General features: G+C 38.8%; 5 protein-coding genes across 8 annotated transcripts in view; 3 read left to right on the plus strand and 2 right to left on the minus strand.

The window, feature by feature from the left end:
* The window catches only part of LOC117295713 (cholesterol 24-hydroxylase-like), a 22,136-nt gene extending 18,062 nt beyond the window's left edge, over positions 1 to 4,074 (plus strand). Inside the window, exons 10-13 of the mRNA XM_033778432.1 lie at positions 1 to 2; positions 750 to 835; positions 1,606 to 1,672; positions 2,413 to 4,074. The exon at positions 1 to 2 is cut by the window's left edge and continues 109 nt beyond it. Of these exons, the coding sequence (XP_033634323.1) occupies positions 1 to 2; positions 750 to 835; positions 1,606 to 1,672; positions 2,413 to 2,580 (323 nt within the window). The 3' untranslated portion in view covers positions 2,581 to 4,074. The remainder of the gene's footprint in view (positions 3 to 749; positions 836 to 1,605; positions 1,673 to 2,412) is intronic.
* A 46,261-nt stretch (positions 4,075 to 50,335) lies between these two features.
* On the minus strand, positions 50,336 to 59,270 carry LOC117296003. Of its 3 annotated transcripts, none has more exons than XR_004519710.1 (3): positions 52,579 to 52,912; positions 52,114 to 52,176; positions 50,336 to 50,722 (listed from the first exon to the last, which is right to left on the minus strand). XR_004519710.1 is itself a non-coding variant. In XM_033778839.1 (3 exons), exons 1-3 carry the CDS (start codon positions 59,088 to 59,090, stop codon positions 50,647 to 50,649), a joined length of 351 nt encoding a protein of 116 aa, XP_033634730.1. In that variant the 5' UTR covers positions 59,091 to 59,270; the 3' UTR covers positions 50,336 to 50,646. The 3 variants fall into 3 exon arrangements, 1 of the variants encoding a protein (XP_033634730.1); XR_004519711.1 differs by lacking the exon at positions 52,579 to 52,912 and adding an exon at positions 52,286 to 52,325; XM_033778839.1 differs by lacking the exon at positions 52,579 to 52,912 and adding an exon at positions 58,879 to 59,270.
* Positions 59,271 to 59,793: 523 nt separating this feature from the next.
* LOC117306975 (cholesterol 24-hydroxylase-like) lies at positions 59,794 to 82,126 on the plus strand. 2 transcript variants are annotated; one of them, XM_033791583.1, is made up of 13 exons: positions 59,794 to 59,971; positions 66,861 to 66,938; positions 68,041 to 68,122; positions 69,280 to 69,440; positions 71,139 to 71,277; positions 72,887 to 73,000; positions 74,650 to 74,878; positions 75,722 to 75,794; positions 76,203 to 76,287; positions 77,081 to 77,191; positions 79,272 to 79,357; positions 80,470 to 80,536; positions 81,435 to 82,126. In XM_033791583.1, exons 1-13 carry the CDS (start codon positions 59,832 to 59,834, stop codon positions 81,603 to 81,605), a joined length of 1,536 nt encoding a protein of 511 aa, XP_033647474.1. In that variant the 5' UTR covers positions 59,794 to 59,831; the 3' UTR covers positions 81,606 to 82,126. The 2 variants fall into 2 exon arrangements, with proteins under 2 accessions (XP_033647474.1, XP_033647484.1); XM_033791593.1 differs by having other exon boundaries at positions 75,722 to 75,788.
* Positions 82,127 to 84,778: 2,652 nt separating this feature from the next.
* Positions 84,779 to 98,166, minus strand: LOC117289456 (acid phosphatase type 7-like). The gene is made up of 13 exons (XM_033770592.1): positions 97,965 to 98,166; positions 96,256 to 96,369; positions 95,318 to 95,509; positions 94,630 to 94,812; positions 93,607 to 93,730; positions 93,112 to 93,180; positions 91,385 to 91,499; positions 89,650 to 89,763; positions 88,816 to 88,852; positions 87,898 to 87,965; positions 87,426 to 87,497; positions 85,791 to 85,925; positions 84,779 to 85,054 (listed from the first exon to the last, which is right to left on the minus strand). Exons 1-13 carry the CDS (start codon positions 97,969 to 97,971, stop codon positions 84,989 to 84,991), a joined length of 1,296 nt encoding a protein of 431 aa, XP_033626483.1. The 5' UTR covers positions 97,972 to 98,166; the 3' UTR covers positions 84,779 to 84,988.
* Positions 98,167 to 106,811: 8,645 nt separating this feature from the next.
* On the plus strand, positions 106,812 to 110,956 carry LOC117289462 (cholesterol 24-hydroxylase-like). Its single transcript, XM_033770603.1, has 4 exons — positions 106,812 to 106,883; positions 107,631 to 107,716; positions 108,487 to 108,553; positions 109,295 to 110,956. Exons 1-4 carry the CDS (start codon positions 106,818 to 106,820, stop codon positions 109,460 to 109,462), a joined length of 387 nt encoding a protein of 128 aa, XP_033626494.1. The 5' UTR covers positions 106,812 to 106,817; the 3' UTR covers positions 109,463 to 110,956.
* Positions 110,957 to 115,292: the final 4,336 nt, after the last annotated feature.

Here is a 115,292-nt window from a genome sequence, read left to right on the forward strand (position 1 = left end):
ATGTGAGTTTTTTCCCTTTTTATTTACTATTTCATCTGGAGATCACTAAATAATTAAATATATATAATGTATCTTGCACATATCTATCCATATTGTAAAGACACCAACAGATAGAAAATTTAATAGAACACTTAGAAAGCTCTACACTGATTTAGACAGAACATCTGGACAAATAAGTTTTTAAACTGGACTTAAAGCACTCAAGGGAAGTAGATGTGCAACAATCTCTTAGGAGCGTTAATGTGGGTTTTTTCCCTTTTTGTTTCCTAATTCATTCCATTATTTTACATTTTGGTTTAATTCTTTGCAAAGGCCTATCGGGCATGACCCCCATTCACCTGACGTCATCATCATCACAATACTTTTTGGTTGCGTAATTTTGGTAGTACAGTGTGTCTAAACAGTTGGTGCGTTCGAACAGCTTCCCCGACCCCGGGTCGACATTCGAATAGCTTTGACGCCATTCCAGGGGCTCGGCTGGGTCAGTCCCAAGTCCCCTGCATGACGTCACCACGAGTGATTGCCACAGTGGTTACACATTTACCACTGAGCGTGGCACAGTTGCAGCAATCGTGCTAGGGGCTCGATGTAATTGCGCTTATGTTTGGCAGCAAATGAGTTGCCAAACTGTGAAGATGTCTTTTTTATTTTCACTTTTTCTTGATTCACTCATTTATCGTATTAAAATTTTGTTAAACTGAATGACATAAACATAAGATTATCTAACCATTTATATCCTACTCCTTAAGGTTTGCATTATGAACCTGGCGAGACAGAAGGAGTATTTCGAAAGCCCAGAAGAATTTATGCCGAGCCGATTCTTAGGTGGAGACAAGTAAGACATGCTTTTAATCTTATAGAAAACCCCTTTCTATGTGAGCAAACTAAATGAGTCTTTTCTCAGAAATAATAGTGGCTCCTCATATAGAGCTCAGGTCTGTCACGCATTGACGCTCATGGGCGCTTCAACATTATTACCCCTGGTCAATGGGCCTTAAATAATTCCTCAAAGACACCTGGAATGAATATATATACATATATTTATTTCTCATTTCTAGAAATCGACCCCAGGTGACTTTAACAATGGGTGTGTCGTTTAGCTTCCCTGGGTCGACCCCGGTGTGTGGCATTTTTTTTCCAGGACGAGTGTGTGCAGATAATTACCCACGTTCGTCCTGGTAACAAAAAACCGCCACGCACCGGGGTCGACCCAGGGGAGCTAACAACGCACCCACTATCTCAGCTCCGTGGGGTGTACACAGCCTGTGCTGCCAATTATGTAGCGCACTATAAGCTAATCAATCACAAGAACCATCTCTGCCCTCGCAGGTACCCATTAACCCCCTGGTGGAGAGAAGCTTATGGTTAAGTGTCTTGCTCGGGGACACAAGTGTCACGACCAGGATTCGAACCCACACTCAGATCAACAGAAACATCAGAGCTTGATTTCTGTGCTCTTATCCACTGGCCACTTGGTGCTCTATGTAATTTAAACTCTCGAGTTTTATGGGTTTGAAAACTGACAGATTAGAATGACTGTAGTCATACGAAATAAAAAAAATACCTTCCTCTAATGCAATGCCTAATGTTTTGTTTTGTCATTAGCAACAATAACATGTACATCCCATTCTCCCTGGGTCCAAGGAAGTGTATCGGGAAGCAGTTTGCTATGGTGAGTAATACTTAAGGGCTCATTACAGGCAACTTGGATCTCTATCTCTGTTGTGTTTCCACTTCTTATAAAATTAATTAAGAGCTACAATATATTGAATAATCCGTCATATATACTAATTCCAACCATCATCAACAACCTCCGCCCAAGGGCTGTACGATACCGGCTGGGTATGTTTTTCCATCACCACTGGCTTGACTGACCCAGTGTCTTGACACAGCTCAATACGACCCATTTCACAGTGCGCTGTCTCTAAAGGACTATTAAGTCCTGACAAGAAGCCAGTTAATTGTGGCACCTAGGGTGTGTCAGTTTCGAACTCAGCGGTTTTCACCCGACTCCTCAAACACAGCTGCTTCTGTTTCTGTTTCTGGGGTTTTTTTTGGGTGGAGGTCTCGCTAGAAAACTGTGAGAACTTGTCCCAAACTTGCTCAAACTCAGACCATTTAGATCGACTTTCCTTGATTAAAACTACCGCTCCCAACCCTCTCTCATTGAATCGCTCTCTTCGTCTCTTTACCGTCTTCGATCTTTTCTTAGTCTATAACTACATTTACATGAACATAAATTAAACAAACTCCCACCACAACTGGACTTGAGAATGACGCCCGTCACTTGTTGAGTGTTTAACATAAAACTTACTCCTACTTGATATACACTCCATCTTATTGCGTGCCAACGCTGAAAAAAATACAAACAAATTTTCTGGTCATTTGTACTGTTAACTTTGATGTTTTCAGATTGAGGCTCAGGTTGCCATGGCTAAGTTGATAAAGAATTTCACCTTTGACCTCGTGCCAGGTCTGAGTTTCGACTATGTAGCTAGCGTGACCAACAAGCCAAAGGATTCGTGTCGAGTATACGTCAAACCGGCCGCACCTAGGTCTGACATAATATCCAATGTCTGACATAATAAAAGAAGTTGAGTAAAATATGAAACAAAAAATCTAGAGAACAGATGTTTGTTTCTTTTCTTGACGTACAATCGAAATGTTATCACAACAAATGCTTTTTTTCTGTTTTTATTTCGTTCCTTTTCTGGTGTTATAACTCTGAGTAAGCTTCCCAAAAAGTGTAGGAAGTATTTTCATTTTAGAAAAGAGTTTGTTGAAGTGTTTAACTTTTTTTAAATAGATATCCACCTGAAATGTAGTTAGTGTTAAAACTGTAATACTGTAATGTGGTCGTGACCACAGCAGGCGTGTATTAAGGGGTGTGGATTTAAAGGCACTAGACAATATTGATAAGTACCTTTAATTAAGGGTTCGCATGCCGGGAAGTGTGACACCAGATGTTCAGGCTAGCCCTAGCCTAGACTGGTCCTCTTTCGTTATCCATAAGGGTTCGCATGCCGGGAAGTGTGACACCAGATGTTCAGGCTAGTTTTTGCCTAGACTGGTCCTATTTCGTTATCCATAAGGGTTCGCATGCCGGGAAGTGTGACACCAGATGTTCAGGCTAGCCCTAGCCTAGACTGGTCCTCTTTCGTTATCCATAAGGATTCACATGCTGGGAAGTGTGACACCAGATGTTCACGCTAGCCCTAGCCTAGACTTGTCCTCTTTCGTTATCCATAAGGATTCACATGGTGTGACACCAGATGTTCAGGCTAACCCTAGCCTAGACTGGTCCTCTTTCGTTATCCATAAGGGTTCGCATGCCAGGAAGTGTGACACCAGATGTTCAGGCTAGCCCTAGCTTAGGCTGGTCCTCTTTCGTTATCCATAAGGGGTTCGCATAACAGGAAGTGTGACACCAGATGTTCAGGCTAGCCCTAGCCTAGACTGGTCCCCTGATGTCAGATGTTTAAAACATGGTCTCGCTGCATGACTGTATCATCAGAAGGCTTACCGAAATGTGTATTGTACTTTTAGATAATGATGACAGTGTTGTGTTTGGGTACAATTCAGTCGAGTGTAATACTACTCGATTACGAGTACTTGGGCCATCGGTTCAAGTGTCCAGGTATATACAAAGTAGTAATCCGAGTACAGAGTTCAACAGCCGAGTACCAGGCACTTGGATCTGAAGAGTACGAGTCTGAGTACTTTAAAAATAAATTTCTGCGAAATCAGATACCAGAATTACTTTTTCTAATTTCTAGGTGACAGTATGTAAATTTTTATTGTAATCCTGAATACATAGACAACTTTATTTCTCTATTTTTTTAAACTTGATAATTTTGTTAAGTATTGTGATGTGGTTGTTGTGGCACAATGGTCTTTAAGTAGATAGTGAATACTGTGTGCAAAGTTTCAAAATATTATTTTTTTGTAATTTTGTAAACCACATTGGTCTTAATGGGTAAGTTATTATCATTCAACATCTTACAAAAGTATTGGGGATAACATTTGACTAAAATTGAAACACCGTGTTAAAATAAATGTTGAGTTTCGATTGAAGCAATTCCATTTCTATGGATAAATGAACCAAGTCTCAATTTCTTTATTAAAGGCAGTGGACACTATTGGTAATTGTCAAAGACTAGTCTTCACAGTTGGTGTATCTCAACATATGTATAAAATAACAAACCTGTGAAAATTTGAGCTCAATCGGTCATCGAAGTTGCGAGATAATAATGAAAGAAGAAAACACCATTGTCACACGAAGTTGTGTGCGTTTAGATGGTTGATTTCGAGACTTCAAGTTCTAAACTTGAGGTCTCGAAATCAAATTCGTGGAAAATTACTTCTTTCTCCAAAACTATGGCACTTCAGAGGCAGCTGTTCCTCACAATGTTTTATACCACCAACCTCTCCCCATTACTGGTCACCAAGAAAGGTTTTATGCTAATAACTATTTTGAGTAATTACCAATAGTGTCCACTGCCTTTAAAGCCATTGGACCCTTTCGGTTCAGAAAAAAAATAAAAGTTTACAGATTTACAAATAACTTACAGGGTTTACAGAAGGCAATGGTGAAAGACTTCTCTCGAAATATTATTCCATGAAATGCTTCACTTTTTGAGAAAACAGAAAAACAATATAAATTCTCGTTAACGAGAATTACGGATTTATTTTGAACACATGTTATGACACGGCGAAACACGCGGAAACAAGGGTGGGTTTTTCCGTTGTTTTCTCCCGACTCCGATGACCGATTGAGCCTAAATTTTCACAGGTTTGTTATTAGCTGTTCCGACCTACCGTCGGAACAGGTGTTGTTTTCGTCGAGATTTTTATTATTTTTATTATTATTATTATTCTTTGTTTCCGCCTAAAACCCCATAGCGTTTGTACAGCGTTTTTGTTCAGGCCCCGTCTCCTAAAGTATGAGGATAAAAGAGTTAAATCATATATCAAATTGAAGCTTAGAACATAAGCTTTACTCGAACAAAAAAGTGTTAAAATTCTTAATTACCACGTGGTCTTCATTTGAATTGTTAATTTGTAAACTTGATGCAGTCACTTTCATGTTATTGTGAAACATTCTCTTTGGTAATACAACACAGTATGTACCTCAATGAGTTGTTGACTTCTTGAGAGGAGTCTATACTATTTTGTTTCCTACCCGCGTTCTGGACACATTACTCTGTACACACACAAAGTACGGAGGTTTGGGATTTTCGTTAGAACGTGCGTTAAATTTGTCCTTGTTTTTCTAACCGCGTTCTGGACCAATTACTCTGTGCATGGGTTTCGTTAAAACGAACGTGCGTAATTAGATAGGGGTTTTTGACGACATCGACGTCGTCGTCAAAAAAACCCTTAAGGCATCTAATACTACATTTCAACCCTACTTAATAGTTATAGGCGTTAGCAGTTCATATTTAGTGACAATGGTCGCAAAATCATGAAACGAGAACTATTTCGCCGGATCATAATCCCCTCTGTTGATGCACACAATGTAAAAACCCACCATTTTTATGCATGCATGACACGATGATGTTTAAAAACACAGTAAGCGAGCGCAGAGTTTGGTGGTTAAGAGTTCTGTGAAATCAACTTGTACTAGATCAAACATCAAACCACCGACCCAAAAAAAAAATTAAAATCGTAATTAATTAACCACGTGACCCATATTTGCATATTTAATTGTACAAGGGGACAAAGTTGTTGGAACTTCCTGTTGATGCTGACATCATGAGAACATCAGCATAAGTATTGGAATTGCACTACCTATTGAACCACTTGGAGTGTTCAAGGAGTCCAACACGTCAGTCTAGAGTCCAACTCTGATCGTAAAAATCAATTCAGGCATCATCTTCAATTTAATTTTATGCAACAAGCAAACTTATAAATTTTCTGATTTTATTTCAAAGGGTAACATAAATGGCTGAGTGTTAGCGAACGGTTTCCAACAAAAACTACATGGTGTACGTGCACAATACTCTTACTGGCCTCAAGCATTTACCTCTAGATAATAAATCAAGCATTCAGTTCAAAATGATAAAAGTTTGTTATTGCCACATTATTCAGCGAACCATGAATCATACACAGCTACTATTCACAAGAAAATCTTTGTGTGGAGGGTAACAGACAGCACACAATGTAACCGGAGTTTAACAATGACAATACCAAAAGTGCAATCGTCAGCCGTTGAAGTTTACTATACATGGGGCTGATGGTGATCAAAAGGATAAAAGTTTGTTATCGCCACATTATTCAGAGAACCATGAATCATACACAGCTACTATTCACATGAAAATCTATGCGTGGAGGGTAACATACAGCACACAATGGAACCGGACTTTAACATTGACAATACCAACTAGAAAGCACGGTAGCTGTATTTGAGCAAATACGGGTATCTCTGCCCGGCGGGGGGTGGAGCATAATATTCTGCATGGTTTATGTTGCACTTGGAGAAATGAAAATTGTGTGTGTTTTGGGGGTGATACAGAACAATATTCGCATACGTTACTCGCGAATACGAAATCCGACCATACGCAAGCGCATACGTAAGCATGCGCACATATTCCCAAATATTTTCACGACATACATGTACGTATGCCGACAAGTTTACAGTTATGCGATGTGCTTTTGGGCCACCGTACCTTTTTGATTGCATACGTTTGCGATGTCACAAATTTATTCGCAAATGTTTGCGCATACGTATGCGGTGTCAAGAAATTATTCGCGAATAAGTATGATGTCGCGATCAGACTGGATGCTAAAAATCCACAGATATATATTAGAAATTTTAATTAAACATATCCGACAAAGTATAATAAAATTTTCGACAACTCAAACATATTCGCATACGTTACTCGCGAATATCTTAACGAAATCCCACCATACGCAAGCGCATACGTAAGCATGCGCACATATTCCCAAATATTTTCACGGCATACGTATGCCGACAAGTTTACAGTTACCGTACCTTTTTGATTAGGTAAAAGTCAGCTGCCTATTATTACATGGACAAGTGATAACACTATTAATATCAAGTGTCCAACTTTTACTAAGAAACACTTAAGTTTGGTACTGTTACCAACAGTATCATGCAGTTGTTTTACAACATATTTCATTGCAAAGACATTTGGCAAGGTAATGAATCTCACATAAATTCCAAAAACATTCAAAACCTTTTCTTAAGATGCACTGTGAAAAGAATAATTTGTAAAAGCTAATAAGCTAATTTAAAACAATTTTTCTATAAAAATGCTCCGTTATTGAATGACTATTGACTTATGGATTAACGGTGACGATTGCGAAGTTTCCTCACTCAAACTAAAGCTCATGTAACTAACAACCATACACGGTTAGCACGGTTAACATCCGTTGGCTCTCCGGGTTTTCACCGAACCCGTATGCCGTGAATAAGCTCCAGACCACGGCAGAGTGTTTTTAACGTTCACGGTGCAGGTCACACTGCGACCGGAAAATCCCCCATTGCAATAACGTGGGGAAAAGCTTCGGTGGTGATCGTCTCGCAGCGCAGCGTAGAGGATTCACTCATCACGTAAATAAAACAACCTCGTTATATTTTTACGTTGCAATTCTGATCGGCTTACAAGCTTTAGGTACGAGGTTGGAATTTTTGGTTCCGTTTTTTACGAAACCGCGGCTTTAGCTTGGGATGTCACTTGGGCTTCGGCTTGGGCTTCGTCTGCCTGTTTGAAGCCCCGTTAGAAAAGCACATGTTTTCTAAATAACTGACGGAGCCTAAGCCCAAGCCCAATATGTGGCCACGGTTTTGCAAATGCAAGCTGAAGGAGAAGAAGAAGGAGAAGAAGAAGAAGAAGAAGAAGAAGAACTAGAAAGCACGGTAGCTGTATTTGAGCAAATACGGGTATCTCTGCCCGGCGGGGGGCGGAGCATTTATTCTGCATGGTTTATGTTGCACTTGGAGAAATGAAAATTGTGTGTGTTTTGGGGGTGATACAGAACAATCTGTAACATGAAGCTTATAACTCCGGCAGGCATGGGGGCCCTGAAGGGACATATCGCTAACAGGTGCGCATACAATTGCGATGTCACAAATTTATTTGCAAATGTTTGCGCATACGTATGCGGTGTCGTGAAATTATTCGCGAATAAGTACGATGTCGCGATCAGACTGGATGCTAAAAATCCACAGATATATATTAGAAATTTTATTTAAACGTATGCGACAAAGTATGCAATAAAATTTTCGACAACTCAAACATATTCGCATACGTTACTCGCGAATACGAAATCCGACCATACGCAAGCGCATATGTAAGCATGCGCACATATTCCCAAATATTTTCATGACATACATGTACGTATGCCGACAAGTTTACAGTTATGCGATGTGCTTTTGGGCCACCGTACCTTTTTGATTGCATACGTTTGCGATGTCACAAATTTATTCGCAAATGTTTGCGCATACGTATGCGGTGTCAAGAAATTATTCGCGAATAAGTATGATGTCGCGATCAGACTGGATGCTAAAAATCCACAGATATATATTAGAAATTTTAATTAAACATATGCGACAAAGTATAATAAAATTTTCGACAACTCAAACATATTCGCATACGTTACTCGCGAATATCTTAACGAAATCCCACCATACGCAAGCGCATACGTAAGCATGCGCACATATTCCCAAATATTTTCACGGCATACGTATGCCGACAAGTTTACAGTTACCGTACCTTTTTGATTAGGTAAAAGTCAGCTGCCTATTATTACATGGACAAGTGATAACACTATTAATATCAAGTGTCCAACTTTTACTAAGAAACACTTAAGTTTGGTACTGTTACCAACAGTATCATGCAGTTGTTTTACAACATATTTCATTGCAAAGACATTTGGCAAGGTAATGAATCTCACATAAATTCCAAAAACATTCAAAACCTTTTCTTAAGATGCACTGTGAAAAGAATAATTTGTAAAAGCTAATAAGCTAATTTAAAACAATTTTTCTATAAAAATGCTCCGTTATTGAATGACTATTGACTTATGGATTAACGGTGACGATTGCGAAGTTTCCTCACTCAAACTTAAGCTCATGTAACTAACAACCATACACGGTTAGCACGGTTAACATCCGTTGGCTCTCCGGGTTTTCACCGAACCCGTATGCCGTGAATAAGCTCCAGACCACGGCAGAGTGTTTTTAACGTTCACGGTGCAGGTCACACTGCGACCGGAAAATCCCCCATTGCAATAACGTGGGGAAAAGCTTCGGTGGTGATCGTCTCGCAGCGCAGCGTAGAGGATTCACTCATCACGTAAATAAAACAACCTCGTTATATTTTTACGTTGCAATTCTGATCGGCTTACAAGCTTTAGGTACGAGGTTGGAATTTTTGGTTCCGTTTTTTACGAAACCGCGGCTTTAGCTTGGGATGTCACTTGGGCTTCGGCTTGGGCTTCGTCTGCCTGTTTGAAGCCCCGTTAGAAAAGCACATGTTTTCTAAATAACTGACGGAGCCTAAGCCCAAGCCCAATATGTGGCCACGGTTTTGCAAATGCAAGCTGAAGAAGAAGGAGAAGGAGAAGAAGAAGAAGAAGAAGAAGAACTAGAAAGCACGGTAGCTGTATTTGAGCAAATACGGGTATCTCTGCCCGGCGGGGGGTGGAGCATAATATTCTGCATGGTTTATGTTGCACTTGGAGAAATGAAAATTGTGTGTGTTTTGGGGGTGATACAGAACAATCTGTAACATGAAGCTTATAACTCCGGCAGGCATGGGGGCCCTGAAGGGACATATCGCTAACAGGTGCGCATACAATTGCGATGTCACAAATTTATTTGCAAATGTTTGCGCATACGTATGCGGTGTCGTGAAATTATTCGCGAATAAGTACGATGTCGCGATCAGACTGGATGCTAAAAATCCACAGATATATATTAGAAATTTTATTTAAACGTATGCGACAAAGTATGCAATAAAATTTTCGACAACTCAAACATATTCGCATACGTTACTCGCGAATACGAAATCCGACCATACGCAAGCGCATACGTAAGCATGCGCACATATTCCCAAATATTTTCACGACATACATGTACGTATGCCGACAAGTTTACAGTTATGCGATGTGCTTTTGGGCCACCGTACCTTTTTGATTGCATACGTTTGCGATGTCACAAATTTATTCGCAAATGTTTGCGCATACGTATGCGGTGTCAAGAAATTATTCGCGAATAAGTATGATGTCGCGATCAGACTGGATGCTAAAAATCCACAGATATATATTAGAAATTTTAATTAAACATATGCGACAAAGTATAATAAAATTTTCGACAACTCAAACATATTCGCATACGTTACTCGCGAATATCTTAACGAAATCCCACCATACGCAAGCGCATACGTAAGCATGCGCACATATTCCCAAATATTTTCATGGCATACGTATGCCGACAAGTTTACAGTTATGCGATGTCCTTTTGGGCCACCGTACCTTTTTGATTAGGTAAAAGTCAGCTGCCTATTATTACATGGACAAGTGATAACACTATTAATATCAAGTGTCCAACTTTTACTAAGAAACACTTAAGTTTGGTACTGTTACCAACAGTATCATGCAGTTGTTTTACAACATATTTCATTGCAAAGACATTTGGCAAGGTAATGAATCTCACATAAATTCCAAAAACATTCAAAACCTTTTCTTAAGATGCACTGTGAAAAGAATAATTTGTAAAAGCTAATAAGCTAATTTAAAACAATTTTTCTATAAAAATGCTCCGTTATTGAATGACTATTGACTTACGGATTAACGGTGACGATTGCGAAGTTTCCTCACTCAAACTAAAGCTCATGTAACTAACAACCATACACGGTTAGCACATTTAACATCCGTTGGCTCTCCGGGTTTTCACCGAACCCGTATGCCGTGAATAAGCTCCAGACCACGGCAGAGTGTTTTTAACGTTCACGGTGCAGGTCACACTGCGACCGGAAAATCCCCCATTGCAATAACGTGGGGAAAAGCTTCGGTGGTGATCGTCTCGCAGCGCAGCGTAGAGGATTCACTCATCACGTAAATAAAACAACCTCGTTATATTTTTACGTTGCAATTCTGATCGGCTTACAAGCTTTAGGTACGAGGTTGGAATTTTTGGTTCCGTTTTTTACGAAACCGCGTTTTTACTTGGGCTTCGGCTTGGGCTTCGTCTGCCTGTTTGAAGCCCCGTTAGAAAAGCACATGTTTTCTAAATAACTGACGGAGCCTAAGCCCAAGCCCAATATGTGGCCACGGTTTTGCAAATGCAAGCTGAAGAAGAAGAAGAAGGAGAAGAAGAAGAAGAAGAAGAAGAAGAACTAGAAAGCACGGTAGCTGTATTTGAGCAAATACGGGTATCTCTGCCCGGCGGGGGGTGGAGCATAATATTCTGCATGGTTTATGTTGCACTTGGAGAAATGAAAATTGTGTGTGTTTTGGGGGTGATACAGAACAATCTGTAACATGAAGCTTATAACTCCGGCAGGCACAGCGTGTAACAATAGCAATATATTTATATGAAAGTACACACAACCATCAATAGAATAACTACATGAAAATAAGTCAAGAGTTCGGAAAATAGTAACTTTATTACATTTTTTTTTCAAGTTCACACATTTTCTTTATGTCGAGATAGATTCTTTGAATTCGAGGTAGGTCCTTGCCACAGATGGATGAAACAAAATCATGTTAATTCTTGTCTTATCAGGGAAAAGTTTTGTTTAAAATTGAGATACATATTAAAATATACCAGTATACAATTTTTGGGGTTTGTTTAGTGGGTACATAAGGTATTTGTTATGAGGGCGACGTGTTTTAACAGAGCTAGTTTTTGTCTTCAAATATCGGTTGTGTGTTTAAGTATAAACGTATTGTTGTCAGATAAGGCAGTTTAGGTTTTGTACGCGCGCGTATTACCAGTGAAATTTTTGACACTTTGTCTGAGATCCGGGAACTTGCTTCTATTTTTAGCATTAGTTTGGAGTGCTAAATTAAAATGTGTACGAAACCCAGGTTTGAGCTTGGGCCGCCCCTGGCTTGGGCTGCTCTGTCTCCGCTATGATAAACCTACACTCCCGGCAGGACAGCGTGTAAACAATTAAAACCTAGAAATGCACAGAATTGCTATTGGTGTTTTCATATTGGTAGCCCCTTTGCTTTTGGTCCATACGCATTTGGTGCAGTTATCAAAATGTGTTGCGTTGTTCACTATTGTATGTTGATGCTCCATATTCTTGTTACACATTAAGAAGTTTCCATTAATATTAATCTTAACGACCTGACACATTTAAAATACTGCACCTGATTCTGTGTATTTAAATTATTAGAATATTGCACGATAAGTTCTCTTTGACACCAACCATGGAGGAAGGAAAAAAAAGTCCTTCCTCCATGCACCACAAACGCCCACTATTTTAATTTATTGGTGCTCCAACTTCACCTTTGTATGGGGGCCCTGAAGGGACATATCGCTAACAGGTGCGCATACAATTGCGATGTCACAAATTTATTTGCAAATGTTTGCGCATACGTATGCGGTGTCGTGAAATTATTCGCGAATAAGTACGATGTCGCGATCAGACTGGATGCTAAAAATCCACAGATATATATTAGAAATTTTATTTAAACATATGCGACAAAGTATGCAATAAAATTTTCGACAACTCAAACATATTCGCATACGTTACTCGCGAATACGAAATCCGACCATACGCAAGCGCATACGTAAGCATGCGCACATATTCCCAAATATTTTCACGACATACATGTACGTATGCCGACAAGTTTACAGTTATGCGATGTGCTTTTGGGCCACCGTACCTTTTTGATTGCATACGTTTGCGATGTCACAAATTTATTCGCAAATGTTTGCGCATACGTATGCGGTGTCAAGAAATTATTCGCGAATAAGTATGATGTCGCGATCAGACTGGATGCTAAAAATCCACAGATATATATTAGAAATTTTAATTAAACATATGCGACAAAGTATAATAAAATTTTCGACAACTCAAACATATTCGCATACGTTACTCGCGAATATCTTAACGAAATCCCACCATACGCAAGCGCATACGTAAGCATGCGCACATATTCCCAAATATTTTCACGGCATACGTATGCCGACAAGTTTACAGTTATGCGATGTCCTTTTGGGCCACCGTGCCTTTTTGATTAGGTAAAAGTCAGCTGCCTATTATTACATGGACAAGTGATAACACTATTAATATCAAGTGTCCAACTTTTACTAAGAAACACTTAAGTTTGGTACTGTTACCAACAGTATCATGCAGTTGTTTTACAACATATTTCATTGCAAAGACATTTGGCAAGGTAATGAATCTCACATAAATTCCAAAAACATTCAAAACCTTTTCTTAAGATGCACTGTGAAAAGAATAATTTGTAAAAGCTAATAAGCTAATTTAAAACAATTTTTCTATAAAAATGCTCCGTTATTGAATGACTATTGACTTATGGATTAACGGTGACGATTGCGAAGTTTCCTCACTCAAACTAAAGCTCATGTAACTAACAACCATACACGGTTAGCACGGTTAACATCCGTTGGCTCTCCGGGTTTTCACCGAACCCGTATGCCGTGAATAAGCTCCAGACCACGGCAGAGTGTTTTTAACGTTCACGGTGCAGGTCACACTGCGACCGGAAAATCCCCCATTGCAATAACGTGGGGAAAAGCTTCGGTGGTGATCGTCTCGCAGCGCAGCGTAGAGGATTCACTCATCACGTAAATAAAACAACCTCGTTATATTTTTACGTTGCAATTCTGATCGGCTTACAAGCTTTAGGTACGAGGTTGGAATTTTTGGTTCCGTTTTTTACGAAACCGCGGCTTTAGCTTGGGATGTCACTTGGGCTTCGGCTTGGGCTTCGTCTGCCTGTTTGAAGCCCCGTTAGAAAAGCACATGTTTTCTAAATAACTGACGGAGCCTAAGCCCAAGCCCAATATGTGGCCACGGTTTTGCAAATGCAAGCTGAAGAAGAAGAAGAAGGAGAAGAAGAAGAAGAAGAAGAAGAAGAACTAGAAAGCACGGTAGCTGTATTTGAGCAAATACGGGTATCTCTGCCCGGCGGGGGGTGGAGCATAATATTCTGCATGGTTTATGTTGCACTTGGAGAAATGAAAATTGTGTGTGTTTTGGGGGTGATACAGAACAATCTGTAACATGAAGCTTATAACTCCGGCAGGCACAGCGTGTAACAATAGCAATATATTTATATGAAAGTACACACAACCATCAATAGAATAACTACATGAAAATAAGTCAAGAGTTCGGAAAATAGTAACTTTATTACATTTTTTTTTCAAGTTCACACATTTTCTTTATGTCGAGATAGATTCTTTGAATTCGAGGTAGGTCCTTGCCACAGATGGATGAAACAAAATCATGTTAATTCTTGTCTTATCAGGGAAAAGTTTTGTTTAAAATTGAGATACATATTAAAATATACCAGTATACAATTTTTGGGGTTTGTTTAGTGGGTACATAAGGTATTTGTTATGAGGGCGACGTGTTTTAACAGAGCTAGTTTTTGTCTTCAAATATCGGTTGTGTGTTTAAGTATAAACGTATTGTTGTCAGATAAGGCAGTTTAGGTTTTGTACGCGCGCGTATTACCAGTGAAATTTTTGACACTTTGTCTGAGATCCGGGAACTTGCTTCTATTTTTAGCATTAGTTTGGAGTGCTAAATTAAAATGTGTACGAAACCCAGGTTTGAGCTTGGGCCGCCCCTGGCTTGGGCTGCTCTGTCTCCGCTATGATAAACCTACACTCCCGGCAGGACAGCGTGTAAACAATTAAAACCTAGAAATGCACAGAATTGCTATTGGTGTTTTCATATTGGTAGCCCCTTTGCTTTTGGTCCATACGCATTTGGTGCAGTTATCAAAATGTGTTGCGTTGTTCACTATTGTATGTTGATGCTCCATATTCTTGTTACACATTAAGAAGTTTCCATTAATATTAATCTTAACGACCTGACACATTTAAAATACTGCACCTGATTCTGTGTATTTAAATTATTAGAATATTGCACGATAAGTTCTCTTTGACACCAACCATGGAGGAAGGAAAAAAAAGTCCTTCCTCCATGCACCACAAACGCCCACTATTTTAATTTATTGGTGCTCCAACTTCACCTTTGTATGGGGGCCCTGAAGGGACATATCGCTAACAGGTGCGCATACAATTGCGATGTCACAAATTTATTTGCAAATGTTTGCGCATACGTATGCGGTGTCGTGAAATTATTCGCGAATAAGTACGATGTCGCGATCAGACTGGATGCTAAAAATCCACAGATATATATTAGAAATTTTATTTAAACGTATGCGACAAAGTATGCAATAAAATTTTCGACAACTCAAACATATTCGCATACGTTACTCGCGAATACGAAATCCGACCATACGCAAGCGCATACGTAAGCATGCGCACATATTCCCAAATATTTTTACGACATACATGTACGTATGCCGACAAGTTTACAGTTATGCGATGTGCTTTTGGGCCACCGTACCTTTTTGATTGCATACGTTTGCGATGTCACAAATTTATTCGCAAATGTTTGCGCATACGTATGCGGTGTCAAGAAATTATTCGCGAATAAGTATGATGTCGCGATCAGACTGGATGCTAAAAATCCACAGATATATATTAGAAATTTTAATTAAACATATGCGACAAAGTATAATAAAATTTTCGACAACTCAAACATATTCGCATACGTTACTCGCGAATATCTTAACGAAATCCCACCATACGCAAGCGCATACGTAAGCATGCGCACATATTCCCAAATATTTTCACGGCATACGTATGCCGACAAGTTTACAGTTACCGTACCTTTTTGATTAGGTAAAAGTCAGCTGCGCACGACATACATGTACGTATGCCGACAAGTTTACAGTTATGCGATGTGCTTTTGGGCCACCGTACCTTTTTGATTGCATACGTTTGCGATGTCACAAATTTATTCGCAAATGTTTGCGCATACGTATGCGGTGTCAAGAAATTATTCGCGAATAAGTATGATGTCGCGATCAGACTGGATGCTAAAAATCCACAGATATATATTAGAAATTTTAATTAAACATATGCGACAAAGTATAATAAAATTTTCGACAACTCAAACATATTCGCATACGTTACTCGCAAATATCTTAACGAAATCCCACCATACGCAAGCGCATACGTAAGCATGCGCACATATTCCCAAATATTTTCACGGCATACGTATGCCGACAAGTTTACAGTTACCGTACCTTTTTGATTAGGTAAAAGTCAGCTGCCTATTATTACATGGACAAGTGATAACACTATTAATATCAAGTGTCCAACTTTTACTAAGAAACACTTAAGTTTGGTACTGTTACCAACAGTATCATGCAGTTGTTTTACAACATATTTCATTGCAAAGACATTTGGCAAGGTAATGAATCTCACATAAATTCCAAAAACATTCAAAACCTTTTCTTAAGATGCACTGTGAAAAGAATAATTTGTAAAAGCTAATAAGCTAATTTAAAACAATTTTTCTATAAAAATGCTCCGTTATTGAATGACTATTGACTTATGGATTAACGGTGACGATTGCGAAGTTTCCTCACTCAAACTAAAGCTCATGTAACTAACAACCATACACGGTTAGCACGGTTAACATCCGTTGGCTCTCCGGGTTTTCACCGAACCCGTATGCCGTGAATAAGCTCCAGACCACGGCAGAGTGTTTTTAACGTTCACGGTGCAGGTCACACTGCGACCGGAAAATCCCCCATTGCAATAACGTGGGGAAAAGCTTCGGTGGTGATCGTCTCGCAGCGCAGCGTAGAGGATTCACTCATCACGTAAATAAAACAACCTCGTTATATTTTTACGTTGCAATTCTGATCGGCTTACAAGCTTTAGGTACGAGGTTGGAATTTTTGGTTCCGTTTTTTACGAAACCGCGGCTTTAGCTTGGGATGTCACTTGGGCTTCGGCTTGGGCTTCGTCTGCCTGTTTGAAGCCCCGTTAGAAAAGCACATGTTTTCTAAATAACTGACGGAGCCTAAGCCCAAGCCCAATATGTGGCCACGGTTTTGCAAATGCAAGCTGAAGAAGAAGAAGAAGGAGAAGAAGAAGAAGAACTAGAAAGCACGGTAGCTGTATTTGAGCAAATACGGGTATCTCTGCCCGGCGGGGGGTGGAGCATAATATTCTGCATGGTTTATGTTGCACTTGGAGAAATGAAAATTGTGTGTGTTTTGGGGGTGATACAGAACAATATTCGCATACGTTACTCGCGAATACGAAATCCGACCATACGCAAGCGCATACGTAAGCATGCGCACATATTCCCAAATATTTTCACGACATACATGTATGTATGCCGACAAGTTTACAGTTATGCGATGTGCTTTTGGGCCACCGTACCTTTTTGATTGCATACGTTTGCGATGTCACAAATTTATTCGCAAATGTTTGCGCATACGTATGCGGTGTCAAGAAATTATTCGCGAATAAGTATGATGTCGCGATCAGACTGGATGCTAAAAATCCACAGATATATATTAGAAATTTTAATTAAACATATGCGTCAAAGTATAATAAAATTTTCGACAACTCAAACATATTCGCATACGTTACTCGCGAATATCTTAACGAAATCCCACCATACGCAAGCGCATACATAAGCATGCGCACATATTCCCAAATATTTTCACGGCATACGTATGCCGACAAGTTTACAGTTACCGTACCTTTTTGATTAGGTAAAAGTCAGCTGCGCACGACATACATGTACGTATGCCGACAAGTTTACAGTTATGCGATGTGCTTTTGGGCCACCGTACCTTTTTGATTGCATACGTTTGCGATGTCACAAATTTATTCGCAAATGTTTGCGCATACGTATGCGGTGTCAAGAAATTATTCGCGAATAAGTATGATGTCGCGATCAGACTGGATGCTAAAAATCCACAATATATATTAGAAATTTTAATTAAACATATGCGACAAAGTATAATAAAATTTTCGACAACTCAAACATATTCGCATACGTTACTCGCGAATATCTTAACGAAATCCCACCATACGCAAGCGCATACGTAAGCATGCGCACATATTCCCAAATATTTTCACGGCATACGTATGCCGACAAGTTTACAGTTATGCGATGTCCTTTTGGGCCACCGTACCTTTTTGATTAGGTAAAAGTCAGCTGCCTATTATTACATGGACAAGTGATAACACTATTAATATCAAGTGTCCAACTTTTACTAAGAAACACTTAAGTTTGGTACTGTTACCAACAGTATCATGCAGTTGTTTTACAACATATTTCATTGCAAAGACATTTGGCAAGGTAATGAATCTCACATAAATTCCAAAAACATTCAAAACCTTTTCTTAAGATGCACTGTGAAAAGAATAATTTGTAAAAGCTAATAAGCTAATTTAAAACAATTTTTCTATAAAAATGCTCCGTTATTGAATGACTATTGACTTATGGATTAACGGTGACGATTGCGAAGTTTCCTCACTCAAACTAAAGCTCATGTAACTAACAACCATACACGGTTAGCACGGTTAACATCCGTTGGCTCTCCGGGTTTTCACCGAACCCGTATGCCGTGAATAAGCTCCAGACCACGGCAGAGTGTTTTTAACGTTCACGGTGCAGGTCACACTGCGACCGGAAAATCCCCCATTGCAATAACGTGGGGAAAAGCTTCGGTGGTGATCGTCTCGCAGCGCAGCGTAGAGGATTCACTCATCACGTAAATAAAACAACCTCGTTATATTTTTACGTTGCAATTCTGATCGGCTTACAAGCTTTAGGTACGAGGTTGGAATTTTTGGTTCCGTTTTTTACGAAACCGCGGCTTTAGCTTGGGATGTCACTTGGGCTTCGGTTTGGGCTTCGTCTGCCTGTTTGAAGCCCCGTTAGAAAAGCACATGTTTTCTAAATAACTGACGGAGCCTAAGCCCAAGCCCAATATGTGGCCACGGTTTTGCAAATGCAAGCTGAAGAAGAAGAAGAAGGAGAAGAAGAAGAAGAAGAAGAAGAAGAATATCCACCACAAGGACAATATCTCTGCCGTTGCACGGGCAGAGATAACTAGAAAGCACGGTAGCTGTATTTGAGCAAATACGGGTATCTCTGCCCGGCGGGGGGTGGAGTATAATATTCTGCATGGTTTATGTTGCACTTGGAGAAATGAAAATTGTGTGTGTTTTGGGGGTGATACAGAACAATATTCGCATACGTTACTCGCGAATACGAAATCCGACCATACGCAAGCGCATACGTAAGCATGCGCACATATTCCCAAATATTTTCACGACATACATGTACGTATGCCGACAAGTTTACAGTTATGCGATGTGCTTTTGGGCCACCGTACCTTTTTGATTGCATACGTTTGCGATGTCACAAATTTATTCGCAAATGTTTGCGCATACGTATGCGGTGTCAAGAAATTATTCGCGAATAAGTATGATGTCGCGATCAGACTGGATGCTAAAAATCCACAGATATATATTAGAAATTTTAATTAAACATATGCGACAAAGTATAATAAAATTTTCGACAACTCAAACATATTCGCATACGTTACTCGCGAATATCTTAACGAAATCCCACCATACGCAAGCGCATACGTAAGCATGCGCACATATTCCCAAATATTTTCACGGCATACGTATGCCGACAAGTTTACAGTTATGCGATGTCCTTTTGGGCCACCGTGCCTTTTTGATTAGGTAAAAGTCAGCTGCCTATTATTACATGGACAAGTGATAACACTATTAATATCAAGTGTCCAACTTTTACTAAGAAACACTTAAGTTTGGTACTGTTACCAACAGTATCATGCAGTTGTTTTACAACATATTTCATTGCAAAGACATTTGGCAAGGTAATGAATCTCACATAAATTCCAAAAACATTCAAAACCTTTTCTTAAGATGCACTGTGAAAAGAATAATTTGTAAAAGCTAATAAGCTAATTTAAAACAATTTTTCTATAAAAATGCTCCGTTATTGAATGACTATTGACTTATGGATTAACGGTGACGATTGCGAAGTTTCCTCACTCAAACTAAAGCTCATGTAACTAACAACCATACACGGTTAGCACGGTTAACATCCGTTGGCTCTCCGGGTTTTCACCGAACCCGTATGCCGTGAATAAGCTCCAGACCACGGCAGAGTGTTTTTAACGTTCACGGTGCAGGTCACACTGCGACCGGAAAATCCCCCATTGCAATAACGTGGGGAAAAGCTTCGGTGGTGATCGTCTCGCAGCGCAGCGTAGAGGATTCACTCATCACGTAAATAAAACAACCTCGTTATATTTTTACGTTGCAATTCTGATCGGCTTACAAGCTTTAGGTACGAGGTTGGAATTTTTGGTTCCGTTTTTTACGAAACCGCGGCTTTAGCTTGGGATGTCACTTGGGCTTCGGCTTGGGCTTCGTCTGCCTGTTTGAAGCCCCGTTAGAAAAGCACATGTTTTCTAAATAACTGACGGAGCCTAAGCCCAAGCCCAATATGTGGCCACGGTTTTGCAAATGCAAGCTGAAGAAGAAGAAGAAGGAGAAGAAGAAGAAGAAGAAGAAGAAGAACTAGAAAGCACGGTAGCTGTATTTGAGCAAATACGGGTATCTCTGCCCGGCGGGGGGTGGAGCATAATATTCTGCATGGTTTATGTTGCACTTGGAGAAATGAAAATTGTGTGTGTTTTGGGGGTGATACAGAACAATCTGTAACATGAAGCTTATAACTCCGGCAGGCACAGCGTGTAACAATAGCAATATATTTATATGAAAGTACACACAACCATCAATAGAATAACTACATGAAAATAAGTCAAGAGTTCGGAAAATAGTAACTTTATTACATTTTTTTTTCAAGTTCACACATTTTCTTTATGTCGAGATAGATTCTTTGAATTCGAGGTAGGTCCTTGCCACAGATGGATGAAACAAAATCATGTTAATTCTTGTCTTATCAGGGAAAAGTTTTGTTTAAAATTGAGATACATATTAAAATATACCAGTATACAATTTTTGGGGTTTGTTTAGTGGGTACATAAGGTATTTGTTATGAGGGCGACGTGTTTTAACAGAGCTAGTTTTTGTCTTCAAATATCGGTTGTGTGTTTAAGTATAAACGTATTGTTGTCAGATAAGGCAGTTTAGGTTTTGTACGCGCGCGTATTACCAGTGAAATTTTTGACACTTTGTCTGAGATCCGGGAACTTGCTTCTATTTTTAGCATTAGTTTGGAGTGCTAAATTAAAATGTGTACGAAACCCAGGTTTGAGCTTGGGCCGCCCCTGGCTTGGGCTGCTCTGTCTCCGCTATGATAAACCTACACTCCCGGCAGGACAGCGTGTAAACAATTAAAACCTAGAAATGCACAGAATTGCTATTGGTGTTTTCATATTGGTAGCCCCTTTGCTTTTGGTCCATACGCATTTGGTGCAGTTATCAAAATGTGTTGCGTTGTTCACTATTGTATGTTGATGCTCCATATTCTTGTTACACATTAAGAAGTTTCCATTAATATTAATCTTAACGACCTGACACATTTAAAATACTGCACCTGATTCTGTGTATTTAAATTATTAGAATATTGCACGATAAGTTCTCTTTGACACCAACCATGGAGGAAGGAAAAAAAAGTCCTTCCTCCATGCACCACAAACGCCCACTATTTTAATTTATTGGTGCTCCAACTTCACCTTTGTATGGGGGCCCTGAAGGGACATATCGCTAACAGGTGCGCATACAATTGCGATGTCACAAATTTATTTGCAAATGTTTGCGCATACGTATGCGGTGTCGTGAAATTATTCGCGAATAAGTACGATGTCGCGATCAGACTGGATGCTAAAAATCCACAGATATATATTAGAAATTTTATTTAAACGTATGCGACAAAGTATGCAATAAAATTTTCGACAACTCAAACATATTCGCATACGTTACTCGCGAATACGAAATCCGACCATACGCAAGCGCATACGTAAGCATGCGCACATATTCCCAAATATTTTTACGACATACATGTACGTATGCCGACAAGTTTACAGTTATGCGATGTGCTTTTGGGCCACCGTACCTTTTTGATTGCATACGTTTGCGATGTCACAAATTTATTCGCAAATGTTTGCGCATACGTATGCGGTGTCAAGAAATTATTCGCGAATAAGTATGATGTCGCGATCAGACTGGATGCTAAAAATCCACAGATATATATTAGAAATTTTAATTAAACATATGCGACAAAGTATAATAAAATTTTCGACAACTCAAACATATTCGCATACGTTACTCGCGAATATCTTAACGAAATCCCACCATACGCAAGCGCATACGTAAGCATGCGCACATATTCCCAAATATTTTCACGGCATACGTATGCCGACAAGTTTACAGTTACCGTACCTTTTTGATTAGGTAAAAGTCAGCTGCGCACGACATACATGTACGTATGCCGACAAGTTTACAGTTATGCGATGTGCTTTTGGGCCACCGTACCTTTTTGATTGCATACGTTTGCGATGTCACAAATTTATTCGCAAATGTTTGCGCATACGTATGCGGTGTCAAGAAATTATTCGCGAATAAGTATGATGTCGCGATCAGACTGGATGCTAAAAATCCACAGATATATATTAGAAATTTTAATTAAACATATGCGACAAAGTATAATAAAATTTTCGACAACTCAAACATATTCGCATACGTTACTCGCAAATATCTTAACGAAATCCCACCATACGCAAGCGCATACGTAAGCATGCGCACATATTCCCAAATATTTTCACGGCATACGTATGCCGACAAGTTTACAGTTACCGTACCTTTTTGATTAGGTAAAAGTCAGCTGCCTATTATTACATGGACAAGTGATAACACTATTAATATCAAGTGTCCAACTTTTACTAAGAAACACTTAAGTTTGGTACTGTTACCAACAGTATCATGCAGTTGTTTTACAACATATTTCATTGCAAAGACATTTGGCAAGGTAATGAATCTCACATAAATTCCAAAAACATTCAAAACCTTTTCTTAAGATGCACTGTGAAAAGAATAATTTGTAAAAGCTAATAAGCTAATTTAAAACAATTTTTCTATAAAAATGCTCCGTTATTGAATGACTATTGACTTATGGATTAACGGTGACGATTGCGAAGTTTCCTCACTCAAACTAAAGCTCATGTAACTAACAACCATACACGGTTAGCACGGTTAACATCCGTTGGCTCTCCGGGTTTTCACCGAACCCGTATGCCGTGAATAAGCTCCAGACCACGGCAGAGTGTTTTTAACGTTCACGGTGCAGGTCACACTGCGACCGGAAAATCCCCCATTGCAATAACGTGGGGAAAAGCTTCGGTGGTGATCGTCTCGCAGCGCAGCGTAGAGGATTCACTCATCACGTAAATAAAACAACCTCGTTATATTTTTACGTTGCAATTCTGATCGGCTTACAAGCTTTAGGTACAAGGTTGGAATTTTTGGTTCCGTTTTTTACGAAACCGCGGCTTTAGCTTGGGATGTCACTTGGGCTTCGGCTTGGGCTTCGTCTGCCTGTTTGAAGCCCCGTTAGAAAAGCACATGTTTTCTAAATAACTGACGGAGCCTAAGCCCAAGCCCAATATGTGGCCACGGTTTTGCAAATGCAAGCTGAAGAAGAAGAAGAAGGAGAAGAAGAAGAAGAAGAAGAAGAATATCCACCACAAGGACAATATCTCTGCCGTTGCACGGGCAGAGATAATATCCACCACAAGGACAATATCTCTGCCGTTGCACGGGCAGAGATAAGAAGAATATCCACCACAAGGACAATATCTCTGCCGTTGCACGGGCAGAGATAAGAATATCCACCACAAGGACAATATCTCTGCCGTTGCACGGGCAGAGATAAGAAGAAGAATATCCACCACAAGGACAATATCTCTGCCGTTGCACGGGCAGAGATAAGAACTAGAAAGCACGGTAGCTGTATTTGAGCAAATACGGGTATCTCTGCCCGGCGGGGGGTGGAGCATAATATTCTGCATGGTTTATGTTGCACTTGGAGAAATGAAAATTGTGTGTGTTTTGGGGGTGATACAGAACAATATTCGCATACGTTACTCGCGAATACGAAATCCGACCATACGCAAGCGCATACGTAAGCATGCGCACATATTCCCAAATATTTTCACGACATACATGTACGTATGCCGACAAGTTTACAGTTATGCGATGTGCTTTTGGGCCACCGTACCTTTTTGATTGCATACGTTTGCGATGTCACAAATTTATTCGCAAATGTTTGCGCATAGGTATGCGGTGTCAAGAAATTATTCGCGAATAAGTATGATGTCGCGATCAGACTGGATGCTAAAAATCCACAGATATATATTAGAAATTTTAATTAAACATATGCGACAAAGTATAATAAAATTTTCGACAACTCAAACATATTCGCATACGTTACTCGCGAATATCTTAACGAAATCCCACCATACGCAAGCGCATACCTAAGCATGCGCACATATTCCCAAATATTTTCACGGCATACGTATGCCGACAAGTTTACAGTTACCGTAACTATTTGATTAGGTAAAAGTCAGCTGCCTATTATTACATGGACAAGTGATAACACTATTAATATCAAGTGTCCAACTTTTACTAAGAAACACTTAAGTTTGGTACTGTTACCAACAGTATCATGCAGTTGTTTTACAACATATTTCATTGCAAAGACATTTGGCAAGGTAATGAATCTCACATAAATTCCAAAAACATTCAAAACCTTTTCTTAAGATGCACTGTGAAAAGAATAATTTGTAAAAGCTAATAAGCTAATTTAAAACAATTTTTCTATAAAAATGCTCCGTTATTGAATGACTATTGACTTATGGATTAACGGTGACGATTGCGAAGTTTCCTCACTCAAACTAAAGCTCATGTAACTAACAACCATACACGGTTAGCACGGTTAACATCCGTTGGCTCTCCGGGTTTTCACCGAACCCGTATGCCGTGAATAAGCTCCAGACCACGGCAGAGTGTTTTTAACGTTCACGGTGCAGGTCACACTGCGACCGGAAAATCCCCCATTGCAATAACGTGGGGAAAAGCTTCGGTGGTGATCGTCTCGCAGCGCAGCGTAGAGGATTCACTCATCACGTAAATAAAACAACCTCGTTATATTTTTACGTTGCAATTCTGATCGGCTTACAAACTTTAGGTACGAGGTTGGAATTTTTGGTTCCGTTTTTTACGAAACCGCGGCTTTAGCTTGGGATGTCACTTGGGCTTCGGCTTGGGCTTCGTCTGCCTGTTTGAAGCCCCGTTAGAAAAGCACATGTTTTCTAAATAACTGACGGAGCCTAAGCCCAAGCCCAATATGTGGCCACGGTTTTGCAAATGCAAGCTGAAGAAGAAGGAGAAGAAGAAGAAGAAGAACTAGAAAGCACGGTAGCTGTATTTGAGCAAATACGGGTATCTCTGCCCGGCGGGGGGTGGAGCATAATATTCTGCATGGTTTATGTTGCACTTGGAGAAATGAAAATTGTGTGTGTTTTGGGGGTGATACAGAACAATCTGTAACATGAAGCTTATAACTCCGGCAGGCATGGGGGCCCTGAAGGGACATATCGCTAACAGGTGCGCATACAATTGCGATGTCACAAATTTATTTGCAAATGTTTGCGCATACGTATGCGGTGTCGTGAAATTATTCGCGAATAAGTACGATGTCGCGATCAGACTGGATGCTAAAAATCCACAGATATATATTAGAAATTTTATTTAAACGTATGCGACAAAGTATGCAATAAAATTTTCGACAACTCAAACATATTCGCATACGTTACTCGCGAATACGAAATCCGACCATACGCAAGCGCATACGTAAGCATGCGCACATATTCCCAAATATTTTCACGACATACATGTACGTATGCCGACAAGTTTACAGTTATGCGATGTGCTTTTGGGCCACCATACCTTTTTGATTGCATACGTTTGCGATGTCACAAATTTATTCGCAAATGTTTGCGCAGACGTATGCGGTGTCAAGAAATTATTCGCGAATAAGTATGATGTCGCGATCAGACTGGATGCTAAAAATCCACAGATATATATTAGAAATTTTAATTAAACATATGCGACAAAGTATAATAAAATTTTCGACAACTCAAACATATTCGCATACGTTACTCGCGAATATCTTAACGAAATCCCACCATACGCAAGCGCATACGTAAGCATGCGCACATATTCCCAAATATTTTCACGGCATACGTATGCCGACAAGTTTACAGTTATGCGATGTCCTTTTGGGCCACCGTACCTTTTTGATTAGGTAAAAGTCAGCTGCCTATTATTACATGGACAAGTGATAACACTATTAATATCAAGTGTCCAACTTTTACTAAGAAACACTTAAGTTTGGTACTGTTACCAACAGTATCATGCAGTTGTTTTACAACATATTTCATTGCAAAGACATTTGGCAAGGTAATGAATCTCACATAAATTCCAAAAACATTCAAAACCTTTTCTTAAGATGCACTGTGAAAAGAATAATTTGTAAAAGCTAATAAGCTAATTTAAAACAATTTTTCTATAAAAATGCTCCGTTATTGAATGACTATTGACTTACGGATTAACGGTGACGATTGCGAAGTTTCCTCACTCAAACTAAAGCTCATGTAACTAACAACCATACACGGTTAGCACATTTAACATCCGTTGGCTCTCCGGGTTTTCACCGAACCCGTATGCCGTGAATAAGCTCCAGACCACGGCAGAGTGTTTTTAACGTTCACGGTGCAGGTCACACTGCGACCGGAAAATCCCCCATTGCAATAACGTGGGGAAAAGCTTCGGTGGTGATCGTCTCGCAGCGCAGCGTAGAGGATTCACTCATCACGTAAATAAAACAACCTCGTTATATTTTTACGTTGCAATTCTGATCGGCTTACAAGCTTTAGGTACGAGGTTGGAATTTTTGGTTCCGTTTTTTACGAAACCGCGGCTTTAGCTTGGGATGTCACTTGGGCTTCGGCTTGGGCTTCGTCTGCCTGTTTGAAGCCCCGTTAGAAAAGCACATGTTTTCTAAATAACTGACGGAGCCTAAGCCCAAGCCCAATATGTGGCCACGGTTTTGCAAATGCAAGCTGAAGAAGAAGGAGAAGAAGAACTAGAAAGCACGGTAGCTGTATTTGAGCAAATACGGGTATCTCTGCACGGCGGGGGGTGGAGCATAATATTCTGCATGGTTTATGTTGCACTTGGAGAAATGAAAATTGTGTGTGTTTTGGGGGTGATACAGAACAATATTCGCATACGTTACTCGCGAATACGAAATCCGACCATACGCAAGCACATACGTAAGCATGCGCACATATTCCCAAATATTTTCACGACATACATGTACGTATGCCGACAAGTTTACAGTTATGCGATGTGCTTTTGGGCCAGCGTACCTTTTTGATTGCATACGTTTGCGATGTCACAAATTTATTCGCAAATGTTTGCGCATACGTATGCGGTGTCAAGAAATTATTCGCGAATAAGTATGATGTCGCGATCAGACTGGATGCTAAAAATCCACAGATATATATTAGAAATTTTAATTAAACATATGCGACAAAGTATAATAAAATTTTCGACAACTCAAACATATTCGCATACGTTACTCGCGAATATCTTAACGAAATCCCACCATACGCAAGCGCATACCTAAGCATGCGCACATATTCCCAAATATTTTCACGGCATACGTATGCCGACAAGTTTACAGTTACCGTACCTTTTTGATTAGGTAAAAGTCAGCTGCGCACGACATACATGTACGTATGCCGACAAGTTTACAGTTATGCGATGTGCTTTTGGGCCACCGTACCTTTTTGATTGCATACGTTTGCGATGTCACAAATTTATTCGCAAATGTTTGCGCATACGTATGCGGTGTCAAGAAATTATTCGCGAATAAGTATGATGTCGCGATCAGACTGGATGCTAAAAATCCACAGATATATATTAGAAATTTTACTTACACATATGCGACAAAGTATAATAAAATTTTCGACAACTCAAACATATTCGCATACGTTACTCGCGAATATCTTAACGAAATCCCACCATACGCAAGCGCATACGTAAGCATGCGCACATATTCCCAAATATTTTCACAGCATACGTATGCCGACAAGTTTACAGTTATGCGATGTCCTTTTGGGTCACCGTACCTTTTTGATTAGGTAAAAGTCAGCCGCCTATTATTACATGGACAAGTGATAACACTATTAATATCAAGTGTCCAACTTTTACTAAGAAACACTTAAGTTTGTTACTGTTACCAACAGTATCATGCAGTTGTTTTACAACATATTTCATTGCAAAGACATTTGGCAAGGTAATGAATCTCACATAAATTCCAAAAACATTCAAAACCTTTTCTTAAGATGCACTGTGAAAAGAATAATTTGTAAAAGCTAATAAGCTAATTTAAAACAATTTTTCTATAAAAATGCTCCGTTATTGAATGACTATTGACTTATGGATTAACGGTGACGATTGCGAAGTTTCCTCACTCACAAACTAAAGCTCATGTAACTAACAACCATACACGGTTAGCACGGTTAACATCCGTTGGCTCTCCGGGTTTTCACCGAACCCGTATGCCGTGAATAAGCTCCAGACCACGGCAGAGTGTTTTTAACGTTCACGGTGCAGGTCACACTGCGACCGGAAAATCCCCCATTGCAATAACGTGGGGAAAAGCTTCGGTGGTGATCGTCTCGCAGCGCAGCGTAGAGGATTCACTCATCACGTAAATAAAACAACCTCGTTATATTTTTACGTTGCAATTCTGATCGGCTTACAAGCTTTAGGTACGAGGTTGGAATTTTTGGTTCCGTTTTTTACGAAACCGCGGCTTTAGCTTGGGATGTCACTTGGGCTTCGGCTTGGGCTTCGTCTGCCTGTTTGAAGCCCCGTTAGAAAAGCACATGTTTTCTAAATAACTGACGGAGCCTAAGCCCAAGCCCAATATGTGGCCACGGTTTTGCAAATGCAAGCTGAAGAAGAAGAAGAAGGAGAAGAAGAAGAAGAAGAAGAACTAGAAAGCACGGTAGCTGTATTTGAGCAAATACGGGTATCTCTGCCCGGCGGGGGGTGGAGCATAATATTCTGCATGGTTTATGTTGCACTTGGAGAAATGAAAATTGTGTGTGTTTTGGGGGTGATACAGAACAATATTCGCATACGTTACTCGCGAATACGAAATCCGACCATACGCAAGCGCATACGTAAGCATGCGCACATATTCCCAAATATTTTCACGACATACATGTACGTATGCCGACAAGTTTACAGTTATGCGATGTGCTTTTGGGCCACCGTACCTTTTTGATTGCATACGTTTGCGATGTCACAAATTTATTCGCAAATGTTTGCGCATACGTATGCGGTGTCAAGAAATTATTCGCGAATAAGTATGATGTCGCGATCAGACTGGATGCTAAAAATCCACAGATATATATTAGAAATTTTAATTAAACATATGCGACAAAGTATAATAAAATTTTCGACAACTCAAACATATTCGCATACGTTACTCGCGAATATCTTAACGAAATCCCACCATACGCAAGCGCATACGTAAGCGTGCGCACATATTCCCAAATATTTTCACGGCATACGTATGCCGACAAGTTTACAGTTACCGTACCTTTTTGATTAGGTAAAAGTCAGCTGCCTATTATTACATGGACAAGTGATAACACTATTAATATCAAGTGTCCAACTTTTACTAAGAAACACTTAAGTTTGGTACTGTTACCAACAGTATCATGCAGTTGTTTTACAACATATTTCATTGCAAAGACATTTGGCAAGGTAATGAATCTCACATAAATTCCAAAAACATTCAAAACCTTTTCTTAAGATGCACTGTGAAAAGAATAATTTGTAAAAGCTAATAAGCTAATTTAAAACAATTTTTCTATAAAAATGCTCCGTTATTGAATGACTATTGACTTATGGATTAACGGTGACGATTGCGAAGTTTCCTCACTCAAACTAAAGCTCATGTAACTAACAACCATACACGGTTAGCACGGTTAACATCCGTTGGCTCTCCGGGTTTTCACCGAACCCGTATGCCGTGAATAAGCTCCAGACCACGGCAGAGTGTTTTTAACGTTCACGGTGCAGGTCACACTGCGACCGGAAAATCCCCCATTGCAATAACGTGGGGAAAAGCTTCGGTGGTGATCGTCTCGCAGCGCAGCGTAGAGGATTCACTCATCACGTAAATAAAACAACCTCGTTATATTTTTACGTTGCAATTCTGATCGGCTTACAAGCTTTAGGTACGAGGTTGGAATTTTTGGTTCCGTTTTTTACGAAACCGCGGCTTTAGCTTGGGATGTCACTTGGGCTTCGGCTTGGGCTTCGTCTGCCTGTTTGAAGCCCCGTTAGAAAAGCACATGTTTTCTAAATAACTGACGGAGCCTAAGCCCAAGCCCAATATGTGGCCACGGTTTTGCAAATGCAAGCTGAAGGAGAAGAAGAAGGAGAAGAAGAACTAGAAAGCACGGTAGCTGTATTTGAGCAAATACGGGTATCTCTGCCCGGCGGGGGGTGGAGCATAATATTCTGCATGGTTTATGTTGCACTTGGAGAAATGAAAATTGTGTGTGTTTTGGGGGTGATACAGAACAATCTGTAACATGAAGCTTATAACTCCGGCAGGCATGGGGGCCCTGAAGGGACATATCGCTAACAGGTGCGCATACAATTGCGATGTCACAAATTTATTTGCAAATGTTTGCGCATACGTATGCGGTGTCGTGAAATTATTCGCGAATAAGTACGATGTCGCGATCAGACTGGATGCTAAAAATCCACAGATATATATTAGAAATTTTATTTAAACGTATGCGACAAAGTATGCAATAAAATTTTGGACAACTCAAACATATTCGCATACGTTACTCGCGAATACGAAATCCGACCATACGCAAGCGCATACGTAAGCATGCGCACATATTCCCAAATATTTTCACGACATACATGTACGTATGCCGACAAGTTTACAGTTATGCGATGTGCTTTTGGGCCACCGTACCTTTTTGATTGCATACGTTTGCGATGTCACAAATTTATTCGCAAATGTTTGCGCATACGTATGCGGTGTCAAGAAATTATTCGCGAATAAGTATGATGTCGCGATCAGACTGGATGCTAAAAATCCACAGATATATATTAGAAATTTTAATTAAACATATGCGACAAAGTATAATAAAATTTTCGACAACTCAAACATATTCGCATACGTTACTCGCGAATATCTTAACGAAATCCCACCATACGCAAGCACATACGTAAGCATGCGCACATATTCCCAAATATTTTCACGGCATACGTATGCCGACAAGTTTACAGTTATGCGATGTCCTTTTGGGTCACCGTACCTTTTTGATTAGGTAAAAGTCAGCTGCCTATTATTACATGGACAAGTGATAACACTATTAATATCAAGTGTCCAACTTTTACTAAGAAACACTTAAGTTTGGTACTGTTACCAACAGTATCATGCAGTTGTTTTACAACATATTTCATTGCAAAGACATTTGGCAAGGTAATGAATCTCACATAAATTCCAAAAACATTCAAAACCTTTTCTTAAGATGCACTGTGAAAAGAATAATTTGTAAAAGCTAATAAGCTAATTTAAAACAATTTTTCTATAAAAATGCTCCGTTATTGAATGACTATTGACTTATGGATTAACGGTGACGATTGCGAAGTTTCCTCACTCAAACTAAAGCTCATGTAACTAACAACCATACACGGTTAGCACGGTTAACATCCGTTGGCTCTCCGGGTTTTCACCGAACCCGTATGCCGTGAATAAGCTCCAGACCACGGCAGAGTGTTTTTAACGTTCACGGTGCAGGTCACACTGCGACCGGAAAATCCCCCATTGCAATAACGTGGGGAAAAGCTTCGGTGGTGATCGTCTCGCAGCGCAGCGTAGAGGATTCACTCATCACGTAAATAAAACAACCTCGTTATATTTTTACGTTGCAATTCTGATCGGCTTACAAGCTTTAGGTACGAGGTTGGAATTTTTGGTGCCGTTTTTTACGAAACCGCGGCTTTAGCTTGGGATGTCACTTGGGCTTCGGCTTGGGCTTCGTCTGCCTGTTTGAAGCCCCGTTAGAAAAGCACATGTTTTCTAAATAACTGACGGAGCCTAAGCCCAAGCCCAATATGTGGCCACGGTTTTGCAAATGCAAGCTGAAGAAGAAGAAGAAGGAGAAGAAGAAGAAGAAGAAGAAGAAGAAGAATATCCACCACAAGGACAATATCTCTGCCGTTGCACGGGCAGAGATAAGAACTAGAAAGCACGGTAGCTGTATTTGAGCAAATACGGGTATCTCTGCCCGGCGGGGGGTGGAGCATAATATTCTGCATGGTTTATGTTGCACTTGGAGAAATGAAAATTGTGTGTGTTTTGGGGATGATACAGAACAATCTGTAACATGAAGCTTATAACTCCGGCAGGCACAGCGTGTAACAATAGCAATATATTTATATGAAAGTACACACAACCATCAATAGAATAACTACATGAAAATAAGTCAAGAGTTCGGAAAATAGTAACTTTATTACATTTTTTTTTCAAGTTCACACATTTTCTTTATGTCGAGATAGATTCTTTGAATTCGAGGTAGGTCCTTGCCACAGATGGATGAAACAAAATCATGTTAATTCTTGTCTTATCAGGGAAAAGTTTTGTTTAAAATTGAGATACATATTAAAATATACCAGTATACAATTTTTGGGGTTTGTTTAGTGGGTACATAAGGTATTTGTTATGAGGGCGACGTGTTTTAACAGAGCTAGTTTTTGTCTTCAAATATCGGTTGTGTGTTTAAGTATAAACGTATTGTTGTCAGATAAGGCAGTTTAGGTTTTGTACGCGCGCGTATTACCAGTGAAATTTTTGACACTTTGTCTGAGATCCGGGAACTTGCTTCTATTTTTAGCATTAGTTTGGAGTGCTAAATTAAAATGTGTACGAAACCCAGGTTTGAGCTTGGGCCGCCCCTGGCTTGGGCTGCTCTGTCTCCGCTATGATAAACCTACACTCCCGGCAGGACAGCGTGTAAACAATTAAAACCTAGAAATGCACAGAATTGCTATTGGTGTTTTCATATTGGTAGCCCCTTTGCTTTTGGTCCATACGCATTTGGTGCAGTTATCAAAATGTGTTGCGTTGTTCACTATTGTATGTTGATGCTCCATATTCTTGTTACACATTAAGAAGTTTCCATTAATATTAATCTTAACGACCTGACACATTTAAAATACTGCACCTGATTCTGTGTATTTAAATTATTAGAATATTGCACGATAAGTTCTCTTTGACACCAACCATGGAGGAAGGAAAAAAAAGTCCTTCCTCCATGCACCACAAACGCCCACTATTTTAATTTATTGGTGCTCCAACTTCACCTTTGTATGGGGGCCCTGAAGGGACATATCGCTAACAGGTGCGCATACAATTGCGATGTCACAAATTTATTTGCAAATGTTTGCGCATACGTATGCGGTGTCGTGAAATTATTCGCGAATAAGTACGATGTCGCGATCAGACTGGATGCTAAAAATCCACAGATATATATTAGAAATTTTATTTAAACGTATGCGACAAAGTATGCAATAAAATTTTCGACAACTCAAACATATTCGCATACGTTACTCGCGAATACGAAATCCGACCATACGCAAGCGCATACGTAAGCATGCGCACATATTCCCAAATATTTTCACGACATACATGTACGTATGCCGACAAGTTTACAGTTATGCGATGTGCTTTTGGGCCACCGTACCTTTTTGATTGCATACGTTTGCGATGTCACAAATTTATTCGCAAATGTTTGCGCATACGTATGCGGTGTCAAGAAATTATTCGCGAATAAGTATGATGTCGCGATCAGACTGGATGCTAAAAATCCACAGATATATATTAGAAATTTTAATTAAACATATGCGACAAAGTATAATAAAATTTTCGACAACTCAAACATATTCGCATACGTTACTCGCGAATATCTTAACGAAATCCCACCATACGCAAGCGCATACGTAAGCATGCGCACATATTCCCAAATATTTTCACGGCATACGTATGCCGACAAGTTTACAGTTATGCGATGTCCTTTTGGGCCACCGTGCCTTTTTGATTAGGTAAAAGTCAGCTGCCTATTATTACATGGACAAGTGATAACACTATTAATATCAAGTGTCCAACTTTTACTAAGAAACACTTAAGTTTGGTACTGTTACCAACAGTATCATGCAGTTGTTTTACAACATATTTCATTGCAAAGACATTTGGCAAGGTAATGAATCTCACATAAATTCCAAAAACATTCAAAACCTTTTCTTAAGATGCACTGTGAAAAGAATAATTTGTAAAAGCTAATAAGCTAATTTAAAACAATTTTTCTATAAAAATGCTCCGTTATTGAATGACTATTGACTTATGGATTAACGGTGACGATTGCGAAGTTTCCTCACTCAAACTAAAGCTCATGTAACTAACAACCATACACGGTTAGCACGGTTAACATCCGTTGGCTCTCCGGGTTTTCACCGAACCCGTATGCCGTGAATAAGCTCCAGACCACGGCAGAGTGTTTTTAACGTTCACGGTGCAGGTCACACTGCGACCGGAAAATCCCCCATTGCAATAACGTGGGGAAAAGCTTCGGTGGTGATCGTCTCGCAGCGCAGCGTAGAGGATTCACTCATCACGTAAATAAAACAACCTCGTTATATTTTTACGTTGCAATTCTGATCGGCTTACAAGCTTTAGGTACGAGGTTGGAATTTTTGGTTCCGTTTTTTACGAAACCGCGGCTTTAGCTTGGGATGTCACTTGGGCTTCGGCTTGGGCTTCGTCTGCCTGTTTGAAGCCCCGTTAGAAAAGCACATGTTTTCTAAATAACTGACGGAGCCTAAGCCCAAGCCCAATATGTGGCCACGGTTTTGCAAATGCAAGCTGAAGAAGAAGAAGAAGGAGAAGAAGAAGAAGAAGAAGAAGAAGAACTAGAAAGCACGGTAGCTGTATTTGAGCAAATACGGGTATCTCTGCCCGGCGGGGGGTGGAGCATAATATTCTGCATGGTTTATGTTGCACTTGGAGAAATGAAAATTGTGTGTGTTTTGGGGGTGATACAGAACAATCTGTAACATGAAGCTTATAACTCCGGCAGGCACAGCGTGTAACAATAGCAATATATTTATATGAAAGTACACACAACCATCAATAGAATAACTACATGAAAATAAGTCAAGAGTTCGGAAAATAGTAACTTTATTACATTTTTTTTTCAAGTTCACACATTTTCTTTATGTCGAGATAGATTCTTTGAATTCGAGGTAGGTCCTTGCCACAGATGGATGAAACAAAATCATGTTAATTCTTGTCTTATCAGGGAAAAGTTTTGTTTAAAATTGAGATACATATTAAAATATACCAGTATACAATTTTTGGGGTTTGTTTAGTGGGTACATAAGGTATTTGTTATGAGGGCGACGTGTTTTAACAGAGCTAGTTTTTGTCTTCAAATATCGGTTGTGTGTTTAAGTATAAACGTATTGTTGTCAGATAAGGCAGTTTAGGTTTTGTACGCGCGCGTATTACCAGTGAAATTTTTGACACTTTGTCTGAGATCCGGGAACTTGCTTCTATTTTTAGCATTAGTTTGGAGTGCTAAATTAAAATGTGTACGAAACCCAGGTTTGAGCTTGGGCCGCCCCTGGCTTGGGCTGCTCTGTCTCCGCTATGATAAACCTACACTCCCGGCAGGACAGCGTGTAAACAATTAAAACCTAGAAATGCACAGAATTGCTATTGGTGTTTTCATATTGGTAGCCCCTTTGCTTTTGGTCCATACGCATTTGGTGCAGTTATCAAAATGTGTTGCGTTGTTCACTATTGTATGTTGATGCTCCATATTCTTGTTACACATTAAGAAGTTTCCATTAATATTAATCTTAACGACCTGACACATTTAAAATACTGCACCTGATTCTGTGTATTTAAATTATTAGAATATTGCACGATAAGTTCTCTTTGACACCAACCATGGAGGAAGGAAAAAAAAGTCCTTCCTCCATGCACCACAAACGCCCACTATTTTAATTTATTGGTGCTCCAACTTCACCTTTGTATGGGGGCCCTGAAGGGACATATCGCTAACAGGTGCGCATACAATTGCGATGTCACAAATTTATTTGCAAATGTTTGCGCATACGTATGCGGTGTCGTGAAATTATTCGCGAATAAGTACGATGTCGCGATCAGACTGGATGCTAAAAATCCACAGATATATATTAGAAATTTTATTTAAACGTATGCGACAAAGTATGCAATAAAATTTTCGACAACTCAAACATATTCGCATACGTTACTCGCGAATACGAAATCCGACCATACGCAAGCGCATACGTAAGCATGCGCACATATTCCCAAATATTTTTACGACATACATGTACGTATGCCGACAAGTTTACAGTTATGCGATGTGCTTTTGGGCCACCGTACCTTTTTGATTGCATACGTTTGCGATGTCACAAATTTATTCGCAAATGTTTGCGCATACGTATGCGGTGTCAAGAAATTATTCGCGAATAAGTATGATGTCGCGATCAGACTGGATGCTAAAAATCCACAGATATATATTAGAAATTTTAATTAAACATATGCGACAAAGTATAATAAAATTTTCGACAACTCAAACATATTCGCATACGTTACTCGCGAATATCTTAACGAAATCCCACCATACGCAAGCGCATACGTAAGCATGCGCACATATTCCCAAATATTTTCACGGCATACGTATGCCGACAAGTTTACAGTTACCGTACCTTTTTGATTAGGTAAAAGTCAGCTGCGCACGACATACATGTACGTATGCCGACAAGTTTACAGTTATGCGATGTGCTTTTGGGCCACCGTACCTTTTTGATTGCATACGTTTGCGATGTCACAAATTTATTCGCAAATGTTTGCGCATACGTATGCGGTGTCAAGAAATTATTCGCGAATAAGTATGATGTCGCGATCAGACTGGATGCTAAAAATCCACAGATATATATTAGAAATTTTAATTAAACATATGCGACAAAGTATAATAAAATTTTCGACAACTCAAACATATTCGCATACGTTACTCGCAAATATCTTAACGAAATCCCACCATACGCAAGCGCATACGTAAGCATGCGCACATATTCCCAAATATTTTCACGGCATACGTATGCCGACAAGTTTACAGTTACCGTACCTTTTTGATTAGGTAAAAGTCAGCTGCCTATTATTACATGGACAAGTGATAACACTATTAATATCAAGTGTCCAACTTTTACTAAGAAACACTTAAGTTTGGTACTGTTACCAACAGTATCATGCAGTTGTTTTACAACATATTTCATTGCAAAGACATTTGGCAAGGTAATGAATCTCACATAAATTCCAAAAACATTCAAAACCTTTTCTTAAGATGCACTGTGAAAAGAATAATTTGTAAAAGCTAATAAGCTAATTTAAAACAATTTTTCTATAAAAATGCTCCGTTATTGAATGACTATTGACTTATGGATTAACGGTGACGATTGCGAAGTTTCCTCACTCAAACTAAAGCTCATGTAACTAACAACCATACACGGTTAGCACGGTTAACATCCGTTGGCTCTCCGGGTTTTCACCGAACCCGTATGCCGTGAATAAGCTCCAGACCACGGCAGAGTGTTTTTAACGTTCACGGTGCAGGTCACACTGCGACCGGAAAATCCCCCATTGCAATAACGTGGGGAAAAGCTTCGGTGGTGATCGTCTCGCAGCGCAGCGTAGAGGATTCACTCATCACGTAAATAAAACAACCTCGTTATATTTTTACGTTGCAATTCTGATCGGCTTACAAGCTTTAGGTACGAGGTTGGAATTTTTGGTTCCGTTTTTTACGAAACCGCGGCTTTAGCTTGGGATGTCACTTGGGCTTCGGCTTGGGCTTCGTCTGCCTGTTTGAAGCCCCGTTAGAAAAGCACATGTTTTCTAAATAACTGACGGAGCCTAAGCCCAAGCCCAATATGTGGCCACGGTTTTGCAAATGCAAGCTGAAGGAGAAGAAGAAGGAGAAGAAGAAGAAGAACTAGAAAGCACGGTAGCTGTATTTGAGCAAATACGGGTATCTCTGCCCGGCGGGGGGTGGAGCATAATATTCTGCATGGTTTATGTTTCACTTGGAGAAATGAAAATTGTGTGTGTTTTGGGGGTGATACAGAACAATATTCGCATACGTTACTCGCGAATACGAAATCCGCCCATACGCAAGCGCATACGTAAGCATGCGCACATATTCCCAAATATTTTCACGACATACATGTACGTATGCCGACAAGTTTACAGTTATGCGATGTGCTTTTGGGCCACCGTACCTTTTTGATTGCATACGTTTGCGATGTCACAAATTTATTCGCAAATGTTTGCGCATACGTATGCGGTGTCAAGAAATTATTCGCGAATAAGTATGATGTCGCGATCAGACTGGATGCTAAAAATCCACAGATATATATTAGAAATTTTAATTAAACATATGCGACAAAGTATAATAAAATTTTCGACAACTCAAACATATTCGCATACGTTACTCGCGAATATCTTAACGAAATCCCACCATACGCAAGCGCATACGTAAGCATGCGCACATATTCCCAAATATTTTCACGGCATACGTATGCCGACAAGTTTACAGTTACCGTACCTTTTTGATTAGGTAAAAGTCAGCTGCGCACGACATACATGTACATATGCCGACAAGTTTACAGTTATGCGATGTGCTTTTGGGCCACCGTACCTTTTTGATTGCATACGTTTGCGATGTCACAAATTTATTCGCAAATGTTTGCGCATACGTATGCGGTGTCAAGAAATTATTCGCGAATAAGTATGATGTCGCGATCAGACTGGATGCTAAAAATCCACAGATATATATTAGAAATTTTAATTAAACATATGCGACAAAGTATAATAAAATTTTCGACAACTCAAACATATTCGCATACGTTACTCGCGAATATCTTAACGAAATCCCACCATACGCAAGCGCATACGTAAGCATGCGCACATATTCCCAAATATTTTCACGGCATACGTATGCCGACAAGTTTACAGTTACCGTACCTTTTTGATTAGGTAAAAGTCAGCTGCCTATTATTACATGGACAAGTGATAACACTATTAATATCAAGTGTCCAACTTTTACTAAGAAACACTTAAGTTTGGTACTGTTACCAACAGTATCATGCAGTTGTTTTACAACATATTTCATTGCAAAGACATTTGGCAAGGTAATGAATCTCACATAAATTCCAAAAACATTCAAAACCTTTTCTTAAGATGCACTGTGAAAAGAATAATTTGTAAAAGCTAATAAGCTAATTTAAAACAATTTTTCTATAAAAATGCTCCGTTATTGAATGACTATTGACTTACGGATTAACGGTGACGATTGCGAAGTTTCCTCACTCAAACTAAAGCTCATGTAACTAACAACCATACACGGTTAGCACGGTTAACATCCGTTGGCTCTCCGGGTTTTCACCGAACCCGTATGCCGTGAATAAGCTCCAGACCACGGCAGAGTGTTTTTAACGTTCACGGTGCAGGTCACACTGCGACCGGAAAATCCCCCATTGCAATAACGTGGGGAAAAGCTTCGGTGGTGATCATCTCGCAGCGCAGCGTAGAGGATTCACTCATCACGTAAATAAAACAACCTCGTTATATTTTTACGTTGCAATTCTGATCGGCTTACAAGCTTTAGGTACGAGGTTGGAATTTTTGGTTCCGTTTTTTACGAAACCGCGGCTTTAGCTTGGGATGTCACTTGGGCATCGGCTTGGGCTTCGTCTGCCTGTTTGAAGCCCCGTTAGAAAAGCACATGTTTTCTAAATAACTGACGGAGCCTAAGCCCAAGCCCAATATGTGGCCACGGTTTTGCAAATGCAAGCTGAAGAAGAAGGAGAAGGAGAAGAAGAAGAAGAACTAGAAAGCACGGTAGCTGTATTTGAGCAAATACGGGTATCTCTGCCCGGCGGGGGGTGGAGCATAATATTCTGCATGGTTTATGTTGCACTTGGAGAAATGAAAATTGTGTGTGTTTTGGGGGTGATACAGAACAATATTCGCATACGTTACTCGCGAATACGAAATCCGACCATACGCAAGCGCATACGTAAGCATGCGCACATATTCCCAAATATTTTCACGACATACATGTACGTATGCCGACAAGTTTACAGTTATGCGATGTGCTTTTGGGCCACCGTACCTTTTTGATTGCATACGTTTGCGATGTCACAAATTTATTCGCAAATGTTTGCGCATACGTATGCGGTGTCAAGAAATTATTCGCGAATAAGTATGATGTCGCGATCAGACTGGATGCTAAAAATCCACAGATATATATTAGAAATTTTAATTAAACATATACGACAAAGTATAATAAAATTTTCGACAACTCAAACATATTCGCATACGTTACTCGCGAATATCTTAACGAAATCCCACCATACGCAAGCGCATACGTAAGCATGCGCACATATTCCCAAATATTTTCACGGCATACGTATGCCGACAAGTTTACAGTTACCATACCTTTTTGATTAGGTAAAAGTCAGCTGCGCACGACATACATGTACGTATGCCGACAAGTTTACAGTTATGCGATGTGCTTTTGGGCCACCGTACCTTTTTGATTGCATACGTTTGCGATGTCACAAATTTATTCGCAAATGTTTGCGCATACGTATGCGGTGTCAAGAAATTATTCGCGAATAAGTATGATGTCGCGATCAGACTGGATGCTAAAAATCCACAGATATATATTAGAAATTTTAATTAAACATATGCGACAAAGTATAATAAAATTTTCGACAACTCAAACATATTCGCATACGTTACTCGCGAATATCTTAACGAAATCCCACCATACGCAAGCGCATACGTAAGCATGCGCACATATTCCCAAATATTTTCACGGCATACGTATGCCGACAAGTTTACAGTTATGCGATGTCCTTTTGGGTCACCGTACCTTTTTGATTAGGTAAAAGTCAGCTGCCTATTATTACATGGACAAGTGATAACACTATTAATATCAAGTGTCCAACTTTTACTAAGAAACACTTAAGTTTGGTACTGTTACCAACAGTATCATGCAGTTGTTTTACAACATATTTCATTGCAAAGACATTTGGCAAGGTAATGAATCTCACATAAATTCCAAAAACATTCAAAACCTTTTCTTAAGATGCACTGTGAAAAGAATAATTTGTAAAAGCTAATAAGCTAATTTAAAACAATTTTTCTATATAAATGCTCCGTTATTGAATGACTATTGACTTATGGATTAACGGTGACGATTGCGAAGTTTCCTCACTCACAAACTAAAGCTCATGTAACTAACAACCATACACGGTTAGCACGGTTAACATCCGTTGGCTCTCCGGGTTTTCACCGAACCCGTATGCCGTGAATAAGCTCCAGACCACGGCAGAGTGTTTTTAACGTTCACGGTGCAGGTCACACTGCGACCGGAAAATCCCCCATTGCAATAACGTGGGGAAAAGCTTCGGTGGTGATCGTCTCGCAGCGCAGCGTAGAGGATTCACTCATCACGTAAATAAAACAACCTCGTTATATTTTTACGTTGCAATTCTGATCGGCTTACAAGCTTTAGGTACGAGGTTGGAATTTTTGGTTCCGTTTTTTACGAAACCGCGGCTTTAGCTTGGGATGTCACTTGGGCTTCGGCTTGGGCTTCGTCTGCCTGTTTGAAGCCCCGTTAGAAAAGCACATGTTTTCTAAATAACTGACGGAGCCTAAGCCCAAGCCCAATATGTGGCCACGGTTTTGCAAATGCAAGCTGAAGAAGAAGGAGAAGAAGAAGAAGAAGAATATCCACCACAAGGACAATATCTCTGCCGTTGCACGGGCAGAGATAAGAACTAGAAAGCACGGTAGCTGTATTTGAGCAAATACGGGTATCTCTGCCCGGCGGGGGGTGGAGCATAATATTCTGCATGGTTTATGTTGCACTTGGAGAAATGAAAATTGTGTGTGTTTTGGGGGTGATACAGAACAATATTCGCATACGTTACTCGCGAATACGAAATCCGACCATACGCAAGCGCATACGTAAGCATGCGCACATATTCCCAAATATTTTCACGACATACATGTACGTATGCCGACAAGTTTACAGTTATGCGATGTGCTTTTGGGCCACCGTACCTTTTTGATTGCATACGTTTGCGATGTCACAAATTTATTCGCAAATGTTTGCGCATACGTATGCGGTGTCAAGAAATTATTCGCGAATAAGTATGATGTCGCGATCAGACTGGATGCTAAAAATCCACAGATATATATTAGAAATTTTAATTAAACATATGCGACAAAGTATAATAAAAAATTTTTCGACAACTCAAACATATTCGCATACGTTACTCGCGAATATCTTAACGAAATCCCACCATACGCAAGCGCATACGTAAGCATGCGCACATATTCCCAAATATTTTCACGGCATACGTATGCCGACAAGTTTACAGTTATGCGATGTCCTTTTGGGTCACCGTACCTTTTTGATTAGGTAAAAGTCAGCTGCCTATTATTACATGGACAAGTGATAACACTATTAATATCAAGTGTCCAACTTTTACTAAGAAACACTTAAGTTTGGTACTGTTACCAACAGTATCATGCAGTTGTTTTACAACATATTTCATTGCAAAGACATTTGGCAAGGTAATGAATCTCACATAAATTCCAAAAACATTCAAAACCTTTTCTTAAGATGCACTGTGAAAAGAATAATTTGTAAAAGCTAATAAGCTAATTTAAAACAATTTTTCTATATAAATGCTCCGTTATTGAATGACTATTGACTTATGGATTAACGGTGACGATTGCGAAGTTTCCTCACTCACAAACTAAAGCTCATGTAACTAACAACCATACACGGTTAGCACGGTTAACATCCGTTGGCTCTCCGGGTTTTCACCGAACCCGTATGCCGTGAATAAGCTCCAGACCACGGCAGAGTGTTTTTAACGTTCACGGTGCAGGTCACACTGCGACCGGAAAATCCCCCATTGCAATAACGTGGGGAAAAGCTTCGGTGGTGATCGTCTCGCAGCGCAGCGTAGAGGATTCACTCATCACGTAAATAAAACAACCTCGTTATATTTTTACGTTGCAATTCTGATCGGCTTACAAGCTTTAGGTACGAGGTTGGAATTTTTGGTTCCGTTTTTTACGAAACCGCGGCTTTAGCTTGGGATGTCACTTGGGCTTCGGCTTGGGCTTCGTCTGCCTGTTTGAAGCCCCGTTAGAAAAGCACATGTTTTCTAAATAACTGACGGAGCCTAAGCCCAAGCCCAATATGTGGCCACGGTTTTGCAAATGCAAGCTGAAGAAGAAGGAGAAGGAGAAGAAGAAGAAGAAGAATATCCACCACAAGGACAATATCTCTGCCGTTGCACGGGCAGAGATAATATCCACCACAAGGACAATATCTCTGCCGTTGCACGGGCAGAGATAAGAAGAAGAAGAACTAGAAAGCACGGTAGCTGTATTTGAGCAAATACGGGTATCTCTGCCCGGCGGGGGGTGGAGCATAATATTCTGCATGGTTTATGTTGCACTTGGAGAAATGAAAATTGTGTGTGTTTTGGGGGTGATACAGAACAATATTCGCATACGTTACTCGCGAATACGAAATCCGACCATACGCAAGCGCATACGTAAGCATGCGCACATATTCCCAAATATTTTCACGACATACATGTACGTATGCCGACAAGTTTACAGTTATGCGATGTGCTTTTGGGCCACCGTACCTTTTTGATTGCATACGTTTGCGATGTCACAAATTTATTCGCAAATGTTTGCGCATACGTATGCGGTGTCAAGAAATTATTCGCGAATAAGTATGATGTCGCGATCAGACTGGATGCTAAAAATCCACAGATATATATTAGAAATTTTAATTAAACATATGCGACAAAGTATAATAAAATTTTCGACAACTCAAACATATTCGCATACGTTACTCGCGAATATCTTAACGAAATCCCACCATACGCAAGCGCATACGTAAGCGTGCGCACATATTCCCAAATATTTTCACGGCATACGTATGCCGACAAGTTTACAGTTACCGTACCTTTTTGATTAGGTAAAAGTCAGCTGCCTATTATTACATGGACAAGTGATAACACTATTAATATCAAGTGTCCAACTTTTACTAAGAAACACTTAAGTTTGGTACTGTTACCAACAGTATCATGCAGTTGTTTTACAACATATTTCATTGCAAAGACATTTGGCAAGGTAATGAATCTCACATAAATTCCAAAAACATTCAAAACCTTTTCTTAAGATGCACTGTGAAAAGAATAATTTGTAAAAGCTAATAAGCTAATTTAAAACAATTTTTCTATAAAAATGCTCCGTTATTGAATGACTATTGACTTATGGATTAACGGTGACGATTGCGAAGTTTCCTCACTCAAACTAAAGCTCATGTAACTAACAACCATACACGGTTAGCACGGTTAACATCCGTTGGCTCTCCGGGTTTTCACCGAACCCGTATGCCGTGAATAAGCTCCAGACCACGGCAGAGTGTTTTTAACGTTCACGGTGCAGGTCACACTGCGACCGGAAAATCCCCCATTGCAATAACGTGGGGAAAAGCTTCGGTGGTGATCGTCTTGCAGCGCAGCGTAGAGGATTCACTCATCACGTAAATAAAACAACCTCGTTATATTTTTACGTTGCAATTCTGATCGGCTTACAAGCTTTAGGTACGAGGTTGGAATTTTTGGTTCCGTTTTTTACGAAACCGCGGCTTTAGCTTGGGATGTCACTTGGGCTTCGGCTTGGGCTTCGTCTGCCTGTTTGAAGCCCCGTTAGAAAAGCACATGTTTTCTAAATAACTGACGGAGCCTAAGCCCAAGCCCAATATGTGGCCACGGTTTTGCAAATGCAAGCTGAAGGAGAAGAAGAAGGAGAAGAAGAAGAAGAAGAAGAAGAAGAAGAATATCCACCACAAGGACAATATCTCTGCCGTTGCACGGGCAGAGATAAGAATATCCACCACAAGGACAATATCTCTGCCGTTGCACGGGCAGAGATAATATCCACCACAAGGACAATATCTCTGCCGTTGCACGGGCAGAGATAAGAAGAATATCCACCACAAGGACAATATCTCTGCCGTTGCACGGGCAGAGATAAGAATATCCACCACAAGGACAATATCTCTGCCGTTGCACGGGCAGAGATAAGAAGAAAAATATCCACCACAAGGACAATATCTCTGCCGTTGCACGGGCAGAGATAAGAAGAAGAAGAATATCCACCACAAGGACAATATCTCTGCCGTTGCACGGGCAGAGATAAGAATATCCACCACAAGGACAATATCTCTGCCGTTGCACGGGCAGAGATAAGAAGAAGAAGAAGAATATCCACCACAAGGACAATATCTCTGCCGTTGCACGGGCAGAGATAAGAATATCCACCACAAGGACAATATCTCTGCCGTTGCACGGGCAGAGATAAAAGTGCAATCGTCAGCCGTTGAAGTTTATTATACATGGGGCTGATGGTGATCAACAGGATAAAAGTCTGTTGTCGATACAACCGCCCACTTATATTCAACGGACCATGAATCACGGACCATATGCACAAAATAAAATATTCAAAAGAATATCCATATAATAGATTTGTCTGGTGTATAAACTGATGTCCCAGCCATTGGATTTTCGTGTGTTTTTGCTAGATTCCTCGCTCCCCAACCAAAGTGACTACAAAACGTCTCTAATGGATAACAATGGTATATTTCGATTTTTTCCCAGCAAGAGTTGTGGGGCCCAATTTATCTAGTATTTATTTTTGGTATTTTGTTTATCTGTTTCATTTAAATATATGGTTAAGTTTTATTTTACGCTAACTGTTTTTGTGTTTGTTCTTCCTGTAAATTTGAATTGTTTTGCCGCTACATAAGATTACACCCACTAAATAGAATTGCTTACATTGCTTTCTTCGTTAGAAAAAAGGGGGGGTCCGTACTCGTTAAGGTTTGCTTTTTATGGGCCCCTCCATCCCCTACATGTTTTTGTTTTTGTTTTCTATTATTGTACGATTGCATTTGCTTGTAATAAATGATTTATTACCTTCTGTTTAGACTAAGCAAGTCTCGCGCGTATTTGAACTTGCGGGACCATTATGTTCCAAACCTTATGGAGTTTTACGTGGGACATTTTGTTTCGTCCATTATTTTAGTTTAACGTAGTTTATGACCATGAATATTATAAATATTGTTGGAAATGTAATACTAGTTAACAAAACGTATACAAGTAAAATCTTTTCAACAAAAGAAATCCTACTTTCGGGATGTCAACTTCCCGAGATAAATTATCACAGGAAGACGACATCCTAATTTTAGGATGTCGACTTCCCGAGATAAATTATCACAGCAAGACGACATCCTACTTTTGGGATATCGACATTCCGAGATAAATTATCACAGGAAGACGACATTCTTCTTTTAGAATGTCGACTTCCCGAGATAAATTATCACAGGAAGATGACAACTGACGTTTAGGATGTCGACATACCGAGATAAATTATCACAGCAAGACGACATCCTACTTTTAGGATGTCGACATCCCGAGATAAATTATCACAGGAAGACGACATCCTACTTTTAGGATGTCGACATTCCGAGATAAATTATCACAGGAAGACGACATTCTTCTTTAAGAATGTGGACTGTTTGTAGTTATAAGACTCCGTGGGGATAGTAGAAAAATTTGGAAAAACCGTGACCTCAATTTGACCTCTACTTCCGGGTCAACCGGAAGTGGGACCATATCTCAAGAACTACTCAACCGATTTTCAATTTGTTTACACTTACAGACTCCTTGACATTAATATTGACTGTGAAAACTCGTGACCCCATGTTGGCCTCTACGTCCGGGTGAACCGGAAGTGGGACCATACGCCAAGTACTATACAACCGATTTTCAATCCTGTTTGTTCAGTTTTATCCTCCTAAGGCATTAAAAATAAACTTTGAAAATCCATGACCCCAAGTTGACCTCTACTTCCGGGTCAACCAGAAGTGGCACCATATCTCAAGAACTACACAACCGATTGTCTAACTTGTTTTTCAGTTACAGACTCCTTGGGCGTTAGAGATTAGCCTTAGGTTACCGTGACCACATGAAGTGGCACCGTAACTCAAGACACTGTACAGTATTTTTCAAACATTCAGTTATAGACTCCTTGGTAATGTTAACACATAATCAAAGCAAAAGAACACGGAACAGCTTTGTGTTTGTTCACAAACACCTAATGTCTAGTTTGATATAGAAGTTATGGTACACAAAGTGTGGGTCTTGGACAACATTGTTTACCGAAAGGGTCCAAAGGCTTTAAAAGATGCTGGTATTTTTTTTACTATTGCATAATTTCTCGCCTGACCCAAACCGGCGCGCCAAGGTGGTTGGTCATGTAGCTTATCTTATACTACACTGAAAACATCACTTAGTCAATTGTCTAAAAAAAAAATAGTCATTTACATGGTTTAATTTGACTAATCTTTAATTGGTCACTCAATCAAAAGATTAGTCAATACACACTGAAATGACAAATTATAGTTTGTCTTTGAAAATGGTTTAAAATGACTAAATGATCTGGAGATTGGTAATACACGAAATTAAATTAGTCATCCAAGAAAATTAATTAGTCATGCAGCACAACTATTTAGTCTTTCAATTAGTCTGACAATACCAATAATTAGTCTTTTACACACTTCTGTTATAATTAGTCACTGTAAATTTATTGCAAATCCAACACAACTCCAACTGAAGCAACTTTGTTAACCATCAGTTCCTTTGAGAACAATCTGCTGAATAACTACTGAATCTCAATTTTTTTTTAACATTATTAAACAAACTTCAATAGATTTTTTTCCCAACTTGCAAAGTTAAAAAGTTGTTTTAACAACCCATTAGTCCCACCTACGGTACACACCGTGATGACAGGACTTTAATAAAGCGGTATTTAAGGTTAAATTTATCGACAGTGAAACAATTATGAAAGTAAACAAGTATCACAAGTCTCTAACTTTACGTGAAAATCTGTAATTTTGTATGCCCTTTCAGTGCAAAATCTTGAACAAAACTTCAATCACTGCCAACAATAACTTTGAGAGGTACATTCCATAGAGGAATTTGTTTGTTAAAAAGTTTAATTTAACACAGTTTAGACGCAATATTATGGAAATTTAGTATACAGAACCATATTGGAATTACATGCTTATTGCACACGTTTTGGGGGTGCTAACAGATTTTGCACTGAAAGCGTATCAGATAAAGTTGAAACTTACACAGTTTAATAATGTAAGATTGGCCATGATGATGTCTTTCTTTCACAAGTGGACTTTGACTACTGACAGATAATTGTACTGTTTTATATATGGTTAAAGGGTGTGTACAACATTGGTAAGAATGAAAATATAAATGCTCACAGATTTGCACAAAACTTACATGGTACAAAGATGGTCATGGTAGAAAACTTCCATTGAAATAGTTTTGCTTGAAATGGCATAGTTTTTAGGAAATGAGTAAAAGAATAGTCTTTATAGTAGGGTCATATCTTTGGATTCCGTGACCATTTTTTTGCTACCTTTTTTTCTCGATGGATTTGACTTCAGGAACCATCTAAAAGGAAAATAAGCCCCTATGAACCTCTGAAATGTGATAGGAACTTTTGTTTTATTATGCAATATTCAAAATGGCCTCCGACGGCATCTTGAAAAACATAAATTGTAATAGCTCTGGCCCCAGATGACCTAGACGGACAAATGAGATGTCCTTTTCCACTATTTCTGGCATGCCAAATACACTGGAATTGTAATTGTAAAGTTTTGGGACCATCTTGACCTCTAAATCCAAGATGGCCGCCATCTCCAACTTGAAAAACATAGCATGTAATAGCTTGGCACCATATGACCTAGACGGGAAAAAGAGATGTCCTTTTCCACTATTTCTGGCATGCGAAATACACTGGAAAGGCGAATGTAAGGTTTGGGGACTATCGTGACCTCTAAATCCAAGATGGCCGCCATCGCCATCTTGAAAATTATACTAGCTATATGGAACCAGATAGGGAAAAAGAGGTGTATATTCCCACTATTTCTGCCATTACAAAATCCACTGGAATGGTAATTGTAGAGTTAGGGATCATTGTGGTCACAAAATCCAAGATGGCCGCCTCCGCCATCTTGAAAATTATGAAATGTGACAGCTCTGGCACCAGATAAACTGAGAGAACAATTAGGGTTTCATTTTTAACATATGAACAATCAATTATGGTTTTTGTTTTGTTTATAGGGACCATCCAACCTCTTTTAATTTAAATTGACTAAATGCAAGATGGATTTATCAGCTGTTTTTTAATTAAGTATGAGAAGCTAGGTGTAATTAATACTTGTTTTTTTTATGTATGTTTACTTTTTCTTTGATTGCTTGAAGTACCCCCTCTAGTTGCTAAATGTTTTACTGAGTTCTCATTATGTTTGTCTTTATCATTTTAATTCGGTAAGATTTAATAAGATTATTATCTAAAAATATCACTGGCCATCCTGAGTGATGAAAACCTATTCATGCCTCTATTATATTATTTGATATTTTAAGTCTATGTTTGTCTAGGTCATCTGGTGCCAGAGCTAATATGGAAGTTATGTTTCAAGATGGCGAAGGAGGCCATCTTGAATTTAGAGGTTAATATGGTCCCCAAACTTTACAATTTCTATTCCAGTGTATTAAGCATGTCAGAAATAGTGGAAAATTACATCTCTTTTGTCCATATAGGTCATATGGTGCCAAAGCTATTACATTGTATGTTTTTTCAAGATGGCGACGGCGGCCATCTTGGATTTAGAGGTCAAGATGGTCCCAAAACTTTACAATTACAATTCCAGTGTATTTGGCATGCCAGAAATAGTGGAAAAGGACATCTCATTTGTCCGTCTAGGTCATCTGGGGCCAGAGCTATTACAATTTATGTTTTTCAAGATGGCATTGGCGGCCATTTTGAATATTGCGCAATAAAAAAAGTTCCTATCACATTTCAGAGGTTCATAGGAGCTTTTTTTTTTTTAAATGGTTCCTGACGTCAAATCCATCGAAAAAAAAAGGTAGCAAATAAATGGTCACGGAATCCAAAGAATATGAACTATGAATACCAGTCTGGTCGTCAATCTTAAGAACACCATATTGATAAAAAGCAATTGTCTTCACTAGTTCTGGGATGTACTGCAGGTGAAATACAAAAAACGAGGAAATGTAGCACGCGACTGCTGTTGTTACATCATCAACAACAGAAACTACCTCGCCTTCTGCAACTACTTTAAACTCTGTAGACACATGTGTCGATTTTTCATCCATTTCGATGTACACAGGATGTGTGGTGTCTTCATCCTTCAATAAATAAAAGTAAAAAGTAAATTACTCAATATTGCTGTAAGCAACCAGATGTCTTATTCATACTTCAAGTACTAAATGGACAAAACTTAATTTATGCTACAATACAGCACATCAGTGCTTTGAGAAGCAATTTTGCAACATTTTTTTCTACAATTTGAGACCACTGCATGACATTACATAACACTATTAGTTATTATACAAGCATGAGTGGAATACAGAAAAACACGACAGTGCTTCTGCGTCCCATGTCAACATGGGATGCAGATTTTTTTGGGGGTTCATATTCCACGAGTTCGTGGGTGATCACCCCCACCCCATTTAAAGGAATAAACCATAAATAGGCAAGTTTTCCACAAATTTGTGCTAATTTGGATCAGAATTAAATACTCTAATCAAAAGTCCTTAAAATAAGTAAAAAAATAACCATGAACTTTGACACAATACCTTGACTTTTGACCCAGATTAAAAAAAAACATCTTTCCGGAAATTTCATGAAAAAAAACTCTGCTTGATAGAGCAGATTACCACGTACAAAAACCATTTAAATTTATTTGGGGTCATAAAATGAAGGTTCTGTGGTGGTTTTGCCAGAAAGGAGGTGGGGGTGCATGCAAGTAGTATTCAGTTGACACACATTACCGCTTACACTAGAATTTAAAAAAAAAACTCGATCCGTGTTTTGTGTACAAAACATATGGACACGCGTTTAGGAATCAGACGTCTGGTTCCCAGACGCGTGTCCATATGTTTTTGTACGCAAAGCACGGATCGAGTGTTTTTTAATTCTAGGACAAACGTGTGTAGATAATTCTCCACGTTTGTCCTGGGAAAAAATAATATGCGCACGCTCGTCACGTGTCGTGACTTCGCGATGCGTTCGGCAGAGTTCGGGGACAATCAGCATGTAGTGTAGTGGTAAAACAGAGTATTTGGGGACTGAATAACAGTAAGAATTTATAACTTTTAACATTTTTTGAGATTGCGGAGCGAGTGGGTTCTCTGGTCGCCCCCTTGGACATTGAGATATCAAAGGACACATTAGAGCCTAATTTTTGCGACATTAAAATAAAAATAAAGAGAGATTTTTGATTCCAAAATTCATTGAACAACCATTGAACCATCATCGTTTAAAGCGTGAGAGATATAAACCTATGAGGTTACGGGAGACGATAGCCGGACGAAACCGAAATAGTTCTAGCTAGGAGTAGTAGCTACTCTAGTACACTAGAAGTGGCTAAATCTCCCTTGTGCAACTTACATAATAGTAATAATGATTGGGTACGAAATGTCCTGCTTCAGGTATTCATGCAGAAATTTAATTTTGCCATCAATAAATATAAAATGTGAAAAACTGTTGACTGTGTCTGTGTAGGCAGTGAACTTACTTTGTCGAGTCCATGGTGAAAGTTGTATGGGATGTATGTAGGCCTGTGTACATGCACGTCAACCTGAAATACAAAACAAAGGTTTCTTAATTAAAATCCTTAAAGTGTTTGGGTACTTTTTGTACGACCCAAAACGCAATGTCCAAAGGTTTACATTTAAAATTAAACTTACACAGTTTTAAGATAATGGTGGTAGAAAGCTTCCCTTAAAATACTTGCTGTGGTGCTGTAGTTTTTGAGAAATGAGGAAAACAATGTCACAAAAATAACTTTCGCCTCAGGATACAAACATTATTTTAGCATGTACAGCGTATGTACCAGTAGCAGTACTGGTATTTACTATTTAATACGCGACTCTCCTGAAAACATCGCTTTGCCCTTTGTGATTTTCACCTTTTTCTCAAAACTTGGCGACTATAAATCATGCTAATAAAATTGTTTTTTGTTTAGTTTGTTGTGACTCACAGCTAATTTCTGAATTGCTCATAACTTGCCGTCACTGCACTGGTGACTGGCTCAGCAGAAACCGGTTGCTCGTGTATGGTGGTGTATTTACTTAAAAGTAGTGATAGCAATAGCAATTTTATACTACGTACAGCAGTACAACATACATGTACTCCGCAGTACGTTAGTTCATAAAACTTTTTTGAGTTGATATTGAAATTTGAAAAGGGAAACTAAAAATGTTGCTTATGTAAGTTAACGTTTGTTCATTCTCAGCCAGGCAAGTCCTCTATTATGGAACGCCAAATATGGAACGCCAAAGAGGCATTTAATCATCGGTGATGGTCTTTTGCAACCGGTGATCAAATTTGTCATCGGTGGTGGTCCTATGCGATCGGTGATCAACTTTAGCGAGCGGTGATAATACACGATCGGTGGTCCATTTTAGCGATCGGTCATGCATATTCATGATCGGTGATGGTATATAGCGATCGGTCATGCATATTCACGACCGTTGATGGCTTTTTGCAATCGGTCAACTTCAGGGATTGGTGGTTGCTTTTTGCAATCGGTCAACTTTAGGGATCGGTGATGGCTTTTTGCAATCGGTCAACTTAAGGGATCGGAAGTGGCTTTTTGCAATCAGTCAACTTTAGGGATCGGTGGTGGCTTTTTGCAATCGGTCAACTTTTGCAACCGGTGATGGGATTTTGGGATATCCGAATTTTGCGTCCGGTCGGTGCAGGCCTACTTCAAAACCTATGATTGTGTAGATTGTGGATATTAATTGTTGTTATTTTCTAGTTCACACCACCATGGAGGAATATTACACTCACCAGCGGGTTGACTGACTTGCCAAACATTTTTAGAAGAGTACCATTTTATAACTATGTAAGGGGGAACGCAACAAACATCAAATTAATCAGCTCTTTCTAAAAAGCTAATAATAACAACAACAAATGGGTAGGAGAGGGTGTGGAAGGGTTATCTATGTCCCACAATTGGTTGTCGTCTTTTGGAAATGGTGTATGCCGGAGAAATACAAATATTTATATTCAATGAAGGGAAATGTTTTTGAACAAGAGTCTCTACCGATAGTTTTGTGTGTAAGGGAAAATCTGAAATCATACAAGTAGCCCTGTGTAAACAGACCCGGAGGTGAGAACATTATGACCACACAAAAACCGTTTTGATGGAAAACACATATTATGTGCATCATGAATGTGATGGACACACACAGACGGGACGCACTCAACACGTTTTATAAAAGGCTAGGTAAAGTATTATACAAATATTTCCTTGTAATAAACGGAGAGGCACGTATTAATTGAATCCAAAGCGAAAAACGTACTATATAAAGTTCTTAATTTAGGGGGGGGGGGTGTGTAAAGTATAAAGATAAAAGAGTTAAATCTTATATAAAATTGAAGCTTGAAAATAAGCTTTACTCTAAACGTAATTTTGTTTTAAATTATTAATCAACTAACCTTGTGATCTTCATTTGCATATTTAATTAGTAAATCTTAGTAGAGCGCCATATCTCAAAAAGTATACTTCCGGGTCAACCGGAAGTTGGCCCATTTTTTGTTTCAGTTATACTACACAATCAATCTTCATTTTTTGTTTCAGTTATAGACTCCTTTTAATTTTTTACTTTGGGAAACCGTGACCCCATGTTGACCTCTATTTTCGGGTCAACCTGAATTGGGACCAGATCTCAAGACCTATACAGCCTATTTCAAACTTGTTCCAGTTTCCGCGACCCCATGTTGACTTCTTTATCCGGGTCAACCGGAAGTGGGACCATATCTCAAGAACTATACAACCGATTTTCAAACTTTTTTTTCAGTTGCAAACTCCTTTGTGTTAAATATTAACTTTGAAAAATGTGTCCCCTTGTTGACCTCTACTTCAGGGTCAACCGAAAGTGGGACCATACCTCAAGAACTACACCACTAATTTTTAAACCATTTTTTACTTAGAGACTCTTTGAGCATTAAGGATTAACCTTAACAAAATTTGGCCCCCATATTGACCTAGCTCTATTTCCAGGTCAACCAGAAGTGGGACAATATCCCAAGAACTTCACAACCTATGTTCAAACCTTTTTTCATTTATAGCCTAACAAACAATACTGTATCGGGCCAATGGTGGCATGTACCGGCGTCGAGTTTCGATAAGGTGTCGTTACTTATGATGATGATATTGAGCCAGAATTGGGCCAGTGCTGGCCTTCTTCCGGTCAAGCGTCATGCTCTTGCTAGTAAAGTGCACACACTGGGCCAATGTAGGTTTTATAGCGGCAAACTATTTTAGTTAGGACGGAGGTTTGCCTGTCTTGGCCATTATTGGTTTTGTGCGGCACACCGTTTCGGCAAAATGATGAACCTTTAATGGGCCATTGCTGGTTTTGTAGCGGTGCACCATTTTGGGAAAGTGGTAGAAAACCTGCAATGGTCCAATACTGGTTTTGTGGCACACCATTTGAGAAAACAGGCAGAAAACCTCTCATTGAGCCAATACTGGTTTTGTAGCTGCACACCATTTTTGTCAAAATGGTATCATATAGAAAACCTTTTCGGGGCCAATCATGCCAATACTGGCTTTGGCAAAACGTTAAAGAAATATGTTCTAAACTACTGGTTTGTTGGCGGCACACCATTTTATTACTTTATTGTTTTTTATATAGCATTTTTAGTTTGATTTATTCATTGCTGCTGTTTTTTCATTTTTTATGTTTTGTGTTTATCATGGACAACTACACTTTATTGTAATGAACTTTTTTATTGCAAAGTAATTTCATTTAAATTTAATATATTTGATATACTTTTTGCATTTTTATTTTATTTATAAAAACTTACGAGTTAAAATGCTGGTTGAATTTTCGTCTGATAATGAAAGTTTTACTTTCTGTCATCTGTCTACTGGTTTGTTGTCGGCACACCATTTTGGCAAAATGGTAGAAAACCTCTATTGTGCCAACACTGGTTTTGTAGCTGCACCATAGACAATCTTTTCTGGGCCAATACTGGTTTCGAAGTGGTACACCATTTGTGTAGATTGTGGATATTAATTGTTGTTATTTTCTAGTTCACACCACCGTGGAGGAATAAATTACACTCACCAGCGGGTTGACTGACTTGCCAAACATTTTTAGAAGAGTACCATTTTATACCCAGATAACATACATACATTGGGCAATCAGTTATTCCAAATTATTACATTATTGAAATCAAGATTTATTAATATCTACAATTTTTGGGATATTTTATAGCAAAAATAATCTTAACAAATTACATTACTTTGTAATTTTTTAATTGTTTCGACAATCTTAAGACATCCTGTGCCACAGCTTTGACACCCTGCCTTGAAAATTGCATATTATGACCAATGTCGGTTCAATGCCGGCCCAATGGTGGCCGTTACCAAATCAGTATTGGCACAAAAAGTTGTTTTATACCATTATTTGCCAAAATGGTGTGCCACTTTCGAAACCAGTATTGGCCCAGCATTTTGTCAAAATGGCGTGGCGCTAAAAAAAAAAAGAATTGGCCCAGAAAAGATTGTCTATGGTGCAGCTACAAAACCAGTGTTGGCACAATAGAGGTTTTCTACCATTTTGCCAAAATGGTGTGCCGCCAACAAACCAGTAGACAGATGACAGAAAGTAAAACTTTCATTATCAGACGAAAATTCAACCAGTATTTTAACTCGTAAGGTTTTATTAATAAAATAAAAATGCAAAAAGTATATCAAATATATTAAATTTAAATGAAATTACTTTGCAATAAAAAAGTTCATTACAATAAAGTGTAGTTGTCCATGATAAACACAAAACATAAAAAATGAAGAAAAAAAAACAGCAGCAATGAATAAATCAAATTAAAAATGCTATGTAAAAACCAATAAAATAATAAAGGAGGTATACATTTTAGAATGTTGTTTTATTAATAGTATTCGGTTTCTCAAAATGCCGGTACCATCAGGGGTCGATTTCACAGAGAGTTAGGCCTAGTCCTAACTTATAGTCCTTGGAGATATAAGAAACGTATGGCTAGTCCTAAGTAAGGACGATTAACTCTTCCTAACTCGGGATAAGAGTAGTCTTAACTCTTTGTGAAATCCACCCCAGCTCAATAACTTGCATGGGCTAATTCCTTTGTAATTTTCAAGTCGGTTTAGTAATTAGAACATATTTCTTTACCGTTTTGCCAAAGCCAGTATTGGCATGATTGGCCCCGAAAAGGTTTTCTATATGACACCATTTTGACAAAAATGGTGTGCAGCTACAAAACCAGTATTGGCTCAATGAGAGGTTTTCTGCCTGTTTTCTCAAATGGTGTGCCATAAAACCAGTATTGGATCATTGCAGGTTTTCTACCACTTTCCCAAAATGGTGCACCGCTACAAAACCAGCATTGGCCCATTAAAGGTTCATCATTTTGCCGAAACGGTGTGCCGCACAAAACCAATATTGGCCAAGACAGGCAAACCTCCGTCCTAACTAAAATAGTTTGCCTCATTAAAACCGACATTGGCCCAGTGTGGGCACTTTACTAGCAAGGACATGACGCTTGACCGTAAGAAGGCCAGCACTGGCCCAATTCTGGCTCAATATCATCATCATAATTAACGGCACCGTATCGAAACTGTATTGTTTGTTAGGCTATAACTGAAAAAAGGTTTGAACATAGGTTGTGAAGTTCTTGGGATATTGTCCCACTTCCGGTTGACCTGGAAGTAGAGCTAGGTCAATATGGGGGCCAAATTTTGTTAAGGTTAATCCTTAATGCTCAAAGAGTCTCTAAGTAAAAAAGAGTTTAAAAATTAGTGGTGTAGTTCTTGAGGTATGGTCCCACTTCCGGTTGACCCTGAAGTAGAGGTCAACAAGGGGACACATTTTTCAAAGTTAATATTTAACACAAAGGAGTGTGCAACTGAAAAAAAGTTTGAAAATCGGTTGTATAGTTCTTGAGATATGGTCCCACTTCCGGTTGACCCGGATGTAGAGGTCAACATGGGGTCGCGGAAACTGGAACAAGTTTGAAATAGGGTGTATAGGTCTTGAGATCTGGTCCCAATTCAGGTTGACCCGAAAATAGAGGTCAACATGGGGTCACGGTTTTCCAAAGTAAAAATTTAAAAGGAGTCTATAACTGAAACAAAAAATGAAGATTGATTGTGTAGTATAACTGAAACAAAAAATGGGCCAACTTCCGGTTGACCCGGAAGTATACTTCTTGAGATATGGCGCGTTACTAAGATTTACTAATTAAATATGCAAATGAAGATCACAAGGTTAATTGATTAATAATTTAAAACAAAATTACGTTTAGAGTAAAGCTTATTTTCAAGCTTCAATTTTATATAAGATTTAACTCTTTTATCTTTATACTTTATACACCCCCCCCCCCCCCCCGTAAATTAAGAACTTTATATAGTACGTTTTTCGCTTTGGATTCAATTAATACGTGCCTCTCCGTTTATTACAAGGAAATATTTGTATAATACTTTACCTAGCCTTTTATAAAACGTGTTGAGTGCGTCCCGGCCTGTGTTTGTCCATCACATTCATGATGCACATAATATGTGTTTTCCCATCAAAACGGTTTTTGTGTGGTCATAATGTTCTCACCTCCGGGTCTGTTTACACAGGGCTACTTGTATGATTTCAGATTTCCCCTTACACACAAAACTATCGGTAGAGACTCTTGTTCAAAAACATTTCCCTTCACTGAATATAAATATTTGTATTTCCCCGGCATACACCATTTCCGGAAGACGACAACCAATTGTGGGACATAGATAACCCTTCCACACCCTATCCTAATGTATTCCTCCATGTTGGTGTGAACTAGAAAATAACACAACTAATGTCCACAATCTACACAATCATAGGTTTTGAAGTAGGCCTGCACCGACCGGACGCAAAATTCGGATATCCCAAAATCCCATCACCGGTTGCAAAAGTTGACTCATTGCAAAAAAGCCACCACCGATCCCTAAAGTTGACTGATTGCAAAAAGCCACCTCCGATCCCTTCAGTTGACCGATTGCAAAAAGCCACCACCGATCCCTAAAGTTGACCGATTGCAAAAAGCCACCACCGATCACTAAAGTTGACCGATTGCAAAAAGCCACCACCGATCACTAAAGATGACCGCATGCAAAAAGCCATCACCGATCCCTGAAGTTGACCGATTGCAAAAAGCCATCACCGATCCCTAAAGTTGACCAACTGCAAAAAGCCACCACCAATCCCTAACGTTGACCGATATTATATTTCTGAATAATTACAACAGAATAAAATATATTAATTACCTTATTTCATATTCCATCACCCACCAACAGCACACGTTGACACGGACTAATAACCTGACGTTCTTGTTGCTGCATGCTGCATGCAGACGAGAGGGAAAGTTACCAATCGCGCGGGCGATATTTGCGCGACAGTGACAATTACACGCTATTTTGCGATAATGGTTTTTAAACAGTGTAAATAACTGTGCTGAATTGCAATGCTGCGCGACCATCGCGCACTAAACAATATCGGCGCGAAACCGGCCTAACCGGGGGGTGGGATTGTGTTCTGGCTGTTCTGTTAATCGTACTCACCGTGCTGATTAATGACAGCACTGTTTACAGACTACCTCCAAGGTTACAAGCGGCGCCCATGTTTTCCAAAAGTTGAAACAGGAATTTATTCTTGAATTAAATTTAATAATTCAGAAATTCAGAATACACAATAATTCACAACCTCTTGATAGAGAGGAAGGGGCGGTGGCACTCGACCGAACGTTGTACGAGTAAGTTCTGTATCAGGCGTTTGTAATGTGCCTCGCCTTCGGAGCCAATTCAATTAGTATTTTTCTCACACATTAGTCGACCAATTTGTCATTGCTATGTCAGACTTGTCATTTCATATTTTGGAGAGAAACAAATTAGTCAAACAGTACTCTGTATCAACTAATCTACGGGCAAAATTAGAAATAACAAATTCGTATTAGTCTTTAAAAAATATTGATTAGTAATTTCATTAGCTCAATTAGTAAAAATGTTTCCTATTAGTTAGTTCGGATTGAAAAACTAGTCATGGATGGAAAGACTGATTTTTATTGCGTAGTTGACTAATTTTTTCTCCAAATTGACTACTAGATGTTTTCAGTGTATGGTTTATTTATTAGCTGCACTGGCGGTCGAGCAGGCCGTAGAGTACGTTTACAAGTAAGACTATCATTAAGTTCATTTGGCACGGGTATTCGAAAGCAGATAAGATGATCTTTCTTAATCTCTTGCTAGCTTCGCTTGTGGGATTTCCCCTGGTAGTATTTGGTAGTCTTTTTGTTGCATATGTTTTATATCTTCATTACGTGCATGTGAAGTACAGCCATGTTCCTGGACCAAAGCGGAAAAGGTAAGTCCAGTGTACACGATTTGCCTCCCTAATCGTACTGGTCGTCGACTCCCGTTATTATTAAGGCCCTGTCACACCATAGATTAAGGACAGAGACGTTTTAGTCAGTGTGTGCCGACGTATGGAAATTTCTCAAACGTTGGCATACCCTAAACTATCGGTGGATATTTTCCACTGAAAGCGTATTCATAACGATTTGGACGTATGCATTCAGTGTTAGTAATTTTTCACAGAACGTTTCCGTAACGAATGCTTAGCGTGTTGCCGGCGTTCACAACTTATGTACTGCGATAGTCTAGCTACTGCAAAGCGCGCGGCAGCGTATTGCCGAAGATCACATGCAGTAGCCTACGAAAGAGGGTGCCTCTCGACGATTGAAATAATAACTGCGCTTTAAATCGTAGTATCATCCTGCGAACCCAATTTGTATATACCGATTCCCATAAACGCTGCCAATACGCCATTATACGGTAGCTGTAAGTTAGAAACACGTTCAGTTAGTTCTGTGGTCGTCCAGAACACGTCAAATAGGTTCAAAGCCCGTAGGTTAGAAATAAGTTATGGGTACGCTAGACATTATCTCGACGTATGTCGACTTATTATAAACCTACAAGTAACGTATGTGAACGGTTTTCAACGACCATATAACTTACCTACAACTTATGCGGAACTTATGAGCCATACGCTGGCATACGTCGAAAATGTTTGTGCATTTGTGCATGCACACAATTATTTATTACAACGACGTACTTTTCGGGCAATTCGGGACCGGCAGAAAAAAAACTCGTTCTAACCGGATATGCGAGTACGAGCTCGCATATCCGGTTAAAACGAGTTTTTTTTTCTGCCGGTGTGACCTTGCCTTTACGAGCTCGCATATCCGGTTAAAACGAGTTTTTTTTCTGCCGGTCCCGAATACCAGCGTGACATTGCCTTTACGAGCTCGCATATCCGGTTAAAACGAGTTTTTTTTCTGCCGGTCCCGAATTGCCCGAAAAGTACGCGCTAATCCTCCAATCAGATTGGCAGAATGGAGTGGTGATAAAGACCTACATTGCACTACATGGCTAATATCACTACCATGCGTCTTGTGTGTTCTATGTCACGCGCCAAGTTTGCTTGAAGATAAATCATAGATAAATACGTTATCACACGCGCGCTCGTGGAAATAATTATACGGAAAATATAGCGCGTCTGCGTCCCATATCCATGGGACGCAGAAGCGCTATATTTTTCCGTATTCCACTCGCGCTTGTGTGATAACTTATCGTTGTTATTATGGATTACATAAGCGCGGTAGTTAGCAAGAACATGGTTATAACGAGGTAATTTGGGCGGCCCGATACAAGCAAAACATTCTTTTCAACAAGAACAATATACAAAACATCAAAGTAAATACCCTTTTAACAGCCTGAACGTCATTGCTTTCAAAGACACCGGACACAATCGGTAATTGTCAAAAAACAGTCTTCTCATCACTTGGTGTACCTCAACATAATATGCATAAATTAACAAACCTGTGAACATTTTTAGCTCAATTGGTCGTCGATGTTGCGAGATTATAATGAAGAGAAAACACCCTTGTCACACGAAGTTGTGTGCTTTCAGATGCTTTATTTCGAGACCTCACTATCAAACTATGCGGTCTCGAACAAAATTCGTGAAAAATGACTTCTTTCTTGAAAATAACGTCTTCAGAGGGAGCCGTTTCTCACAAGGTTCTGCTACTACTCACATTTTTAAAGGCATATGTTCTATTCCATTCTTTTTGCCTCGTATTTGCCTAAGAATGCACCACAGAGCACCTAGAATGCAAACAATTTCCGGGCCCTTAGGCTATTGCAGTGATAAATTCCGAGACCCAATATTATTATGGTTTATACAAGGTGCTACTGCGCATACAGCAGCCACAGCAAGGAAACACCGGAGCGAACCCCTACCTTTGGATCAACGGCTTTACGTCCCATCCGAATGACGAAGTGTCACGTCTAGAGATTCGAACCCACACACTGCTGATCAGAAACACCGGAGTTTGAACTCGGTGCTCTTAACCGCTCGGTCAAGACACTTCTGCTTAGGAGTAGTACATAGGGGCTTGTTTCACTATCGTGTCGTTCGTTCGTTGAGACCATAGCGGAACAAACATCATAGTTTTAGGACTAGTAGGAGCACTACTATACTATTTGTATTATAATATCGCCATCATTTATTTCGATAGGCTATCGCCATGATATTTTTCAATAGCAGGTATATGATTATAATGCACCAGCGTTCGACGAATGAACATTTCGCACCATTGCACGAATGAAAAACATTCATTATTTGTTTTATATAACATCCAGGTAGATCTTTGTCATTTTGATTGAAAGATACAACTTTCAAAACAAACAAAGCGTAGGCCTACAATTTCTAATATTTCATGGGAAGGGTCTATTGTAGAAGCCGAATGCTAGTTATTTTACTACCTTACAGTAACACTGCTGCGTTACGCGCACGCAGTGATGTTTTTACTCAGCTTTTTCGTTCCATCCGAAAAGTACCATTGCACGTGACGTCAGTGCAAAACCTGAATATAGGACTCTTCCTCTGTACACAGATACAGAGTCCTAACTATTGAGGCCCGTTTCTGGGGCGGAAAACTTTCAAAGCTTCATAACTCAAATCTTACCTGCAACAAGCCACAAATTTCAACAGAATCACAATCTATGGCGGCATACATTTTTCTCCGGTGGGTTTTGGAGCTCATATATTCCTCACAAATCCGTCATTTTTGTGAAATATTGCAGCTCCCAACGTTATACAAAATTCCCGTTTTGATCGTTTTCTCACAGTGTTGTCTGTTGCCGTGCGTACGCGTATACATTCGCGTGCAAGACGCATGATGCAAGACGCATGAATTCTTGGTCACCATTATCTTGACTGCACAGCGTTTTAACACGCAAATGCAACGCAATATTAGTGCGTTGTGCGTCTTGCGTACACACGGCAGACTGTGAGGTGTACGGCCTTTTTTTTTTTTTTTCTTAACGTTGGGAGCTGCATTATTTCATGAAAATGACGGATTTGTGAAGAACATATGACGATCAAAACCCACCGCAGAAAAATATATGCTGCCATAAAATGTGAATCTGTTGAAATTAGTTGCTTGTTTCAGGTAAGATTTGAGTTATGAAGCTGTGAAAATTTTCCGCCCCAGAAATGTACCCAAGACGTCACTGGGGTCGATTTCACTAACGCGTTTTGGTCATCGCAAACGCCGAAATCGATCGCTAAATCTAAAATCCATCGCAACTTAGCGATGGATTTTTAGGCGACGATTTCACTAAAACTTAACGATGAATATACTCGTTGCAAAGTTTTATTTAGCGATGACAATCTTGCGATGACATATTAGTGGTCGCAAAGTAAAAGTTCATCGCAAACTTATGATACATTGCGCCATTATGTGCTTATAGTTATAGCGGTGTGCGTTTTAACGTATAAATTGCCCGTGATTTAGAGTAAAATGAGTGGCGCTACATTATTTTAGTCTTGCGGTCTTTTACCTGGTAGACTCAGATTGCCGATGATAACTATCAGCGACGCAACTGCAGCAAAGAGCCCCTTAATATCGGTAAAAAGGAGATACTATATGGGTTCGATTATTTTAACCATCATTTTTAGAAAAAAAATAATGTGTAATGTATTGGCAAATTGACAGTGTGAAGCTTGGTATTATTTCTTCCTCCATGGTATTATTAGACAGATATGTCAGAATTTTCATCAATCCCACCGTTACAACAGATTTACGAAAACTGTTTATTAAAATCTAAAATTATAATAGAGGCCATAGGCCTATAAATGCTTTAACCCTTTGTAAATGAGTGCCTAAACATCGTCCACAGTAGTTCGTACGTGTGCACCAACATGACAACGATTTACATAAACTACACAATGCCATTTCATTTCGAGCGACGACCGACGATTTTTTTGCGGGATGTCAAATGTCACTACTTTTAGCCTCGTACAAAAACTTTATTTCCCTTTTAACGTCATCGCAATTGCGATGACTTTAGTGAAACGCAGAGTTAGCGACATCGCAATTGCGATGGATTTGAGGTTAGCGATCTCATCGCAAGTAGTGTGTTAGCGATGATCGCAAACATAGACGTTAGTGAAATTGGGCCGAGTACAATACGAAAGTGTAAGGCCGCCAGGGCTACGTGCAATGGTACTTTTCGGATGGAACGAAAAAGCACGGGGAGTGTCTCAGCGTGCAATGGTACTTTTATTTGCTATCACGTGACGGACAATCCTCCAATTAAATGGCAAGGATCTGTATAATAGATGTTAAACAATAGATGAGTATACAGTGCTAACACACATCGGTGTATGGGTAAAAACCAAAAATTAATAGGCAAGGATCTGCTCGGGTGTTATATAATAATACATAATGAATTTTTATGAGTGCAATGGTGCAAATATGTTCATGAGTTGAAAGATGGAATGTTCTATTCAACGAGGCGGAGCCGAGTTGAATGGAACATTCCAGCTTTCAACGAATGAACATATTCGCACCATTGCACGAATGAAAAACATTCATTATTTGTTTTATATAACATCCAAGTAGATCTTTGTCATTTTGATTGAAAGATACAACTTTCAACTTAAACAAACAAAGCGTAGGCCTCCAATTTTTAATTGTAGAAGACGAATGCTAGTAATTACTAATATGCCTTGCTGCGTTACCGAAGACAACGCGCACGCAGTGATGTTTTTACTCAGCTTTTTCGTTCCATCCGAAAAGTACCATTGCACGCTGGCAGCGTGCAATGGTACTTTTCGGATGGAACGAAAAAGCACGGTGAGTGACTCAGCGTGCAATGGTACTTTTATTTGCTATCACGTGACGGACAATCCTCCAATCAAATGGCAAGGATCTGCTTGGGTGTTATATAAAATGTAATATTCGCACAGTATATAACGCAATAGGGTTTTTTTAATGATTTTTATTTCGTTGATTTTTTTTGGAATGATACATTATTTCAATAACTGGGTCAAAGGTCACGATAACATGTTAAAGATTTCAGTGACGTACATTAATTTCAGAAAAATTTATTTTTGACAAAAAAAATTGATTTGAGAATGCAATTCTCATCATTTTGATACCAAAATTGCATACATGTGGTAAAAATTGACATGGTTATGACATATTTTTTACCAAAAAGGTGGTATTTTACCCTAAAAATGTCGGATTTTAGTGGGTTCTGCCCTGACCACATGGTAAGTCGGATCGGGCTGAAAATTTGTGTGCATTCATTGCTCATAAGGACCTACAAGCACAACAATTGTTATCAAAATCGGAAGACATGAGGTAAAAAAGTGAGTTGGTCTGACAATGGCCTGACATGGAATGACCGATATACCAGGTTGTTTAAACGTTTAATTTTGCTGGTATTTTGCTGGTTCTTTGTATGACCATCGTATCATGAATAGGCCTTTATACTATCATCACTATGGTGTTTATTCTTCCTTCCTTGTGTTAGGAATTAGACTACACAATTTGCTTTAGCAATAAAACGGGGGGCCCGGCAAACACTGAAGGGAAAAAATTAAACGGGTATAAACGAGATGGGGGAAAAAACAGTAGATTGACCTGCACTCAACTAGAATAAAATGAGTTATGGCCATGCCAAACAGTGGCAAGCACAGAACAATGTCAACGCATGGGATCGCGGGGACGGGGAGGCACTAAGAGGTGCTGGTTAGATGGGACGGGATAAGGAGGGGGCACATGGTAGGAACGGCAAAATAAAATGCCCTGAACAAATGAACGGGGCTGGGGATATAATTTGGAAAGGAAACAAAGAAAATGGACTTGAGGACGATAGACAGGACAGGAGTATAATAAAAACCACTGCAGCAGGACCCGTGCAAAACTGAAAAACATAGATGGGAAAAAGACGGGCAAGTCTACGATTTCACAAAGCACTAAAAGGTTCGTCGTGACTCATAACGTCACTCCATTTACCAACGGGGTATAATGGAAACAACCACTAGCGGGACCCGCGCGAAACTTGAAAGCATGAGTTCGGGCACTAGCGGGAAACCCGCTATAGATTTCCACGCTGTTTCAATTTCACAAAGCACTAAGATTGATCTTAAATTGTATCAATCTTAATTGGTAATCAAAGAGTGACGTCCAATACAAATTACAGTGTCCTTGTTTGTACTCCGTTTCGTTTATTTTTTTCCCGTTCAGTTTAATTTTTTTCCTGTCCCGTATCATTTATTAGTCCCTTTTCTCGTTTTCCCTATCCCGTAATATTTCCCAGCCCCGTTAATTTTGTTCCGTCCTGGTCATTATTTTTGCGTCCTGTTTTTTCCGTTTTGTATTATTTGTCTGTCGGATTAATTTTGTTCCCGTCCCGTTTATTATCCCCCGTTGTGAAGCACATGTGTGACACATGCAAGCTGTCATTTTTTGCACCAAACCAATCCAATGACTTCATAATTTAATGAATAAATGGAAATTGAGTGTACAAACTTCGGCTGGTTGTTAAAGTAACTCAATTACTGGTTATCGAATTTGCAAGAGAATAGTAACAGAAAAACACCCTTTATGCATTACTTTGCGTGCTTTAAGATGCAGAAGCCTTTTATTTTTTGAGTAAGAAATTACCTCTTTCTCAAAACTACATTACTTCCGAGGGAGCCTGTTCTCACACTGTTTATATTATCAACAGCTCTCAATTGCTCGTTACCGAGTCAATTTCTTTGCTAAAAATTTGTTTGACTAATTACCAATTATAAAGTGCAGTCTCTGTACTGTGCATGGGACTCTAAGTAGACTGGAAAGTCTCATTTTTTAAATTTAGTGATCAGGTTAATTTGTTATTTTTCTTTACAGTTTTTTCACCGGGAATGCTGCTGATTTGAAGCAGGCTGTCATAGACGGCAGAGTGTATGAAGATGTGTTCCTTGATTGGTAGGTATCTATTTATAGAGCTACCAAATCGATATGTGGTCGTTGTTGAAATCGGAGCACATACCATTATCGGTTATGAGCTGTGAAAGGTGGTATATTTTCATACTTAAAAAAAAAGTATTTGAAAAACACGGTGATTATTTTTATACATTTAATGAGGACTCACCTATCCATAACTTTTAAAGAAAACCATTTCATATTCGCTGTTTTTAATAGTAACGCGGCCTTAAAAATAGGTAAATTTCACTACTTTAAAACACCCAAAGCAGTAAACCCAGCCCGAATAGACAAAGTTGATGTTTGGGACCAAGGTATATCAAATATGAAAGTTTAAAGGTATTTTTTTGGGGGGGGGTGGGGGTGGGGTATGCTCTGATCGTCTTCTGGAGAAAGCTTTAGCTTTCTCAAGAAGACGATCAGAGCATACTGATCGATCAGAGCATACTGATTACATGGTGTATCGCAAACCTTTCCATATCGTATATTTACAATGCAAAGTTTCAAATCTTACAAGTCATAAATAGCTGGGTTTTTTTCTTATTGGCTACCTTTCTCTGCGAAGCATTTGCGGCAAAAATAGATTTTACAAAACAAAAACAAACATATTGGCAGCTACGTCGTTAAGCCTTTGAGAAAACAGCCAGGAGAAAAATTTGAGGCCACTTTTGTTTTTTTGCATTTACTCCAGACGTCATTTTGATTAGTTTGCAAATTGCAGCAGCTTATTCTAATTTCTTATTGATAATATTTTTATTTTAGCATGATCAGTTTTTCTGATTGTGATAGTTATGTTTTCTATTTGCATTTACTAGCTCAAGTGACCTGACGTATGGGGTGGGGGAGGAGGAGCTGTCCTCATCTACTGAAAAAAAAACAGCATTCATAAATAAATAAATTCAACACAATGACATTGAAAATATAAAAGATAAATCTCCGGTTAGGCACAGAGAATATTTCGGAATACCAACCTGTAGTTAATTTAGACATGTTTTCATTGAGAAAACCAACGAAAAGGGGGCCTACATTTGATTATGTTGGGATCTAGGATTTTTAGTTTTGAATTATAATTATTAATATTATTATTGGATCTTTCCGATTGCAGGAATAGGGAATTCGGGCAGGTTTTTATATTCTATCTCTACTACCAGACCTGCGTTCATGTGTACATTCCTGAAGTTGTAAGGGTAAGCTTTTAGCAAGAAGACGGAGTGTTATTGTGTGTGATTATAAGCTAAAAATGGTTTATTTAGCCCCCTAGTGTCACAATTAAAGTCCACGTGTCATGTCATGTGTTTTTGGAGCTGTTGTTTTTGTTGTTTTCCTAATCTGCAAAAATGTTGTTGTTTTTGTTTTGTTTTGGGTTTTTTTACAATATATATAATTAAAAAATTGGAGAAAACAGGGAGATTACATTTGCTAATATTCCTTCTTAGAACTAAGACTTCTTTAAGAAACGTTATTGCTCTCAAAAAAAGAAGAACGTTTTGTTATTTTGTGCATAATGTTGAGATACACCAAGTGAGAAGACTGGTCCTTTGACAATTACCAAGTGTCTCTAAGGTGTAAGGTACCAGCGAGCATGAAAATTGCCAAGACATTTAAAGTCTAAAAATTAGCTTTTGATGATCAATCAATCACTTTCGTTATGAATGAGCACACAATTCTTGGCAAAAAATTATTTTATTGTTTTTAACAAAATATGACAATTTTCACACTTTGGATGGTGTGTTTGTTGAAAATTATAACAATTAAACAATTTTGATTAAAGACACTGGACACTATTGCTAATTGTCAAAGACCAGTCTTCTTACTTGGTGTATCTCAACATATGTAAAAAATTACAAACCTGTGAAAATTTGAGCTCGATTGGTCGTCGAAGTTGTGAGATAACTACATATACAAGAAAAAACACCCTTGTCACACGAAGTTGTGTGCTGTCAAGCTTGATTTCGAGACCTCAAAATCCATTCTGAGGTCTCGATACCAAATTCATTGAAAAACGCTTCTTTCTCGCAAACTACGTTACTTCAGAGGGAGCCGTTTTTTTACAATGTTTGATACTATCAACCACTCCCCCATTACTCGTCACCAAGTAAGGTTTTATGCTAATAATTATTTTGAGTAATTACCAATAGTGCCCACTGCCTTTAAACACTAAACAATTTCTTGTTCACAAAATGTGACAATTTTCACACTTTTGATGGTGTGTTTGTTGAAAATCGAAGGGATGGCCATTTTGTTTCTGTATAAAAAGACAACTGAAGTTGAAGCTAGAACATGCTACAGTAATTCATCTTATATTTCACCAATGTGACCGTTTAAAGTTTCAATTGGATTTCAGGAAATGTTAGTGTTGGACAACTATCCGAAGTTCGGGATTGGCTTAGAGGGCATGGCATGCAGTTTTGGCCAGCGTTTAATGGGCCGAGGTCTCGTGACCGAGTTGGATCATGAAACCTGGAAACCACAGTCCGCCATGTTCAGCCCAACCTTCCATCGAAAGTAAGTCTGATCCCTGAAATAACAACAAATACACAAAGAAATAACTTCTACAATTTTTGTAAACTCAGAAATTCTTTAACAAACCTTGAAAATTCCATGTTGAATATCAAAAACTGATAATCGTACATTGTGCCGCATATAATGGAATATTAACTTAGCATCGGGAAAAAGGATTACTAGTTTTACCCTTACACAGATGTGTGTTAGCACTGTATACTGCCAGTACTTTCACGGGTTGTGGTACCCTCTGCTGTGGATTCGGAATGCCTATAGCTATCGGTCGATCTCGATGGTCTATTTGGTAAGACATCTCTTCTAGAATTGCAAGGGTCGTTGGTTCGAATCCCATTGAGTTATGCCTGTGATTTTGTAGACATGACTCGACTGGGACTTACCCAGCGGCCCCAAATTCAAACTTGGAAGCCCCGGATGGTCCCTGCTGGTAGTGAGTGCAACGCCGCGGGGACACTGATTTCTTGGGCCATGGTGTATTGAAAAACAAGTCCCTGCCCCGACCGCCGGGCACCGTGTAAAGGCCCGGTCACACAGGCCCCGATAACGAGAACGAAAACGAGAACGATAAAAATGCACGCTCGCGATTGGTTGAATTGCTCCACGCAGAATACGCCCACGCTCATTCAACCAATCAAGGGCGTGCATTTTTATCGTTATCGGGCCTTAACGCCCACAGGAAACAGGTTACCATTGACAGGTGCATTACCTGATAGCACTAACTTGACGTGTTGTAGCCTACTAGTGGTTAATGGTGCGTTCGATTAACTTCCCTGGGTTGACACCGGTCTGCCACCGATACGTTCGAATAGCTTTGACATCATTCCAGGGGCTCACCCGGGTCAGCCCCAATGGCCCTGCTTGTGGAGTGGGTCACTCGAGGGGGGGGGCTGGCCCCAGGTGCATGACGTCACCACGAGGTGGGTGAACGTTCGATTAGCTCTTGTCAGGGGCTCACCGGGGTGAGCACCGCGGGGTCGACACAGGGTATCTAATCAGTTTTAATAGAGGATTTTCAGTTAAGATCAATCCTAGCTCTTTGTGAAATCGAGTGCTGGTCATGACACTTGTAGGTCCGCCATGTGTCGTGTATTGCACTTAAAATAAAACAAAAAATCCATTTAAATGTATCGCTATGAGAAAGGGGTTTGCCCGGTGTTTCTGGCAGTGGCTCCCTTATGCACTGCAGCACCTTGTAAATTCTTAAATTGGTTATATAATAATAATGTTGTTAAAACCTTTCTTAAAATACTTCTATTTGTTCAAGTGCATTGAGTACCTTGACATGATCATCGTGTCCTATTTATAGCCTTGTATCCGTGGCCCAATTTCATAGAGCTGCTAAGCACAAACATTCTTCCTAGATAATTCAGGATTCCAACCAAATTTCTATGTGTTGCATTATCCTGAAAATCACGTGGAAATTTGGTTGGTAATCCTTTTTTTTTCAAGGAAGAAATGTCATGCTTAGCAAACGTTTTTCTTAGCAGCTCTATGCAATTGGGCCATTGGGTGAACCTGAATGACGATTTGGCTCCACTCTTCTCGGGTCTTGTCTTTTTCCAAATCCAGTCCGTTTTGTCATCAATCCAGAATCACCTTGGGGCATCCTCGCTATTGGTAGAATGTGTGTTGTATAAGACTATACTTAACTAGTGCAGTAACATTCTCACATTATTTCTATAGCTACCTGAAGACCTGTATTGTCCAGTTCAACTCCAGCAGTGACGCTCTAGTTGAGTGTTTGTACAAGAAAGCTGATGGGAAAACAGAAGTGAACATGATGGATATGTTTAACATGGTTTCACTGGACAGCATCAGTAAGGTACATTTATATGTTATGTTGAAAAGCACTCCGCACTAATGGCGTCGATGTCGGACAATCCACCACATTTTCGACCACTACATCATCAGTGCAGGGGGAACTCAACTGTCACTGCATGGCGCTGGTAGTTTTACAGACCTCTTAACTATTTTTATTTGGCAAATTGTTAAAGTCACCTGGAAATATATTTTGTTTTCTTTCAAACATAAGAGTATATGCCTATGAACAATAAAACCATTTTTGTAGTAATTGTTTGTCACGATTGTTTTTGTTAAAAAATAGATAAAGTTGTTTGGGGGGCTGACTCCGCCTACCCCTTTTGTGACGTCAATCGAGGCAGACTTTGCCTGCAACGCGTAGAGTGAACACACCTGCATGTACGGTCCAAGTCGTGAGTTTGTACGTTTCGAAAAAAGTTTTTTTATTGCATTTTTCCGGCAATGCCGACCAGGTGTATTGCTACTGGAGTGCAGCAAAACAACTAAGATGGGGTCAGGTTGCATGTGTACCCTAGATCCCAACTATAGGCGGTTGTGCAGACTCACAAGAGCAAAAGTGGTCCGGTCCGACGTCTTTTTCAGCGCTGTGCAGCGAACACTTCGAGCCGTCGTGCTTGGAATCCGGAATACACCAAACATTTGACAAACTTATTCTAAAACCTGACGCCATCCCAACAACTTTTCCAGCTAGTGGGAAGTCAAAGAAGGTACCTGAAAGACGTGACAAACGTATAGGAGCATATGCCAAACGTGAATATTTCGGGGAAGTTAGAACTTTGAGGGCATGTTTTTAGCTTGCGATTCACCGTTCAGGGTAATCCGAGTGGACCGTCCGCACAGCAGTCGTAGCGCGAGCAGTCTCCTCGTGACCGTTGTTCGTATGCATCATACCGATCAGGTACCCAGAAGTAGTGTACGGGGCCAAACGACACATGTTCTCTTCAAATATCGCGCCTCGATTGACGTCACGAACAGCGCCCTCTCGGGTCGGGGCCTACTCTTAAATTTGTAAATAAAATGATAACTAATTTGTAAGAACCTTGGTTAACTGTTTATTCACATTCCACTCATCAAAACACATATCTTAATGACAAAAGCTTTACTTTGAAAAAATACCACTTCCAGGTGACTTTAAAGACTTTTTCCTAAACTTTCATGAGGACTCTAAATTCGAAAACGAGTTCATCACAAAACTGAATTTGACCTTGAAGTCTCTCTTTAGATTTCAAACGTTTTGTGATATCTGTGTTAAAAACATTTTCTTGTTCATGTTCAATACAAACACATTCGTTCGTTCATTTATTCAGTACCATTTATAACAACTGTGTTCCTTCAAATAAATCATTATAAATATTTTTACTGATTGAAGATAAGCATTATCTGAATGTATATATTTATTTATATTTGATTTATTAAGGAAATCAATTTGTTTGTTCATTCAAAAGTCAGATGATTAATTTTTTTTTACCATAAACAAACTACCAGTAAAGTATGTGAGCACAAAATGAACCCTAAATTCCCACCATATCCCAACCAATACTTGAAATTACACATAAGATTTCTGTCTATTTTAAACTATGTTGATATTTGCATGTGTTATTCTTCTGTAGGTTGCTTTCGGTATGGATATGAACGTATTTTATGATGAAAAATCTACATTCTGCACAGATATGCAATTTTTGTTGAATTATGGTGTATTACTACTCCGAAATCCACTAGTTTGGGTAAGTTTACCTCTTGATATAGCTGGGTTGGTGTTTTTATTTTATGTCACTTTTAATATCCGTTAAAAGCACATTTTGGTAAATGTCAATGACCCAATATTATGCCTAAAAAGGCTTTAGGCCTGAAAACTGTTCATGTTGGGTGAGAAATTACTTCTCTTTTCTAAACTACGTTAAAAGAAAAGCAAAAGAAAAATGTTTCCGGTTATATGCCATTTTAATATACGGTCGGTAGGTCGGAAAGTGTTTATCGTGTTCATAGCAAAGCGTCGAGTCGATCGAACACCTCTTGTTTTGTGTACGTAAATTTATATTTGATGTATAGGCCTGCTTCTTGTTCCTTCTTCTTCTTCTCAGCGTCCATTGTCTGCAAATTACACTTTGTAATAATATTGAGATGTACTTTGATAGGCATGGGTTCAATACTAGAAATGCTGATTCTCTTAAATGAACACGTTGCCATGCCTTGGATCGAACGAGTTCAAAGAAACTGCTCTACCAGCTATTAGAGTCATGAGGCTACCAGTGGGCTCACATCTCCTCTAAATCATCCGTCAGTTTTTACGCACCCTAAGTTATCGTCTTTTGTTATCAGACTTTTTGTCTTGTCGACACCTTAACTTCACCTTATTTCTTATGCACTTTGCCTGTGACGTCACTTCTGCACCATCCTGCATAGCTATAGGTAGCTAAATAAGGATTCCACCATTGAAGATTGAAGTTGTTCTATAAAAAGTTGGACGAGTTGGTCAAAAATTTGACTCCCATAAATGGCCGACCGTGTATGTCGACATTGTACTTTACTTCTGCAACATCTTTCTATCCATGTGCATTCCGTTTTAGAAACAGTTACAGAAGACAAACTCGACCAATCCAAGGCAACTTTTTTAGGGAGAACAGCTTAAAAGTTGTTCTCCCTATAAGCCTAACATGGAATGTTTTAAGCAACCTTTCAATTATTCTGGTGCTGCTATATGGAATATGGAATAAGTTACTTACTGGGGCCCATAATGCATCGTCTATTGGTGGTTATAACAATATGTATAAACAAATCAATTTGTAAGTATATTTTAATCCGCATGTTGTTCTTCTGGGGTTTTTCTTTTTTTATGTAAAATCTGTTTACTCTGTCTGTTTGTATTTTCCCTTTTTTATACTGACACGGGACCATAACGTAATACAGCTCTGGTGCTGATTTGTGTATCCTGTGTAAAGATGTTTAATACATTAGGTTTCTAAACGTTAATAATTTTAAATCCTTGAAAATCAGCATCGAACCAACGACAAGAGACATTGGGTTGCTTTGTGGATATTACACTAAAATAGGTGTTTGTTTTTTATTGTGTAAGTGACCTTGTGTGACCTCTACTTCCGGTCAAGAAGTGCCTTGTAGTCTAAAACTGGCATATTTTAAAGATGAAACTTCCTTCGTTGTCTTCTCTCCGTTGGGTGATAACTTATTGGCTAGTATAGTAATTAAAGTTTGCTTGTGGTTAATTACTTGACATGACATTTAAGTTTTGCGTTTCTGAGAGTCCTTGTCTCCTCAACCATCTTGGCTTTCATAGAAATGGGGAAGTTTGTATTGAGGATGTTTGTACTGAACATGAACAATTTATTTATAGTCTGTGATTTAATTTGTATTTCAGCTAAGTCCTTTTAGAGACCATATTAAAATCCGAAGAGAGTGGAGAGCTGCTGCCAAGAGAATGCGGGAGATGGGACGACAGTGCATTATGGGCCAGAAGGAAGCGCTTAAACGAGGCGAGAAACTGGACAACAACATCCTCAGTCATATTCTGCAGTCTGCAGCGCCAGATAGTGACAGCAATGACCTGGAGTTGATGATCGATCATTTTGTGACATTTTTCTTGGCAGGCAAGATATTTTTTTATTAGATGGAAATTTGAATCAGGGATAAAGAATATTTATTTTAGTTTTACCCATATACACTGATGTGTAATAGCACTTTATACGTAGGTATTTTCCGAAGCTTTTTTTTTTGGGGGGGGGGGAGAACCACAGGCATATTACTCGTTGGAGTTCGAACCAGTGACCTTTGCAATTTTAGAGCATTGTCTCACCAACTAGACCACCGAGATTGCCCGGTAAATATTTTTACTGGGTACATCCAGCCTTTTTTCTCACACAGTTTTAGTCTTAATGTCATGTCTGCACTTTAAAGCCAATGTGTACGAATGGTAGTTGTCCAAGACCAGTTTCCTCACTTGGTGTATCCTAACATAAATTTTGCACAAAATGCCTGAACCCTTTCTCATGCATGAAGCCTTTCTCAGATTCAAATCATAAAAAACATCTCTCTCTATAAAACTACATTACTTCAAAGGGTGACGATTCTAAAAAAAAATTTTTTAGTACCAACAGCTCTCCAGAGCTCTTATACTGAGTATTTGTATTCAGTAATTTGTTTGTGAAATTTGTTGGTGAAATTACCGAAGGTAACCCCTCCCCCCTCTTTATAAAAAACTTAAGGCAGAAAACAGTGCAGTTCTTGAGTTGAATACTTTTAATTCGAATGCCAGTCAATATTAATGTGACAAATTTAATTGTTATAGGGAATTATTGAGTTGGTTACTAATATCGTTTTCTCTTCTTCAATACAAGTGCAATCTTTCAGTACAATTATTTTTTATTTTTCATGAGTAAGTAAACCACATTCAGGAGTGTTTTTGTAAACTGCTGTCGATTTCATTTGTATAGGTCAAGAGACGACAGCGTGTCTTATGGCATCTACATTGCTGGAGCTTGGGAGACATCCAGAAATAATGTATAAGTTAGTCACTTATCTTGTGATTAATTTTTTGGGGTGAATTGTCGTTTTATAAGCCAGGTTAACTTGTTTTTATTTTTTTATTTTTTATGTTTGGGTATTTGTTTGAGGGTTTTTGTGTTCTTGTCTGTTTTAGGTTGTTTGGGTCGTTTACTTTGTGGGTTTTGTTTGTTGTGTGTGTTTTTTTCTTTTACTTTTTTTATGCCATTAAACAACAGGGCAAAGTCTGGTATTTAACTTCGTTAATGTTTTAATTATTTTTTTTTTATATTTAATAAGTAAATAAACCAAAATAAGAGTTTGGTATATGCAAATTTGCTCTTAAAATGTTAGGTTGTCACACCAGTTAAACACTCCGCTGTTCTGTGGTTAACTCTACTTTTTTCCCCTGTTTAAATGCTTTGTTATAAGGATGAAGACTGAAGTTGATGCAGTGCTTGGTGATGATGGATATGTCAGCTTTGAAGACCTATCCAAATTGAAATACACAACTGCTGTAAGTTTGTATCAGTTAAATATTTGTATGAGTTTGTATGGGGTATATTGAATATTAATGTACAATGTATTGAGTGAGTGCTCCTTTCAAAACATACCGTGTAAGTCTAGCCTTGACTCAAGGCTGTTGGCGTAGTGTGCCCCGGCCCGACGCGGTACGATTCGACATTCTTGATCGAGGCTAGTGTAAGTCTGGCAACGAAAAGGTCCCAATTCAGCTTCCGGGTGCCTCTGAGCCATCAGTCAAAACATTTGCCACCATCGTATTGTAGCTGCTATTGAAGGTGATGGGAGGTCAAAGAAATTCACAATCTATTACGTGATTTAAAAACAAAAAAAATGTCTCCTGACGATGACTAGAGCATAGAGCAAGCTAGTCAAATTGTTGTGACCAATGAAGAACTCATTCGATGTAGTGGGTTTAATAACCCTGGATTCACTAAAGCAAATAAGTAGTAGTCACGGCTGGTTTCCTACAAGGAGGACAGTTCTTTTCAGAACTGAGAAGTCTCCTGATTTCCGAAAAAAGTCTACTCCGCACAAAAAAAAACATAATCTACCTGGCAAGTAGATACACACATGATGTTACCACAAATCTTATTAATCAAGTACATGTATTCCCTTAAAATGTGTCTGTGAGGTGTCGTAAGAGCAATGACCTCTAAATGGCTCTTTGCGAAATGCTTAATTGATGAAGTGATTTATTGGTTTCATTTACGGGAAATTAAAGTTGAAGTATGCAGCATTTTAGCTGCCTTTTAATCCATTTGTGTTTTCCCAATTGGTTTAAAAAGGTTTTGAAGGAAACTTTACGTTTCCATTCCCCTATTCCATCTGTGGGGAGGTTGACACCGAAAGACGTGGTGTGGAACGGTATTAAAATCCCTGCTAATACAAACATCTCGGTGAGTTATTTAATTTTTCACTTTTGATTTTTCTAATCCCTCCCTCCCATATTTTACTTTCGTTGAATTCATCGCAAATGCCTATATTGGGCATGACCCCATCTACCTGACGTCATCACAATACTGTTTTGTTGCGCCATTTTGTGAGTCAATGTCACTGAGTGTAGTTTAGCGGGAATGTTATCACCACGGTGCATGGCTACACATAATAATAATAATAATAAACAGTTCTTATATAGCGCATAATACAAAATAAAGTCTCTAAGCGCTTCTGTGATTGAAGAGATGGGTTTTAAGTCGTGATTTAAATTGTTCTAGTGTGGCACAGTCTTTGAGATTGTTGGGAAGAGAGTTCCATAGTCTAGGTGAAGCATATTGGAAGGAACGTTGACCGTAGAACGAAGTGTTCGCGGAGGGTGGTAGTGTTGAATTAAATCCTGGAGATAGTCTGGTGCTGATCCGTTTTTGCATTTGTAGGTGGGTGAGTTAGGAGTTTGAAAACTATCCGTGATTTAACTGGTAGCCAGTGGAGATTGCGAAGGATCGGAGTGATGGGTTCAAGTGATCGGGTTCTAGTGATGAGTCTGGCTGCTGTATTTTGAACGCGTTGGAGTTTATGAAGTTGACATTCTGGTAATCCGTATAAGAGGCTGTAATTATTGTCAATGCGACTCATCACAAAAGCATGAATCAATTTTTCCGTTGTCGATTGGTCAAGATATTGTCTGATTTTTCCGATTTTATGCAAACCAAATGAAGATGCTCGGCACAAATTACTGACATGCTTTGCCATGGTGAGTTGATCATCGATGATGACACCCAGGTCCCGTGCATGTGAAGTTGGATCAAGAGATGAATCTGCTATGGTGATAGGTTGGAGTGAACTCTTGCTTCTGAATTTGGATGAAAGATGGAGAAACTCATTTTTTTGTTGATTTAACTTTAAGCCATTTCTTGAAGACCACACTTTGATGTCATTTAAGCAAGCTTCAAGTTTTGGTATGATAGTCGACTGAGTGTTGTGATTGAGAATGGTGCAAACCTGGGTGTCATCAGCGTACATGGTGTATGACATTCCATGGGACTTGATCACATCTTCCAGGGGTGAGGAATAGAGCGTGAATATGGAAGGACCCATTACGGAGCTCCGCGTCGAGGGAACTGGTTTGATGATATCTGATCTCCAATGACTACTGACTGACTGCGATTGGTGAAATAAGATTGAAGCCACTTGAGAGCATTGTTGTGAAATCCGAATCTCTGCTCTAGCCGATCAAAAAGAATGTTGTGATTAATAGTGTCAAATGCTGCTTTGTAGTCTAATAACAGTAAGACTGCTTCCTGACCACTATCCAATGCAAGCAGTAGGTCATTGATGACACGAAGCAGGGCAGTTTCACAACTATGATTTTTTCGATACGCTGATTGCATAGTTGCATTTAGGTTGTTTGTTGACAGGTAGTTCTGCATTTGAGAAACTGCCGCACGCTCAACAGTTTTTGATAAGAACTTCAAGTTGGAGACTGGTCTATAATTCTTGAGATCTTCAGGATCCATCTGAGGTTTCTTTATCAGTGGCTTGATGTGTGCACATTTTAAGATGTCTGGAAAATGTGCCAAAGCGAAAGACCTGTTGACAATACAACAAATAACTGGTGCAAGTTCATTAGCACATTTTTTGAGAAGACCAGTTGGAATTGGGTCAAGACTGCTGGTAGATGTCGGAGAATTGGCTATGAGTCGAATGATTTGCAGTGTAGAAACGGGTTCAAATGTCTGAAAGTCGGATTCACATATCTGAAATTGAATATGTGAAACATCAGTAGTCGGATTTTCTTGAAGCTCCATAGCTATGCGTTCAATTTTCTCACTAAAGTAATGAGCGTGGCACAGTTGCCGCCTGCGAGGAAATCGAGCCAGGGCTCGATATAATGCGCTTATATTTGGCAACAAATGAGTTTCCTTTGTCTTTTTCCTTTTCACTTTTTCTTGATTTACTCATTACTCACCTTAAAAGTTTTTAAACTGAATGACATAAATGTAAGATTATCTTATCACGTATTTTCATTTACTCCTTCAGGTTTGCATTATGAACCTGGCGAGACAGAAGGAGTATTTCGAAAACCCAGAAGAATTTATGCCAAGCCGATTCTTGGGTGGAGACAAGTAAGACATGCCTTTAATTTTTTAAAGAAATATCCCTGTATATGCGATCAAGCTAAATCAGTCGTTTCTCGGAAATATCAGGATGAAGAAACAGTTTCTTTTAAATACAGAATGTCAAAATATATCTTATTTCATATTGTCAACTTCCTCCTGATGAATAACACTAAGAAGGGGTCAAAATTAGCATTGCAAGAAAATGTGCCGAAGTATTTTCAGTTATAACAACTCGACTCCAAACTCTTTTTTTCTCAGTTGCATTCTCTCGCATCGCTTGGTTTTCTACTATTATAATTTTTGAAACAAATGTGATATCAACATGGCGTTTAAGCAGCATTAAAGCATTATGTTATGCTCTTTCCTAATATTTTGTTTGATAACCTGGGGTGAATTTCACAAACTTTGGTTTTCACGCTTTCAAAGAGTTTGCAATATAGAGCCAAACAACTAAAACAAGTGCTTACTCAAATAATCTTGTTTTAGGCCTTTAAGTTAAACTGTTTTATGTGTAAAACTAGTTTTTTCATTTTGATTCTGGTATTGCAAAAATAGTTTGAGCTACAAGCCCTAAGGTCTTATGGTATTTCCACCAACATGTAACATGTATAAGTGCCAACTTAATTGATACCAAAGATTACAGGGTGCAAAAGTGCACAAGATGGGAAGCTTTAGTTATTGTTGGAATGAGAGATACACATCGGCGCCATTTCAACAAGCATCCTTCTTGTTATATAACGGTCATTGTCTGCACTGATCTATAATTGTTGCATCAAAAGAGATGCTTGTTGAAATGGTGTCCAGTGCACAGCTCAGCTTCCCCAGGTCGTGCCTTTGGTGCTCTACAATATTTGACTGAAACTTTCATGTGAGTTTTATGGGTTTGAAAACTGGCAAATTGGTCATGTAGAAAATAATACAAAAATACCTTCAATTCAATACAATTCAATTCAATTCAAAAAAGGTTTATTGAAACAGGTCTCGCAGTTAAAAACTGAATTGCACATGTCAACATCGTCTTAAAAAAATTACATCAAATAGAAATTATCAAAGAAAAGGATATTTAAAATTATATTACTTTCTGGTAATGCAATGCTTTTTGTTGTTTATGTCATTAGCAACAACTACATGTTCATCCCGTTCTCACTGGGTCCAAGGAAGTGTATCGGGAAGCAGTTTGCTATGGTGAGTAAAGGCCAAGTCACATTGCAGCGATAACGAAAATGATAACGATCACGACGCAAAGGGAACGCATTCTATTGGTTGAAACGCTCTACGCAGAACTCAACCAATCGAGGGCATGCATTGCTACCGTTTTCGTTGTCGTTGTCGTTATCGAGGCCTGTGTGACCGAGCCTTAGTCCTTACAGGAAACCAGTTAATTCTGCACGTCAGTATCGTGTGTCAGTATCGAAATAGACTATAGACTATTGTTATAGTCTATTTGTACATAGCTATATAATAATAATAATAATGAAAACTTATAAAGCGCACAAAATCACAGAAGTGCTCATGGCGCTAAAATACAAACAATAGCATTAATTAATATACAATAACAACAACACAAACTAAAACGTAAACCTAAGTTGAGAGAAATCTAGAACATGTGGTATAGAATACAATAATACAAATGCATTATTTAAGAAAAAACATATATGGACCTATAACTGTGAGAAATTGTCCCAAACTTGCTCAAACTCAGACCATTTATATCGACTTTCCTTGATTAGAGCTCCCCCTCTCAACCCGCTTCCATTGGGTCGCCTCTCCGTCTATCTACCATCTTCGATCTATTCTTCGTCTCACCACACTCGGTTTCTCTAGAATTATTGATCAGCAAATTATCTTGAACAAGTATAAAACAAACTCCCACTGCACCCGGATTGGAGAATGACGCCCGTCACTTGTTGAATGTTTAACATAACTTAGCCCACTCCTACTAATATACAAATTTTACTTTAGGAAGTGCCAGCTCTGCTGGATGAAGTAATGGACAAGGAAAACAATACAAACAAATGCTGCCCTCTTGTGACATACACTGTATTGTGTTTCCTGTCATTACCATTGACTTTATTGTTTCCAGATTGAGGCTCAGGTTGTCATGGCCAAGTTAGTGAAGAGTTTCACCTTTGACCTCGTGCCAGGTCAGAGTTTCGACTATGTAAGGAGCATTACCTGCAAGCCAAAGGATTCGTGTCAAGTATACGTCAAACCGGCCGTACCTAAGTCTGACGTAATGGAAGAAGTTGAGTAAACATTTAAAAATATATAAATTATATCTATTGAACAGATGTTTTTTCTTTTTCTTAAACAATTTATTTGGCTTTTCTGGTGTGAGTTAGCTCCCCAAAAAGTGTATGAAGAATTTCCATTTTAAACAAGAATTTGTTGTAGTGTTTATCTTTTTTTAAATATCAACCTTATATGTAGTATTTAAACTGCAATACTGCACTGTGGTCGTGGCCATAGCAGGCCTATAGGGGTGTGGAATCAAAGGCATGGACACAATTGGTAATTACTCAAAAACATTTATTTGGTAACGAACAATGGAGAGATGTTGATAGCATAAAACATTGTGAGAAACGGTTCCCTCTGAAGTAACAAAGTTTTTGAGAAAGAGGTTATTTCTCACCAAAACATGAAGTCTTCCAGGCCTATAAAGCCCTTTTTTGGCACCTGAAATCAGACAAATCTGTGCATCAAGAATGTTTTTTTCTTTCATTATTCTCTTGCAACTTCGATGACCAATTTGAGTCCAAATTTTCACAGATTTGTTATTTTATGCATATACGCCTCTCTTAATGTTAATGCATGACGTCATATTTCTTACTCAAAATGAGGCTATGGGCGCACGTCCGCCACCACTTGCAGTGACTGCGCGCGCCTATGGCCTCGTTTTGGGTTAGCATTGTGACGCACCTCATGCATAAATATTAAAAGAGGCGTATGCTGGGATACAACAAGTAAGAATAATGGTCTTTCAACGACGAATTACCTAATGTGTCCAGTGCCCTTAGAACTGTAACCCAGTATACTGCTTGCCATGCTGGCTGTCGCATCACAAAGGTCAGCCGGTCACAGTAACTGGGGCTACATTTCATACCATCTACATCCGCAACCTCCAATGATCGTGGTGACAGTGCCCCTTATTTTCGTATTATACTGCAACACATACTTTTGCTAAACATAGGACAACATATAAGTAAACTTTATTAATCTCATAAAAGAAGAAATTGCATTGCTTGCAGAAATCTGAAAAAGCACCACAAAAAAAATCATAAAGAAACAACAGGCAGATACAAAAAATAGCACCTAATTTTCTTCCTCACGGATACAACGCACAAGAATTTAAGAATTTTAACAAGAATTTAAACAAAACAAGAACTCCACATAGTTTATATCTTTTATGTTTGGTGTCAAAAATTATAAGTTGATGTAATCTTTTATAAATATAGTTTTCTTTAAAAGGGAAACCACTTTTCAGTTCTTCATTAAAATATTTTCATTGAAATAGTAAGTTTTTTACAAATTTGAAAGAGATGTTTAAAAATGTTCTATCATCGTAAGAGGCTGTTTTGGTATTTACAACTGATGTTAAAATTTCAAGGAGGACCCAACTTACCGCCAGGCCTTTAACCAGTTTACAGGGTGGTAAGCAGTGTCATGAAATACTAGACTATGGCCCAATTCCATAGAGCTGCTCAGGGAGAAAATACTAGCGCTTGAAGTTTTGTGCTAAGCAAATTGGGCCTAGGTCTTTTACCAGGGAACCATGTCAAGGCTGCCCTACTACTATAAGCAGGGCTCAATTTCATAGAGCTGCATAAGTAGAGTATTATGCTTAACACATAGTTTTCCAAGCAAAAATAAGCAGGATGCCAGTCACAGGCACCAAGTATTCTGTAATCCGAGTACAGAGTTCAACAGCCGGGTACCAGGCACTTGGATCTGAAGAGTACGAGTCTGAGTATCTTGATAAAGAAATTTCTGAAAAATGAGATTTAAAAAAAAAATTAAACTAATTTTGTTTAAACTAATTTTGTTTAAACTAATTTCTAGGTGACAGTGGGCCTATATAATTATGTTATTGTTATGGTAATCATAAATACATATACAACTTCGTCCAGAGGTTTATTTCTCTGTTTTAAAAATAATTTATAGTTTTTAAATATTGTGATGGGGTGGTTCTGGCTTAATACAGTTTTACAGTAGATAGCGAATAATGTGTGCAAATTGTCGGTGTTTTTTTTTTATAAAGTCTCTTGTAAACCACATCGGTGTATATGGGTAAAACCAAAATGAATAACTTTTCCCCTCTTACAGCAGACCTTTGTCATGCTGTCACCATCTTGGTTATGTTCCCCGTAACCATCACAGTTATGAATGCTAACATTCATTGCGCAAACAGGGCCCCAGACGATAATTTCTTCTAGCCTCAGTTTGAAATGACTTGGAATGGAGTTAATTTAATAAAGGCCTATAAAGTATGAGACATTGTAGTTATTAAATTCCTATGGATAAATTACCAAAGTCTCGGTTTCTTTTTAATAAGCTGGTTGCAATGACATTTTGTTGTTGGATTAACAAGTCATTATCATTGCAATCTTTTTCACAAAGAAGTTCCTCGTGTTTTTTTTTTCTTCAATTAGTTCTTCACTGTTATTCCTTAATAACGTAATGCTATACCAATTATAACTATAAAGCAAAGCAGTTAAAAGTTTACAAACTTTTGATCCCCTGCAAATACAAGCAGTTTTGTTTGCTATTTTTGTATGAGCCGACAGCTTGAAAACTTGCTCACACGACAGTCATTTGACCTTTTCATTTGTATGGTTACACGCACCACTGCAACCCATTAACAATTGATTTTCATTGCAGTCTTTTATCCACAAAGAAGTTCAAAGAGGTTCAATAAGTTTGTCAATGTGCTTCCTGAATAATCTAATGCAATACCCATTGTGATCATAAAGCAAGTTAAAAGCGAGTGAAAATATTCTCAACTCTCTCGGGGTTCAGGAAAAAAGTTTCTTGCTGAAAAAAAATGCTAACATGTGACAAGTGACATGTCCTCTTTAATAGACACATGGACACATTTGGTAATTGCCAACGACCAGTCTTCTCACTTGGTGCACCTCAAACATAGCCTATGCACTAAATAACAAACCTGTGAAATATTGAACTCAATTGGTCGTCGAAGTTGCGAGATAACTATGAGGGAAAAAACACCCTTGTCCCACGAAGTTGTGTGCTTTCAGATGCTTGATTTCGGGACATCAAAAGTTAATTTTGAGGTCTCGAGATAAAATTCAAATATAAAAATACTTCTTTCTCGAAAACTACGTTCCTTCAGAGGGAGCCGCTTCTCACAATGTTTTATACTATCAACAGCTCTCCATTGCTTGTTACCAAGTAAGTTTGTATGCTAACTTTGAATAATTACCAATAGTGTCCACTGCATTTAAATTTGTTGCCTTCAACCAACCATTAAAACAAATACCATAAAAATGCCGTTAAAGAACAGCACCCATTTCATGAACGAACCCAAATGTATATTTTCTTTCAGTTTTTTTAATCACGATCTTAAATATAATTTTGCTGAAATAAACTGATTTGTCAGCAGGAATCTGAAAGGAAAGATCATAGCCACGCTTCGGGCCCATGGCGATCTTTGATGAGGGTAAACTTGTCAATCACTTTTCCACTCTGAAACAAAATAAAGTGCATACAAAACAAAGACTTGTTATATAATGTTAGAATTCACGGATACAGAGCAAAATGTATAATGATTGTGCATCCGCCCCACACATTTCCTGGTGCTCTAACTCTAAAGCGAATGTTAAATGGGTCAGATTTTGGCTGAATTTACCTCAACATTTAAGTTTTATAGCTATTTTATAGATTGTGGAAAGTTACAACCCTTCATTTAAGATATTGCACAAACTAACAGTTTCCAATTATTAGTTAGTGATAGTTAATTGGAATCTAAACATGAATTGTTGTCGGTATCTCAAAAATATTTTCACGCCCATCAGCCATGTTACAAATATTTTACATATTACCGGTAAAAGGGCCTACATGCATTTTATGCCATGCCCATGCCGTTGGTGAACATTTGTGTACGTTTTTGCTGTGTCTAACTGTCGACATTCGTTCAGAGAGAGAGAGGGGGGGAGGCAAAAAATAGAACGATGTTCTATCTGGGAAATCTGGATAAGCAACTTTAAAAAATAATAAATAAGATTGCATCATTACATGAGGAAAAACAGCAAAATGTACATTTCTAATTTATATTTTCAAACCAACTGGCAAATACTTTATATATACGGCTAGAAACCTAGCCATACATTTTAGACAAGTATGATAACAGTTTAACATTTGTCCACATGAACGTTACATTATTTATTTTTGGAAGATGCACAAAAATGCATTCCTTTATTACCTGATCATCGGACACCTGTTCCCAAGTTAGATGAGTTTTGTTCCTAATCTGCATGACACTATAACCGTAGTCAATAGAACGGAATGCATCCCACGGCTTGGAGAATAAAAACAGATCATGTCTCTCTTTACATCCCTGTGGAGATGGGAAGAAAGTTGTATTATTTCAAATGTAAAAGGGGGTGTCAGCGAAAACTTGCGTTAAAGACAGGCTACACTTTTGGTAATATCTCTTCAAGTTAATGACCATAAAACAATTACCTGGTAAGCAGCACTGAAGAGCTGTTGGTATTATAAAACATTTTGAGAAGCTTTAGTTTTGAAGAAATCATCATTTTCACCCAAAGATTTGAATCTAAGAAAGGCTTCAGGAATGGAGATTCTTAATAAATAATAAACCGCAATTGGTTACTGGGAAGGCAGAAAGGATGATTTGCGTTATTTATTTTAAAGGCAGTGGACACTATTATAGTAACTACTCAAAATAATTGTTATCGTAAAACCTTACTTGCTAACGAGTAATGGGGAGAGGTTAATGGTATAAAACATTGTAAAAAATGGTTCCCTCTGAAGTGCCATAGTCTTCGAGAAAGTAGTAATTTTCCACGAATTTGATTTCGAGACCTCAGTTTTAGAACTTGAGGTCTCGAAATCAACCATCTCATGCTAGGAGTCCACTGGGCCAGCGCCGGTTGGTGCCAGTTTGCGCCAATGCAATTTACTGTGGCGCCTCGTGTCACCAATAAGGTGCCTAGTGGCGTGTAGTGGCTCAAACTGCCTCCCAACTGGTTCGTGGTGGCCCACGGCACCAGATTTGAATGTGGCGGCAAGAAAATTTCAAAATGTTTGAAATTTTCGTCGCGCCACTTGCATCGAGCAATCAGCGCCAAGTGGCACCAAATGGCGCGAACATATCGCCCTTTGGCGCAAACAACCCGCCTATTGGAATCCACTGGAATGTAGTGGCGTCACATGGCGTCACATGGCGCCACTCTTTGGCGCCAAGTGGCACCTTATCAAAATTGTAAATATTTAGTAGAGATGTTGTTCATACAGCAGCTGAGGAGGGTCTGAACCAGGTAACCGATGGCTGATATTTATGAATTTTGGAATCAAATGGCCGTGTTAATGGCGCGAACTGGCGCAAACTGGCGCAACATTTTGGAGCAAGCCGGGTGGCATTTGGCGGACATTAATTCGGCGCCACAGCGAGCCACTACGCGCCAATCACATAATCTTTGGCGCGAACTGGCACCAACTGGCGCTGGCCCAGTGGACTCCTAGCATAAACGCACACAACTTCGTGTGACAAAGGTTGTTTCTTCTTTCATTACTATCTCGCAAGTTCGATGACCGATTGAACCCAAATTTTCACAGGTTTGTTATTTTATGCATATGTTGAGATACTCCAAATGAGAAGACTGGTCTCAGACAATTACCAATAGTGTCCAGCGTCTTCAAAGAAACAAATAAAACTACAAATTTAAAATATTATCGTTTCTCTGTCCTTTGTTCTTTCTTCATGCTGGTAAACCCCCTGAATAACCCCCTCTGTTGAACCCGACATTTGGAGGGCAGTTACACCTGCGTCGTACAGACAGGTTTGTACCTGTATATACTTTTTGGGCAAACTTACAGCAGATCCAGTGATGATGTGTACTGGTGCCTTGGGGTTAGTGTAAGGTGCCTCTTTACTGCCATTGTAAACCTGAAATGGGAATTAAAACAGAGGGTTTGTGTGTTTTTGATGTTTTCAATAGTTTTGGCAAACAAATTTAACTCCTAGATGACATTTTCTGTAAACTTTTTCAAACAACTAAGCACAGTGTAGCCCAAGTAAATATTTGAAGAATTTGTTTTGCTTTGCAAACATGAATAAAAACCTTCTTTAAACATCTTTTCAAACCTGTACATTTTAAAAAAATATCAGCTGAAAAATCTGGGCAGTATAAGTATAAAGAGATATCAAGACATGTTTTTTATAATAAAATTAAAAAAAAAAAAAAAAATGGGGTCGGGGGTTTTGAACGGTCGGGCGGGGACGATCAACATTTCTTTTTATGTGGCCTTATAGCCTGGTGGTGTTCTCCTGTAATGACTTCACTGACCTTTTCTTTATATACCGGCCATAGACGTTCATAGTTATGTTCATGGGCCCACAGTTCCAGGTCTACCCCTATATAAAGGATAATCATAATTCAAAAATATGTATCAAGTAGTAATATACATAAAATACTTAAATTAATTTCACTGTAACGTTAAACTTGACCATAGCAACATATAGATGGATGCAATACGCATCACCAACCGCCGTATTTGATGAATGCAAGGCAATAATTCAAATTGGTTATAAGAGCTGTGCGAGAGCGTACACGCATGCACTCTTGCATTGTTTATACATCAAATTATATGGCGGTTGGTGACGCTTTGCAATCCATCTTTTATTGGTATCAAAAAGGTAAATGGATTACAGCAAAGGTTCACCTTGTGGCCGGAAGATGGACGTATTTTACCAGAGAAAGGGGCGACCGTAAGCAATTAATGTGCAAAACTGTCTTTAAGAAAACTGCTTATGAAAGTTTAACCAGTTTTCTAAAATCCGCATGGGAAAACTTTAGTCTTTGTGAATAATATTCTAACAAATATGCAACAGTAATGCAGAATTCCACTTTTCGGTATTTATGTTATTGCTTACGGCCTTTTCCCCCGGGGGTGGGGGGGGGGGGTACTTCGTGTGCCTGAAGGGCGTAGAACCTATTATGCACACGACGAGTTTATGATACCCTGATTTGTTTATATACTCTAGAAAAGGTATAAGTATTGACAAAATAAGTCACCATACAAAGACACTCCGGCTCTATTTTATAGGGTTTAAAACGCACAAAGCACCCCAGCAGTAACGCCTACCTTGTGACGTCACCACGTGCAATTGGTATCCTTAATATTTGTTTGCTTTGCAGAAATCTGTTAAAATGTCTGCTCACAATCAGCTCTAGAAATTGGGCCACCCAGAAATCCCAACTTACCGTATTTGTAGAACATATCTTCCAAGGCACTTCTGACCTGTGGTAAACCAACAAATAAAAGTTAAAGGAACAAGCGTTTGTAACCGTTTGTCATAAAATGCATATGGGTAGAAAGATGTTGTAAAAGTAGAATACAATGATCTACACAAACATGCCTAGAAATTGCACAGTTCTCCTTTTACCTCGTCGACTAACACGGTCGGCCATTTATGGGAGTCAAATTGTTTGACTACCATAAATGGCCGACCGTGTTAGCTCGCACAGTAAACGGAAAACCACGCAATTTTGAGGCAAATTTGTGTGGATCATTGTATTCTACTTTTACACCATCTTCCCAACCATATGCATTTTATTAAAAAAACACTTTTTGTGGACCAACTCGACCGATCCAAGGCAACGTGTTCCTTTAATACTTTGTTTTCTCTAACATCGAGGAATTCTGTTCGACTTTTGAGGGCATGAATGCTTTATTTAGTCAAAATATTCGACAACCATGTAAACGTTTAAATGAAGACTAATGGTTCTATAGTGTTGTAGAGTCTCTTAAGACATTTATTTAATCCAAAATTATTAATTAAGTATACAAATGGAGGTTGAGAATGAGATATGCAGAATTTATTTGTATAAATCGAGTATGCGTCTTGCTGATTTTTGTTTCTGTAATCTAAAACTCATTTATGCTCAAAGACACCATTGGGAAATGTGTCAATACCAAAAACAAATAAATTGTATGCGTGCTTATCAAATTTAAGGCACTTTTGTTAATAAAATCGAACGACATTTCTCTGAAATTGGGCGGGAATACCGAAGGCCTATTTGACTTTTTAATCTCACCAGGCTCCTTTGTTTAGTGCAGTCATCACGGTCGGAGTCGGAGCAATACATAGGTCGATGACCCATTGTTATTATCCACGGATACTGGGCTCTCCTTTCGGGTTTATTGGCTTCCTATATGCAAGAAAAACAAAACATCACAAAACAAAATAATCGGGGCACAGAATGCCATTGGTTCTTGAAGGAGTATACTTATTGTTTTAATTTCGGGGGATTTCATCAAATATTTGGCCTTGGCCTGCATTTAAAAAAAAAATAAGAGATAACTCTTGGATGGATGCGATACCTAGCTATAATGGATGCGATACCTAGCTATATGAACGGTGTCGCATGCAATTATGTCCTCTGTGCAATACTATCCGGAGGATAGTATTGCATATGCAAAAATATCCGCCGGACGGTTTCGCATATGCAATCGTGTCCGCCCGACCGCTGCTGCATAATGTACAAACCACTGTTAAAACCAAACGTGCGGCCGGTGTCGCATGCAATTATGTCCTCTGTGCAATACTATCCGGAGGAAATTATTGCATATGCAAAAATGTCCGCCGGACGGTTTCGCGTATGCAATCGTTTCCTCCCGGCCGCTGCGGCATAATTTACAAACCACTGTCAAAACCAAACATGTGGCCGGTGTCGCATGCAATTATGTCCTCTGTACAATACTATCCGGAGGACATTTTTGCATATGCAAAAATGTCCGCCGGACGGTTTTGCATATGCAATCGTGTCCGCCCGACCGCTGCTGCATAATGCAATTGTGTCCGCCCGGACACGTTTGCATATGCAGTTGTGTCCGCCCCTTGAAAAGCCGTCCTTGCAGTTAATTAAACGCCCTTGCTCGACGGAACACGTTCGCCATATTTTTACAAGCTAAGTGCTTGTCAAGAATGACATGGGAAATGTTCGGTCGTTGGGTATTCGCTGCAAACAAAAAATACGTGAATATTCATGGTGCATATACGTAGGTTCAGTGCATGCACGTTCGCTTACGGTTTTTGCATAGCCCTGGACACGATTGCATATGCAAAAGTGTCCGGAGCGGACAGTATTGCATGGCGGACACAATTGCATCTGACACCGGCATGCAGTTACAGTTTGTTTTCGACTGGCGTCCCTGAACAAAGATCTTGAAAAATAGGGAGACCGCCAACTTAAGCAAGAGAGCTCAGTTGCTAGATTGGCGGCACGTACGATCTCGAGGATGAACATACAAATTGGCATTAAAGAGACAGAAGCTGAAGAGAACGTTGATACTTATTCCACTTCTGCATTCAAAATTGTACCGTTTGTGTTTTGGATATCCTAAATTTTGCATTATATAGTGACACACCACGAGCCGCTTTCACGAAACTTTCGACACGGCGCAAGTTACAAATCAGTTGCAAGTCTTTACATATAAGATGGGTGGTATTGACTCATTAAAGGCACTGGACACTTTTGGTAATTGTCAAAGACCAGTCTTTTCACTTGGTGTATCTCAACATATGCATACAAAAAAAAAACTGTGAAAATTTGAGCTCAAGTGGTCGACGAAGTGAGAGATAAGAAAAAATACCCATGTCACACGAAGTTGTGTGATTTCGAGACGTTAGCGTGAGGTCTCGAATTCAATTCAATTATTTTAGTGAGAAACTACTTCTTTCTCAAAAACTAGTAACTAACACCAATAGTGTCCGGTGCCTTTAATAGTTATTGTTAATTATTGGTTGTGACAATTTTATAATCAACCTACCATAAGGTCTGCTTCTAGCCACTTGAACTGGTTAGTCTTTGTTTCATTTGAAACGTCGCCAAAAAAATAAACCTCGGTGGAAAATGAAATAATATGGGCTGAGTTGATGTTCCAGCTGAGGAAGACGAATAAAAAGTATACATTTTTCTGATAGATTAAAGATTGGATTAAAAATATATATTGTCATGATAAAAAAATGAATTTTGTCTTCCATGTGTAAAGGAGACTATACAATATATACAAGAAAGGCATAGCAACAATAGACAACAAGAATAAAATTACAATAAACAGATATATACAAATATAAAGATAAAAATATGTGGGGAACATGTAAAAAGTACAAAATAAGAGTGAACCAAACTATCTCGACCATCTACTGAGCAGTTAAAAAGCTTAATTGCACTAGGGAGAAAGGAATCCTTAAACCCGTTGGTCTTTAAGCATAGCTGCCGGATCTTGCCTAAGTGGTTTTGGATAATGTGAGGGTGTAGAGGGTGGCTGGGGTCACAGATGATCTTATTGTCTTGAGAAATGATACAAAGTCTCCCGCATGCCTTTAAACGTCAGCTCCAATAATCCTGCTAGCTCGTTTAGCTTCTTAGAGTTAGATTCCAACAGACACCAACAGACACAACAAAAGCTTAAACTAGATTGAATTGTACTTTGACAACAAAGCTTAAGAATATTCGTGTTTACGTTAAACGATTTCAGTTTCCTTAAAAAAGTAAAGCCGTTGATTAGATCTTTTATACACATGGGTAGTATTTGCATTCCAAATACTTGATATCCATGCACAATAAAATCCTTTGCAGGAAGAAGTACTAAAGAAAATCACACGCTTTTGATATTTTGTTTCTCATAATAACGCAGTAAAAGATAAGCTTACACACACCAATAAAATAATATACAAAAACAGAACATTGTTTAAGGGTGTGTGATGAAGAATGGATCTGACCTGCTTAAGGCTTTTTCCTACTGCTCGTATCCGCTCATTCTGATGCGCTTTAAAGCCATTGGCACTTTCGGAACAGAAAAACAAAACAAAGTTCACAGATTTACAAATAACCTACAGGGTTTACAGAAGGTAATGTTGAAAGACTTCTCTTGAAATATTATTCCATGAAATGATTCCTTTTTGAGAAAACATTAAAACAATTATCAATTCTCGATATCGAGAATTACAGATTTATGTCATGACACGGTGAAACGTGCGGAAACAAGGGTGGGTTTTCCCGTTATTTTCTCCCGACTCCGATGGTGTTCACAGGTTTGTTATTTTATATTTAAGTGTGATACACGAAGTGTGGGCCTTTGGACAATACTGTTTACCGAAAGTGTCCAATTGCTTTAAAGGGTCTGCAGGCTTTTTTGTAGGACACAAAATACAATGTCCACCTATTTACATTAAACTTACACGATTTTAAGATAATGATGGTGGAAAGCTTCCCTTAAAATATTACTTACTGAGGTGCTGTAGTTTCTAAAAATTTAGTAAAACAAGTCACGACAAAAGGGGGGGGAATTCTCTAAAGACGAACATTATTATTGCATATAAAGAAATATTCGTGACATTGTTTTACTCATTTCTCAAAGGTAAGCTTTATACCATCAATATCTTCAAACGGTGTAAGTTTATTGTAAATCTGTGGACATTGTGTTATGTGTTAGAAAAAGTACCCAATCCTTCAACTAAAAAGGTGTTAAAAACAAGCTGGAAAATGTCCTACCTGTACCACAGGTTTTGGTTGTCACCATAAAGAGGCATAGTGAAGCGATTCTTGTAGTTTGAAAAATTGCTGTTGAAATAGAAATTTAAAACAAGCATGCAAAAATTTTCAATTTAAACTGTAACTAGCTGATGTCGTTAATTACATTGTGTATCATTTGGTGTCAGCTGCGCATGTCACTTTTATTCAACCCTGAAATTGTTTGATTATTTAGAATGTAAAGATCGTGCTCGTAGATAGTTTGGGTCCGTACTCGACAAGCTCTGCATTCTATGGCCCCCTCCGACGCCATCACCATGTGTTTTGCATTGGTGTTTAGTTTTTGTTTTCTGCTATTTTTTTTTCGATTGTCTTTTCTAGATTAGGCCTATGTTTGTTTTATGTTTTATTATACATCATTGGGTTACGAATGCATTTGTTTGTAAAATATTATTCATGATTAACTATGTTTTGTTAACCTTTGTGGATTGGAAATCAAATCACTCTATAACTTACTAAGCGGATTCATGGTTTCCAGCACATGTCATATATGGAACATAAGCAGCCACAGGCTCAATCTGCCTCATGAACTCGTCACCAACATGGCCGTTGTTAGTGTCCAGATCGTACCCAAAGTCACCTGCAATCAAACAATCCACAAGCAGTTAACATTGTGAAATACAAACACTGTAACAGTAAGGCCAACTGTAAGGAAACTCATAACTGGTGTCTTTCTTCAACAGTTTAACAGTGATTGGTATTAGAATACCAGCATAATGTCTGCAAGTAATTAAACTATAAAGGATGACAATAATTGGAACTTTTAAAGCGCAGGTATCCGCCGCAAGCGGCGCCCAAGCATGGCGCTGCTCTGCAAAAAAACACCAGCATAAAGCCTAAAACAGAAAGTAGCATCACACAAGCATCACACAAGCAGAGTTAACAAAATGCTTCTTTATGAGAGAGGATGGATTCTTCAATATACCAAGTGAATTTGAAATGTTCATAGATTCAGGTAGGGAGTTCGTTCAGGTAGGGAGTTCGAACAACAATGTTTTTTTGGTTTTTTTTTCGAACAACAATGTTTTTTTCTCAGAAACATTTCCCCTAAAATTAAGTCATAATAATTCGAGAAAACTGAATCTGAAAAACAAGGCAACATGAAAGCTGAAAATTATATTAACCTGCTGAAAAGTTGACACACACAACATATTAGTCCAAAATTTTCTGAGGCTGTTATTTCATTCTAGGATACAACGCAAATTATGAACACGGTCTGCATGCGACTACGGTGTATTATTTTGTTTCAGCTCTTTACAAATTCGGTATAGGCCTATAATTCAGTGTCATATATGGACAGGAAATCAACATCAAAAAGCCAACATTTTAACCCAGGAAAAGCGTGTTGATAAATGTCAACAGCTAAGACGGTAACTAAACACGAAGAATGCGAAGTATTAGCACACGATATCCCTAAAAGCAAATGTATGACAACAGTTTGTAAGTTGGATAAACTGGTAAAGATGCCAAATGACTCACCAACATGTAATATTACATCCAACGTCCCATCCTGTGTGCCTCGTTGTAGTCGTGCTAACGACTGTGCATTCTCATTACCCATGTCTCCATAAATGGCGAAGCGAGGGCTCCAATCGGCCCTGTTCTCCACAGCCTTGAAGAAAAAGAGCATACTCCAGCCCTTTTTACTTCCACAGCGATAAACTGTAAATGGTTGTGGGGCAAGTTTTAAAACAAGTTGTTTTGTTGCCCAACATTTCTATTCCAAACGGATGTATTTTAATATAGGTTTTCCCAGCCAATTTCAACAATTCATTTTTAACACCCAGCGAATTTCGATTTAAACAAGAATTTTCAAATAAGTCAGCATTTCAATAGTCAACAAAAGTAATTTCACTACTATTAGCATCTGCTCGAATAAAATGATCAAACAATTTCGTAGAAGCAAGCTGCAAGAACTGGTCAGGCATTCAATTTGATCAATCAGTACACAAAAAACACTAATGGTCAAAGTGTAGTCTGGGTTGCCTCTATATGAAATAGAATGGTTGAAACGAATTTGAACGAGAAAAACAAAATCTTGTGAAACTGGAAAACATAATACACACCAAAGTGAGACCGCTGAATACTGTTCATGACAAATAGTACAACTATGTAGTAGGCCTATGAGTGGAGCAAAATTAAATAACATAAATCTGCTTTAATTTACCATATTTGGTTCCAGGTTTTAACTTGGTTAGTTTCACCCGGTGGATGAACTGTGTGTGTTTTTCTGGACCGCCATCTACAAATTTTGTACTTGAACCTGAAGATGTGGATTTGGCCGCAGTCACTCCAAACTGAACCTGTGATTCGGTGTCATTGAAGGTACTCCATGTTACTATCATTTCGGTTGGGTTTCCTTTAAAATAGAACAATGTAGGAACATAAAAACCAATCAACAGGTTAACAAAATATCATCAGCAAAATTAAGTCGAAAATCTTTTCCATTTTTTTTTCGTTCAAAGTTAATGAAGATGAAAAAGGAATCCTGTAGATTGTACACAATGGAATCCCATTTCTTTAAAATAATAATCGTGCTGCATAATATAAGACTCTGGCACATTTTCCAAAGCTACAACCGCAGATTTAAATGTTCAACATATGAAATTTGTTCAAAAGAGAATGTTTTTACTCGGATGCTGCTTATGTCTTTCTTTGAAGTCATTATACACTTTCGGAACAACAACAAGTTCACAGATTTACAAATAACTTGCATGGTTTACATACAGAAGGTAATGGTGAAAGACTTCTCTTGAAATATTATTCCATGAATTGCTTTACTTTTTGAGAAAACATTAAAACAATTACAAATTCTAGATATCGAGAATTACGAATTTATGTTAAACACATTTAAACACATTTTAAACACATGTCATGACACGGCGAAACGTGCGGAAACAAGGGTGTGTTTTTCCCGTTTTTTTCTCCCGACTCCGATGACCGATTGAGCGTAAATTTTCACAGGTTTGTTATTTTATATATAAGTTGTAACACACGAAGTGTGAGCCTTTGGACAAAACTGTTTACCGAAAGTGTCCAATGGCTTTAAACACAAAAATTTTCATTTTCTTTTGAACCCACAAAATGTATGGCGGTGCAATTTACCCGTAGCTGATAGGTGAACTTGTTCAGGCTGGTACCAAATTTCACCATAGCTGTTGACAACAAGCATGAAGGCAACGCATACTTGAAATATGTATGCGTTTATTCCAACTGTTCCTGAAAGAAAAAAAATAACGTCTGCAGAATTCAAGTTTTAGACATTAGTAAGTCATAGGTCAACTTTGATAGTCCCTCCAAAAAGTGGTAATTATTGTAAAGTGGCTCATCTTGGGTTTCAGTAATTGGGAATAAATGAAATGCTAAGTAGAGAAAATTTCCATTCCCTGTGTATAAAAACTCTCTGTTTGAGTTGTGGTGGTTCCAGCAAGATGAATCTGTGTTAACACAGATTCTTCTTGCTGGAACCAAGTGGTTCTTCTCAGAGCCATGACAACTCACAGATAGTTGCACGTACAGGTTTGCTATACAGCAAATTGTAATCCAACCATGTCAAGTTTTAAATCCTAATAATATATGTGTGTTAACCACAGACCTTAATAGATTGTATCAACCATGCAGAGTTTCAAATTCTACTCATGTACACAGTGTTACCGCAAAGATTGTATCCATGCACCATGCAAACTTTCAAATCCTACTCATGTACATCGTGTTACAACAAACTTTACTTTAGATTGTATTTCTACCATGTGTCTCCACCATGCAAAGTTTCAAACCTTACTCGTTATACATGGTGTAACTGCAAACCTGACTAGATTGTGTCCACCATGCAGAGTTTCAAACCTTACTCGTGTACATGGTGTTACGCAAACCACACTAGACTGTGTCTCCACCATGCAAAGTTTCAAACCTTACTCGTGTACATGGTGTTACGCAAACCACACTATGTCTCCACCATGCAAAGTTTCAAACCTTACTCGTGTAAATGGTGCTACGCAAACCAAACTATGTCTCCACCATGCAAAGTTTCAAACCTTACTCGTGTTATACATGGTGTTACTGCAAGCCTTATACTAGATTGTATCTCTACTATGCAAAGTTTCAAACCTTACTCATGTACATGGTGTAGCTGCAGTTACCAGAGTTTAACTCCACCATGCAAAGTTTCAAATCCTACCCATGTACATGGTGTTACTGCAAACCATACTAGATTGTGACTCCACACAGGCAAAGATTCAAACCTTACTCGTACATGGTGTTACTGCAAACCTTACTAGATTGTAACTCCACCATTCAAACTTTCAAATCCTACTCATGTACATGGTGTTACTGCAAACCGTAACTAGATTGTATCTCCACCATGCAAACTTTCAAATCCTACTCATGTACATGGTGTTACTGCAAACCTTAACTAGATTGTATCTCCACCATGCAAAGATTCAAATCCTACCCATGTACATGGTGTTACTGCTAACCTTACTGGATTGTCCTCCCACCATGCAAACTTTCAAATCCTACTCATGTACATACTCCTAGAGATTAAAAGCAAATGTCCATTTTGTCCATAACTTTTCAAAATGGTAACAAATAATATTAGCTCATATATTTTGAAGATAACATACATGACTCATCTAATTGATTATTCTTAGCCAGCTCAAAGAATTTAGGTCACGAAGTCAAAGAAACATCACTTGAACACACGGCTCGGAATAGGCCTTTAGTATCTTTGCCTAAGCCCTTGAACACAACCACCATGACAATAAACCCTCAATACCACCACCCGAGAAATGCAAAAATCCCATATATGACATTACCTTTCATCCTGCAAAAGTCTCTGTCACGTTTTCCTTGATACAGTGGAAAATATTTTGTCCATAAGTGGCAGTTGAGCCTAACATCAGAACACAGTTGTATAATATCTGAACTACAAAGTTTAGATATTTAGCATCTCTTATCATGTATCAAACCATTTGGTAAAGCATGTGTCAAGTGCACACTTTAAGTCCAAAAGTCACTGCGTAGTGTTTATTTTGGCAAAGAAGCCTCCTTATCAAGCTAATCCCTCCTTGTTAACCAGCTGTTATGTTGGCAGTGCGCACGCGATCGTTTTTTTTTTTTTTTTGATGGCTTACACTTATTACAATAAGGCCGAGTAAAAAAAAGAAACATGTTTAGTGTCTGGGTTTCTCAAAAAAGGAAGGAGGAGGGTTTTTTTTTATTTTTTTATTTCAAGATGGCCGCCATGAATGTCAAATATCAATTGTTTTTTTCTGCTGCTGAAATACACAAAACATTAATGAAACAGTTTGGTCGAGGCATTCAGACAAGACATTCATTTTTGGGTTTTTTTTTTTGCTGAGATCTATTAAAATAACCCCTTTTCAAAAGAAAAGAAAAACAAATGTGCATAAAAAAAAACTTAAGAAAAAAAAGGAGGTGTCCTGTAAAAAGGAAGCGGGCGGGGACGCTGAACATTTCTATTTTTACTTGGCCTAATATTATTATGTTTTGGGTATTTACACATCCACAGAGCCTATTTGAGAATGCTGTGTACAACTCTAAACTGGTTATTGGTGATCACAGTTGGTAATTTAATCCTTTTATACAGTCGAAAAGTTTTATCTATACAAAATGACAAGTTCTCTAAGATTTTGTTGTTTTCGCAATCTTTTGTTACCTGCTGACTATGTAGACTGTTTTAGAACTGCATTGGTGTGTATCAACTATAAATATCAGTTAACATATTTAATAATAATCTTGCACTTCTCTGGCCCCCCCCCCCCCCCCAAATTTAATCATTGCCCCCACTTGCCCCACCAAATGAAAATGTCTAGTTACGCCGCTGTATGTTGGGGAATTCAGACGAGTGCATTAGTGCGTGAACATCTACTACATGTACTGCTTTGCTTTACGATCTCACTCATTGACAAACTTATTGAGCCATGATCCATGAAATAAAAATGAATTGTTAGTAATGGGATAGGGTGCACTATTGCTGTGTGAAAATCTACTATAGAAATTTATGTGTCATATGACTCACCGTCATGTGAGCAAGTTTTCTTTGCTATCCGCTCATGAATTAGCAAACAAAACTGCTTGTATTTACAGGGGCTCAAAGGTTTGCAAGCGTTGAACTGCCTCGTTTATGATCACAATGGGTATAGCATACAAAGGAATTGCATTAAACAACATTGTAACGATTCCGGGGTGTGGGGTATGGTTCTTATCAATTTAACCAAGCCGCCACTCTGGAATCTGAAGCCACAGGGGGAAAATAAAACGTAGGGGGATTTCCTTAAACTCCACTAATGAGACTGATGAGGCACATTGAAATAAATCAAATGTTTCAAACGGAGGATTGACATTAACCACAAGGAATTACACAGTGTGTATTTTATTCAATCATGTTCAATCACAAAATGTACATAGCGCCCTCTCTATCAAAGTGTCTGGAATTATATTATTTTTTAAATATTTTTTTAACAAAAGGGCATTAATTATTGGGAATAAAAGAGTAGTGACTCATTATTAAACTTCCGTTTAAAACCTTGCAGGGCTTTGCCGTGCACTTAAGGCCCTTGCCTTCGGCTCCAGCCTTTATCACACGGCAATTCGACCCTGCCAGCTTTAAACAGCCGTGTAAGAACTCGTCGCTACCCTTTTATTCCCTTAAAAATGGTAACTTAGCAATACATAAAGCAAGGCAGTATTCGCCACAATATTGAAGCATAAAACCTGAGGATCTTCTTTGGTGATGAAAGGCAGCATTGAAAATGAGTTGTTAATCCAACAGCATCATGACTGGGCAAGTATTCTCGACAAGCCACATCCACCTCGACTTGACATCATCTTCCGGACTTCAGCAAGGCTTTCGACCTCATCCCTCACCACATTCTTTTTAACAAGCTGGCTCGTAACTTTAACATTCGTGGCCCCACGTGGAACTGGCTGAAGTCCTTTCTCACTAATCGACAACAGCGAGTTACCTACCGTGGAAGCGTCTCTTCTTGGGCACCAGTAGCATCTGGAGTTCCTCAGGGAAGTGTCCTCGGTCCGCTTCTCTTCAACCTTTTCATAAGTGACATCTCGAAAAACCTATCTGCAACCTCTCTTCTTTTTGCTGATGACACCCTCATTTACCGGCCAATCAAAACTCCAGCTGATGAACAATCTCTACAGTCTGACCTTTCTATGCTCAATCAATGGAGCCTAGCAAATGGTATGAGGATCAACAAAGAGAAATCAAAAGTGATGCATATGTCTCGCTGCAAAACTCCCAACGACGAGCATCTTCCTCTTTACACACCCCAAGGTAGTGCTATTGGTGTTGTATCTTCATATAAATACCTCGGGATAACTGTTAACAACAAGTTGAACTGGAACGATCATGTGAATACTATTGTATCAAAAGCTAACAAAACTCTTGGTTTCATTTGGCAGATTGCTGGTGGGTCATCTTCACATGCTCTTCGGTGCCTTTACATATCGCTAGTTCTTTTATCTTACAGTATGGATTACCAGCCTGGTACCCATACACTGCCACTTTATCAGCAAAGTTAGAGGGGGTACAACGTAGGGCAAGCAGAATGTGTTTGAAGCAACGGATGAGCCTTCCTTACAGGAGACAGCAGCACATCATTGTTTTCACCATTAAGTCTTTGTTTGGACTTATTGACTGTGATGCCATAAAGTGTAACACTATAATCAACACCCGCCATTTAGACTTGACCACATTTCACCACCACTATGCCAGAACTCAAGCTCTTAAGTACACGCCAATTCGTTCATTTCCTCGTTTATGGAGCAACTTGCCGTCATAGACCAGCCAAACTTTAAAAAGTGCTCTAGAAAAAAAAACCACGGCATAGTTTGTTAATGGCTAGCATCCATGGTAGATGTATGGATCATGGGCTCGGGAAGACGATTAGGGTGGATGCCCAGCTTGATTTTGAATTTTAAGGTCATTTTGGGGTAAAAAGGTCAAAAAAGGTCAAAAATCAATATTTTCAAAATTTATGTCAAATTTATTCACATTTGATAGATCTATCCATGAAATGTGTTTTTAACTTTATGTTGATACTAGAAACCTATGTAATTAACGTATAAACTTTGACCTTGTGCACAAATGTATAGCAAAATGAAGTGTAAAAGTGTGATTATCTTGAAAAGGGTACATTTTGAGTACACCAATTGTTTTTGCACTCCCCATCCTCATTGGTGCATTTATTGGTTTCAAATAACTTTTTTTGAAAGGTAAATATACCCAGGCAGTTTTTGAGAAAGAAAAAATAATTCAAATACCACCTTCATGTGGGGTCTTACCGACTTATTTTAAGGTCAAAGTTTCAAATAAAGCAAAAAATTAGCATTTTTTAAATTTTCACAAAATTTGATTCCAAGTGATAGATCTATCCATAAAATGTATTTTTACGTTAATGTTGATATGCCAAACGTATGTAATTAACGAATAAACTTTGACCTTGTACACAAACGTATAGCAAAGCAAAACGTGAAAGTGTGATTATCTTGAAAGTGTAAATTTTTAGTATACCAGCTTTTTTTGCACTCAATGGTGCAGTTATGTGTTTCAAACAACTATTTTTTTTGAAAGGTTAATGTACCCAGGCAGTTTTTGAAAAAAGAAATTACTCAAATACCACCTTCGTGTAAGGTCATATTGAGGTCAAAAAGTGCCAAAAATTTCAAAATTTAATTTTTTAAAAATTTTTCACCAAATTTTACCCCAGGCGGCAGATCTATCCATAAAAAATAGTTTCATCATCAAAATGACATGCCAAGTCTGTGAAATTATGAGTTAATCCTTTGTCTTGTACACAACGTATAGGAAAATTAAATCTTCAATTGCAATTTTCTCAAAAAGTGCGTATCTTGAGCAGTGTTTTTGCACTATCTATCCCAGCAATGCATATAAATGTTTGAAAACAACTTTTTTTGTGAAAGGTCAATATACCAAGGCAGTTTTAGTTTAAACTAAATTCATATTACACCTTCCTCATTGGTAAATTGAAACAAGAAATGCGTATGCTGATTCATGCAATTAGTTTGATATAGTAGTTGTATAGTTTGACGTGCTCAAAAAATGCATGTTTGTATCAAAGTTATTTCAACACTCCCAATCTTTCCAAGTACATGTATGCAGTTAAATACACAACTTTTATTAGTGAATTAACAAAGTTGAACATTCTTTTTGCAGTAAAATTTTGTTTTTTCCTAGGTAGGCCTATACATTGTAGCTACGATGGGGGGTATGGGGTATCGTGCAGTGGAACATTGTATACTTTCTTATCTGGAGTGCCATTAGTCAAAGCTAACTCCAGAGCTACATGTAACCAGGCACACCAAAACCAGTACAGCCTGACATACTTTTATGCCAAGTTTCTTTGATGAAAGAATTCTCACTACTCTTCAGGCACTAGCAGACAGCAATGACAATCTCATCACTTTGATCAATCAGTTTGTGGACATAACACAGGTCAGAAACATTCCATCATCACAGTTGCCCGGCCACTATACACTTCAGGAAGAAATGAACTTAAACGGGCAAGTCCAAAGTTTGAGATTTAAATCTTTTTCAAGGGAGGACTACGTCTGCTTAAACAAATTCAACAAGCACTCTAGAAATCCAAACTCCCGACTGTGGTCTCATTACATTGTGATGGTGGAGATTGAGATCCAGGACTCGGAAAGACAGATACTTGATCACCAATCTGGGAGCTTTTTCCGTAATGCTGCCGTCCCCATCATCTATGACCACAGTAACTTTGATCGATATGGATGTGTTCATCTGGCAGATATGAAACTCCTCAAGAAGACAGAGATGTTGATGAAGTTCAGAAGCTTTCATAACAAACAGTAAGATTTGATGTGTTCCGACTAAACCCAACCTTGGCGAAGAAGATGACACAGACTCTGATATTGTTAGAGAGATACCGCTGGTATCTTTGACAACAAAAGACATTGCACCAGTTGCTGTGGTAAAGTGATCTTCTAACAACTCCAAATCATGAAACGCAGTATATAATAACCATCTGGAAGCACCGTCTGCTTCAAGAAACTGATGGTTTTAGTGACGCCCTGAAGAAAACATTGCGCAAAAACTTTCTCTGATCTGTACAATGCAAATGTTTCAAACAAACGAATTATGTACGGTACAAAAGCCTATCAAAACGGACAGAAAGTTACTGCAACAGTTGCTCAATGCTGCCACTGGAACCTACAACCTGGTCTTGATCGCTAGATTGGAGAGGGCTCCACCAAGGCAGTGACACAGTCGAAGAGAATAGGAAAGAAAAAGCCAATTCGAAAGTTCATCGATAGACCGGGGTTCCACACCTATACACGTCAGGTATGGGCTATTGAACAAACCTGATCTCAAGTTCTTGTCAGACGTTTTTGTAGAAAGGGCAAGGGTCTACTGGAAAGATGAGGAATAGTACAGGCGGGGGTTCCTTTATGTTACGGAAGCCATGGTCCTTTAGGAGAGATGACGTTTTGAGGACACCTTAGCAGGCTGACACCCGGTTGATGCTCCATGCATAGAGGCAGTCAATGAAGGATAAGAGTGATTTGCAGGTGGAGAAATGTCACATTTGTGTGTTCAAAAGCGTCAGAAACTTGGAAATAAATGCACGTTAGTTACCCGATAGGTGCAGTAACTGAGAGACTTGCCAAGCTTACATGCTCTTAAATGATGCAACACAGCCTCTCCTACATGACCATTTGGAAAAGCAAGTCTCCGAAAAGCAAAGTTAATATGTGTCAAGGGAATCGGCCATTAAGGAGAACTTGCTCTCATTAAGCAGTTTGGTAACACTTGTGCACCTTGGTATAAAATCATCAACCTTGTCAGGCTCCAACTCTTTGATAAATAAGGCGAAGAAGTGTCTGGAGATGTTACCGCCAACAAGAGATGCACTGAAACTTCACACAGCATAAACTAGGAATACATGGACGTCTCATCTCTCACACTGACACAGACACACATGAGCTTAAAAGAAATAGTGGGGTTACCTGGAAGACTACCCCTATCTCAGATGCTTGATTTGAGCTAGTTTTATTAAGGTGCAAATCAAAGGGCACCAAGTCAAACTGTAAAACTATGTCAAACTGTTCTGCGTGAATAGCATACAAGTACCTTTTTGTTTCATTTTACCACATAAGAAAGTCTGATATGATTTTTTTTAATGCCTTGGTATACTGACCTTTCAAAAAAAAAGTTGTTTTCAAACAATTATATGCATTGCTGGGATAGGAAGTGCAAAACACCGTATTGTGCTCAAGATACGCACTTTTTGAGAAAATTGCAATTTAAGATTAAATTTTCCTACACGTTTGTGTACAAGACAAAAGATTAACTCATAATTTCACAGACTTGGCATGAAACTATATTAAATGGATAGATCTGCCGCCTGGGGTAAAATTAGGCGCAGAAAGTCAAAAAAATTAAATTTTGACATTTTTGGCACTTTTTGACCTCAAAATGACCTTACACGAAGGTGGTATTTGATTTTTTTTTTTTTTTTAAACTGCCTGGGCACATTAACCTTTCCCAAAAAATTTGTTTGAAACATATATTATATGCACCAATGAGCTGGGGAGTGCCAAAAAATGCTGGTATACTAAAAATGTACACTTTTCAAGATAATCACACTTTTACGTTTTGCTTTTGTATACGTTTGTGTACAAGGTCAAAGTTTATCCGTTAATTACATACGTTTGTCATATCAACATGAACGTAAAATTACATGTTATTGATAGATCTATCACTTGGGGTCAAATTTTGTGAAAATTTAAAAAATGCTAAATTTTTGCCTTATTTGAAATTTTGACCTTAAAATGAGTCGGTAAGACCCCCACATAAAGGTGGTATTTGAATTATTTTTTTTTTCTCAAAAACTGCCTGGGTATATTTACCTTTCAAAAAAAGTTGTTTGAAACCAATATATGCACCAATGAGGATGGGGAGTGCAAAAACAATTGGTGTACTCAAAATGTACCCTTGTCAAGATAATCACACTTTTACACTTCGTTTTGCTATACATTTGTGCACAAGGTCAAAGTTTATACGTTAATTACATAGGTTTGTAGTATCAACATAAAGTTTAAAATACATTTTATGGATAGATCTATCAAATGTGAATAAATTTGACACAAATTTTGAAAATATTGATTTTTGACCTTTTTTTACCTTTTTACCCCAAAATGACCTTAAAATTCAAAATCAAGCTGGGCATCCACCCTAATCGTCTTCCCGAGCCCATGATCCATACATCTAGCATGGATGCCAGCCATTAACAAACTATGCCGTCCAAAGTGTAATTTCACACTTTGGCTGGCCTACTATTATGTTAGGTTGTCACACCAGTTCTGTGGTAAACTCTTATTTATATGTTTTTTGTTGTAAGGATGAAGACTGAAGTTGATGCAGTGCTTGGCGATGATGGATATGTCAGCTTTGAAGACCTATCCAAACTGAAATACACAACCGCTGTAAGTTTGTATCAGTTTAAGGTATATTGAATAATGTACAAAGTAATGAGTGAGTGCTCCTTTCATTACAGACTGTGTAAGTCTAGCCTTGACTCAAGGCTGTTGGCGTAGTGTGCCCCGGCCCGGTGCGGCACGATTCGACAGTCTTGATCGAGTGGATTCCAATAGGCGGATTGTTTGCGCCATCCAAAGGGCGATATGTTCGCGCCATTTGGTGCCACTTGGCGGACACTTGGCGCTGATTGCTCGATGCAAGTGGCGCGACGAAAATGTCAAACATTCAAATTTGGTGCCGTTACGGGCCACCACGAGCCAGTTGGGAGGCAGTTTGAGCCCCTACACGCCACTAGGCACCTTATTGGCGACACTAGGCGCCACAGTAAATTGCGAAATGGCGCAAACTGGCACCAACTGGCGCTGGCCTAGTGGACTCCTAGCATAACGAAAAGGACCCCATTCAGCTTCCGGGTGCCTCTGAGCCATCAGTCAAAACATTTGCCACCATCGTATTGTAGCTGCTATTGAAGGTGATGGGAGGTCAAAGAAGTTCACAATCTATTACGTGATCAAATAATAAATACAAAACTGTCTCCATGACGATGACTAGAGCAAGCTAGTAAAAATATTGAGGCCAATTAAGAAGTAACTCAGCTGTATTGAGTTTAATAACCCTCGATCCACTAAAGCAATTAAGTAGTAGTCCCGGCTGATTTCCTGCCTTATCCTGCCCTAAGTTTAAAAGCAGGGCCGTTCTTTTCAGACGTGAGACGTCTCCTGAATTCCGAAAAAATCTACTTCGCGATAGTAGAATAATAAAAGCAAGACAATTTCTCAACAGAATGTAATCTACCCAGCAGGTATAAACATGTAGTTACAGTACACACGTGATGTTACCGCAAACGTAGCTATTCATCGAAATGTTTCCTTGAAAATTTGTCTGTGTGGTGTTGTTAGCAATGACCTATACAAAAAGGGGGGGGGGGGCTCATTGCAATAATATGCTGAATTGGTGAAGTGATTTATTGGTTTCATTTACGGAAAATGAAAGTTTAAAAAATGAAAAAATGCAGCCACCTTTTTTTCCCATCTGTAACTTGGTTTGAATCCTTTAGGTGTTGAAGGAAACTTTACGTTTTCATTGCCCTGTGCCATGTGTGATGAGGAAGACGCCGAAAGAAGTGGTCTGGAACGGCATTAAACTCCCTGCTGATACACTTATTAATGTGAGTTTTTTCCCTTTTTATTTACTATTTCATCTGGAGATCACTAAATAATTAAATATATATAATGTATCTTGCACATATCTATCCATATTGTAAAGACACCAACAGATAGAAAATTTAATAGAACACTTAGAAAGCTCTACACTGATTTAGACAGAACATCTGGACAAATAAGTTTTTAAACTGGACTTAAAGCACTCAAGGGAAGTAGATGTGCAACAATCTCTTAGGAGCGTTAATGTGGGTTTTTTCCCTTTTTGTTTCCTAATTCATTCCATTATTTTACATTTTGGTTTAATTCTTTGCAAAGGCCTATCGGGCATGACCCCCATTCACCTGACGTCATCATCATCACAATACTTTTTGGTTGCGTAATTTTGGTAGTACAGTGTGTCTAAACAGTTGGTGCGTTCGAACAGCTTCCCCGACCCCGGGTCGACATTCGAATAGCTTTGACGCCATTCCAGGGGCTCGGCCGGGTCAGTCCCAAGTCCCCTGCATGACGTCACCACGAGTGATTGCCACAGTGGTTACACATTTACCACTGAGCGTGGCACAGTTGCAGCAATCGTGCTAGGGGCTCGATGTAATTGCGCTTATGTTTGGCAGCAAATGAGTTGCCAAACTGTGAAGATGTCTTTTTTATTTTCACTTTTTCTTGATTCACTCATTTATCGTATTAAAATTTTGTTAAACTGAATGACATAAACATAAGATTATCTAACCACTTATATCTTACTCCTTAAGGTTTGCATTATGAACCTGGCGAGACAGAAGGAGTATTTCGAAAGCCCAGAAGAATTTATGCCGAGCCGATTCTTAGGTGGAGACAAGTAAGACATGCTTTTAATCTTATAGAAAACCCCTTTCTATGTGAGCAAACTAAATGAGTCTTTTCTCAGAAATAATAGTGGCTCCTCATATAGAGCTCAGGTCTGTCACGCATTGACGCTCATGGGCGCTTCAACATTATTACCCCTGGTCAATGGGCCTTAAATAATTCCTCAAAGACACCTGGAATGAATATATATACATATATTTATTTCTCATTTCTAGAAATCGACCCCAGGTGACTTTAACAATGGGTGTGTCGTTTAGCTTCCCTGGGTCGACCCCGGTGTGTGGCATTTTTTTTCCAGGACGAGTGTGTGCAGATAATTACCCACGTTCGTCCTGGTAACAAAAAACCGCCACGCACCGGGGTCGACCCAGGGGAGCTAACAACGCACCCACTATCTCAGCTCCGTGGGGTGTACACAGCCTGTGCTGCCAATTATGTAGCGCACTATAAGCTAATCAATCACAAGAACCATCTCTGCCCTCGCAGGTACCCATTAACCCCCTGGTGGAGAGAAGCTTATGGTTAAGTGTCTTGCTCGGGGACACAAGTGTCACGACCAGGATTCGAACCCACACTCAGATCAACAGAAACATCAGAGCTTGATTTCTGTGCTCTTATCCACTGGCCACTTGGTGCTCTATGTAATTTAAACTCTCGAGTTTTATGGGTTTGAAAACTGACAGATTAGAATGACTGTAGTCATACGAAATAAAAAAAATACCTTCCTCTAATGCAATGCCTAATGTTTTGTTTTGTCATTAGCAACAATAACATGTACATCCCATTCTCCCTGGGTCCAAGGAAGTGTATCGGGAAGCAGTTTGCTATGGTGAGTAATACTTAAGGGCTCATTACAGGCAACTTGGATCTCTATCTCTGTTGTGTTTCCACTTCTTATAAAATTAATTAAGAGCTACAATATATTGAATAATCCGTCATATATACTAATTCCAACCATCATCAACAACCTCCGCCCAAGGGCTGTACGATACCGGCTGGGTATGTTTTTCCATCACCACTGGCTTGACTGACCCAGTGTCTTGACACAGCTCAATACGACCCATTTCACAGTGCGCTGTCTCTAAAGGACTATTAAGTCCTGACAAGAAGCCAGTTAATTGTGGCACCTAGGGTGTGTCAGTTTCGAACTCAGCGGTTTTCACCCGACTCCTCAAACACAGCTGCTTCTGTTTCTGTTTCTGGGGTTTTTTTTTGGGTGGGGGTCTCGCTAGAAAACTGTGAGAACTTGTCCCAAACTTGCTCAAACTCAGACCATTTAGATCGACTTTCCTTGATTAAAACTACCGCTCCCAACCCTCTCTCATTGAATCGCTCTCTTCGTCTCTTTACCGTCTTCGATCTTTTCTTAGTCTATAACTACATTTACATGAACATAAATTAAACAAACTCCCACCACAACTGGACTTGAGAATGACGCCCGTCACTTGTTGAGTGTTTAACATAAAACTTACTCCTACTTGATATACACTCCATCTTATTGCGTGCCAACGCTGAAAAAAATACAAACAAATTTTCTGGTCATTTGTACTGTTAACTTTGATGTTTTCAGATTGAGGCTCAGGTTGCCATGGCTAAGTTGATAAAGAATTTCACCTTTGACCTCGTGCCAGGTCTGAGTTTCGACTATGTAGCTAGCGTGACCAACAAGCCAAAGGATTCGTGTCGAGTATACGTCAAACCGGCCGCACCTAGGTCTGACATAATATCCAATGTCTGACATAATAAAAGAAGTTGAGTAAAATATGAAACAAAAAATCTAGAGAACAGATGTTTGTTTCTTTTCTTGACGTACAATCGAAATGTTATCACAACAAATGCTTTTTTTCTGTTTTTATTTCGTTCCTTTTCTGGTGTTATAACTCTGAGTAAGCTTCCCAAAAAGTGTAGGAAGTATTTTCATTTTAGAAAAGAGTTTGTTGAAGTGTTTAACTTTTTTTAAATAGATATCCACCTGAAATGTAGTTAGTGTTAAAACTGTAATACTGTAATGTGGTCGTGACCACAGCAGGCGTGTATTAAGGGGTGTGGATTTAAAGGCACTAGACAATATTGATAAGTACCTTTAATTAAGGGTTCGCATGCCGGGAAGTGTGACACCAGATGTTCAGGCTAGCCCTAGCCTAGACTGGTCCTCTTTCGTTATCCATAAGGGTTCGCATGCCGGGAAGTGTGACACCAGATGTTCAGGCTAGTTTTTGCCTAGACTGGTCCTATTTCGTTATCCATAAGGGTTCGCATGCCGGGAAGTGTGACACCAGATGTTCAGGCTAGCCCTAGCCTAGACTGGTCCTCTTTCGTTATCCATAAGGATTCACATGCTGGGAAGTGTGACACCAGATGTTCACGCTAGCCCTAGCCTAGACTTGTCCTCTTTCGTTATCCATAAGGATTCACATGGTGTGACACCAGATGTTCAGGCTAACCCTAGCCTAGACTGGTCCTCTTTCGTTATCCATAAGGGTTCGCATGCCAGGAAGTGTGACACCAGATGTTCAGGCTAGCCCTAGCTTAGGCTGGTCCTCTTTCGTTATCCATAAGGGGTTCGCATAACAGGAAGTGTGACACCAGATGTTCAGGCTAGCCCTAGCCTAGACTGGTCCCCTGATGTCAGATGTTTAAAACATGGTCTCGCTGCATGACTGTATCATCAGAAGGCTTACCGAAATGTGTATTGTACTTTTAGATAATGATGACAGTGTTGTGTTTGGGTACAATTCAGTCGAGTGTAATACTACTCGATTACGAGTACTTGGGCCATCGGTTCAAGTGTCCAGGTATATACAAAGTAGTAATCCGAGTACAGAGTTCAACAGCCGAGTACCAGGCACTTGGATCTGAAGAGTACGAGTCTGAGTACTTTAAAAATAAATTTCTGCGAAATCAGATACCAGAATTACTTTTTCTAATTTCTAGGTGACAGTATGTAAATTTTTATTGTAATCCTGAATACATAGACAACTTTATTTCTCTATTTTTTTAAACTTGATAATTTTGTTAAGTATTGTGATGTGGTTGTTGTGGCACAATGGTCTTTAAGTAGATAGTGAATACTGTGTGCAAAGTTTCAAAATATTATTTTTTTGTAATTTTGTAAACCACATTGGTCTTAATGGGTAAGTTATTATCATTCAACATCTTACAAAAGTATTGGGGATAACATTTGACTAAAATTGAAACACCGTGTTAAAATAAATGTTGAGTTTCGATTGAAGCAATTCCGTTTCTATGGATAAATGAACCAAGTCTCAATTTCTTTATTAATGGCAGTGGACACTATATTGGTAATTGTCAAAGACTAGCCTTCACAGTTGGTGTATCTCAACATATGTATAAAATAACTAACCTGTGAAAATTTGAGCTCAATCGGTCATCGAAGTTGCGAGATAATAATGAAAGAAGAAAACACCATTGTCACACGAAGTTGTGTGCGTTTAGATGGTTGATTTCGAGACTTCAAGTTCTAAACTTGAGGTCTCGAAATCAAATTCGTGGAAAATTACTTCTTTCTCCAAAACTATGGCACTTCAGAGGGAGCTGTTCCTCACAATGTTTTATACCACCAACCTCTCCCCATTACTGGTCACCAAGAAAGGTTTTATGCTAATAACTATTTTGAGTAATTACCAATAGTGTCCACTGCCTTTAAAGCCATTGGACCCTTTCGGTTCAGAAAAAAAATAAAAGTTTACAGATTTACAAATAACTTACAGGGTTTACAGAAGGCAATGGTGAAAGACTTCTCTTGAAATATTATTCCATGAAATGCTTCACTTTTTGAGAAAACAGAAAAACAATATAAATTCTCGTTAACGAGAATTACGGATTTATTTTGAACACATGTTATGACACGGCGAAACACGCGGAAACAAGGGTGGGTTTTTCCGTTGTTTTCTCCCGACTCCGATGACCGATTGAGCCTAAATGTTCACAGGTTTGTTATTAGCTGTTCCGACCTACCGTCGGAACAGGTGTTGTTTTCGTCGAGATTTTTATTATTTTTATTATTATTATTATTCTTTGTTTCCGCCTAAAACCCCATAGCGTTTGTACAGCGTTTTTGTTCAGGCCCCGTCTCCTAAAGTATGAGGATAAAAGAGTTAAATCATATATCAAATTGAAGCTTAGAACATAAGCTTTACTCGAACAAAAAAGTGTTAAAATTCTTAATTACCACGTGGTCTTCATTTGAATTGTTAATTTGTAAACTTGATGCAGTCACTTTCATGTTATTGTGAAACATTCTCTTTGGTAATACAACACAGTATGTACCTCAATGAGTTGTTGACTTCTTGAGAGGAGTCTATACTATTTTGTTTCCTACCCGCGTTCTGGACACATTACTCTGTACACACACAAAGTACGGAGGTTTGGGATTTTCGTTAGAACGTGCGTTAAATTTGTCCTTGTTTTTCTAACCGCGTTCTGGACCAATTACTCTGTGCATGGGTTTCGTTAAAACGAACGTGCGTAATTAGATAGGGGTTTTTGACGACATCGACGTCGTCGTCAAAAAAACCCTTAAGGCATCTAATACTACATTTCAACCCTACTTAATAGTTAAAGGCGTTAGCAGTTCATATTTAGTGACAATGGTCGCAAAATCATGAAACGAGAACTATTTCGCCGGATCATAATCCCCTCTGTTGATGCACACAATGTAAAAACCCACCATTTTTACATCGTGCTCATCTAGCCTAGTGGTCATCAGTCGCAACTACACGTCTGAGAATTGCGAGTTCGAATCTCCGTCCGAAATCAATATTTTGTTATCCCCCAAAACTAAAAATATATTTCTTTTTGTAATATTTAAGTTTGATTCTTATCTTTATATCGATAGTGTTGCCTTTTCTTTTTCTCAAATGTTAGCCCAACATTACCTGTGTGCATGCATGACACGATGATGTTTAAAAACACAGTAAGCGAGCGCAGAGTTTGGTGGTTAAGAGTTCTGTGAAATCAACTTGTACTAGATCAAACATCAAACCACCGACCCAAAAAAAAATTTAAAATCGTAATTAATTAACCACGTGACCCATATTTGCATATTTAATTGTACAAGGGGACAAAGTTGTTGGAACTTCCTGTTGATGCTGACATCATGAGAACATCAGCATAAGTATTGGAATTGCACTACCTATTGAACCACTTGGAGTGTTCAAGGAGTCCAACACGTCAGTCTAGATTCCAACTCTGATCGTAAAAATCAATTCAGGCATCATCTTCAATTTAATTTTATGCAACAAGCAAACTTATAAATTTTCTGATTTTATTTCAAAGGGTAACATAAATGGCTGAGTGTTAGCGAACGGTTTCCAACAAAAACTACATGGTGTACGTGCACAATACTCTTACTGGCCTCAAGCATTTACCTCTAGATAATAAATCAAGCATTCAGTTCAAAATGATAAAAGTTTGTTATTGCCACATTATTCAGCGAACCATGAATCATACACAGCTACTATTCACAAGAAAATCTTTGTGTGGAGGGTAACAGACAGCACACAATGTAACCGGAGTTTAACAATGACAATACCAAAAGTGCAATCGTCAGCCGTTGAAGTTTATTATACATGGGGCTGATGGTGATCAAAAGGATAAAAGTTTGTTATCGCCACATTATTCAGCGAACCATGAATCATACACAGCTACTATTCACATGAAAATCTATGCGTGGAGGGTAACATACAGCACACAATGGAACCGGAGTTTAACATTGACAATACCAAAAGTGCAATCGTCAGCCGTTGAAGTTTATTATACATGGGGCTGATGGTGATCAACAGGATAAAAGTCTGTTGTCGATACAACCGCCCACTTATATTCAACGGACCATGAATCACGGACCATATGCACAAAATAAAATATTCAAAAGAATATCCATATAATAGATTTGTCTGGTGTATAAACTGATGTCCCAGCCATTGAATTTTCGTGTGTTTTTGCTAGATTCCTCGCTCCCCAACCAAAGTGACTACAAAACGTCTCTAATGGATAACAATGGTATATTTCGATTTTTTTCCCAGCAAGAGTTGTGGGGCCCAATTTATCTAGTATTTATTTTTGGTATTTTGTTTATCTGTTTCATTTAAATATATGGTTAAGTTTTATTTTACGCTAACTGTTTTTGTGTTTGTTCTTCCTGTAAATTTGAATTGTTTTGCCGCTACATAAGATTACACCCACTAAATAGAATTGCTTACATTGCTTTCTTCGTTAGAAAAAAAGGGGGGGTCCGTACTCGTTAAGGTTTGCTTTTTATGGGCCCCTCCATCCCCTACATGTTTTTGTTTTTGTTTTCTATTATTGTACGATTGCATTTGCTTGTAATAAATGATTTATTACCTTCTGTGTAGACTAAGCAAGTCTCGCGCGTATTTGAACTTGCGGGACCATTATGTTCCAAACCTTATGGAGTTTTACGTGGGACATTTTGTTTCGTCCATTATTTTAGTTTAACGTAGTTTATGACCATGAATATTATAAATATTGTTGGAAATGTAATACTAGTTAACAAAACGTATACAAGTAAAATCCTTTCAACAAAAGAAATCCTACTTTCGGGATGTCAACTTCCCGAGATAAATTATCACAGGAAGACGACATCCTAATTTTAGGATGTCGACTTCCCGAGATAAATTATCACAGCAAGACGACATCCTACTTTTGGGATATCGACATTCCGAGATAAATTATCACAGGAAGACGACATTCTTCTTTTAGAATGTCGACTTCCCGAGATAAATTATCACAGGAAGATGACAACTGACGTTTAGGATGTCGACATACCGAGATAAATTATCACAGCAAGACGACATCCTACTTTTAGGATGTCGACATCCCGAGATAAATTATCACAGGAAGACGACATCATACTTTTAGGATGTCGACATTCCGAGATAAATTATCACAGGAAGACGACATTCTTCTTTAAGAATGTGGACTGTTTGTAGTTATAAGACTCCGTGGGGATAGTAGAAAAATTTGGAAAAACCGTGACCTCAATTTGACCTCTACTTCCGGGTCAACCGGAAGTGGGACCATATCTCAAGAACTACTCAACCGATTTTCAATTTGTTTACACTTACAGACTCCTTGACATTAATATTGACTGTGAAAACTCGTGACCCCATGTTGGCCTCTACGTCCGGGTGAACCGGAAGTGGGACCATACGCCAAGTACTATACAACCGATTTTCAATCCTGTTTGGTCAGTTTTATCCTCCTAAGGCATTAAAAATAAACTTTGAAAATCCATGACCCCAAGTTGACCTCTACTTCCGGGTCAACCAGAAGTGGCACCATATCTCAAGAACTACACAACCGATTGTCTAACTTGTTTTTCAGTTACAGACTCCTTGGGCGTTAGAGATTAGCCTTAGGTTACCGTGACCACATGAAGTGGCGCCGTAACTCAAGACACTGTACAGTATTTTTCAAACATTCAGTTATAGACTCCTTGGTAATGTTAACACATAATCAAAGCAAAAGAACACGGAACAGCTTTGTGTTTGTTCACAAACACCTAATGTCTAGTTTGATATAGAAGT

The sequence above is a fragment of the Asterias rubens genome, chromosome 1 (assembly GCF_902459465.1).
Source record: "Asterias rubens chromosome 1, eAstRub1.3, whole genome shotgun sequence".
Lineage (NCBI taxonomy): Eukaryota > Metazoa > Echinodermata > Asteroidea > Forcipulatida > Asteriidae > Asterias > Asterias rubens.

Bases quoted from the DNA above. Each gene is read 5' to 3' on its own strand.
- LOC117306975 (XM_033791583.1), top strand. From the start codon at position 59,832: ATGATCTTTCTTAATCTCTTGCTAGCTTCGCTTGTGGGATTTCCCCTG. The intron at 77,192-79,271 runs GTGAGTTATTTA...TTACTCCTTCAG, and splicing joins CTGCTAATACAAACATCTCG to GTTTGCATTATGAACCTGGC. The intron at 79,358-80,469 runs GTAAGACATGCC...TTATGTCATTAG, and splicing joins CGATTCTTGGGTGGAGACAA to CAACAACTACATGTTCATCC.
- LOC117296003 (XM_033778839.1), bottom strand. From the start codon at position 59,090: ATGGTCGCGCAGCATTGCAATTCAGCACAGTTATTTACACTGTTTAAA. The intron at 52,177-58,878 runs GTAATTAATATA...TTTGTATTTCAG, and splicing joins GTGATGGAATATGAAATAAG to GTTGACGTGCATGTACACAG. The intron at 50,723-52,113 runs GTAAGTTCACTG...TATTTATTGAAG, and splicing joins TTCACCATGGACTCGACAAA to GATGAAGACACCACACATCC.
- LOC117289462 (XM_033770603.1), top strand. From the start codon at position 106,818: ATGAGGAAGACGCCGAAAGAAGTGGTCTGGAACGGCATTAAACTCCCT. The intron at 106,884-107,630 runs GTGAGTTTTTTC...TTACTCCTTAAG, and splicing joins CTGCTGATACACTTATTAAT to GTTTGCATTATGAACCTGGC. The intron at 108,554-109,294 runs GTGAGTAATACT...TGATGTTTTCAG, and splicing joins TCGGGAAGCAGTTTGCTATG to ATTGAGGCTCAGGTTGCCAT.
- LOC117289456 (XM_033770592.1), bottom strand. The intron at 95,510-96,255 runs GTAAATTGCACC...TCTATTTTAAAG, and splicing joins AGTTCACCTATCAGCTACGG to GAAACCCAACCGAAATGATA. The intron at 87,966-88,815 runs GTAAGTTGGGAT...TCCTTTATATAG, and splicing joins AGATATGTTCTACAAATACG to GGGTAGACCTGGAACTGTGG.